This window comes from Megascapheus bottae, chromosome 1, assembly GCF_031878675.1.
Source record: "Megascapheus bottae isolate mThoBot1 chromosome 1, mThoBot2.hap1, whole genome shotgun sequence".
Taxonomy (NCBI): Eukaryota; Metazoa; Chordata; class Mammalia; order Rodentia; family Geomyidae; genus Megascapheus; species Megascapheus bottae.
Window position 1 is genome coordinate 14,937,792 of NC_143509.1, and position 121,046 is coordinate 15,058,837.

At 47.0% G+C, this 121,046-nt stretch overlaps 2 protein-coding genes across 5 annotated transcripts; one reads left to right on the forward strand and one right to left on the reverse strand.

Moving 5' to 3' along the window:
* The first annotated feature begins 12,333 nt into the window (after window positions 1-12,333).
* Window positions 12,334-76,946, forward strand: Arhgef26 (Rho guanine nucleotide exchange factor 26). 2 transcript variants are annotated; one of them, XR_016536452.1, is made up of 16 exons: window positions 12,334-12,414; window positions 12,776-13,759; window positions 14,817-14,856; window positions 17,747-17,892; window positions 34,689-34,745; window positions 36,559-36,719; window positions 48,869-49,021; window positions 52,093-52,222; window positions 52,529-52,603; window positions 56,214-56,303; window positions 62,177-62,331; window positions 69,676-69,882; window positions 74,466-74,533; window positions 75,363-75,467; window positions 75,873-76,087; window positions 76,466-76,946. XR_016536452.1 is itself a non-coding variant. In XM_090337881.1 (15 exons), exons 2-15 carry the CDS (start codon window positions 12,812-12,814, stop codon window positions 76,013-76,015), a joined length of 2,478 nt encoding a protein of 825 aa, XP_090194007.1. In that variant the 5' UTR covers window positions 12,334-12,414; window positions 12,776-12,811; the 3' UTR covers window positions 76,016-76,946. The 2 variants fall into 2 exon arrangements, 1 of the variants encoding a protein (XP_090194007.1); XM_090337881.1 differs by having other exon boundaries at window positions 75,873-76,946.
* Window positions 76,947-81,577: 4,631 nt separating this feature from the next.
* On the reverse strand, window positions 81,578-114,071 carry Dhx36 (DEAH-box helicase 36). 3 transcript variants are annotated; one of them, XM_090337895.1, is made up of 25 exons: window positions 113,755-114,071; window positions 108,273-108,397; window positions 107,346-107,580; window positions 106,373-106,411; window positions 104,685-104,855; window positions 102,158-102,237; window positions 100,958-101,032; window positions 100,705-100,871; window positions 99,584-99,665; window positions 97,787-97,927; window positions 97,465-97,567; window positions 96,975-97,062; window positions 96,380-96,435; window positions 95,185-95,249; window positions 94,479-94,622; window positions 93,333-93,450; window positions 92,388-92,486; window positions 89,205-89,378; window positions 88,981-89,067; window positions 85,983-86,066; window positions 85,266-85,365; window positions 85,087-85,177; window positions 82,927-83,047; window positions 82,287-82,439; window positions 81,578-82,070 (listed from the first exon to the last, which is right to left on the reverse strand). In XM_090337895.1, the coding sequence occupies exons 1-25, from the start codon at window positions 113,983-113,985 to the stop codon at window positions 81,885-81,887; spliced, it is 3,015 nt and encodes a 1,004-aa protein (XP_090194021.1). In that variant the 5' UTR covers window positions 113,986-114,071; the 3' UTR covers window positions 81,578-81,884. The 3 variants fall into 3 exon arrangements, with proteins under 3 accessions (XP_090194021.1, XP_090194031.1, XP_090194040.1); XM_090337905.1 differs by lacking the exon at window positions 113,755-114,071 and adding an exon at window positions 113,457-113,483; XM_090337914.1 differs by lacking the exon at window positions 113,755-114,071 and adding an exon at window positions 113,285-113,386.
* Between the last annotated feature and the right edge of the window lie 6,975 nt (window positions 114,072-121,046).

The following is a 121,046-nucleotide window of genomic DNA, read 5'->3' on the forward strand; positions in this document are numbered from 1 at the left end:
CTTAGAAAAAGCCAGAAGTGGCGCTGAGGCTCAAGCGGTAGAGCTTTAGCCTTGAGAAAGTCCAAGGACAGTGCTCAGGCCCTGAGCTTAAGCCCAGGACCGGCAAAAAAAAAAAATTGCTTCTAAATCTCAGCCTCCAATTTGCTTAGCATCCTAAGCTATAGATGTGTGCCACGATGGCCAGCTGTCAGCTAAGAAGAGGTCTCACATATGTTCCTGGGCTGTCATCCAACTTCAGGTCTAGTCTCAGCCTCCAGAGAAGCCAGGATTGTGGGAAGCAACCATTCTGTACTTAAATGAGATAATATTCCTTCCTGCTCAAGGTCTCTTCTTTCTCCTCTTCTCAGGAGATGCTGACCAGATCTTTCTTCATACACCAGAACAATGAAGAACTTTAGCCAATAGTATATGAAACCATTGTGTTACTTTGGGGGGTACAGGCTCTCTAGGACCCCCCCACACTCACTTCCCATGAGCCTCTGCTATCTGCCAGCTGGACTTCCAGCTCTGTCTGGCTAGGAACTGACCTGCACCAGAAAGTTTTGTGTCTATTCACCCACGTCTCCCTGTTCCCCGCTCCCTCCTTGCTGGGAGCAGCCTCAGGTGCACAATTTCCTCAGGTGACCCTCCCATTGTCGATTCATCCATCTCAGGGACTCAGGACCGGCACAGAAACTCACCCCATGGCCCAAAGTTGTTGGGTCTGGAAGAGAGAGCAAGGTGAAGCAACCAGGCCCAGGATCAATACTCTGTTGGGTTTGGGCAAGACAAACATTCTCCCTCACGTAGATTCGCCAGCTGGAACAACAGCTGGAATTAACACAGCAATTAATGACCCAGCTACTGTGCCAGGCTTTAATCATCATTTTAAAATTGTAAAAGAGAACAGGAGAGAATGAAATGTAATAAAAGAAGAAAATAATGTATCCAAGAGTAAGGCTATATATCAATGTGCTCATGCAACAGATTTCACATTGTAAAGCAATTTTCCCACATTCATCCGTTTACAAGGGGATTCCTCATTGGCCTATCAATATACACATACCACGTACCTTGATCCGATACCCACCTTCACCCCTCACCAACAAGCTTCACCGTTCTCTTTTCACACAGTCATAAAGTCCTGGGACCACAGCTCACCCTCTCTGTTCACCTGGGGCAGAGCTGCTTTAAATTCCTGCCATCCATTTTCTTAGCGGTGCTAATTGCTCAAAGGCATTTCACGGTGGCATTCCACCCATGCATGGACAGAACTGCAAGCAGAACCACGCCTCCTTTACCCCATGGTTGGACAGATGGGAGGATATGGCTCATGAGGCCTGTGGTGGAAAAAGTGACTTCCTCCAGGGGAGGACGGGGCCAGCTCCGAAATCTGACCATAGCTGCCATTGGTAGATGACAAAAGGAAGCTCAGAGAAGTTAAGTAAGCTGGGAGAAATGTCATGACAAGGTCCATCATGTACAATGGTCGTGACTGAACCAGGAGATGTACTGTCTGCCACACAGAAGAGCAGCATGAAGGTGGAAATCATTTGATCACATAACAACATATAGGAACAGCATTCCATCCTTTTGAAACTGTTTTACAGCAGCATGTTAAGGGATTCTGAGGTTTCCCTTTGTGTCTGAAGCTCCTCCTTTGCCTATGAAATCTTTCCGTGCAGCATGTAGGTCACTTGCATCTTTTGACTGTTTAGGACAGCAATTAACATGGCTATTTCTGCAGGAAAGGCTAGCTGTGTGAGGGCAGAGCTAAGTCACACATTGTAAACTTGGGAAAGTTTAAACCAATTCACACAATCCTCCAGCAACTGCTCTTAGAATGGTATCCCTAACAACTAGATGTAATCTATCAGGAGTTTTCTAATAATTTAGAAGTTTATTTGTAGGGAATGTTGTTGTGGGAAAAATGTGTGACATGCTACAGTGAACAATTAGCATCACTGGAGAATGGATAACAGGAATTGAATGATACATAACAAAGCAGGCTTTGTGCAAACTCCCAGCTCTCCTCCCCAGCTCTCTTTCCCTGAGATCTTGCCCTTGACCCGGCTTGAAGCCTCAGTTTGGAACATTCCTGGTTTTCTCTTGTAGGACACCATCCCTGCTACCACGGGCCACTCTGACCTGGAAATGGACATGGTCTATCTTCCAGAGACCCCAGAGTTGACCCACTCTAGCTCCCCAGCAAAACCAGTGCAGGCTGTAGCACAGCTGGCTGCTTAAACAGAATCATAGATATTGCTTTAATTGCACAACGTTCTTTTCTTCTCCCATTCTTTAGAAGCATCTGTCTGCTTTCTCCTGTCTTTCAGGGAACTCATCTTTGTGATCGCAAGGGGGGCCTCTTTGGATTCACTCCTCCTCACCAACGGGGAAGAAAACAAATGAATATTCCGCAACTGATGCGGGACCCAAGAAAGGTCAGTCTCTCTGAGAATAATATGAGTTTTAAGAGAAGGTGCTTTCCTTCATTCAGTTATTAAGTGATGGTGATAACACTGGGCGTCAAGGCAGCCTTCATCCTGGGAGAAGGAAGGAAGTGTGTGTGTGTGTGTGTGTGTGTGTGTACACACACGCGTGCACGCACGCACGCTAGTGCGCTCCAGGAGAGGAGCCCAAGCAGTGAGACAGTTATCATGGAAAGAGCAAGCCAGCCAGTGCTGGAAGCCAGAGCCACAGCGTGCTTCTGAGAAAAAGCAATTGGTTCTTAGCTAGAGGTCATTGATTGATTTCCTGCTCCCAGTAATTACCTTTGTTGTAAAGTATCAACACTAGATCTTGAAGTGGGGTACATAGTAATGAAATATATGGTAGAAGGAGAACAATCAGGTTGTCATTAAAGTACTTAAATAAGAGTGGTTGCAAGAGAAGTTAATGCAGATAGCCCTTGGTTTTTCAAGGGAGTATAATTAATTAAAATATAATGCCCAGAAACGGGCCAGGAGTTTGGCCTAGTGGTTAAAGTGTTTGCCTAGCATGCATGAAGACCCGGGTTCGATTCCTCGGTACCACATACATAGAAAAAAGCCGGAAGTGGTGCTGAGGCTCAAGTGGTTGAGCTCTAGCCTTGAGAAAGTCCAAGGACAGTGCTTGGGCCCTGAGCTCAAGCCCAGGACTGGCAAAAAAAAAAAAAAAATGCCCAGAAACTTGAAGCCCCCCGGAAGGATCACCAGAGACCGAAGATCAATGCAAATTGCAATGAGTCGTTTATTGATGAACTCGAGCACGGGTCTCTGTGCACTGGTAGTAGAGTGCAGACCAGAGGCCACATGCACAAAATTACAGCACCTTTAATACATTCTTTGGTAGGGGGCAGGTCCCAGTAATCATTCCATTAAATGATTGGCGCAATACAAAACGGGAGGAGGGTCGTGACTAGTCATTGGTCGGTTTAGTGAGCTGTTGCGCTTTGAACTGATTGGCTGATGGATGAAGGGACAGACCCACTATGTGATCAGTGGAGAAAACCCGACAAGGGGCCTGACTAACGGGTGAAGGGACAGACCCAATATGTGATCAGTGGAGAAAACCTGCGGACAGGCTAACAGGCTTCTGCCTAGTTCGCTGGCTCTCACAAGTCCGACCTTGTACAAGTATAAAGATACAAATGAATACAAGTATAAAAATACAAATGTCTAATCATAGGTTTATAGAAAATATATAGATATTTTCTACACTCCTCAAAAACAAACTCTATATAGAGAGGAGAGCTGGATGGTGCCTCAGTTCTCCCTCTAGACAGCCACAGGACCTTGGCTAAATTATTTCTTGGGGACCTTTTGGAAAAGAAGTGTCCCAGGTGGTTTAAGTCTGGGTGTCCCTTACCTCTCTGCAATCCTAGCTGGTTGAGTCCCTGCTTGGCCCCTGCAGGGAATGCTGTCCGTTCTCTGGTTGCTAGGCCTGGGTGGGGCTGCGGTGTTCAAGTGGGCCTAGGGAGGTGAGGTGAGGCTCCCAGGGGACTGTCTGTCCCAGGACAGTGCTTCGCACTGCAGGGGAGGACAGGATTCCCATGGGTGTACTGCGGCTGCAGGAGATACCTGCGCTGAGCAGCTGGGCATCTGTGACCACTGAGCAAACCTCCCCTGCCGCCTCAGGAAAAGTCCTCCTGGACAGGAGCAAGTTGCGAGGACCCAGATGGGTTTTGTTAGGAACAAGCAGTGCTGAGCCACAAAATGCTTATTTTTATTTCTTTGCCAATGTTGAGAAAATTGGGAGATTTTTGCATTAAAACAATCTGGATTTCTGGCAGCTTTTGAATAGAAGTTCCGTGGGGCAGGGCTGGGTGCACATCCCCTTGGGGTAACCCAGCTGGAGTCCCACAGCAGCTGCAGAACTCCCATGCTTACAGCTGTAGGCGCCTCCCCGCACAGCGAGCCCTGGCTCTGAGTCCCGGGCCTGGCCTGGATGCCTCCCGGCACAGTGCACCCCAGGCCCTGGATGCCTCCCCGAGCACCATGCCACCTTGCAAATCTTATGGACTTGTTCATCACTAGTTCTTGTGAATCTGCCCACCTATTGTGTGCTCACACTTGCTATGGCAACAGTTGCTTACCAGGACTGACCCCGGGCACCATATGGAATAAATAAATAAATAAATAAATAAAGCTATAGATTATGGGTAAGCAGAGCAACTGCTTAGTCAGAGCATCTGAGCAGCTCCATCTGCAGCATCAACTCAACAATCAATCACAGAGGACTACAGAAAATGCTCTTCTGCAGAACCTTTCTATAAAGCAAGTTTCAAGGGCCAAGTTCTGATCCTGAATCACTGTGATGTAAGAAAATACTCAACAGTCAAATCAAGAGAAGGAAAGTCCAAAGGAAAGATATTATTGTGAAGAATCATAAAAAATACTCCTGGAAGAGTTTATTCCAAGAAATCAGAAGAGTTCTGGGCTTCGCGTTGGAGCAGGGCCTTAGCAGGGCTTCTGGGACCCCACTTTGGCCGCCTTGCAGGCCATGGGCTGAGAGTAGACTGGCCATGTGTGCAGGAGGTCTGGCCCTCCAGCAGGAAGGCCAGGGGCAAGGCCCACCTCAGGGACATTTAGAGGGGGCATTCCATGCACCTCCTTCCGGCCAGGTCTGGATGGTCACATCGGTACTCCCCTGCCCACAGAAGAGTTGGGGAGGATCTAAGCTGTAGACCAGCCCAGGCAAAAATGTTAAGGAGACCGCCTTCTTAACCAGCAAACCAGGTATGGCAGCACATGCCTGATGGGAGGACCCTAAAAGTAAAGAAGGCTGGCGGTATGGCTCCAGCAGCAGAGCTTGAACTCAGGTCTTAAATAACAAAAAAAATAAAATACATGGTCATGTCATGCCACTGCTATTTTGGCTCAGGTTGCTGAGCCGTTCTCACTCTGCACCACAGACCATCTTGCTCTAAGAGGTACCATTAACCTGCCCCTCACCACTGCTTCCCATTCCTCCCCTCCCTTTCTTTCCTTCCTTTCCCTCCCTCCTTTTCCTGGGTCATATTTTTGCTTCCTGTGGTAGCTGGCAGGTACCTGCTCACATGCCTAGCACTTCCCACTGTGATGTCTCATGAACTTTTTTGCCTGACCCGACCTGACCTAGAACTCATAAGCTTTTTTGCCTGAGCTGTCCTAGAACCATAATCTTCCTGATTTTAGCCTCCTACATAGCTAGGATGATAGATATGTGTTGGGGGGCCGAGTAATGCCATGTCTAATAACTTTCTGCTGAGACAAGGCAAGGTGCAAGAGGCAGGGCGCAAGACTTGATTACCATTGGTTACAGATGTGTCATTGTTTATCACTCTCTGCTGGGACCTAGAGTGAGGGTATATTAGCTGGAGGGACTTCCTCAGGGGGTGGGGTTTATTGGAGAGAGAGATTTTCCTGCCTTGATGAAGCTGCGTGGTGTCTCTGTTCGTGCTCTGGGGAAGGAAGGCTGAGTGCGGGAGGACAGTGGGTCCTCTCTTCTAGTGGCTTGGCCTGGTTAGGGTGTGTTTTTCCCCCATCCCTCCTACCAGTCAAGAGGGACCGGGGACGAAGGACCTCGACATACTGGCGCCCAATGTGGGGCACGAAAGGGGGCACGATGGCAAGTTGAGCCAAGTGAGAGATACATGGAGGAAAGACTGAAAAACCAGAGAAACCTAAAAGGCACAAAGAAAAAGAAAAAGGAGGGACTGAAAGGCCAGGGAAAATATAGGCTGAAGTTGCTCACAGGGAAAAAGAAAAAGACAGGGAGGAAGACAAGGAGAAAGAGAGGGACAAAGAGAAAAAGAAAAAGAAAAAGGATGGTAAACAAGAGAAAGGGAAGCAATTACCTGCAAAAGTCAAAGAAGAAAAACTCAAAGACTGAAAAACCAGAGAAACCTGAAAGGCACAAAGAAAAAGAAAAAGGAGGGACTTCCTCAGGAGGTGTGGGTTTATTGGAGAGAAACATTCCTGACTTGATGAAGCTGCGTGGTGTCTCTGTTCGTGCTCCAGGGAAGGAAGGCTGAATGCGGGAGGACAGTGGAGTGGGCCCGCTCCTCTCGTGGCTCGTCCTGGTCGAGGCGTGTTGTTCCCCATCCCTTCTACTAGTTGAGAGGGACGGGGGACAAAGGACCCTGACAGATATGAACCACTGTCCTCAGCTCATCTTTGAGATGAGGATCTTGTGAATCTTTTTCCTGGGCTTGCCTCAAGTGAGGGCTTCCCTAATCTCTGTGGCCCTAGAAGACAAGATTACAATCATGAGCCCACAGTGTCTGGCCTGAACTTCATTCTGTCCTCCATTCGGCTTTCCCAGGAACCAACCTGGACCTCGTTCTGTGCTCCTCTGTTTAGCTTTCCCAGGAACCAGACGAGGAATGGGGCTTTCCTGTGCCCTGTGTCTCTGTGCTGCACACACCTGTGGCTGCACACTCAATTTCCAATGGGTTCTAAGAAACATGTCCTGTGTGTTTTAAGGCTAGTGGCCCTGAGGTGATCAAATTAATATATGCGATGCATATTTTACAAACCCTCATCTGCTCTGCCATAAAAAAGTTACTCCAAAATACAGTTGCCATGTGTAGTGAGCAGAAACCCAGCAATCTCCCCCCCTCAATGCTGAACTGGAGGGCAATATTTCCAGTGTGGCATATCTGGTGTACTGTACTCATGTACTGTATTTCATCTGCCAAGCCTACTCTGTAAACCACTGAGTGGTTGAATTCCACAGACCTCCTGTTCGACATGGCTTTGTCCTGAAACAAAATTCTAATTCCCCTTCCACAACCAGGCTTTGTGAGTACTGGGCAGTGTGAGATGCATTTCAAAGTGGTTGCTAGGTGGTAGATCTGCAGACAGGAAAACATTCTTCCAGCTCTGTTGGCAGTGCTGGACCTGAGCAGCTCGGTAGAGACCCCAGTACACAGGGTTTAGAAACACTGACTGCTGACATGTTTTCATTCTTCCAGTTTAAAATCTATGGCAAACCATAGTTCAAAGAACAAGTCTGAAAAGCTTTGTCTTCAGAGCCAAATGACAGCATACCTAGGTAAACATACAACCAAATAATCCTGGGACTTAATTTATTTCAGCATTTTTTTTTTCCTGCTAGAGTTCTGAGTTAGGTAAGACTGGATTTCTTCCAAAGAAATCTGGGCAGGAGAAGACTTGAAAAGACCGGCCTGATCTTAAGTATCCCCATGTGATTCCTGATACAATTTTACCTGGGAAATGGAATGCACACACCAGAATTTGCTTTATCTTGAGTTCGTTTGCAAATTCCAAAACCTTCACCCAAAAGGGACAGCAAGAAAACAATCTCTCTTTGTGGCCTCTTTGTTCACATTACTTACCTGGTTTCATAAAACAGGAATTGTGATTCTGCACACAAAATAACCAAAGCTGGCTGTTTTGTTCAGCCAGAAAAAGTAGACAGAAAGCAGGAACTCTGAGAAATGACCACTCACAGCAAGACTGAGCCTCTGATCTAACTTCCCCAGGATGGAGTGGGACCAGATCTAGAAGCTCCTGCAGCAATTTACCATTGGCCGGCTATAGTTAACATGGATGTAACAGAACTAGGCTGCCCTTTTGTTTTCTACTGGTCCTAGGGCTTGAACTCAGGGCCTGGGAGCTGAACTTTTGTGCTCAAGGCTAGTGCTCTACCACTTGAGCCACATCTCCACTTTCTGCATTTTTGGTAGTTGATTAGAGATGAGAATCTTTCAGCCCAGCCCAGGCTGGCTTGAACTGCAATCCTTACATCCCAGCCTTTTGAGTAGGTAGGAATATAGGTGTGACCACTGGTGCCCTCATTTGACTGAAGAAAAATGGCAGTTTCACAGGTTCTTAGTACAGGTTTACTGTATGTTTACCTATGCTTGTCTGCATCCACCATAAATCTGTAAATTTATGTAACACAATAAACTTAAGGGCTGGATCTTCCACAGGAACAAGGAAGGAAATAGAGACTGGGTGTGAGAGAGAATCATAACTTTTGTTTTGCCTCTTTTTACCAAATCATTCATTAAAATTTGTACAGCAAACACAACACAAACCAAAACCACAAGGAAATAACTACTGAAAGAACTGAGGCTTCTATTCCAACCGCATATACCATGAGCTCAGACTAGAGACAAATGAAAAAAGTCACTGCTCAAAGCTAGGTAATCCAAAGAACTCCAGAACAGCTCTGAAGAGTTTTCTCTACACTAGCATTGTGGTTTATTACCACTCTAAATAGTCTTCACCACCTCAAAGCTGAGCCATTCTCCTTGATCCTAGGCTGGCTGACAGGCTTGCTTCTCTGTGCACAGATGAGGAGGTGGAAAGCAACTATTCCTCATATCAGGTCTTAGGACCTCCCTTAGGCTCACCGCAAAGAGTCCTCTGGGCCATTGTCCAGGAGTGCTGACCCTTTTCTCCTTATAAGCTTTTTTTTTCTTTACCCTGGAGTTAGAAATGACAGAATTTTATTCTATTTGCTATTCCAAGCAAGGGGAATATTCACTCAAATTTGGCAGTTACCTGGCCAAGTTTTTTCCAGACCCTGCTTCATTCCTTAGTTCTGTGTTTTGTTTTTCTGGGCCATGAGACCAACCACATCTAAATTAGTCTAATCTGTACCAGTACTCCCCCACCGTGCTGGCAAGGAGGGACCATATTGGTGGTTGAGGAATCTGGGGGTCTTCCGGGTCACATGACTTGTCCTCATCACCACAGCTGGAAAGCCAACACAAACGGCAACCCACTTCCAGACTTCCTGACAAATGTCTTCAGTGCTGAATTAAAGCTGCTTCTTTCTTTCCACCATTCCGGCTTCTGCCCCATCTTCTCCTCTTTCACTGCCATTGAGAGGCTGTTCTGCTTTCTGAGTGTTTCTCTCCAGGCTCCTGCCTGGTGGAGTCCCTGTCCACCACAGGTGAAGGTGGTCACTGCTGGCCAGCGCCACTCAGCACTGGGCTCGCTTTCCACCAGGATGCTGACCCACTGGGAGGCGTCCCTGACCACAGCTGCCGCCCAAGGCTGTTCTTTCCTCAGTTCCACCGAGAGCCTCTGCATTCTTCACCAGGGGCGGGAAGCCGCCCAGGGCTGGACACCCATGCGGAGTGGAGGAAGTGTGGATCCTAACAGGATTCCTGACGGTGACTTGTTCCATCCTTGGGCTCTTGGGCCCCTCTTCCTTCCTGGACGTCCCCCCTCCCTTCCCGATGGTAAGTCTGACTGCTACCATCTGGTGAAAAATCTGAGAAATGGAGAGAGGAGCCTCCACCTGCTGATATGACATTTTCAAGTATCATAAGTACAGTTGAAAAGTGGGCCCAGCGTGGTATGGCAGCCGTAGTGTTGAGGCAGCCCGAGGCCACAGCTTCCTGGCCTCACCTGTACAATAAAGACAGGAGTTCTCACCACATAAGGTGGTGGATGATTTAATATATCTGAGCAGGGCTTAAATCCTCAAAAATGTTTCTAAAAAAATACTGTATCATGTATATTACTATTATAAGTGTTACTGGAAATTTCCTCTTATACACTCGTGTGTGTGTGTGTGTGTGTGCAATGAGAGCTAGTCAATTCCAAAACTTCTTCCTCAACTACCTTTCTAGATTCTTCTTTGTCATTTTGATGTACCACTTCACTGTCTCAGGAATCAAGGGATACAATCTCATCCAGCATATTGAAGATCTAAAGACCAGAGAACTGTGAGCCCAATCTGGGGCCTCTGGCTGCCTCTGACCAGGCAAAGCCTCAGCTCCCTACAGACCAGGCAGGGCCTCTCACCAGGCAAGGCTGATGCTCACTGAGGCTGCCTCAGAGGACCCAGAAACTCCCACTGAGAAAATGCTAAACCAGCCTACAGAACCGAAGTTACAAAGTTAATTTAAAACCAAAAGTAATAAGTGTCACTGGCTTGTTTCACAATAAAACAAAACTAACTAAAAGATCATTTTTACTCTGATGTCCACAGGTAGAAATGCTAGCATGCTGATAAAAATTGATGATCTAAGCATTTAGTACATACACGGAAGTGTTTTCATGATTGCAAATAACTAGAAAATTCAAAGAACATGAGTATAATGTGTTTCAAGGCAGGTCTTTCACTGGTTGACTATTTTTGAAATTATACACAATGAATTATGTATTAGTGTCACTGATTTTTTTTGGAAGGGGGGCTTGAACTCAGGGCTTGGCCATTGTCCCTGAGCTTCTTTTGTCAAGTCTAGTGCTCTATCACTTGGGTCTACTTTCTGCTTATTTGGTAGTTCAGTGTAGAAAATAGTCCCACAGACTGCCTTGGCTGGCATCCCCTGGCTTAGATATCACTATTTTCGATGTTTATATTCCTTATCTTGGCTCATTAACTAGTCCCCTACCATAAGTTTTTAAGTTTTTAAAATGAGGAAGGTGCTCTGCCACTTGATCCATATTCCCTGCCCTTTTTGTTTGTTTTGACTGCTCACATTGAGAATGTTTTTAGTATCACTGTATCTCTGTGAGGGAGACTGGTGTCTTCTCTTAAATATTTTTCTCAGGCTGTTAATAGTTCATCTGTTATCTTTTCCTTATTAATTTTTGAATAAAATAATTAACATTTGTTACTGTAATATAAATTTTAACATGTTTTCATTTAAGCCAGGCACAGTAATCCTAACTACACAGGAAGCTGAGATCTGAGGATCATGGTTCAAAGCCAGCCAGGATACTAAAGAACGTGAGACTCTTACTAACAATCAACCACTAGAAAAGGGGAAGTGGGGCTGTGGCTTCAGGGGTAGGCAAATAGCCTTGAACTGAAGAGCTCAGGGACAAAGCCCAGGCCCAGAGTTCAAGCCCCACAACTGACACACACATAAAAGTTCCATTTAAGAAATATTCTTAAAGTTTTATGGATTCATGTGTTTTTCGCCAATGCAGAAAAATGATGCTTTTCAAACGATCAATTCATGTCCATGTTTTTCCTTTTTTCTGAGGAGCAAGGCTGACTGTTGGTTGGGTGTAGCAGCCCAGGGCGTTGTTACACACTCATCCTAGGAAGTCCCTACGGGCCCTGGGTGCCCTGGGAAAGCCACTTCCCGAAGTTCCAGTGCTGAATTGTCGCACAGACTCTCCTGCCCAGGCTGGCTTTGAACCGCCATTCTTGGAGCCCCCTGAGGAGCCAGGGCGGCGGGGGCGAGCTGAGAAGGGGGAGAGCTCGGGGTGGAGCCAGGCAGGCAGGAAGGTCCGTGAGACTCGGGGCGGCGCCCCGCCGGAGGTCAGGGCCCAGGGCGCACGCCCGCGCGATCCGAGCGGAGGAGCCCGTCACGGGCGCCACGACGAAAGGAAAGGGCGGTGGAAGCCCACCCGGCCTGTCAGCCCGACGGGGCCTTCATCCCTGCGGAACGGCTGTGCCCGGTGCGGGCGCGGGACCACCCGCTCCTCCCTCCGCGCCGCCTCCCAGGGCCCCCGCCTCTGTAGGCACCGCGGGGGCCGCCCGGTCGCAGGTTCGGCGTTGGGGTCTCCTCGCTTCGGGGCACGTGCGGTCACCAGCCCCACGCTCCTTCCCGTGCGGGGCGTGGTCACAACTCTGCCTCGGCCAGTCGCAGCTGCTGCCACCAGCTCGAGGTCATCTGCTGACCCCGGGTCTGCCAGGTTCCCGTGCACGCGAGGGGGGGGTCTGGACCGAGGCGAGGGGGCGGGGCCTGGGCAAGGGGCGGGAACCGAGCGGGTCCAGGGGACGGGGGGTGGGGGGGAGGAGGAGGGCAGGAACCGCACGGCTCCTCCCAGGGGCGGGGCCTGGTCTAGGGGCGGGAACCGCGCGGCCCTTGCCAGGGGCGGGGCCTGACATGGGGGCGGGGCCTGGTCTAGGGGCGGGACCAGCGCCGCGGGCGGCGGCAGAGCGCTCCGGAGTTGCGCGGCTGGCGGTTCCCGACCACAGCCACCCACGGGCGGTGGACCATCCTCCGCCGGGGTCTACTCGTCCTGAGGGGTAACTCGGCCTGGGGCGCGGGCAGCTGGGGCGCCGCCGGCGGGATGGCGGAGGGGAGCGTCCCGCGGCCGTCGTGTTGAGGAGGCAGGGCTCGTCCAGGGTTTCCGGGCGGGACGGTGGAGGGCCGTGCGGCACGGGTGGTCCCCGGGCGCGGGGGTTCGCGGCGGGGTCGGATCGCCCGCCTGGGCAGTGCCTGCGTTTCTCCCGGCCCTCGCGGTGTGAGACGCGCAGTTAGCAGCTGAGTCGCGTCGTGGCGAGCCACCGGGTTCTGAGCGGGGCCCGCGGGACGCGCTGGGGTCTGGGGTTCGGAGCCGGGGTCCGGGGCTCGGGGTTCTAGGACGTCTCTCTCCGCGCGGCGCAGGCGGCTTTGGTGCCGGGCTTACTCCGAGACCGCACCATGGACGCCGAGGGCGGCGTGGAGGCCCGGAGTCCCGGCTCGGCGCCGCTGTGGCGAAGACGGGCGACCCCCGGGCCGCAGCTGCTGAGCTGGAGCCGGCCGCGGCCGCGGTCCTACCAGAGCGCCGGCGGGCTGCTGGTCACCGACTTCCCGCTGGAGGACCTGGGGGCGCCGGGCTCGGCGCAGGCTCCCGGAGCGGAGGGGACGGAGGACGGGCCGGGCCGCGGGGCGGTACACCGGAGCCCCCAGCTGTTGAGCGCCCCGCGCGGCGCGCCGCGCCCGACGAGCTCCCCGGAGCACAGAGCCGCCTCTCCCCGGCCCCGCCGGCCCCAAGCCTCCCCAGCTTCCCACGCGAGCCTCCCCGCGAGCGGCGCGGTGACCCCGCGGACGCCGGGGCAAGGCCGCACCGGGGTGACGGCTGACAGCCGCGCTTCGCCACACCACGGCCGTGGCTCGGGCGCGCAGGACCCGGGCCGGGGGTCCCGCAGCCCCGGCCCCGCGCCCCCGCGGCGGTCTGGGGAAGCTGACTCGCTGCCCCCCGCCCCGGGCCCGCCCCGGGAGAAGCCGTCGGTGGTGCTGAGCACGAACAGCCCGGTCGCCCTCAAGGTGGGGAAGCAGCAGATCATCCCCAAGAACCTGGCCTCGGAGACCAGGGTCAGCAAGCCCAGCGGCCCGGGTGTGGAGCCTCACAAGAGGGTCCTCAAGGTGCGCAGCCTGGTGGAGGGGCTCGGGGCACCCGCCGGGGACGAGGGCGAGGCGGACCAGGACGCGGACGGCCCAGGCTCTCTGCGCAGGGGCCTGCGCTCCACCTCCTACCGCAGGGCCGTGGTCAGCGGCTTTGACTTCGACAGCCCCACCAGCTCCAAGAAGAAGAATAGGATGTCCCAGCCTCTGCTGAAGGCCGTGGTGGAGGACCGCGAGAGGTTCTCTAGCCTGGGGAGGATAAAGGTGAGAGCCGGCAGGCCGGTAGGGTCTCTCTGGCTATCTGGTGCAGGTGAAGGGACAGGAGGAGGAGGCGGCAGCGGTGGTAGTCGTTGTGATGGTGCTAGCAGCAGCAGGTGGCCTCAAGCAGCTTTCCTGGGGCGCTGTTTGTCCTGTCTACATGTCTAGTCTGGGCCTCTAGTAGAGGCCAGCACAGCTCAGTGCAATGCAACTTTATGGAAAGAAGCAAAGTTTCTGCCATTTCACTTTTAAAGTATAATTTGGGGGACCAAAGCCTCCCTGCTGCAGGTTTAAGAATTGGCTGCAGACTCGTTTTTGATTCTGAGAGCAGAAGGGTGGGGTCCAGCCTGCATCCCTCTGTGGTCATGCTGCCCTGTGGTGTCTCACCGTCCAGTGGGGGCCAGCTGGGTTTCTTTGCGGCTCGTGGCTTTCTGAATGGTGCCATGCCTGCTGTGGCCCAGCACTTGTGCTCACTTCAATGCTGAAGAGTAGGAAAATCGGGTGGTGAGTGAGGGGCATGGGCTCTGCTGCCTTCCTCTGGGGACCACAGATTTGGCCCCTGCACACCAGGCCACCACACACCCTGGCCACCACACACAGATCTGGACACATCAGATCTGCCAACAGTGTGTCAGCAGACACACTTTTTCTTAGTTAATCCGAGACCTGGAAGCAGTCGATATAGATGTCACATGGACAGCACACAAGTAAGTCTGTTTAATTTTAGAGCCCAGGGTCTGAAAAGATATCATATAACCTTTGTGTTTTCCCCAAGTTTTCCAGTACAGCAAAGCTCAACTTCACAGCAGGGCCAGGCCTCCAGTGGGGAGACGGCTAGGTCCTGCCATTTGCGAGTTGTTGGTTGATTTTGACAGTGTGGGGACACTAGGTGTCCTGAGAACAGGCAACACCAGGCATCCTTGCAGTGCGCTTTTGAAAATCAGTTGAATGCTACAGCACAAAAGTTAACTTGCAAAAATTCTATTTTATGTTGGCTCATCATATATTGTTTTTCTTTTGTTCTTTTATTTTTTATTTATTTTTTGCTTTTCTTGTCTCGTAGAAAAAAATGCTGAAAGGACAAGGAACATTTGATGGGGAAGGTAAGCATTTAATTTTCCAGACTTTTACTGTGGCTTTACTGTGGAATGTCAATTAGTAGTAGAAATCCTGCTGCAGGAAAAAACATACAAGATGAATGATATGCTCAAGTTCTCAGCTTCTGTACTGCAAAGCTGTGTAATGAAGCTAATTCTTTTCCTAGTAATAATCAGCAATGTATATGATTAATGGCATTTTTCTATATGTTAGTAACGCTTTCAGAAAATGTCCATCCACATTTCCTTCAAAAAATCAGAAAAAGAGCAAGTGGCACTTTTTTAAAGTTAAAAATTCTGAAGTTGGTATTTAGATCTCAAGGTCTGCTTTCTTAGGGCTCATCTCCTTTGATTTGATATTCCCTTCCCCATATTTCCAGGTTTTATTTTCATTGATCACTTCCTGTTTCCTTACTGAGTTTCAGCTTTGGGGAAATAGGGTTCTCCTGGCTGATGAAAACATCTTAGGAAGCATTTGTTACCTCTATAGTATTCTTTATGAAGGCTTTGGAGAACAAAGGCAGCTTCCACCAGGTGTTAGAAACCTAATCAGATTAGTGGGCTTTCTGTAAATAGATGGGTGAAGTATCACCTGGAGGCCTGTAGGAGCAGAGCCCCCTGTGACCCTCCTGGGGCTAAAGGGCCTGGGGTTAAACAGGGAATTTACTTTCCATTGTGCTTTGAAATGCTGGTGTTTTAAAAGCTTGGAAGAAAGAGGAAAGCTGTGCCCTTGGAGCAGGAAAGCTAATGTGAGACCATAGAGTTACAAACTGTATAATCTGTATAATGATGGCAAACAACTCCTGGCTTTGTCAATGTAGCATTTAAAGATGACTAATTCAGGGAGTTTGACCTAGTGGTAGAGTTTGGCCTAGCCTTGAAAAAACCCAAGGACAGTGCTCAGACCCTGAGTTCAAGCCCTGGGACTGGCAAAAATCGAAAACAAAACAAAGATGACTGAAATTCATTCCTTGTACCACTCTCAGCACTGACAGTTGCTATATGAAATCTAGACCAGTATTTTAGCTAGCTGAGGTAAACTCATGGCCCAGATCTTATCGCCAAGGGAACTGGAACACGGGTAATCAAAGAATGGGAAATACCCAGACAGTCCTTTTTCACAGATGGGTCCATGGAGAAAGCAGAATTCTTAGAAGTTCATGGCTGACAAGGGCAAGCCAGGAAGCAGCATGGACAGCAGGAAGGACCTGTTCCAATCCCTGTCCTAAGGATGGGTCACCCATCTGCTTCTGCTCATCAGAAGACTGGCACTGAGCAAAGACCTTCAAAGGCTGAAGGGAAACTCCAGCCTACCAGCCTGGTTTTCACATGCAGGGCAGTTGGAGAACAGTGAAGCCTTGCATGGACTCTAGCATTGCTTTGGACAACTGAAGACAGTTGGTGACAGAGGAGCAAATGGGAAAGCATTGCAAGCTCCCCAAATTCCAAACCAAATTAATTCCCTTCCCCAGTCAACCTGACTTTCCCCAGTCTCCTACTTTCTAATTGTGGGACCTGAAGGGCCGTGCTTGCTGCCTCCCTCTTCTCACTACCCCTATGCCTCTAGGTCCAGTTTCCATCAGTTGTCTGTCATTGGCATCCAGCAGCATCCTGATTACTCTCATAGGTACTCAGTGCTTTGCTCTCCGGTCTATGCAGATCTTTTCTTCCAGTGTACTCAGCTGTCAGGGTAAGGTAACAAGCATGACCCTGTGAAAGAAGCTCAGTCCTTTTGTCCTTGGGGTGAAATCCAGTTCTTCCACATGGGAAGAACAATCCTGGTTCGTCTCAAAACCCTCCTTACACTGTGGAGCCTCCATATACCTCAGAGCTGCAGCACCCCAACCTCCCTTCCTGAGAGCTTCCCTCTGGCTTCCCGGTTTGTGCACTCCCTTTCCCTTTCTCTATCTCTGCTGCTGGTTGACTTTCTTCTGAGATTTTCCTCATAGACCCTCTCTGACCCCAGGCGAGGTAACCTAGTCTCCCCCCCCCCCCCCCCCCCCGCCCCAGCCTGTTCTGGGGCATAGGTTTATAAACCCTCCCGTACCTGGTGGTGTGTTTATGTGAGGTTGCCATGCCTCCAATGGCTAGAGCAAAGATCAAGGCCCTTTCCATGGTGTGGAGGCAAGCTCCAATGTGGCCTGCCCTCCCTCACAGTCCCCTGTGTCCCTCATGGCACGCTGTCCACGCTGGCTGCCCTGATGATCTGTACGCACAACCTACCAAGCAAACTCTGCCATAGGGCCTTTGTGCCTGTTGCTGGCTCTGGGGAGGTGCTCGTTCCTTGCTTTGCTTGACTTCCACTCGTTCTGTGTCATGTCTTAAATGGCATTGTGTGAGGCCATCCAAACCACCCTTCTGAGCATCTGCATGTTCCAGCCCTTTCCACCCCCGCCAGGACAGATAGCCACACCTAAAACACCACAAAAGTTATTGTTTGCCGCATGAAGATCAAGATTTTTTTTCCCTCAAGATTTTTGTTGTTCCTTGTATTTCCAGCATGTAGTAGTGGCTGGCACATAGAGGCATTCTGTGAATGTGTCCTTTTCACTGCAACCTTGGCTCTAGAGAGCCTGGGAGGTATCTTCCTCCCTTCTGTCAGCCCGGGACGTGGTGTCTCTACTGCTGAACAGATCTAAGAGTGGAGGGGCCTGGAGGAGGAACGGCAGCAGTAGACCTGAACAAAGTAACTATGGAGGCCAGAGGCCCTGCAGGAGCAATGGGCACAGAGATAGGGCCTTCTCAACTGGGATATCTTATATCATTCTTCAGTGATATCTCTGACTCTTCTTCTATTGCTCATTAAAGCAGAGGCCAACATGTGGACATGAGGGTTTAGAACAAGTTGTCTAATGACTGGAGTAATTGATGACACGAATGGCTTGTTTTCTTGCAGAAAATGCAGTCCTGTATCAAAACTACAAGGAAAAGGCTCTTGACATTGACTCTGATGAAGAGTCAGAGCCGAGGGAACAGAAATCAGAAGGGAAAATCGTGATCCACCACAGACCTCTGAGATCTACCTGGAGTCAGCTCTCTGCAGTGAGTGAATACTTACTTAGCTGTGGATAGTTTCTGGGTGTTCATTTATAAGTATTCCTTCTCTGTATCTGATTCCCTCCCCTCCCCTCCCCTCCTCTTTTGCTCAAGGCTAGCGCTCCACCACTTGATCCACAGCTCTACTTCCAGGTTTTTGGTAGTTAATTAGAGTCTCATGGACTTTCTTTCCTGCCTGGATTGGCTTTGAACTGCCGTCCTCAGATCTCAAGAGCTACCATGCCTAGCTTATCTGATTTTCTATTTTCATCTGTGGGAGCAAAAGACCACGTTGTGGGAATTAGGCCTGATTGTGGCCTATCAATCCTGAAACCCTAAGGAGAAAGCCTCTTTATGTTGAAATGTTTCTCAAATCTCTGCAGACACCAATATGACCACAAGGTGATACTACTGACAACGAAGAGTGGAAGGTCTGACAAATGACTTCTTAGGCTGTGGGCCAGGAAAGTCTCCTCACTTATTTAGCCGCTTTCTCGAGTTCAGTGTGTAAGGTCAAGGTACCATGTTCTGAATCTTATCACAGTTGTGGCCGTCTTCATGCATCTGTGCATTTGTAGTGTAGATATGTGTCTATGCCTACAGGGAGTGTGTTGCACCCCTTCCTAGGACTCCCTGCATGTGGATAAAGTTAATTTATGGATATCATGTCTCTGGGCATCTGTGGGTATCTTACCTTTTTGTTTTGATGAATATTTTCTCCTTTCTTTCATCAAACATGTTCCATTTTAAAGCCATACAGAATGTCACTGCGTGGTGCTGAGTTTACTTCATAGTTTGGGCCTGGCCTTTGTGGCTATCTCATGCATTAGCAAGTTGGAAGGAATTTTCATGGCTGGCTTGGGTGGGGGTAACATTGCATCAAAAACAATCCAGAACATCTTCAGTGGTCCTGAGACTCAGTCAGAGTGGAGAGGCCCTCTTAAGCCACAGAGTGGTGTGTGGAGTTGGGTGTGTGTACTCAGCATAGGGAGAGAGCTGTGTGGGTTGGAGCTCTGCAGCCGGCAGCCTGGTATGGTCGTGGGCATGCTGGCTGTAGGGATTGAGTCTGGAAACCAGCTCCTTCCTCTTTGCCTCCTTCCCACCTTCCAGTTTTGTTCTGTGGGGAATCTGTTTGGTACCAGTATCTTCAAAATGTTACCTCCTGTCTACAGTGCTGAGGGAAGGGACATGAATTAGGGATCAGTGTGTGAGCAGGCCAGTGAGCAGCCTCCTACCACTTAGCTCAAGCTAAGCCACTGCTGTGGCTCAATGTGGCCAGGTATCATGAGGCATGGGGCTTTGATGAGTTTTACTAATAAACATATGAATCCCTCAGTCTTTATCTGTGGACTGGGCATCTGTGGTTTGCCACGTCTGTGAGACTTTGTGTTTTGTTTTTTTGTTGTTGTTTTTTGGTTTTTTTTTTCCCCTGTGGTGAGGTGGTAGCATATCTCCTTAGACTTGGTGCATTGTGTACCCTAGCTTGGTGTGCTCACAGAATGCAGATTCCCCAGAAGGTACTTGGAAGGACTGCTGGCAGGGCCACAGAGGTCTTCCTGAGGCTCCCTACGGGTTTGTGAGGATGGTTTGGTTGGGGATCTGGAAGACGGATGCTGTCATCTGGGGCATGCTCTCTCTCTGCTAGCAGCTGTTGACTTTGCATGTAAGCAGAAATGCAGACCTGGGTGTCACTGGCACGTGGGTCTAGTGGATCCTCTGTTCTGGGAACCAGGCTGCCCTGTGTAGACTGCCTGGACTCTGGCTTTTGGTTCAAATGAACCAAACAAACCAACGAGCATAATTAAATGATAGTCATCCCTAGTTCTATTTCAAATAGGAGCTTGCATTTTCATCTGGCAAGGGAAAAACTTGTGTCACCAAGGCTGTACCAGCCATGAGGAAAGCGGTGAAGTGGGCTCAGCCTTGAGTGTCAGCTACCTTGGAGTTGCCATCCCAGAGCCTGGGGAGTTTTTATTGGGTTGCTTGGTAATCATATTTAATCAAAGCAGCACAGGTGGACTTTGCCTTTTAGCGTTGCTTAGGTAGAAGCACAAGTTTTCCTTCTGTCTTTTGTTTCTACAGTTCACTTAAACTTTCCTTTCACTATGAGATACTTCAAAGATGATCAAAGTAAATAGAAGACTAAAGGTAAAAGACTTTTGTGTGCCCATTACTCAGAGAGGACAAATGATAATGTTTTAATACTAGTGACTGCTTCAGCCTCTGTTTCTTGGCAGACCTAGCTCTGCATCCTCTGCTCTCCCATTCTCTCCTCTTCCCCCCTTCTGGGGATAATCACTATATGACACATTCTCTTCTGTCTCTGTCCCTGCCCTCCTGTGGGCTCTCCTATCCACTGCCCATCAGAAGGATGCATCCACCTCTGGATTTTAAGAAAGCAGATATTTTAATACCAAGGCATAGCTATTGCTTCTGTAGACACTTGCCAGCAAGGATGTATGGAGTGCAGTTAGAGAGGGGCTTTGTGAGGGAATGGCAGTGCTGGGTGCGTCCAGTGTGCCATCAGCACCGCCCTTTCCTGTCTAGCCTCCTGTCTTCTCTCTCTTTGCAGATGAGCTGTAGCTCTCAGAACTTACACTCTTGATACGTGGTTTACATCATTTCTTCACATTTAGCTTTTAATACATCAACATGGTAGTGTGGCCCCACTGAATCGTGTGTGTGTCCCATTAACAGAAACCTCTGTTGTGAGTAAGGCTTTTAACCAGCCTTCAGAGTATGGACGAGGGGGTTTTCTGGCAGTTTGATCTCACCTTGGTAAGCTTCTATCTCCTTGGAGGGGACAATGTGAATGAGCTCCTTTGTTAGCCATGGTTGATTGTTTGCATTCCCAAAGTCTCTTATCACTGTTACAAACACCTGCTGCTCCTAAGGCAGTGAAATGCCCTCACCAGTTGACTATCAGAAGCATACCAATGCTAGTCTCTTGTCGTGCAGCAGTTTTACTGTAATTATGTTTGTTATATAAGGCCTTTAAACTTTCATTGTAGAGTGTAACCTCTCACAGGGTGTTTATTTATGTCTCCTTTGGTTTCTTAGGACAGTGTCAGATAGAACAATGTCAGCCACATGAGATGACAGATTGAATGTTAGAATTGTGGGCATCTGGGAATAAAGGAGGGCCAGCACTGTGTCAGGGGCACTAAATGGTGCCTCATGGCATGCAGGTGGCTTTAGACTCAGAGTCTGCCCACCGTGAATTAGTGGTGTATGTATTTAGCAGTGATGGCTCTACCTCAGGCTGTCCATGCAGCAGTGGGGTGGCCTCGAATAGCAGGAATGCATCCTGGGCTTTTTAATCTCCTGGGATGGGGACAGGCTTCGCCTTGATTGTCAGAGTTTACTGATGGGACATACAGGATTTGTTGACACTGGTGGTGTGTGGAACTACAGGAATTGCTGACTGGGTGGTATAACTGGGTACCGTATTCGAGTCTTCGGGAGCACAAATGTACCTGAAAAGACTGAAGTGACCATGGCTTCCAGGTTTGGTTGGTTCTACATGGAAGAGCCCTGGAGCCTTGGACTTGAGAAGTCATTCTCACTTGCAGGGAGAATTATCTGGAGCAGTGCCAAGTTACACAGGTGAATCTCCCAGTGCCTCACCCACTTGGCAGCCTGCGGAGTGAGCCAACTGTTCTTGGGTCTCTGGGAAAAGCCTGTGGGTTTGTGGAAAGATATTGATTGTGTCAGGACAGAACACTGGGTCCTTGTTAGAGGAATGCCAAGGTGCTCAGCCAGCTGTGTCCTGAGTAAAAAGAGAGTGTCAGGGCTTCCCTGAAGATTTACTTTCAGCAGGATCCTAGAAGTAGGGCTGCCCCCTTGTAGGAACTCAAGTTCCTTTTTGCTTTGTCCTCTCCCAGCCTTCCCTGCTCCTGCTGCTCTGCCCTGCTAAGAAATGACTCTTGTGAAACCTGTGTTTGTTTTGTTAAGTTCAGTGACAGGACCAAAGCCATTCTCACCAGCCCCTCCCGGATCCCATTTGTTTGCCATGGGGTGTGTTTGTATAATTTCTACCACCTTAAAATACCTCGTGCCTTTGAAAAGGGTGTTCTGGCTCTAGAGGCAGAGGCTGCAGCCGCTGGCATACTTTCCACACCTAATATAGCCATCTTGAAGCTTGCTCTGTCTTTATGCTGGCCAACTTGTGGCCTAGTGACCTCACATTGTTCCCGATGCTTCTTCCAATGCTTACGTGCAGATTTTAAACATCAACTGGGGCTGTGTTTTCATTTCTTTAGCACAAAACTAATGGAGATAAGAAAACGTCACACATAGTGAGGTACTGGGGATATGCATAGCATTAAGACTAGAGTCTCTTTTATTCCGACCTCATCTTTCAAAACATACGCATTTTTCTTTAGGAGACCTTCTGCAAGTTGCAGAATAGGAAAAGATTTGAAAAATGAGAATTTTATGAATACAACTTTGTTTGCTTTAAAAAAACACCAGACCTCTTGGAAGTCTTTGCAATTGAGTACTACGGGATTTTTTTCTTTTAGGATTTAAACTGTATTTGTTGTAACCATCACCATTTTCTGCTAATGCTCTACTCTCCCAACAAACAGAAACTGAAATAGCTTCCTTTTTGTAGGAATGCGTAATGCATTGTGTATGTCATTCTTTACATTTTCACATTCATTTGATTTAATCAGTGGTTCAGTGACTAATTGCTTAGAATAGTACATTTCTACAGTCACACAATTTTTTGTTTGTGATTGTCTAATGCCACGAGCTCAGAGTTGTTTTTGCCTTAGTTGTTGATTTATATTTTTCACTATTTCTATCTTTGTGCTGGAGGTCAGAGTCTCCCTGGTTTTTTTGCCCAGGTGAGCCCTCAGCCTCCTTCGTAGCTAGAAGGATAGGTATGAGCCACCAGGGCCTAGCTATGGATCTTTGGTGCTAGAAACAGAACATGTCCTCATTGCCCACATCTGGATAACTTTTAGCCTTGGAGGTGGATATGGTTAGACCTGAGGCACATGCGCTCCACACTGTACTTGGGCAGTGACATCTGGAATGTTCCTGTCTTTATTATGAGCCTCCACACGAGATGCTGGTCAGCATCCTGTTGTAGCTCCAGGTGAGGTGGAGGCCAGCTGGCGAGGGCTGAGAACTGAATGCTTTGCTTACCATGACGCACACAGATGGAAGCACTCTCTTCCCATGTTTGAAGATTCACTCTTACGGAAGCAGAATGGAACTGTGCTTCATGCAGAAGAGAAAACACATAGTTCAGCTAGGATGGAAGTCTTCTCTGATGGTGTCTGCAATCCCTGCCTCTCTCCCCTGCTCTGTAGATAAGGCTGTTCTTAATTTGGCAACACTCTTCACACACACACACACACACACACACACACTTAAGAAAAATATAGATTTTATGCTTTTATGTAAAGAATATAGCTTGTAACACATGTGCCCTTGCTATTTCTTAATGATGTGCCTTACACATCATTTCATGTCTACACATGAGCTACAGCATCTCGAGTATCGTTTGTATGCTGTGGACAGCATTTTTAGAAGCTGTCCTTGGGGTCTGTGGGGTAGCTCCAGGGTAGAGCACCAACTGAGTGTGCATACAGCCCTTGGTACAACCCTCAGCCCAAGACAGAGGAAAAGGTTTGATCTGAATTGCAGCAGTGCTGAGCTTTGTGTAGCCCCCTTTCTGAAAAATACAGGAAAATGGAAGCAAAACTCTGATGGCTGGAGCTGAGTGACTCAGAGCAGCTGACTGAAGGTGTGCCAGTGTTTGTGCTACTGATTGTTCTAAGATCATAGAACCATCCATGTTGTGTTGGTGTCACGGTCCCCCGGTGAAGCAGAGAGCAGAAGAGACAGGTGCTCCAAGAAAGTAGGAAGAAACAAGCACAGGATTATGTAGTTTTGTTGGGCATAACTACAAAAGGAGAGGTTTCGGCCAGAAACGTAGACCTGGGACCACAAAGGGTATCTTGTTACTGCGCTATGTGGAAGAGTGATGAGAGAAACAGATAAGTGACTGCTTCAGTTCTCAAGTCTTCATTGAGGGCCCATGCTGAGCACAGGAGCTAGAGCAAGAATAGCCTTCACCTTACGTTCCTATTTTTTTTTATTTTGAGCGCGCAGTCCCCCACTACCACAAATTATGCAGTCGAGTTTCCCACATTTGGGGAAATCGCAGGGGTCAGCACATCTGGAGTGCAATGGATAAACCTACGTTCCTATTTTTGAAAATATGTGAATGGCAACATGGACTTCCGATATCAGATCTTCTCAGAGTAACAGAACCACAGCGCTGTCCAGAGCAGCACATTGGCTCTGTTGTCAGGTCCTGCCTGGGACCGGTCCTGTCTTGGAGGGGAAGTGATGACATCTGACATTTGAGAAGTATCCAAATAGGTGCCTGGGCAGGGCTGACGGGGTATGATGGAGGAAGCTGAGGCTGACTGCGTGTCTGCTGCATAAATGAGGTAACAATGGGTCAGAGATGGTGAGATGACACAGGTGAGATGACAATGGGCTAATTAGCCCACTGGGGCTAATTTTATTTTCTTTTTTGGCCAGCCATAGGGCTTGAAATCAGGACCTAGGAGCTGTCCCTAAGATTTTATCTTCTCAATGCTAGTCCTCAGCACTTTGAGCCACAGCTCTCCTTTTGTTTTTTTTTTTTGTGTGTGTGTGGTTTTTTTTTGTTTTGTTTTGTTTTGTTTTGTTTTTGCCAGTGCTGGGCTTGAGCTCAGGGCCTGAGCACTGTCCTTGGACTTTCTCTCTACTACTTGAGCCTCAGCACCACTTCTGGCTTTTTTCTATGTATGTGGTACCGAGGAATCGAACCTGGGTCTTCGTGCATGCTAGGCAAGCACTTTAACCACTAGGCCAAACTCCCGGCCCCACAGCTCTCCTTTTGGTTTTCTAGGGGTTAACTGGAGATAAGAGACTCCCAGACTGAGTTTGAGCTGTGATCCTCAGATCTCAGTCTCCTGAATAGCAAGATTTCTGGGCAGTGCTTGGCTTCAGCTGGGCTTCTTGATCCCACTTGTGAGCTACTCCTCATCCCTCTGATTTGGAATGGCAGAGGGACCCTGGGCACAGAGGTCCTGGACACAGAGGTCTCCTGGATGATAATAGCATCAGGCTGGTGACCTTAAATCTATCATATAAGCTGGTGACTTCTAGCTGTTATGTACTAGGAAATCCATTTGAATTACAGGTTCATTATGAACTAGATAAATCTTCTGAGGAGGCAGGCAGGATATACTCAAGAATGATAGTCTTAAAAGAGTGTAGTGGAGGGGCCGGGAGTGTGGCCTAGTGGTAGAGTGCTTTGCCTAGCATGCATGAAGACCCGGGTTTGATTCCTCAGCACCACATACATGGAAAAAAGCCAGAAGTGGTGCTGAGGCTCAGGAGGTAGAGCTCTAGCCTTGAGAAAATCCAAGGACAGTGCTCAGCCCAGGACTGGCCAAAAAAAAAAAAAAAAAAAGTGTAGTGGAGACAGATACAAGGAGGGGAAGGCTTAATTCTTTTGAGGAGTCCTGAAGAGCTTTGGACTGCAGCTCTCATTGCTCAGTGTTCCATGGCCACCTTGAGGCATCCTTGTGTGGGTCTCTCCCTCCAGCCCAGGAGTGGGTCACCAGCTAGTACCCTGGTGACACACAGGTCCAGTCCCCAGCAAAATCCCTATTGTGTCTTCACATGTAGACCTGAGGCTCACAAACTCATTAATGAATTTTTGTGGATGGTGTAGAAGACTGTTGGTTTTCTAGAGTGTTCATTTTGTTTTTAAGATGCTTAGAGCATTGATCAGTTGCAGCTCTGTTATTTGAGGAGATAAGTAGTGCAAGTCAGTGCTCGGTATCAGCAGAAGTATTATTGCAAGCAGAAAAAGACTGCAGATAAAGATTTCCTCTTTGATGGAGGAGCTAAGCTCTGCCACCCAGCCAGCAATAGCAGGGGAAATGGGGCAGTTCCCCTTTGGATGGCAGGGTTCTTGCTCTGGTTGTGGCACGTCAGGGTTTATGGTTGTTATGTGCCTTGTAGAACAACAGGAGAACACTCTGCTGACACAGGTCCCGAGTCTGAGATGGTCAGGACAGGCAGCGAAATGGCTGAGTGATGGGATAGCTGGAGTTGTTGGCCTGCCGTGGATCAGTGTCAGACTGATTGTTGTTAAATGATTGGCTAGATATTTGCTGAGGACTTTGGGGCTTGTGGAGATGGCTTCACGTACAGTTTATGGAGTCCATGGGACAATACCACAAGAGCAGGAACTGATTCTTTCTCTCTGTATATCAAAGGAGCAGAGGCTCTGCTACCTGTGGTCCTCTAGTTAGGTTTTGCAGTGTTCTGAAGCAGAGCTTCTGAACTTTGCCCAGATCGTGGGCATATGTGCCCAGGGCTCTAGAAGATCAAGCTCTGTGTTTCCCTTGGATCTCTGCCATGGAAGTGACTCAAAGACCTGCCTATTGGCTCTCTTCTCTCCTCATGAGCGGCTCATTTCCTTTGTCCTTGTGCTTGCCCTTCTGTGCACTCAGAGTTTGTGAGATCCTGTGGCAGGGCTTAGGCTGGACACTGCCAGCCATGCCCTTACCCTTCTTAGCTTCCCTGTAGAACTTCCCAGATCAGAGTCTAGGGAGAGTGGATCATTACTGGATTAGCTCTTCTTCATCTCTTGATGAGTTTCTTAAACATGGGATGGTGTCTGACCAGCTCTACTCTACTCTGCTTTGCCTTTATGTTGTTTTATGTTCCGAAATGTGGCTACACTAGGCAATTTCTTTTGCAGAAGCTGTAGGTAGCGTCAATTCCTATAGGAGTCTCTAAGAGTGGGCTAAGTGACATGACTGACAAAATATGTCTGATGCAAATTTGCATGAAGAATGGACTTTGCAATGCTAGTCTGTTTTAGTAACTGAGAAATGTATTTCATCTTGCATTACAGCCCCAGCCCACGTACGTGTGTGTGTGTGTGTGTGTGTGTGTGTGTGTGTGTGTGTGTGTGTGTGTGTGTGTAAAGTAGGACAAAGTAGTTGTTCTCCGTACTTGGAATTTATTATGGTATTCTCTATTTTGCCCTTTTTGTTTTGTTACATTTTAATAGGCAATGATTAAAGATTCATGACTTTATCTTCTTATTCATTAAAAGGTTATAACTTGTAGTTTAAAAGATGCCAGTGTCTGACACTGTTTTCTGCATGGTATTCCTTGTAGGAAAAGCCAGAGGCCTAAACCAGACTGTGCTCTAGAATGCAGCGTAGGACACAAAAGAAAGGAGGTGTGTGTAATGACTTGGTTTACAGTGCCAACCGAGTGACATAATGATCAGGAGAGGCCTATGTAGAGGTTATGACCAGTCCCGTTGGCAGATGAGAGAGTAGGAATAGAACCAGCACAGTTTAAACGCTGCTGATAAAGCCTGAAATGTAGGTAGGTAGGTAGGAGATGACAGATAACTCTGTGTCAGATCTCCAGGTTTCGGACATCATTCCAGCTGGAAGGAATCATTGTACATTTTTACATCTAATGCACGCCATAGTTTTTTTTTTTTAAAGTCACCCATTTTTCTGAAACAGGTTTTAGTAGGGTTGATGTTTTGTTGCAGCTTGTGCTGTTCTAAATGACCATTTCTTGGGGGGTGGGGGTGGTGTTCTGCTATTCCTGTCTTCCACACTGACGTGCAGTACTGGCTGCAAGGAGGAGCCTCGGGTCTCTTGGCCTCTCTGAGTCCTTCCTGACTCATGCGTGGGCCATGTGTCATGGCATCTTTCCCAGGGCTGCCAGCCTTCCTTCCCCTGTCTCGTATGCTCACGGCTCTCTGTCATCTCTCGTTTTCAGCACACCTCATGAGCATTTGCTGGGCTAGGACTGCAGCAGAATCTCTTTTATTTCTTCTATGACCTCGGTGTCTCCCTTTTTCTACCTCCTGGCAGCTACCTTTTCTCTCTGGCTTCCTTTTGAGCCGCACAAAACAATCTAAGAATTACAGCTTATGTTTAGACAGTTCCACTGATTGAGGTATATCTTATTTTATGTTATTGAAAGTGTTTCTTTTAAAGCCAGGACATGTTTATAAGAGTGGGGCTGGGAGTTTGGCCTAGTGGTAGAGTGTTTGTCTAGTATGCACAAAGACCCGGGTTTGATTCCTCGGTACCACATACATAGAAAAAAGCTGCAAGTAGTGCTGAGGCACAAGTGGTAGAGCTCTAGCCTTGAGAAAGTCCAAGGACAGTGCTCAGGCCCTGAGCTCAAGCCCAGGACTGGCAAAAAAAAAAAAAAAAGTAAAGTCTGGAAATATCAACAGATAAAAAGAATATCTAATTGAACCACTCCCCCATCCAATCACTATTGATGATTTGATTGATAACATTCCAGATCTCTTTTTAAAAAATGTGGATGTAGAGATGATTTTTTAAGTCAAAATTTAACAACAGGGTGATGGTTTTGGTGTTACCTTTATCATGTGGTAATTTTCTCTGCACATTATTAAAGCTGCACTGTGTGACTGGGTTCTTCTCAATGTCACCAATGCCATTCCATGACATTAAACTCCCCTTCTACACCTTGGTAAAGCTCCTACACAGTTTCAGCAACTAACTAGAAGTTTGGTTCTTTTAACTAAATCCCTGTTTGTTAGTCATTATCTTGTTTCCATTTTTCCATTTAAAAGTCAAAAGCTAAAACTGATGAAGTTCCTTATGTTTACCTGTTGAACTACGGAAGGAATCCAGGTATGTTCTCATTGGTTGGTTACAGTCACACCGTCCCAGCTGATTATACTTGCTCAGACCCTCTGTCTGGTTAGCTAAATACTACATGCTTCACACGGGTTTCTCTTTCCTTAGATAACCAGGCGGCATGGCCTCCTCCCTGCATTTCCTCCCTCCGTGCTTTGGTACCCTCAGCTTTGCTGGATTTCTTCAACACATGCCCCTTGTAAGGGTGAATAGAGGTGAATAGATAGAGAAAGCCCTGGCTCAGAGGTGTGGCCATACAGCAGTGGGCACACAAGGGCCCAACACTAATCTTTGATAAATCTCCAAGGAGCTGTTCACCTGTAGTTCTCACTCCAGCTCTCACATAACCAATGGATATTTGGCTTGGGGTCCCGGGGGATACCTTAATAGTAGTTACAGATCGCAACTCAGCGGGTTTGCAGAAGGCTCAGAAGTCAGCGTGCTTTGGGCCTGGCTTTCAGTGACAGACTTTTCTGTAAACTGGGGATGGGGATAGGTTTGTTTTTGTGTGTGTGTGTGTGTGTGTGTGTGTGTGTGTGTGTGTGTGTGTGTGTGTGTTTTACAGGATTCTGAGGTGTAGTCACTAGAAAGAAAAGTGTCTTCACATGGTTAGCATTGACACAGTGAAGCTTGGGAGATAAATAGTCAGCCAGCATTATTATGCATTGGGAATTTCCCGTCCTAGGTCGTTAACTCTGGAGGAGTAAGCCTGCCTACTGGCTTAGCTCCCAGGCCTCACTAAGCCCAGTGTGTTATCCTGTGCTACCTCTCTGCCCTACCTCTGGCCTGTACTAGCATTGTTTCAGCTCCTTTGGAAGCCCTGGCTCTGTTGGTGGAAACCAGTCAGTCAAGTGACAGGGAGGAAGCCCACCCAGCTGTGTTGTCAGGTTACTGTCCTTCTCATGCTTCCTGCTGGAGGCGCGTGCTTGCTGCTTCTGAGACCCAAGACTTTGGTGAGAATTATATAATAAAGCCTAATATGGAGCAGTCAGGCCAGTGTCAGGGCAGATGAGTGAGGAAGTCGCTGACATGTTACTTGACATACTTTAATTAGAAACGTTGAGATTTTATTCTTCCCTCCCTCCCTCTTTTCCTTCCTTTACTCATTTATTTCCATTTCCTACTCCATCCTCCTTTCCATCCCTCCCTTCCCTGCTCCACTCCTCACACTGGCCAAGAAAGTGTCCCCATCTGGCCTGCTCTTGGGCTCATCAAGCAGTCTTGGAAATTTTGAAAGAGATGTCTAGGGAGGCTCAGAGCTAAGCTGAGCAGTCTTCAGATCTTGCTCTGTGGATGGAGTGGGCTAGAGAGCTCCTGGCATCCTGCTCGAGAAGACAGTCTTTTCACATTCAGAAATTCAGATCCGGCTATCTGTACTCCCTGTTGTGTGACCTGCAGTGGAAGAATTCTAGTCTTGGTATTCCTGGGGTGTGGCTGCAGGCTCTGGGCCCTGAGGTTAGGGCCCTGAGTGTGGCTTTACTTTGCCAACTCTCCCTCTGTGGACTCCAGCTGAGAATCGCTAGGAGGCAGGCATGATCAGCTTAGTTTCAGCAAATGAATGTACTGTGGCAAACTTCAAGGGCTTAGCTCTGCTGGGTATCCAGGGTAGTTAGTGCTTTGTCAGTGTGATCTCTCACTGTAAACACCAGTCCAACAGTCCTAACTTGCTGCGTGCCAGTCTTTTTGATTAGGCAGCTATTGTGCATCCTCCCATTCTGTTTCTGCTGCTCAGAAGACAGTTAAAGGGATACACATCCCTCTAGAAACACTGTCAGGTTGCAGGGTGAGAGAATGTACAGAGGAACCTGTGTGTTTCACGGGGACTGGTGAACTGCTGGAGTAAGGGATGGGGCTCTTCTCTCCAGCAGGACAGCCTCAGCACGGGCAGTGTCCCATTCCTGAGAATGGCCACTGCAGGAATCCACATGGTGCTTCTGTGACCTGGCTCCTGACCTGGGTTGTCAAAGCCAAAGAATACTGAGCAGGGTCTGTGGATTTCCTGGTCAAAGACCAGGGGTGAAGACCCTGGGCAAATCGATGATGCCCCACTGCACTGCCTGTTCCTTCCTAGGGCTATCTCTCAGGACACTGCTGGGTGGGGGGGGGGTGGGGGGGAGGCAGCGAGCACCTGGACAAACAGCTTATGGACAGTTCTAGAGTTCAGATCACTGCAGATCTGGGATTGAGTGTTTGGTACTGCTTTCTGGCTCACAGATGGATGCTCTCCGCTGCTTACGAGGTCTACTGGGTGGTCTCTTTTTATAACCACTTTGATCCCAGTGAGGAAGAATCCATCTTCATGGAGGAGTTATGGGGGTTAGGGGTTCAACATCCAGATTTGGGGTGACACAGACATTCAGACCATAGTACAAGGTGTGGAGAAGGAAGCTGACATGGATTCTAGATTAATATCTAATAACTAACTTTTAGATCCATGCAGTAAGACATTTAAGTTCTTACAAGTTTTGTAAATTATAGTCTTTGGAAATAACTAGACATTATCTGATATAGATGTACCTCAATAGCATTCTTCATTAAGTTTAGTCAGATGTTAATTTTCATCTCTTTTAGTGCAAATATATAAATCACTGTAATTCTGTAGTGGTGACTGTACAGTTTATGGTTGTGAACTTAGAACTACTATAATAGCTTCATGTGCTCTCTAACAGGCTGTAGAAATATTTTCATAATTTAAATAGGTCAGAACTGCAATCCTACCCATTCTGTTCTTTTATTCAGAGTAATTTCTATTGCCCGAAGTGTTTAATACTAATGTGGATTCAAGTAAGTCTAGAGTCTGCTCTTTCATGAATTAGTCAGATTGTATGAAATCAAGAATCCCAAACTGGATCTGCGCCTCAGTGCTTTGTTGTACTAAAATTTCATTCTGCTTTTAATTTGGGGGGTTCTGGGGTTTGAACCCAAGGCTTCTTGCTTCCTGGGCATGTCCACTAATGAGTCTCAGCTCCTCTCATACTACATTATTTCTTTTCGCTAGGGTCTCACACATTTCCCCCTGACTTACTGCCAACCATGGTCCTTCTAATCTTCCCTCTAGAGTGCCTGGGGTTATAGATGTGGGCCATGGCATCCAGTTTACTGACTGAGGTGATGGGATATCTCATTAACTTTCTCCCTGGACTCTCCCAGTTTCTTTCTCTTGAGTAACTGAGATTACGGGCTGAGCCACCATGCCCAGGTGCAATTCTACTTGTTGATGACATTTGACATTAAATTTAATCCAGCAAGGAAAAAGATTCAAGTTGGGTTGTGTGACTGTCTCTCCGAGTTCCCATTTGAACCTGCTGGATTTACACAACTGAAATGCATGTGTAAGAAATGAGGCACAAGGCTCCCCGCAGAGAGCCTTCAGGTCCTCCACATGAGACTCTGCCCCTTGTTTCTCTCTCTGACAATTGGAGAGCATGTGACAACTGGACAGGACTTCAGAGTGTCTGAGCAAATGTTTCAAGATGCTGAAAGCACATACATTTTGAAACTGTACAGATAAAAACACTTTGGAGACTTTTGGGCAATGACACATATACGTTGGGCCTTCAGGTGACTTGATGTTAAGTTCACTGATAATTTCCAGACACCCGTGGAAGGCGGTGATTGGACTGCCTCTCTCATAGGAGCAACCCACACCACAGTGTCTGTCTACTTGTAGAGCAGCAGTCAGGATAGGCTGCTGGGGATACCAGGCAGCTGTCCCTAGGCCAGCCTTGTCTTAACTAGCTGCCACATTAACAAGCTGTAGAAATACTTTCATATGTTAAATAGGTCAGAACTATGCATTTTGGTACTTTACCTTTTTTGAAGCTACCTTCTCTTCCCTTCAAAGCAGCAGCCTCCTTAGCTGAGGTCTGACTCACGGTGACAGGATGGGGCTCCTGACCCAGGGAGACCTGCTGTGACCTGAGCAGGTCTCTCACGGCAGGTATCCCATCTTCTCCCCAAGAGCTTTCCAGATCTGCACTCCATTGGGTGGGAAGCCAGTGGTGTGGGAAGTTTCGCTAATGATCTCACCTGTGGAGACTCTGGGGTTGGCACAGGCTCAGCCCTCAGCCAGCACTGTGGGCAGGAAGGACATCCTGTGACATTCCTGCTGAGGGTCAACAGATGGAGAGCTGAAGGCTTTGGTTATCTGGCCAGTCTCCGCCCTGACTGAAGCATAGATAGAAGGAGTGCTTTCTGCCCTGAATGAGTGCTGACAGGTTGACCCAGGGTCAGGATCATGGCTAAGAACACTCCATGATATAAATGGACCCACCTCCACCACCCCCAAAACATTATTGGCCCCGACCCAGCAGGAGCAAGGGCCTAGTGATGAAAGCCCAACCCTAGAAACAGGCACTTCTCATACGCAGCAGGGGTTCCTGAAAAGCTCAGGGACAATGCCCATGCCCTGAGCTCAAGCCCCAGGACAGCCCCCCTCAACATAAAAGAAAAATAAAAACAAAGCCTGGCCTAAGCCTAGAATGATGTCATCCCAGCTACTTGGAAGTCTGAGGGGAGGATCTCACAGACCATGTGGGAAATACAGTGGAGCCCTGTCCTAAAAGTGACCAGGGAAAACCAGGCTGGAGCTGTGGCTCCTCAGTGTCTCCCAGCCTAGCCAACTAGTGCCTGAGTTCAAAACCCAGTACTGCCAAAAGAAAACGAAAGAGAGTGGAGGGAAGGAAAGAGGGAGGAAGGGAGGGAAGAGAAAAGGGAAAGGAGGGAAGGAAGGCAGGCAGGCTGGCTACATTTGGATGCAGTGGAAAGGAGCATGAAAAGGAACCTTTAACACATTTTCTGGTGTTTAGCAAGTGCTCAATACATGATATTGATCTTGCTTTAGGACTCTTACTACCAGTTATTTGCTAACTTTTATTCAAAACACAAGCTAAAGACAATTGTCTGATTTTGTTCAATTTCCACAACAACACAGACACCTGGAAAGTGCACACTGGTCCTCAGTTGGACGTGCGGGGGAGGGGTAGGGAAGGGCACTGGGGCTGTGTGTAGGCTGTGCAGGGCTGGGAGTGATCTCAGGACTCCACTCTCCTCAGCTTCTGATTTGGAGTTGCACAGGTGGTCTCCACGGCCCCTGGCATGGAGGGGAGTGTCCCTAACCATCTCATCCATGTCTCTGTATGGTGTGCACAGCCACCGGGCTCCCCACAGCCCAGGGCAGAGGGCTCCTGAATCTCAGCAATGGCTCCATTCTTGAGAAATTTTGCTTTGAATGACTTATGAATTCAAATGATAAGTAGTTGTGTTATTCCAGACATAGATTATTGATGGTATTTATAACGATTACCAGTCTAAGAGAATGTCTTTATATTCAGAGCACAAGGATCACAGGAGACTTTACCAAATTAAATTTTGAAATTAGCATTTTTGTCACACCATGTTCAGGTTCCTAGTACTGGCTGGCATGTCAGCCTTGCAGGCTCTGTGGCTGGGCCAGACAATATTAGATTGATCTCACTACCTGTCAAGTTTAAACACACTAAAAAGAATTTAAATGTGTTAGAAGGCTGCCTGTGTTAGAATGGGATGAGTTTTTTTCTTGTTGGATGAGGTTTCTCTAAAGAGCATGGGCATTCCATTAGTGTCGGTGTGAAACAGGGTTTAGTGATGTGTGTGTAATCCTGGCCTGTGAACCCTCAGGTCATTCCTTTCTCTCTCTTCCCTTGGTCTCAAGTTCCTTGGGAGATTAGCTTGATGTGTATTTTGTAGGTAGCTGGAGACTGGGACCATAAAACCAGGCTGATAGGATTGTGTTCTGGACACTGTCTTTTCTTTGTTGACTATGCTAATTTATTAAAAGGATTAAATGTTTATTGAGGGCTATAAGAACAAAATCTCAAAATCTTGAATGAGTTCTTTTCTTTTTATTGTTTGGCACTTTGGGAATTTGAATTCAGGGTTTGCAGGTAGGCAGGTGTTCTACCTTTGAGCCATGCCTCCGAGAGTCCTTCATTTCTTCTTGGTAGGCAAGGAGAGTTAGGCCTTGGCCTTCTGTAAATAGCGAAGCTGTCAAAGTCAGTGTGTTCAACTCAATTTTGCTTTTTCTTCCAGGTGAAAAGAAATGGCTTGTCACAGACAGTGAGCCAAGAGGAAAGAAAAAGACAGGAGGTACGGACCCATCCCGGGCTCTAGTGCGATCGCATACTTCTCCACTTTATATATCCAGCATTGCTCTTGAGATGTGTCCATGTCAGTGTGTGTCCATCTAACCATTCATTCCAACCACTGTGCAGCTTTCCATGCTGTAAAATCACCTCTTCAAGTCTGCGTTTATTTTGCTAGTGGTAGATGGCAGGTACCATCTACCTGACATTGTGCCATACACATTTCTCTCTTTGTGGACAGGCTTCTCTGAGGTTCTAATTCTGTTCAAACATTCCTGTTCTTTTAAATCATGTCTGTTTGGACTGATCTATTTCTGTTATATTCTAAACATATTTATTCATATTTACCATATAAGGCAATATTGATACCCTCCCACCTGACTTCATTAATCCTGTCTATTCCCGCCAAACTCTTTGAAGAGTTCCCATCTGATTTGCTATTAATGTCTCTGTTACAGGGTATTTTAGTCATTAGCACACCTGCTTTATTGGTGTGACCATTTGTTCACTTTTGTGTGTGGACGATTCTGTGTAATTCATCAGATCTTTTTAGAGGGGAGGGGGTGTCAGTCTTTGTGTCTTGGCTTTGATTATAAAAGCTTTTGTTGCTGGAAATATTTGAAGTCCTTTCAAGGTTTTATATCCATCAGCTGCCCGACATCCATTATTCTTGGTCAGGCAGGGGGAATTTTCTCTAGTCACCTAGTTTTTCCTAGGGGTGAGTAGTGCTGACAGAAGGAGCCTCTTCATGGTCTCACTGTTTACTCTCCAGATGTAGAGCACCTGCAGCAAAGCTCCACCAGCATAGGCAGGGCCAGGGTTTCTAAAAGCCTACCAGCAAACAATGGGAAAGGAGTGCTGCAGCTAGCACTCCTATCCTGAGGCCCAAAGATGGCCCACTCATCAAGAGATGGACACCCACCCTTCCGGTGCCTCCAGGCTCCATCCTGCCTCCACTGAGGCAGGAGCCCTTGAGGTCAGTGGGGAGATGGCATGACTTCTGGGGGCCCCAGTCCCAGGCCTGCAGGGGTGTTCACCACTGGCCAGGAGAGTTTTCCCTGCAGTGCTGTTCTTGGGGAATCCAAATCAGTGCTGTTAAGGAGCTAGGTGCATTCTTCATGCATTTCACAGGTCACCTTATTAGTGAAACCATCATGCACCTGACACCAATGACACTCGTAGAGGAGCCTTAGTCCTTCTTGGAGATATGGAGGGCAGGGAGTGTGACTGGCTGGACAGAGTACTTTCAATGGCATGAGCCTAGAGAAAAGAATCCCAGAGGCTGGGGGAGCCTTTTGAGAGCAGGTCCAGTTATACTCATGCACTGGTGTTGTCGTGGACTGCATGCCAGTTAAAAGACAGGAAAAAGAGCCAACACTCACAAGGCAGACACACAGAGATAGATGTGTCACGGAGGCAGATGTGTCATGGAAGCAGATGTATGAGGCTACGGAGTCCTTACAGTGCCTGAGGCAGCATGCTTTATAGCAGGGCTGAGTGGGTGACCTGCAGGTTAATTAATGCCACACTGAGATTTTATGACAAGCCTAACTTCCTGCCTGACCTCAGAAGACAAAGCTTGGTCTCACTCACTGCTGTTCTCTCCTTTTAGAAAACAGTCTACACAAGAGACCGACAATTTCTCAAGGTTTGGGTATAATATATCTTTTATATAAAGACAAAAGTTTGGTGACGTATTTTTCTGAATGCCTTTTTGTACTTCTTAAAATACTATACTATTCTTGTAGCCTAGAAAGCATGCTATTTAGTTCTTCGATTAAATAATTAATAAGACATTCATTTTTCCCTCTTGCCAGGCAATCTTTGAAGTCATATCCTCTGAACATTCTTACCTACTCAGCCTGGAAATCTTGATACAAATGTTTAAGAATTCTAAAGAGCTGAGTGACACCATGACCAAAACTGAGAGGCACCATCTCTTCTCCAATATTTCAGACGTCTGCGAAGCAAGCAGGAAGTAAGTGTACCTCGCTTTGCTGCTTCCTGACAGACACCAGGCTGTCTCTTAGGAGATGGGCTTGTAAAGTTCCCGTCATCCTGTCATGGTCAGCTGGGGTGGGTGCTGGCAGGCAGAGGGCTTAGTGGTGTCTCAGCACACAACTCTCTGAGGTCTCCCCCTTTTCTTCCTTCTGACAATGTCCTAAACACCCTTGGTTGATTTCGCTCCAGGGTTCGGTCCATGTTAGTGAACAGCCAGCAGCAGCCAGTGAGTGTCTAACACATTAATTGTAGATAATTGCCAGAATGTGAGAGTGTTTTTAGTCTCTTGCATCTATTCTGTGCTTTATGTTTTCTCATAAAAAGTAGATAAAATGGTACTTGCATGAACAACTACTTTGCTTAAGTATTTCTCCCTGTATAGGTACAATATTTTTCTCATAAATAATTATTCTCCCTGTTAATGTTATGTTTTTGATTTGTGTGTGGATACTAATAGTGCCACTTGTTTTTAAACTTAAAGATCCAGAGATTCTATTGTAAAGAAAAAAGAAAGAAAGAAAGAAAGAAAGAAAGAAAGAAAGAAAGAAAGAAAGAAAGAAAGAGCTGTGTTGGTCACGGAAGAAAACCAAGCAAGGATTTTCTTTCTTGGGTATCTCTCTAGAAATAGTTTATGATTATGTAAGAAAATGCACTTTTTTAGAAGGTAAACAGTGGCATACTGTAAGCCCCGTCCTCCTTTTCCTTTTCTAGCTCAGTCATAGGTCATTGCATGTCTGTGCATCCATAGTTTCTCTTTTCATTTTCAGATTTTTTACTTCAAATGTATTGAGGACTCTGGGCCATGTGTGTTGTAGCTGCACCCGGGAGGCACAGAGCGTGCTGTTGGTGGTCGATACCAGATCTGTTAGTCTTCAGTTTATCCCTTTGTTCACTCATCAGCTGGACAATGTACATCTGTCTATAGTAGAACTGGTGGCAAGGTTCAAGTCAGCTTATGTGTGAATGCTTGAGTTTCCATCTCAACCATCTCTGGCTTTTTTCTTGCTCTGTGTACTTTGCGGTGTGAAGGGGTTTTTGTTTGTTTGTTTGTTTGTTTTAATAGCTGCTGCCACAGGCTTGGAAATGCACCATTTACTTCTCTGTTGCCTTTTGATCTACAGGAGTGTTTTTTTTTTTTTTTTTTTTTGCCAGTCCTGGGCTTGAGCTCAGGGCCTGAGCACTGTCCTTGGACTTTCTCAAGGCTAGAGCTCTACCACTTGAGCCTCAGCACCACTTCTGGCTTTTTTCTATGTAAGTGGTACCGAGGAATTGAACCCGGGTCTTCATGCATGCTAGGCAAGCACTTTAACCACTAGGCCAAACTCCCGGCCCTACAGGAGTGTTTTAAGACTTAGTTTCACTAGAAAACCAGACAAGTAAAACAAATTCAAATCTACAAAACAAGACATATTCAAAGAAGTTATTAGGTATTCCGAAGTTATAAAAGCATAAAGGGCAAATGTGCGCCAACTTTATATATCAATTAAAGCTCCATAAAACTTAATAATCCTTACAGAAGTATAGTCTAGCGCTTGCAGCTGCTCCATCAACCTGTTCCCTCTTCTCATAATTAATCTCAACAAGGTTTGTCTCTGTCTTCAGTGTGAGGACACAGAAGTAGAGTTGTGTGTCTGTTCCCTTTCTTGGTTAAGTAGAAATAGAAGTCAAGCCAACAAGTTTGCTCTACCTTTTTTTTGAAGTTCATATAACTTACTGGTTTAAACTCAGGGCTTTGCCTTTGCTCAGCTTGCAAAGGCACTTGAGCCATACCCCCAACTCAGCTTTTTGCTGGCTAACTAGAGATGGAGTTTCTTGGACTTTTCTATATGGGTTGGCTTCAAGCTATAGTGATATAGCTCTCATCCTTCTGAGTAGCTAGTCTTCTATAAAAAATGCCACTCCTATTTCAGCAGCAAGATTCTCCAGCTATTTGGACATTATTATATGTTTCTATGAAATCACTTGCCAGTCAAAACTCAAACTTCTCAGTTCCCATTAAAGGATACAGCAAGAAACATCTGTCTCCTTAGACTGTTGATTTGCTTTCACTTGAAGTACTTTCTTGTGGATAGCTGCCTGTAGTGTGCAGCCTGCTATTTTCCAGCCAAGGGCATCTGGCTTCCCTAGACAATCTTGTGTCTTATACGGCTTCTGTTATTTCACACATAGCCTTTGTAAAATTCAGAGTCATCAGAATACTTGCCAACTCATTTTGTGACAGAACGTAGATATGCCTACTTGTTGAACCAAGGGTGACTCTTTTCCCTTTGCTGAGACAAGATTTCTCTGTGTGGTCCAGGCTGCACTTGAATCTGTATGGTCTTCGTGCCTTGGCCTCCTGGGTGCTGGAATTAGAGGTATATGCAACCCCGCATAGCAGGAGAGTGGCTCTTAAGTGGAAACTACTTGGAATGAAAGCATTTTCCAACACAGCCAGGCTGTGGTCTATCAATGCAGGTTTTGTGTACATTCTGCACACCCAGGCTTAAAATGGCTATCCAGTTCTAAGGGCCCAGGTTCTTCATTTGCCAATAAATAATACCAAAAGGTCCTTACCAGAGACAAAGATCTCTCTGACTCGGGGCGTGTGTTTATCAGTGGAATGTGTCTACCAAATTCTTTTCTTCTTTGTAAAGCATTCTTTCTGTCAACACTTGTGGAGCCTCCTTTTCCAGAACATTCCAGTTGGCAGTCCTGTGACTGGTGGTCCTCTGGGGCCAGGAGTGGCTGCAGGTTCACACCCAGGTTGTATGTAAGGCATTCCAGGCCAGGGCACTTCCTCCAACAGGGCAAGCTGGGGTGCTGCTGATGAGGAAGAGCACCAGGGCCCTTGATCAGAGCCGAAGACAAGGAAACAGAGGGCGAAGTCCTCTTTATCCCAAAGAACTACACCACTGCTAATATGGAGACATTTGTTCAGTATCCAGGCTGGTGTGTGGGCATACAGAGGCCAGACAGGAAGGGGGGTGGTGTGCAGGTAGGGAGGACAGGGCAGGAAGAGGTAGTGTGCAGGCACAGAGAGGATAGTGTGCTGGTATGCAGAGGCCAGGCCAGGGCCTCAGTTGGAAGGTAGTGCTGGAGATTTGAGGCCATGAGAGCCATAGCCAGTCCTGCTGGGGCCTCAAAGGAGGAAGGATCTTAGGAATCTGAAAAGTGGAAGGGTTCAGTGAAAGGAAGATTAGAACTCCAGAAGACTGGTGAGCGTGTGTAGTGCCGGCAGTGTTGTGCCTACTGTGGGTCTGGGTGATGCGGCAGGCTTCCTGTGAGCATGGTTTGATTGTGATGGCAGCAGTGGCATTTCTACCGGGGCTTCCCCCCCACCCCATGACTTTCCTGGCATAGGCTCATAGCCCAATCCACCTGCTGCCCCTCAGCAGTCCGGGGCTGCTCTGCAGTTGACATGTTCCCGTTCTGTCTCTGGGCATCCTGGGCTACTCAAGTGGGTCAGCATAGTGGGAAGGCAGCTGGAATCCTGCCAACCCTGTCTGCCCACTGGGAGGCACTCTGCAGGCCTACGGGTGATAAGGTCAGAACCCCCACGTTCCTGTGAGGCCCAAATAACTTGACTCAGTGCCTGGATGGTCTTTGATCTCAGCCCTGGGTCCACTTTCCGTCACCTCACCTGTTCCCGACTTCCTCCCTCTGTTTCAAATTAGGAATGCCATGCTTTATGATCTCCAGGTCCTTTAACTACTGGGCATTCCTGGTCATACAAACCAGGAGTATTTGGTACCTTCGGACTTGACAGTGACTAGGCCCATCACAGCCCATTATGTCTGCATATAGAGTGTCACGGGATACTCCCCGCCACTTGCTGGATGATAGGGGAGGGTTAGAGAGAGCAATAGAGGGGTTAACAATGGTTGGAGTTTGGTTGAAGTGTTCCTTCTGCCTTACATTTCAGCTGTGGGCTTTGAACCACTGTGTGGCAGTTTGACTGAAGGGAGAAGGGCGGTACAGGGTTTCTGGCAGGGGAAAAGCCATCATGTACACATGGGACCTGGCCCTTGATTCAGCACAAAGAGGATGAGTGATGACTTCAAGAGCAAGTTCTGTAGGGCCCTGCATGGCCTGCTTGTCATGACATGGTACTTCTGATGGCTAGAGCTGTTAGTGGCTGGGCCCTGATTTTGTGTTCCTCTAAACATATTTATTATTCCATTGGATTGAATTCCTCACAGGATTGGTAGAGGCAGTTGTTCCCTTCTCTGGTAAGGGGATTATGGACCACATTAATTATGTGGCTTTGTTTGAAGTTTGCTTAAATGGGATTGAAACTTTTGGATTTTTGATTCTTCAGAGTGCATTCACCATGGACTGCTCGTGTATGCATGCGTGTGCAAGCACAAACACAAGGGCTTGAACTCAATCCTTAAGCTCTTGCATGACATTAAAAATTTTTTTTTGGTCAGTTGTTGGGCTTGAACTGAGGGCCTGGGCGCTGTTCTTGAGCCTCTTTGTGCTCAAGACTACTTGAGTCACAGTGCCACTTGAGTCACAGTGCCACTTCTTGCATGGCTTTTGACTGGCACTCTACCAGTTGAGGCACAGCTCCACTTCCAGTTTTTCTGCTGGTTGATTGGAGAGGAGGTTCTCGCAGATTTGTCTTCTGGGGCTGGCTCTGAACCACAGATCTCAGATCTCAGCCTCCTGAGTAGCTCATGTGCAGTATTTTAAGTGCAGGTAAGAGTTTAGTCTAAAGAGCTCAGTGTCACTTTAGGGTTCAGCTAGGGATTTCATCTCTGGAAAACTGATAGAATTTGTTCTTACCAGAGTCAGAGTCAGACCCATGTCTTCAATTGGAATGTCTGTGACCCCAAATGGGATGGCAAAAGCACCTTGTTTTCTGTGAGCCTCTCAGAGTATGTTTCCTTGTTGCCCCTGGACACACAGACTTCTTCACAAGCAGTCTGGAATGTGTCTGCATTATTGAAGACTTGCCTGTGACCCACAGTTTATAACCCATCTGATTAACAAGATATTGAAATGATTTGTGTCTGGGGAGCTGAAGATGAGCTGTGTACATCAAGAAGGCATTGACTTCATTCAATTGATAGTTTTTTCACTTCTTGGTCTGAAAAAAAATTGATGTCTCCAAATAAACTTTGGAAGAAAGATTTGCAACTCTTCGTAGGACTTTAAATGAAAGAATCCCTTGTGCCTTAGGTGATAATATAAATACCAAGCAGTGTCTTATCAAAATTAAAATTTTCAGAATGTCGGCTTTGTGTAGAGGATGTGAAAACATCATGTTCTTTAAAATTTCTGTATTCTGAGAAGGCAAATGAAATACTGTGTTGCATTTTCAGCACTCATTATGATAATTTTCTGTGTTTTCCACCATCCTGCCCCTTCTTGGTAGCTTTTTAAATAAAGTACAGTTACAGTAAAATATCTTGAACATGCAGATGGTGCATGGCATTTGTTAAAGAGCTTAACAGATACTTTATCTGTACGATGTTTTCCTTGGATTTCAAAAGGCTTCAGGAAATGATTTCGACTTGGAAAAAAATTTGATGGAAAGAGTCCACAGAAATGTCAAGATTGGCTAAGACTGACCTGGTCACTTGTGGGGGACTCAGACAAAGGTGTCTTTGTAGCAGAAAAGCTGTCTCTGTATTGGGAAAGCACTGGAATTTCTTTTCCAGCCGAGAAGTGATGGGAACAAGCACTGCACGTGGCACAATGGGAGCCCTGTGTTGACCTGCTCCTTGCTATCCCCGTCTGCTGTGCGTTTGGAGAAGGCCTCTTGACTGTCTGTGTACGCATGTGTGTCCCTACAAAGTATGTCCCAGGGGGCCCTCTGTGGCTGGTCTGCCTTGAAGGAAGAGGACTAACCCAGTCTGCCTGCTGAAGAGATGGTGCAGGGAGAAAGTACTCATGGATTTTGCTAAGTGGTGTTCTTTGGGATTCTTGGAGAGGCTGGTGTTTAAGTCTGTGCCACAGATTTAGCCATGCTGGGTTACAGTTTTGGAACATCTGGCAGAAGAATATGAGACTGTCTTCTTCTGGGATTTAAGAAATGGACAGTATCCGAACTTGACATCTCAGTTCTGTCCCCTAGCTAACAAGACTAGCTTATGTTGAAAACTTCTGTTTTGAACTTGTACTTTTCCCCTCTCTGTCTTCTCCACCAGTATGTAACTTATTTCCACAAAACTCTTGTGATCAGGATATGGAGTCTTACTCATTTAGAACATCCTACTTATTTAATAATAAATCAAGCAATCAAAATACTGATGTAACCAGGTGCCTGTGGCTCATCCTATAATCCTAGCTGCTAAAGAGGCTGAGATCTGAAGATCATGGTTCAAAGTCAGCCCGGGCAGAAAAATCTATGAGACTCCTATGTCCAGTTAACCACCAGAAAACTGGAAGTGGAGCTGTGGCTCAAAGTGGTAGAGTGCTAGCTTGGGGACAGAACCTAGGCCCAGAGTTTAAGTCCCACAACCAACAAAAAAAAAAATGTGGAGACTGGTGTACCATATTTCTGAGAGTTACATACTAGAGATAATTTGTTGCTCCTAAAATACCCTTTCCAATAGAGATAAGGGAAAAGAGATAATTATTTAGATTCAGGCTTACTCCCCGTCCATGCCATTGGAGAGAACATCTTTTTCCAGGCTTGTCAGAGGCATTGTACGTGGAGACTCAGATGTTGATGCTGGAGAATCTTGGCTTGCTTTACCTGTTTGGTTCCCATGGTCCCAACATGAATGAATTCTTCACCATGAAGACTGGATCCCCTAGGTCCTGAGACTGGAACAGGGAAGAAATCTTGTCCTTGTCCCTGTGACCAGCTGCTGTTGTTGGTTTGGAACTAACATTTATCAGAATGATGAACAGCTCCCACACCAGGCCCCCTCCTGGCAGAGGGTGTGTCATCTGTTCCCAGCTCCTATTGGTGCCCTGGCGAGGCAGGAGAGCCTCCAGGCAGGCTGCCCTTCAGCAAAGGTAGTTTCTCAGAGTGGCTTTGATACCATATCTCAGGCCCAGAAGTCTGACTAATAGCAGGGTCTGGATGTGAAAGGATCCACACCATGTGTGCTGATGTCAAACTAGTTTTGGGTGAGGGAAAGAGTGTCTGGAGAAAGTGAAGTTGGCAGAAGCTGCTGATAAGAAAAGGCAGGAAAGTGATTTGTGGGGAAGAGGAGTATTCAAAATCTAAAAGGCAGATGCAGCAAAAGACTAATAAAGCAAAGCTACTTTCTTTCTCCTATATATTTTACTGGATGTTTGTATAAGGTCAGTGAATATGTTTATCCAACAAAGTTACATTTTGAGTTGTAGGCAAAGTTTGATGTGATAAAAGTTCGAATTGTCCAGAATAGACAAAGGAAGTGCTCACCTTTTGTTAATGGAGGTCTCATGGATACCTGAGTGGTATTCTTCACCATTTGTTGTGATTGTTGGCATCTTTGTGTTTGGCAGTGTTTGCTCCTGTCTAGCTGTGGTCAGTCGGTAGGCTATTTGACCATCTGGTATTGTTGGTCAGCAGTCTGTATAACTGTGTCATTATAACTACAGCAGTGGCGCTGTCTGCATGAGTTTATTGCTAAAATATCAGTATAAATGTTTATGTATATCCATGTCAGATGCGTGTATGTGTCCATGTAACCATGTGTATCCGTGTAACAGATATGTGCATACATGTCTATGTGACTACACATGCACATGACAGGTATGTGCCTGCACACATGTCTAAAGGATCACAGGCTTTTGGGAACCCACACCTTCATTTCCTTCAGGAGCTAGCTAGTCCAGTATCCACTCACTCACTCACCCTTCCCTGACAACAAGGAATGCTCTATTTTAAGAAAAGATGGCTGGGCACACCTATAATCCTAGCAACTCAGGAGTCTGAGATCTGAGGATCAAAGCCAGCCCCGGCACCAAAGTCCATGAGACTCTTATCTCCAATGAACCACCAGAAAACCAGAAGTGGTGCTGTGGCTCAAGTAATAGAGCTCTAGCCTTGAGCTGAACAGTTCAGAAACAGAGCCCGGGCCCAGAGTTCAGGTCCCATAACCCACAAAAGAAAAAAAGAAAAGGAAAGAAAAGATGGCTCGACCACCATGGGTCATAGAGCAGGGGTAAAGGCTGGGTTTTCACTTTTTCCTGTGTTCAGATCATCTGTAAACTGCACCGATTAGATGGGAGACCTCTGTCCTGCTGAGGCTGCAGTTAGGGAGGGAGAGGTGGGGCAGGACTGGCTACAAGAGGCTTGACTGCTTCCTAAGGCCTCAGGAGACTCCGCCCCTAGCAGCAGACCAGGATCACCTCTTCAAGCCCCCAAGGAAGCGATGGTATGCCCCTCCTGGTAGCTTTTCAGTTCAAAAGGTAGGCTAATATACAAAAACCAAAGCCAGGCACCCATAACTCGTGTATATATAATCATAGCTATTCAGGAGGCTGAGATCTGAGGATCATGATTCAAAGCCAGCCTAGGCTGAAAAGTCTGTGAGACTCTCATCTCCAATAAAACACTCAGAAAAACACTCCAAAGTGGTGCTGTGGCTCCACTAGCCTTGAGCACAGAGGCTCAAGAAAAGTGCCCAGGCCCTGAGTTCATGCCCCAGGATTGGCCAAAAAAGAAGGAGGAGGAGGAAGAGGAGATGGGGAGAAAGAGAGAGAGAGAGAGGGAGGGAAGGAGGGAGGGAGGGAAATCTAGTAGATGCTAAACCTTTTATAAATTAACGTTTTCCAAAATCTTGAGTTCACTTACTAAAGATCCCTTTTTTATTTTGGCACTGTTGGGGCAAGGCCTTGCACTTGCCAGGCAGTCTCACCTCCAGCTGTTTCTGCTTCAGTGGTTTTTCAGGTAGGGTCTCAAGTGTTTGCCTGGTTCTATCCTGGCCTGCTATTCTGCTGTGCAGCTGCCAAGAGGTAGGTACTGCCTTTTCCAGCTTCTGAGTTGCCATAAGGTTTTACTGCCTTTTTGCTGGGTTGGCCCAGGCCCCCACCCTCTGCTGATCAGGCTTGTGAGAGCACAGGACAGGATGGGCTCTGTGCTCCACAGAGGCCCCTCAAAAGCTAGGCTTTATGATGGGCTTAAATTTGGTAGGAAAGAAAAAAGGAGAGGAAGAAATGTTGTGTGGTGCGGCTTTGGTTATGAAACATAGCCATGTTGGTAATGTTACAAAGAGAGAAAAATGAAGGTATTGTTCCAAAAAAAAAAATATCACAGTGCTAATCTACGTATTTCCATTAAAAAGTTGTCTAAGGAAGCTACTCTCTACATGTCATTCAGCAGCCGGAGCTCCTGGCTTTGCTTCAGATTTTATTTGAACCAGTAGCCATCTCAGTTCTTGATATTATACCTAATTCTTTTCTGTAACTCAGTGCAGAGAGCCACACATGCAAATTTGCCAAATAATGAATCTCCATCATTTCACTTAGAAAGCCTCAAGTTATGTCTCATAGTTACACTAATGCCAAAATAAAAGATGGTGTCTCTGTTTGGAGCCTGTGGAAGTGAAATGAGTAAAACATACGGATGCCTGGTGGGCACCTTGCTTCCAGCCTTGTCTTCTGGTGCCTTTCACAGTCACAAGTGACTGCTTCTTCTCTCTGGGAAGGCCAAGTGATTATATTGCTGCTGTGAGATTATGTTGCTGCGTTATTTCAGACTGAACAGCTCAAGGCAAAGAAATGGCAAAATGAACTCACCTGGGAGGTATCTGGTAGCTAGAATTATTGCATAATGTTCTTACAAATGGTTTCTTCTCTTTTCTGTTTTTATTGAACTTTTCCCCTAAGATTTGCGTCAGAAAACCTAGTAGAATTGACAGATTACATAGTAGCCTTGTTCTTTTCTGAAAAGTAGCTCGTAGTTCTGCCTGTACAGTGGCTCTGATTCTCATGCTTCCTTTAAGACACATCCCAGGCTGAGCCCCTCCACGTCTTTCCTGCTTCTCCTGTCTCCTCCAGTCCCCATGAATAGTTTAAGGACCCACCTGTTGCCCCTGTTGGGGGGACAGACACCCCCAGTGTCTTTCCTGACTTCCCTGCTACCTTTACTGGGGTAAAGGTGGTCCCTATTAGACACCCTCTCCTGGACTCCCCTCTGCTGGGTCTTTCTGGAATCTAGCTGGCCAGCCATCAACTTGCCTACCTGGAACTGGGCAAGATTGGTCCTCCCCATCCTGGATGTGTTGGTTCTGTGTGCCTCCACTGGCTCCTGGTTATACCCAGGGGAAGCCGGCAGTCTCCCTCACCACTGCCCATGCCTCTCATGCTCTAACCCCCACCCTTTCTGCCAGGAGGAGCAACTCAGGCCTCAGGGCTCCTTGGCTCTACCAGGCCATCCTGGTCTCCTGATGGCCTGTTACCTAGCCCACTGCTCTCCTGGCTTTACCCTGCCATTCCCGGCCTGCCTTGTGCCACATGATTTACCCTGCCATTCCCTGATTGGCCCAGTGCCATCACCATTGTCACCACACCTGACACCAAGTGGTTTTCCTCTCACTGATCAGCAGGTGCCGCTGGATGTGCCCTGTCCTCACATGAACTGACAGAGCCAGTCCATCTCCCTAGGGCTTACAAGCTCAGTCCCACAAGTTGGCCCTCATTTCCACAGCCAGTAGCAGGCCTGGGGCCTCCAAATGGCCTCCCCTTCTGTCCTGCCCACCCTGTCTACCCTCTTGTAAAGCCTAATGATTTTCTAGAGCAGTTCCCAGAGCACAGGAGGAGTTTTACTGTTACTGGCCTACAGGAAAGCATACAGCTCGGGGAGGCTTGGGAAGGAGGAACTTGGGCCATGTGTGGGAGCAGGCACCTGGAGCTCTCCCTGGAGCCTGGCAGCCTCCCAGCCATCCTGCTCAAGAGGCTCCAGGAGGGTGCTAGTTCCCAGACACAGCTAATCCTAGGCCCTTGGTGAAGAGACTCAGACCCAGCCGTCTTCCAGAGTTGGGAGGGAGTAGAAAGGAACTGATCTATAATCTCCCATCTCTCTGGCTCCTTGCTCCCAATCTGCAGCTCCCAGAGAGCCCCCACCACGCATCTCCTTGGCATCAAAGGGGCCTAGAGGGCTGTCCCAAGAGCCAGCATTCACCTTGAGTTCTGCCATGCCTGATAAAGGCCCATTAGTAAGATGTCCGGCTGTGAGTGTCCAGAGGGCAGGAGCGACTCTCTGCTCAGCTCCCACCCAGCATGCCAACTTCACCTTGGGTTGTAACCACACTGTCTGCTTTCATGCCGCCATGTCTGTCTCTGGGTCCCCTGGCATCGTAGCAGTGTGGTTCTGGCCAGAAGGTAGAAACCACCGAGGTCTCCACAAATGGATACTCACTGTCTGTGGGTCTATATGTCTGTCTATCTACCTACCTACCTATCTATGGTATACACACACATTAATGTGCACATACAGTGTGTGTGTGTGTGTGTGTGTGTGTGTGAGCATACATATAGCAAATCTGTCAACCCTAAATTGCTGTTCATCTATGTATCTGTACTAAATTTCAATCTAAATAAACTATGAACACAGTTAAATACCATGTATATTAATAGGCTTAGGATATTATGTTTTATTTTTCAAGGAAAGAACATGCAGAGTTAGATTGATTTCCAAGTTGTTTTTTAAACATGTTTTGCTTATGCAGTTTTCAACATAGTAAAATATACAACCTGTACTACTCCCTTCTCTGAAATGGAAGAATTCTTGAAAATAGTGACATATACTGTTTATTCTTGTTGTTGGGGGATGATACAGACCTGGAATCAGAATCTGAACTTGGGGCCTCACATTCTCACTCGGCTTTCTTGTTTACGGCTGGTGCTCTACTTCTTGAGCCATGCTTCCTCTCCATCATTTTGTTGGTTTAGAAATGGAGTCTGGAGGGCTGGGAGTTTGGCCTAGTGGTAGAGTGCTTGCCTAGCATGCACGAAGACCTGGGGTTGATTCCTTGGAACCGCATACATAGAAAAAAGCCAGAAATGAGGCGGTGGACTCAAGTGGTAGAGCTCTGGCCTTGAGAAAGCCCAAGGACTGTGCTCAGGCCCTGAGTTTAAGCCCAGGACTGGCAGAAAATTTTTTAAAAAAAAAAGAAAATTAAAAAAAAAAAAAGAAGTGGAGTCTGGAGTTTTCTGCTGATGCTGGCTTTGACTCAAAATTTTTGTATTCTCCAGATTCTTTACAGAGTTGGAAGCAAGGCTTCAGAGCAGCATCGTCATCGATGACATTAGCGACATTGTGGAGAAGCATACAGCGTCCACCTTTGACCCCTATGTGAAGTACTGCACCAATGAGGTGTACCAGCAGCGGACCCTGCAGAGGCTGCTGTGAGTAGCCCCGTCCACCTCCTCACTCCCGTTAGTGCTCCAGGTGGAAATGAATTCGGACTCCTAGGTTCTCCAATGGAGCCTCCTCCTCCCCTGGGGGAGAAAGGTTCCAGAGGTTGACTTTGAGGGTGGAGATATTTGAGGAAGAAAGTGGGGTGGCAGCTTCTCTTTGTCCTTGGTGAGACTTATTTTGTCCCTCTGCCTCAGCTGTCACTGGACAGTTTTCTGTCACCAGCCCACAGTTCTCTGAGGCAGAAACTGATAATGAAGTGATTTGTCCAAGGCCAGTTCCTAAGTAGATGGAGCTAGAAGCCCCGATTAGGGTTTTCTTCCTCTTCTAACCTCAATACTATGTCATCTATGAGAACTTGACATCCCATCCACTCCTGTCTTGCTAGCTAGGGCCAGGGAACAAAGAAAAGAAAAATGCCTTCTTGAAGATTTTAATTATGCCACCAAAGGGGGGGGGGTCAAGCATTGCATTTCTTGGAACACCTGTTCTTATGTCCCAGAGTTTTGATAAGATTGAGACCATCACCACTGTGGCAGACCCAGTGATGGCTGAGCAGTATCTGTCCTGCTTTCTTTTGTCACGAGTAGTAGTTGTCCTTTGCTGGAAGCCCAGCTTGAGGGACTGCCAGGCTACTGTCTCCCATGCTCAGGGCCCCACAGGGAAAGCCTGTCAGCTCTGAGAGGGGGAGCTGGTTTGCTTCTTGGCTCTGGAGAAGTCCCCTGGCTGGGGGCAGGCTGACTGTTCAGTTCCCTCAGCACCTTCTGGAAATGCACTGATGGGCCAGGGTAGAAACCCCACAACCACTCCAAGCCAGGTTTAGCGGGAAGATTTGTCTGTACCAAAGAAATAACCTTTGTTACCACTGGCCTGCTCATCCACCATTCCTTATCCTGGTGTGCAGAGGGGTGCAGCACCCAGTCCCACGCCTTTGTCCCCTCCCTCCTCCCCTCTGTCCCCTCCCTCTTGTCCTCTAGCCCCTCCCTCCTGCCCTCTAGACCCTCCCTCCTGCCCTCTAGACCCTCCCTCTCCCCACCCTTGTCTCTCTCTGCCCAAGACAGACTTCAGAGCTTGGTGAGGTGGCCATGAAAGCAATGCTAAGAGACTTGGTTACCACATCTGCATCACGTGGTAAGCTGGACCATGTGATATAGCTTCTGTTCTCTGGCTGGAATCCCCTCCCGGCCCCCTTTAAGGTCATTTGTGGGAGTCCCACTGGAGATAATGCATGTGGGTGTTGCTCAGTTCTGTAAAAGTGAGGTTCTTACATCACAAAAGGAGGAGGAGGTTTCTGGCCTGGCATGGTTACACATGCCTGCAAAACCAGCACTTGGGAGTTGGAGCATGCCGAGCATAGGATGTGCCTGGCTAAATGCCCTGTTAAGAGAAAGACAGAGACAGAGGTTTTCTATATTAGGAAGATGACCTTTATGAAAAGAAGCTGGGTACATTGGCTCCCACCTGGAATCCTAGCTAGCTACTTAGGAGGCAGAGACCAGAAGGATTGTATAAGAGCCTAGGCAAAAAAAAGGAAAAAAAAAGAAGAAGAAAAAGAACAGCCAGTCTCCAGCTCAGCCAATAAAAAGCTGGGCATGGTGGATTATGACTATCATCCCTAGAAAGTACAAATAGTCCAACTGGTGCTAGCCCAGGCTTCAGTGAGAGACCCTACTCAAAAAGGTCAAATGGAGCTGGGTATAATGGCTCTTGTAGTCATATCTGCTTGTCGGGCAGAAAAGAAGAGGTCATAGTTGTAGACTCACCCAAGAGTAGGGCATTTGAGAGGGTCCATCTCAAACCAGGAGTAAGACTGTTGGAAAGGGTCCATTCTCAACCCAGGAAGGAGTAAGAGCATTGGAGAGGGTCCATCTCAACCACAGGTGAGCATGTCAGAGCCCACCTTCACCCTGACTCCCAGAAGCACACTCGGGCACAATGTTCAGGGAGGCAAAAGTAGGAGAATTGAAGCCCTGGGAGGCCTGCGCAAAACATGAGACCCATCTCTAGACGGCCCAGTGCAACATGAAGAAATCCCTATGATCCCCAACACAGAAAAGGCTGGCGCCACGGCTCGTATGGTTGAGCTGCTGCCTGGCAAGTGTAGGACTCCTTAAACAAAAGGTGAAGAGAGTCTAAGTAATTCCAGGCCTCCTGAATTTTCCCCAGATTATCACCTCAGGCCAGCCACATGGCTGACTCGTTTCCTCTTTGGTGTACTATGTTTATAGATGACCAATCAGGAGGCTTGGTCTTCCGGTTCTTCCACATCCTATAGGCTCTTGTTCTTCTCATTTGTTTATGTGCCACTTAACACATTTCTATCTCATGCACTCTCCCTTACCGTTAACATTATTGAGTGACATTGCACCTGAAGTACACAGATGTAGACAGACCCTCTGTGTGTCCATGTACGTCTGTGTTTCTCTTGTGTTTGTATGTTTATTTCCATGTTTTATTGGCACCAACTCCTCTTACAAAGGGTTTCATTCTAGCATGTCCACATACGCCTGCAACGGACCTTCAGCAGACTCCTCCCCGCCGCTTCCCACGCCAACTTGAGCACAGGTCTCTGCTCTGTGCTCACGCATGTGGATGAAGTGTCTAGCGCTTACTCATCTCCTTCCCTGGTCACCTCCTGTTCACCAGGAACTGTATTGCATTCCTGTAGTTTTAGTCTACACTCATGGTTCCAAGTGGTTTCACCATGGTATTTCACATATGCAGATCCAGCATTTTATCAGATTGGACTCTGATTTGGCTTTCACTCTCCCACTTCCTCCCCCGCAGGCTATAGCAGCTTTCAGTGAGCTTCATGTTGCCATCCTCACTTACAGGAGCACTGTGTCTTTTCCATCTTGCTCACCCTCTCACATTCTCTATTTCTCCCTTCTCTTAATCCCCTCAGTCCCATGGTTGCCGTCATGCTCTCTACGTTTTCATACACTGAAGAATCATTGACAAGGGGTCGCTTTTCGCAGCATTTTATGATTCAGTGTGACATGGTGCCTGAGCTAGAGGGGGAGCCATTCTGAAGTTCATTTCTGCTCTGCCTCCTTCCCAGAGCCACCAACCCCTCCTTCAAGGAAGCACTATCACGGATCGAGTCCCACGAGCACTGCAGGAACCTGCCCATGATCTCCTTCCTCATCTTGCCCATGCAGAGGGTCACTCGCTTGCCGCTTCTCATGGATGTAAGAGCCCACTGCCCCTCCTCCCCCAAGGGCTGACAAAGCAGAGCCTAGTGACTGCCCCACGGGGACAAGTCATTCTGCCAGGTCCTGAATTAAGTGGCAGGTCTGACCTCTTAATTCCCTGGCCTTGCCTGGGGCCTGTGTGTTCTTCAGATGTTAAACATTAATATTTAATATTATCCTGATCATCTACCGTATTGTGTCCAGCATTAAGTTTTCATGGAAAGGAGGAAGTGGTTGACTGTTGGCTTGTTTTACTTCAATTCAATGAACAAATTGATCGTATTTGATTTTACTTCATTGCAGACCATCTGCCAGAAGACACCCAAGGACTCGCCTAAGTACGAAGTCTGCAAGAGGGCCTTGAAGGAAGTGAGCAAGGTGAGCATGACTGCCTGTGTATTTGCACAGTCCACAGACCATGGCAGCCATTTTCACATAGTTCTGAAGAGCATTTTCTGTGCTCAGATACAGTTGCTTTATGGACTGTGTCAGACAGTTTGGGAAAAGGAGCTGTAGCTACTTCATTTTCTTCTTGTGTGTGATTCCTTCTCTCCTTCCACAAATATTTATTGACTCTCAGTTGTGTTGCCACACACAATGACAGTCCCTGAAAGCTGGGCGACGGATAGGTAGAAGTAGTTGCCTCTCTTGTGGTATGGGAAGCAGACATGAAAGAAGGACAGTGACACAGGACGGCACACAGAGGGGTAGCCCTGGGGGCCAGCTGTGTGGGGCCCTGTTACCCACGTTGGGGCCTTGAAGCCTCATCCTGAGATGATAAGAAGCTGTATATTTACATACTGTGAAGAACATAGTAGAGATGGGGCCCATTATGAATGTGTCTATGGGTCCTGTTATAGTTGATTTGGGAGGTGATGAGCAGCCTGACAGGAAGAAGAAAATGAACCAGTGCATGGGGTGAGGGGCTGGATGATAGTTCCACTGAGCACAGCTGGGGACAGATGCGAGGGAATGGGTGGGCCCTCTTATCTATCCCTGACCCAGGAACAGAGGCAGATGCTGGTGAGTCCGTTGAAATCTGCTGTACCTGATGTCTTATAAAACGTGCAAGCTGACTGCATAAAGAAGGGAGGAGCTCAGGGAAGAGATCTAAATTGGAGATGTGGATTTGAGAGTCACCTTCTTTGAAGTTGGGGATTTGGAATGGCAAGAGCATTGGAGCTGAGGTCCATATAGAACCAGTATTTATAGGAGCCAGCAGAGAAGTTTTATAAATACAATAAAGCAAGCCAAGTGGCTCATGCCTATAGTCCTAGGTAATCATGAGACTTCATGACAATAGAAGTTCAAAGACAGGTTGGGCAGGAAAGATCATGAGACTTCATGCTTCAACCAGCCAGAAGTCAAAATGTGGTTCAATTGTTAGAGCACCAGCTATGAGCCGGAAAAGCTGAGTGTGAGGTCCTGAGTTAAAACCTCAGTACTGTAACAATTCAATCACTTATACCAGAGAAAAAGAAAAAAACTAGAATGGTCTGGCAAATGGTAGAGGACTGGGTGATTGCTAATGGTGATTATAGAATCATGGATATTTTGATCTGGTTGTTTATTTTTTCTAACATGTATTTCTATATTAAAAATAAAGGAAATCCAGGTGCCAGTGGCTCATATCTATAATCCAAGTTCCACAGGAGGCTGAGATCTGAGGATCAAGGTTCAAAACCCATACAGAAGTCTGTGAGATGCTTATCTCCAATGATTACTAAGAGGCTGTAAGTGGAGCTATGCCTTAAGTGACAGAGCACTAGCCTTAAGCAAAGAAGCTCAGGGACATCTCCCAGGCCCTGAGTTTAAGCCTCAGAATGTTCTCTCCCTCCCCCTCTCCCTCTCCCTCTCCCTCTCCCCCTCCCTCCCTCCCTCCCTCCCTCCCTCCCTCCCTCCCTCCCTCCCTCCTCTCTCTCTCTCTCTCTCTCTCTCTCTCTCTCTCTCTCTCTCTCTCTCTCTCTCTCTCTCTCTCTCTCTCTCTCTCTCTCTCACACACACACACACACACACACACACACACGGGAATCTGTCGACTACATGAATTCATTTCTTGTCTCTATGCTCAGCAGTACCCTCTTGGGCACAGGTAGAAATCAGCCTGACAAGTGTGTGTCTCACCCCGTGATCCTGCCAGCTGTGGAGCTTCAGAACCTATGTCCTGAGAAGGGGGACAGGAGAATACTTCTATTTTATCCACAGAGAAGTTCTAGCCTCAGTCTTATAAGAGACATTGACAGATTTGCATGGTTGATACTTAAAGAAATTAAAAAGAAGATTCCACCAGAGACAGGAGGGCTACAGGACTGGGTGTTGAACTGAAGGACAGCGTATGTTTCTCCAGGGGCTTCCCATCCATTCTGGTTCCTCAGGTGACAGGGCTTCTGCTTAATCTGAGCCTGGTTCCTGGGGCTGCCAGTACTGTCCCTTAGCCTGCAGAGCAGCCTTTCTTTCTGTCCCAAAGAGGATGCTGAGCAGCAGAATTGTCCCATAGTTTCCTCGCCTTAAAAGAAAAGTGAAGTTACCAACATGACCAGGTTGGGAACTGTCTTATCTGTGCAGGATGCTGTTAAATTTTATAGCTCCTGGATAATTATTTCCAGCAGGAGGAACATCTGTGGTTCACATTTAAAATGTAGAATTCCCTTCTCAATCAAGTTGGGAGTTTTCAGTAAGGTGGTGGCCCTGTGGTACCTCAGGTTCCAGCAGGGAATACTGTCTTCCTGTGAGGGAGGCAAGAGGGCGCAGATCAGCCATCTGGGCCAGGCGCTGCACGCCGCAGAGCCAGGGGTGACCCAGGTCCATTTTTGTTTTCCTTTACGTGAGTGGCACTGAACTCACCATCCTTCACATATGCTGGGTCTGAAATGAAACATGTAATAAAACCATGGCATATGCTGAAGAAATAAGACCTGCCTGCAATGTCTGGAGGCAGAGTTGAATTAAACCAAAGTAATTCCTGCTCCTTCCGCAGGCACTGGTGGATTCCACTGAGCTCGCCATGGCATGAGCTGTCTGGCACTGCTCTGGTTAAGAGCACAGCTGCGGAGGCACTTCTGGTTTCTTAGGGTTTGCCTAGTGACAGCCTGACTTCATCTTGCTGTGTTAAATAGGCTGTTTGGAAGTTTAAGAAGATGGTAATCTGAATGAGTACTGCCATTTTCTTTCCTTTAAAACAAGTGATGGCTCTAAGGGAACTGTTGCTTATTTTTAACTGGGTTTGGTTGCACAGGGCCATCATGCCCCATCCTGTGTTTGTACATGCTGCCCTCCTGGTTTCTTGCAGAGGCGCTGGCCAGGCTGAATTCTGAAAGCCAGTGAGTGGTTGGGCAGCTGGGATGGAAGTGGGGGTCAGACAAGGAAACACACACAATGAGTGTGAAGTCAGAACGAGGCTGCACAGAAGAGAGGCCTGAAGCCTGTGGTGGAGCCATGTGAGGTTAGGCACCAGTTACCTGGGACTCTCCTAAATCTTCTTGTCTGGTTTTGCTTTTTGTTCTTACTGGGGATGAACTCAAGTTCCAGGGCCTCTGGCTTGCTAAGCAAGGCTTACCACTTGAGCAAGTTTGTTTTCTTCACACATGGCTGGCCTGGACTGCCATCCCTCTTCTGAGGCTTCCCACATGGCTAGGATGGCAGACAACATGTTGCCCCATCAGCTGCAGATTGAAATGTGGGTCTCACATCCATGCCAGGCTGCTGTGTGTGTGCCCCAGATGTGCATTATAGAAAATGTCAGAAGTGTAGTAGGAGGCAGAGAGGGCAGTGCACCACTCACGATTGTGTCCCTCAAAATATACACACAGAGAAGCCCAGATTCTAGAACCTTCATTCTCCAGATCTCCACCTCCTGAAGAGCTAGGGTACAGGCCTGAGTCCTGTCCCCCAGGACAGGACTGGTCTTCCCAGGTCTTCATGATTCCTGAGAGAAATGGTGGTGGGCGTTCCCTCCAGCCACTCTCACCCTCCTCCTCTGTGTTCCTAGCTGGTTCGGCTCTGCAATGAGGGCGCCCGGAAGATGGAGAGGACAGAGATGATGTACACCATCAACTCCCAGCTGGAGTTCAAGATCAAGGTAGCCCTTCATGGCCTTGCTTGTTTTCACATGAAGCTCATCTGCATAGGAGGAGGCTGTTGAAAGGGTTTGCTAGGGGTGGTGAGAGGCCTGCCCAACAGATGCTCAGTGATTGAGCTCTAGTACTACAAGAGGCAGGACCACTCTCTGCCTTAGAGTCAGGCCTCCTGGGAGTCACCAAGCCTGGGGGAGCCACACAAGACAGTGTCATGAGCTGGGCCAGGGTATGTCCCAAATCAAATCAGAGCTCTTTAGTGCAATCCCATCCTGAACCAAATCAGAGCTCTTTAGTGCAATCCTATCCCAAACCAGATCAGAGATCACTAATGCAATCCCATCCCAAACCAGATCAAAGTTCACTAATGCAATCCCATCCCAAACCAGGTCAAAGTTCACTAATGCAATCCCATCCTGAACCAGATCAGAGCTCACTAGTGCAATCCTATTTTTTTCCAAAGCACATTGAATGGAGTGGTTTACACTGACCATTGATTTCCTGGTAGCACTGCTCCTGACTTAGGTAGCACAGGTATAATGGATCTGCTTTTCATGTGCTTTGCAGAAGGCGGGCTCTCAGAGTGAGGACCATGACAGGGTGTGGGAACATCCCTATGTTATAAAAGAGAAAAATATGGCTCGGGACCTGGTAAAATCAGAGTTGAGCTGGGGGCACTGATGTGCCCAGGGGTGTGAGCAGGGATGGACACTCCTGTGGTGATGGGGATGTGTATACAGCAGTCACAGAACACGGCTGGGGCATTCACCACTTAGAGATGCTAATGACACCAGCCAGCCGTGCAGGGTCCTTGCCTGCCTCTGGATGACCATGGTCAGTCATTTCTGTTCCATTCATGTGGAGGTAAGGAAGTAGAGCCTGGAGGTGAAGTGATCCATCCAAGCTCAGGCATTATTAAAACACATTGAACAAGAACCTTGGTTTTAGAATTCATCTAGAAAACAAAACCCCAATGTCTGTGCTCTGGGAGCAGGGAGCTAAGTCTGCTATAAACCCCGGCAGCTCACTTCACTTCTATAATCTTTCTCAGGTCTTTCTATTTCCTTATGAATGATACACCATCATTCTTTTTGATGGGTGAGTAGAATTTTCTTATGTATATGTACCACATTTTATTGATTCGTTTGTCCACTGATATCATAAACAATACTGCAATGGACATGGTTTGCTGGTAGCTTTGGTATGGCCTTGGAAAAAAAATACATTAAGCAAAGTAAGGTTGCATGGTTTCCCTCATTTGTGGTAGCTAGTATGTGCCTATAAATCTACAAGTAAACACCCTGAGTATTTAAAAATAATAAAAAATATACTGGGGCATGATAAATTATACAGGATCCCAGGCATTCACACACAGTGAGACCAAAGGAGTAGACTCAGGAGAGGACCACAAAGGCTCAATAGATATGTACATCTGATTATATAAAATAATATTTATTGAAATGAACTCCAGGAAATAGAAGCAGAGGTTTTATCTTTGCTGGCGTTTTTGTTTTCTTTTTGCCTTGTTTGTTCATTTAGCTGTCTTTAGAAGGGTAAGGAGGGGAACAGAAATGGAGGGACAAGAAGTGAACAAATGCAGCTGTGGTACTCACTGGACTCTATTGACAGTGAACTACACAACTTGTGGGTGGGGTTGGGAGGGGAATGAGGGAAGGAGAGACATTGTCCAGAAGGAAATGTACCCTTTATCTCACTTAGGCAACAGTAACCCCTCTGTACATTACCTTTGTAATAACAATTTTAAAGTATTTTTTCAAACCCTGGGAGTCAGCCCAGCCCACAGCTGTTAGGGTGGGTTAGATAGGAAATGAAAGCCCATGAGAGGAGGTGGCAGCACTTGAGAGTTGAGAACTAGGAGAACTCAGGCAAAGCTCTGTGGGAGATGTAGGCTTGACCTTGAAAGATGAGGAAGGAAGGGTCCTCCGGGAAGAAAGAGAAGAGAGTCAACAGGGGAGGGCTCCTGAGCCCAGGCATTGGAGACACTTAGTGTAGTGCAAGTGTAGGGTGCCAGAGGAGCAGCAAGCACAGCGTCTGCAGATGTGCAGGGCCTGGAGTGAGGCCTGGAGTGAGAACCCTGCTAAACTATTCATATACCCGAAGACTGAACAATGGGTTGTTAGATGAACAGTGGGTCATCAAGGAAGTAGAAGAGGAAATAAATTTCCTAGAATTGAATCAAGACACAACTCACAGGACCTCTGAGATCATGCAAAAGCTCAGCTGAGATGAAAGTTTGTAACTATGAGCACCTGCATCAAAACAGAGAGGTCGCACATAAATCTCCTGTAATGGAAATCCTTCAGAAGTAAAAATAAATTAGAAAGCAGAAAAATAGAATAATAGCTGGTACTAGAACATACATGCACACACAGACTAGAATAATAAACATAAGTAATTTGAATTAATCAAATGGAGATCTCAAAAACACTACAAAGAATTAGTGAAATAAAAAATTTGATTCTTTGAGAAGCTTGACAGACCCTTAACTAATCCAAAAAAAAAAAAAAGATGGAGACCCAAACTAATAAAATTAGACATTAGGAGGACTGCATCACAACAAATAACAATGAGATTCAGGGGTTCAGGGGATCATGGAGAAATGCTTTAAAATCCTGTACTTTAATAAACTCGAAACACTAGAAGAAATGGATACCATTCTAGAAAAAATGAATACATTTCTGCCAAAATTGAACATAGACAAACTAAATCTCTAACAGTTAGGGAGACTGGCCAGCAGTGGGGAGTGGAGAACTAACAGACAGCCGTGCTCCAAAGGCTCCATGGAACAGGCAGGGAGGAGACTAGCTCATTCCCGGAAACCTGGTGCCCAGGCCCACAGAAGATCGCAGGTCATTCGCTTCCATGGAAATACGTGCAGATTTTCTCAGTAAAATGCTTCCTGAGTTTTGTGCAGGCACTGGGCCTTGAACCCAGGGCCATTCTCTCTTGACCTTGGAGGATCTCGCTGCATTTACAACAGAGGAGTGTAGCTCATGCCTGTAACCCAGGGTATTCAAGAGACTGAGATCTAGGGCTGCTTCTCTCCAGTTAACCAACAAAAAGCTGAAAGTGGAGCTGTGACTCAAGTGGTAGAGCCCTAGTACCAGTGTGTGCACACACACACACACAGTAGAGGGAAGTATAATGAGTGGTTGCTCATGCCATAATATATGCACATATTGAGGCTCAGCTACCACTTACAAATAAAGTTATATGAGAAAAAAACAAGCAAACAACAACAAAGGACAAATACACCCTCTTCCTCCATCTCCTAAACTAAGAAGGCTAACATGGCCGTTCATAGACTGGAGAGTGAAGCCACTGTCGACCTTGGCCCGTCTCCATGAAGTTTACACAAAGCCTCTGTGCAGGACACATGGCTAACACATGAGCAACTTATGCATCACTGAGTGGGCTTCAGGCCTTCCCTAGCAAGCTGGCTGGCTCTACAGCTGTGTCTCTCTGTTTCTGTGTGTGTCTGTCCTCCACATCTCTCTGTTGCCCCTTTAGATCTTGGCTGTTTCTGTTAGCTAATAGTCTGGTCCAAGTTACTGGGGACTGGAAATTCTTCCAAGTTCCCTGAACAATGAATGGCTTTTGGAAAGTTTGGGGTTAGCCATAATTTTATATTTATTTATTTACTTATAAATAAATGGTCTTGGGGCTTGAACTCTGGGTCTTTGAGCTGTCCCTGAGCTCTTCAGCTCAGGCTACTAGCACTCTACCACTTGAGCCTCAGCATCACTTCTGGTTTTCTGGTGATTAATTGGATATAAGAGTCTTGTGGGCTTTTGTGACCAGGCTGGATTTGAACTGCGATCCTCAGATCTCAGCCTCCTGAGTAGCTAGGATTACAGGCATGAGCCACTGGCATCTGGCTAGCCATAATTTTTAACACTCCTTTATGGACTTACATATCACTGATAAAGTTCAACCTTCATATAAATGCCCTCTAGAAGGTCTGAAACAAATTTAGAATCTTTTCTTAGCCTCTCCCTTCTTCTTTGACATCTTCAACTTCCTTTCGCTAACAGATAAGGACCACAATCTGTCTTACTGCTCTCGCAATTTCTGTATCCAAGAACTTTGACTTACTTGATGGATAGATTAGATTAGATAACTTGATGGATACATGAGATTTCTGGGTTAGATGACTTGATAGATTAGATTAGAGTACTTGATGGATAGATTCAGTGTTTGGCACTGTGCATTTCTGGTAACTAAAAAAGAGAGAAAGAGAAAGTCCTCCAGAGCTAGGATGAGTTTTTGGTCTGTTTTCCAGTTGGCTTATATAACACAGAGTGAAGACGAGAGCAGTATGTCCTCAGATACCGCCTTTTCTATGAGATTTTCATAGCTTATTTTGGAAGATAACATGATGCTTTCAAGAATGAACTTGACAGGAGAAAATCACTATAAAGAAAGGGTGCCATGGGGCCAGGAGTTTGGCCTAGTGGTAGAGTGCTTGCCTAGCATGCACGAAGACCAGGGTTCAATTTCTCAGTACCACATACATAGAAAAAAAGCTGGAAATGGTGCTGAGGCTAAGTGGTAGAGTTCTAACCTTGAGAAAATCCAAGGATAATGCTCAGGCCCTGAGCTCAAGCCCAGGACTGGCAAAAAAAAACAAGAAAAAAAAAGAAAGGGTGCCAGGTGTGGTCTTGATACCTGTAACCCATGCACTTGGAGGTGACACCCTGAGGACTGGGGTATAAGAACAGTCATTGTGCAAAGGGGTTACAGTTCTGAGTCAGGTTATGCATCCAGCGCTTCTTGGTCAGTGGTATCCCCATTTTGTTTATCTCCTTCCTACCCTCAAGTTACACAGCCACTTTTTACCTAACACAGGCCAGACGTCCTTGTGAACATTTCCACAAACAAGCTGGGTGTGGGCAGCAAGCTTGCGATCCCAACCACGCAGGGGCGACAGCATGAGACCCCAGCTGAAAACAGCCTAACTCAAAAAGGGCTAGCTGCGTGGCTCAAGTGGTAGAGCACCTACCTAGCAAGTGTAAACTCTAGGTTGTACTTTGATGCCCATCAATAGCCCTCAATTCCCCCAAAAGGAACAGGTACATAAATTTGTGGGGGGTTTTCCTCTTAAATAACTTTTCTTTTTCATTGATAAAGTGAGTGCAAACAATTGGTCTGTAGGTAATTATAGTTGTCTGGATGGTTTTGAGTTATTTAAAGTAATTGCAGTTAGTATGTTAGACTCCAGTACTCATTATTTTACACTTTAAATGGCTCCTTGCTTTAGTTTTCTCTTTTCACTTTTAGGAGGGAACACAGAGGCTGGACCTCAGTGGCTCACACCTGTCATCTTAGAGACTCAGGAGGCTGAGATCTGAGGATCTGGGTTCAAAGCCAGCCCGGGCAGGAAAGTCCGTGAGACTTTTATCTCCAATTAACCACAGGAAAAGGGAAGCAGAGCTGTGGCTCAAGTGATAGAATGCTAGCTTTGATCAAAGTAACTCAGAGAACGTTCCTACTCCCTGAGTTCAAGCCCCAGTACTAGCACAAGAAAAAAAGAAGTTAAAAGGATGGTTAGGATTTATAATTCAATAGCATTTCCTCATCATAATTTCATAATGTCATTAGTAGTTTAATATATGGAAAAATCAGCTGTTTTTCATTGTCTGGAAGAACAATGAACGTCTCTGATTAATGAACATCTCTGATTGCATTTTGCAATCTTATGCCAAATAGTGGCATCCCATAATACACGTTGTTTGTGTAATGTCTGCACCTTGTAATAATCTTCCTTGGTGGTCCTGGGGTTTGCACTGAGTCAGGCCCCCAGCTGTCTTCCGATGGCTCATCAGAGGGTGCTGACTCTCTGGTGGCCTCTCTGCAGCCGTTCCCACTGGTCTCCTCCTCCCGCTGGCTGGTGAAGAGAGGCGAGCTGACAGCCTTCGTGGAGGACATGGGGCTTTTCTCCCGGCGGACGTCCAGGCAGCAGGTCTACTTCTTCCTCTTCAATGACGTGCTCATCATCACCAAGAAGAGGAGGTGAGCGGGGTGTGGTGGGGGCACACCCTTCATGCCAGTCACCCAGGGGCTGATTCTACAGATGCTGAGGTGTCAGGTGAGCGGGGTCGCCCACCTCCCCCTGGGTCTCGCCAGCCTCCACAGGGTGGCTGTGCAGAGCCAGATGCCGCTCCATGCTTAGACTGCTGACCTTTCTTTCCTGGGCGGCTTGCCCTGACTCCTGGGAAGGGCCTTTCACCTTTCCTTCATGGAGCTCTGGTGTAGAACAGCAATAGAGGATGGGCTGGGAGCAGTGTCCTCTCAGTGGTCACTGCAAAGCTATGAGGGGAGCGGAGGCCGTCAGTTGGCAGTCCTGGTTCTCACCAAGGTGGCTGCTTGTATAATCAAGTCCCGTTCCAACCAGACACCCAGAGAGCTGTACAAGCTTTCCTTTACAAACTGTCCCCACCTTCAAGACACACACATGCACACACACCTGTCCTCTGGGAATCGTTTCCTGGCCCTGTCTCCAAGAAGGTGGACATGGGTAAAGCCATGCATCGGGGGTGTTGTCCCCATATGTAGAGGGACTGAACACAGTGGGAGCTGGCGACATGTGATAGGTAGTGGTGGACATGGTTAAAGCCATGCATCGGGGGTGTCGTCCCCATGTGTAGAGGGACTGAACACAGTGGGAGCTGGCGACATGTGATAGGTAGTGGTGGCCATGCTGTCGGTAGACATAGACCCTGTGGAAAGACCAGGAGGATACTCAGGTTAGCACAGATTTGTTCTACTTCTCGTTATGAGTTGCTGACCTTGTAGCTTGATTTCTAGCTGAAAGGAAATCCAGTCAGACTTTGCTTTCTGGTCTGACTATGCTATGAATTACTCAGCTGCTTAGCCTCTGGGAAATGGAAAGCTGGTATGATCTGCCCTGAGAGCTCCACTGTCCTGGATGTATACATGGGGTAGCCAGTTATTCTTGTTCGTAATTAGCAAAAATGTGTCTCTGCATCTTCAAGGCAAAGTGGTTTCCTTAGTTTTCCTGAAAAGGTTTTGTTTGGGCCCCAATGCCCAAACCCTACACTTCTAGTATTTTTCTTTCTCAGTGGGTCAAAGTGATCTTTTGATGCAGACAATGAAATACATATTCACAGTATCAAGCCAATTTAAAATAATTTCTTAATGCTGTTTTGATGGTGACAGTTTTGGTAACTTGGTGCTGACATAAGGATATTTCAGTCAGAATGATACAGCTGTTAACCTTGAGCTTGCACAGCAGTGGCTGGTAAACACAGAGTGGCTGTGTGCAAAGAAACTGGTGTGTATGTGTGGTCCTCTGTTCATATTTACTCTGCACAGAAGAGCACCTACCTAACCTTTGCCACACGGAGCCTTTCCAGCCTCACTATTGGCCGGGCATATTTCGAAGGTGCTCTTGAACTAGGGAGCAGCTCCAGGCATTTGTTTATGCCTGGCCTGCGCATGTGGTGGAGGCCACCAGGAGCCCTGGATAAGCGAGCTGGATACTGGCACACAGTGTGAGCAGCCTGGAGAGGTGATAACCTTGGATGCTTTGCATACCAGAGGCCAGGGCAGAGGTGATGGAAGCTTCCAGGGAGGATGTAATGCCGACTCTGCTACCGTGTGGAGATAAGAGATCCTGATTGCTAGCCCTCCAGGATTGAGCCAGCCACCTACTGCCTGGCTGTAATTCTAGGGCCCCAGAAGGGGCTCAGCTGCTGGGGCTCCGAGCATCACAGCAGATTCCTAACTATGGGAACAAGTCCTAACCCCCTCCTCCTGCAACCAGTCCTTCCCCACAGATCTGCAGGTGGGCTGTCCTCACAGGCCTGCCCAGGTGGGCCTGCGGGACCAGGCCCCCTGTCACTGGTGCTGTTCACAGAGCAGGCCATGGCTAGTGTCTGCAGGGTCTACTGGGGGAAAAAGTTTTACTTCTTAATAGTAAAAGAAACTGGAAAGTCTTCATTAGCTTGTTTGGGCTGTGTTTGAGTTACTCTACCAAATGTCTAAGGCCATGCATGTGGCTGGACTCACTCAGTGAGGAAGCGCTTTCTTTGTGCTGGCCCCACCACTGGAGCAGTCAGGTGGCATCTGTGGTGGTATCCACTCGTGTCACATCCTCCAGCTGTGACCCAGAGCCAGATCACCAGGTGACACTTGGAGTCCTCCTCTTCGTGTTAGCTCATCATGCAAATACTTCCAAATCCAGCACCTCCCATCCAGAGGCTTTGGGCCGGGTCCACTCAGCCGGACATGGGATTCTAGTCTACTTCTAACTTGCTGCTTGTCTGTTTCAGAAAATCCTTCCTACAAAGGCTTAAAGTCAAAAAGGTCCCGAAGCTCAGTTTCTTTGTGTTCATTAATTTTTATTTTATCTTGAAAATATCTTTCCCCATTTTCTGTTGTCATTTGGAAGGAAAAATATTGCCTAGAAATTCATAACTTTTTGGTTGTTTAAGAAGCACCATTTCCAGTGTAGAATTTTGTGATGGGGGCTGCTTGATGAAGAGGAGCCCTGGAGCACGTACTCAAATACAGGGCCAAAATTTGGGGAAGAGCCACAGCATCCTGCTTCCCTATCTGCACGTGGACTCCAGTGGACAGAGCCTGGACTTTGTGGAATCTTCCCTACCTGCCTGTGGACTCCAGTGGACAGGGCCTGGACTCTTTGGAATCTGCCCCACCTGCCTGTGGACTCCAGTGGACAGAGCCTGGCTGGACTCTGTGGAATCTTTTCCATCTGCCTGTGGACTCCAGTGGACAGAGCCTGGACTCTGTGGAATCTTCTCCATCTGTCTGTAGACTCCAGTGGACAGAGCTTGGGCTCCGTGGCACCTTGCCAGTCTTTTATAAGCATACCAGGCCATCATTGTAAGGTGAAAGCCCCAAGTGGAACTGGCATTCTCTGCTGTGGTTTGAATGCCCTGTGGCCTGCAGCTGTGCCAGCTTCCTGGGTCCTGGCCAGGTTTCCTTCCATTTTGATTTGTTTCTACAGGAAGGCTCTTTCCCAGTTAGAAAACTGAAATCCCCAGACTCGGTCTTCCCATGCAGAGTCACCGCCTGCCTTGGAAGATTAGCTGGGTAGAGGATCCTGGAGACAGAGTCACGCTCTATTATTTCTGAGACGTTGAGCCATTTGGATGGTGGACTGGCAGGCTGAGACATGGAGGTGTGGCTCTCAGTCCCTCTTCCTCGACGTCTCCTGGCCCACACTCTTTCAATTTCTCTGATGTCACGTGTCGTGTCTTGCTGTTTCACGGAGAACTGACTTAGCTGTTCCACTCCTGAGGAACATAGTACTGAGGCCCTGGTCTGAAGCAGGAGGCTCCAGTATGGAGGCCCCGGTCTGGAGGAGGAGGAAGAGGAGGAGGAGGAGGCAGCAGTGGCGACGACGGCAGTGGTGACAGCTTGCAGTACCGAGGCCCTTGGCTCTGGTCAGTCCATAGACTTGGGCCAGCTGTTTTAGACCTCTTGCCCAATGGCTGATATTCTTGCGTGTATCACAGTGGCCACGCAGTCATCTTCATCAGGAAGGATGCACACCGAGCTCCCTGGACCACACAGCAGGACACTGAGTTAAGAAAAAAAAAGTGGCTGAGCATTCCCAGGGCTCTGTGTTTAAGCCCCAGTATCACGTGCACATGCACACACACACACACACACACACACACACACACACACACACACACACACACACACACACACGCTCACAAGGGCAGCCAGTCTCAATTGGGTGAGTGCTTTGCCCTTTAACTTGGAGAACACTTCAGGGCGGTCCAGTGTCCTTTCTTGGCACTGTTTGCCTAGAGAGTTGTGGTTCCCGGTAAGCCATGGGGCTTTAGAGGGAAAGAAGGTTTTGGAAGCACTGACTGGGAGGTACCCCCTGGACCCTCATGAACCCCTGAACCCCATCAGGAGGAGCAGGGAGCCCCAGCGGAGGGTCCCGGGGGATGGGGAGCAGTCTGGAAACGCCAGCATGAGGGATCTCACAGCCCACACTGTGGGTGTCATGGCACTGTGAGCGGGGTAGAAGACTCAGTGAAGTCCCACGTCTGGGGTGGGGGTAGGGCCAGTGCTGGGATGCCCTGACCTTGAGGACATTTTACTGGCCCTGAGACAGCATAGCTACTAATTTAAACACCCATCTTGCACTGGCTGCCAGCTATGTGAGTGTTTTAATCAAAGCCAACAGAAAGGGGACTGTTGAATAGCATAAAACACACACCAGAGGTGCTGCCCGCAGACCTGGTGAAAGCCACTGTGTTCGGGTGTGCTCAAGTCCCGATGATATTTCTTCTTTCAAGCTTACCTCTTTTACAAAAGGAGGAATTACTAGAGTTATGTACATCTTTCATATGGGCTTTTAAAAGAGAATTCAGACCTGTGCAGTCTAGCTGTGAGATCCATTCATACTAAGGAGCTCTGACCACAGACACAGCCTAACACACCTCTCGCCCACCTCTACACAGCAGAGCTGAGCTTGGGCATCTCTCCTAGGAGGAGGGAAGAGGGAGGTTGGGATCTAAATTTTCATAAAGTTGAACGTTTCCATGAATATCCCCAGATGACTTCATAAACACACACGGGAGCCCCTCTGCCACACGAGTTCTCAGGTATGTGAGTCAGTCCGTGAGCCCTCCTTCCCTCTTACCCACACATAGCCTGTGTCCTGGTTCCAGTCATGGAATTTTTAACACATCACAGGACCAGCTCATTCATCCCAATTTTTGCCATGATTTTCTAGGTATTTCCTTGTGTTTATTTTCCTCCTCCCACCACCTCCCAAAATATATTTTGGTTTTGGATTGTGTTAAAATTACAGGTTAATTTAAGAAAAATAGGGAACCTTGATAATGCCAGGCTTTCCTAACTACTAATTTACATCTATTTCTGGTGCATTTTAAGGCTGTTTCAAAACAGAAAAAGCTTGTTAAGTTTGGTCCTAATTATCTTACAGGTTTTGAGTATTATCAACAAGAATTTCCTAACTATGTAGAATATATATATGTGTATGTATGTATGTTTGTGTGTAAAAGAGGTTTATTTTTACCCAAGCACATGACTGAATTCACTGTCAGTCTATGGTAGGTTTCAGTCATGGCTGTCGTTTGTAGATTGCGATTTGGTGAAGAACCTTCCACTGCGTAGGGCTTACCCAAACTGACAGCAGCCCCCACATCAGGCCCTTGGTGACTTTTAAATTTTCTTTTTATAAATTACCAACCAACCAAACAGCAGACTATCAAACAACAACCTGCTTATTGTCTAGATTTACCATAGTAATGTTAGGTGTCGCATTTATAAATAACAACAAAATACATACGATGATATAGGTTACTGTAGATCACCTCCTTGTGACAAAGGGACTATGTGAGCCTATTTCTGTGATTACTGCTGCTGGTGTGGGCACGTGTGTATGTGTGTGAGCACGCATGTGTTCCAGCAGTGTGGGTTGGTAGTTTAAAGCTGTATTTGTTCTGTGCAGCCTTTCCATGTTTTCCTGACTTATAAATACAGATAAACATGTGCCTAGAAAGAGCAACTCAAGTGAGAGAGAGCAAGTTAAACGTACTCTGTAGCAGTCTATTTATAAAGTGAGGACCAAAGGTGCTTGCCACCCTACTGTGGTGCTTGAGGTTGGATTGGGAAGGAGGGGGGTGGATGGGCAGAGTCCAGCCACAGCACGTGATACACATAGGTGGATTGTCAAAAATGAAACCCACTTGTACGACTAGTTGGTGCTGGTAACAACATGGACAAAGAAGAGCAAGAACGAGGGGGTTGCTCCATGCTAGAGCATTTCCCTGGTTGTGCGAGGCCTGGGGTTGATCAGTAACGGCACAGAAGAAGAAAGCAGACAGCTGTTCAAAATGAGGCTCTTTAGGACCAAACACCAAGCTGCCTGACCAAGAGTCCTTCTGAGGGAAATGCCTGAGGCCAGCTTGAAAGAGACAGAGATTGAGAGAGAGGGAGGAAGAAATCCCCAACAGTGCGAGGCCGTCTGCAGCCACCCACGCAGAGCCCTGTGGGGACCTGGAACCCGTGACACAATGACAGGAAGTCTCCATGTAAACCCTCCACTGAAGGAAAGGTGGTTTTGCCATTTGCTGCCTGCTGAGCGGTTTAACTTCCTCACTGCATGATCCAAGTTGTGTTGGAGACGCCGTGGCTGTATGTTTGTGGAGACAAACACGAGGAAGTGGTGATTAGCATCAGTTTCCCCCAGGAAAGGGGCTTCTTTCCAAACACCATGGTCTGCTGGATGTGGGTGGGAGAGCAGAGGAGACATCCAGGGCTGTAAACAGAGGCATCCGGTCATCAGCCCCTCCTCTGCGCTTCCTCCCCTGTCCCCGTCCTGTGATTCATGGAGGTGACAGAGAGACATGGTGGGGGGAGATGGCAGACCACCTGGTGGAGCCTGGTAGGTCTGCACTGGCTTTAGAGAGAGGTGTATTTGCTGGGGATAACTGTGGCAGGCCCACAGATGGGTGGCCACCGAAGACTGAGCAGGATCACTGGAGATCACTGGACATTACTCCAGCAATCTGGAGATCACAAAGTCATACCCTGGGAGGCCAGGGCAACAGGAAGATCCAGAAAGTGGAAATTCCAGAAAGTAGCACTGGAGAAAGGCAGTGAGCTGGCACCACACGGCTCTTGGGGGGGGGGGGAAGCCATGTTGAGGCAGTGGTGGCAGGCTGAAGTTGGCCTGAGGCTGAGGCTTCAGGGAGAGGTTGGGCACTGTCCGGATGGAGGCCAGTGGCCACCGGACTCCCTGTCCCCTGGGCAGGAGACTCGCCTGCAGGAGGGCAGAGGGAAGGTGCCAAGTGGGGCTGACATTCAGGGGTCTGTGGACTTGGTCAGGTGCGGGGGTGGGGGAGACAGGTTCAGAGCCATCAAGGCTGAGGACAGGAGCTGTGCCCAGAGTGACGTGGGGAGAGAATTGTGGGGAACGCAGGAAACAGGCCTGGAGTGGTTGGGGAGCTTCTGTAGTGGGTACATAGACGGGGCGGGTGGGTGGGGGAAGAGGCATGGCTGGACCTTGTGCTTAGAGAGAGGAACCCCAAGCACAGATAGTCTCCTTATCCTTCCACGGGGGGCACTGTACATGGATGGCACCTGTGGCAGTGACTGTGGCTGAGGCTGAGAACTGGCAAGTGCCTGCTTGTGACATGGACCCAGGACCAAGTGGAGCTGGTGCTGAGACGCAGTCCATAGCAGTGATTGACAGGTTTCGAGGGAGGGCGTTGGGATTGTTGTGCACACTATGTAGGCCACCCCTTTCTGGCCCCCTCTCAAGTGTGGCTTGAGAGCCGCGCTGGCAGTCTACTGAATAACTGACGTGTCCTTTCCTTTTAGTGAGGAGAGTTACAATGTCACCGACTACTCCTTGCGAGAGCAGCTGTGGGTGGAATCCTGCGACGGTGAGGAGCTGGGCTCTCCTGGGAAGAGCAGCCCCACGGCGCTGTCCTCCAGACAGAGCTCGGCCAGTCACCTCTTCACGCTGACCATCCTCAGTAACCATGCCAACGAGAAAGTGGAGATGCTGCTGGGGGTAGAGACACAGTAAGTGATCTCCAGCATTTAGGCCGCCTGCCCGCCTGCCTGCTGCTGGGCACCAGACCCTCAGGGTCCTCTGTAAGATGCCCTGCAGCCCACCCGGGCACCCGGCATCTTCAGAGACGTGCATCGTTGTTGTTTTACTCCTTGTGAGCCCTGATGTGAGATGATGTGTTTTATTTTCCTGGAGTGGTTTCAAACTCATCTTAAGTTGGGTTCGGTGGCTCACATCTACAGGCTGCAGGCCTCCCTTATTAGGAAAGTGTATGAGGCCCTTTCTTAGTAATGGCTGGCCTTGGTGGTACAGTCTGGTCACCCTAGCTTCACAGGAGGCTGAAATTGGGAGACTGCAGGTCCAGGCCCGCCCTGTGCAGAATGGCCTGTGCAGAATGGCCGACAAGAGAAAGAAACTGGGGCTACAGCTGCAAACAGAAGCCTAAAATAGGCAGATCAGTGCACACCTGGGCAAAGACCCTGTCCCCAAATTACCCAGCCAAAGCAAAGGGCTCTGGAGACATGGCTCAGTCACGTGGCTGGCAAGATCCAAGTCTGACTTCAAACCTCTGTAACACTAGAAAATATCTTCTCTCTCTCTCTCTTTTTTTTAATTGCCAAGTCTGTGCTGCTCAGCCCTTGGTAAAATGACTCAATGTCGGTGTGAGTCTGCTCTCCAATGGAGTGAGGTCTCCTAGACAGTGGAAGTGTAGTGATTTTTCCAGTCACCAGTGCATCCTCAGGCCGGAAGCCCTGCTATTGATTCAGGAGAGGTCCTCAGCTCAGGAAGGGTGTGGGGAGTCACCTTTCCAGTCCAGGCTGTGCCCAGGTGTCTGCAGTGGTCAGGACAAAGGAGGGGAAACGGCTGTGCTGTAGGTCCACCTGGAGGCCTGATCCTTTCTAGAGACAGGTGCTGAGAGATGGCCAGATCCCATGGATAGGTGCTCTGGTGGAGGGGGGGCAGCATGGCCTCCGGTGTCCACTGATCTGGGGGGGGGGTAGCGTGGCTGGTGTTCACTGCTAGGGGGGCAACGTGGCCTCCAGCATCCACAGCTCTGGGCTGGGGGGCAGTGTGGGCCCCAGCATCCACTGCTCTGGGGAGGCAGTGTTTTCCCCAGCATCCATTGCTCTGGGGGGGCAGTGTTTTCCCAGGTGTCCAATATTCTGGGGGGGCAGTGTTTTCCCCTGTGTCCATTGCTCTGGGGAGGCAGTGTTTTCCCCGGCGTCTACTGTTCTGGGGAGACAGTGTTTTCCCCGGTGTCCACTGCTCTGGGGAACAGTGCTTTCCCTGGCGTCCACTGCTCTGGGGGGCAGTATGGTCCCCAGCGTCCACTGCTCTGGGGGGCGGAGAGGCTAAGGCCAGAACAGGTGCAGGCAGTGCCCTTCTACCAGGCTGTGAAGTCACGCAGGGTGTAGACCCAGGCCAGGCCCAAGGGCAGGAGGTTCTTTCCCTCTTACAACAATTCCATTTTATCCCCTCTGAGTAGAGTGAGACGGGAACTTCTTTTCCCTGTTTTCCTGTGATGGGAATTTCTTTTCCGGGAGGTGTGACTACTGTGCGGGAAGTCACATAGGACGTGAGTTGGGAGACAGCCCTGATCTTCCTTATTTGAAGAAAACTGCATTTTACTGTTTAATAAGAAGTAAGAATGAGGACGATGTTACAGACTCACAGAAGACCCCTGCCCACAGCATGGCTGTGCTCCTCGGCGTCTCTCCTGTTTCCAGAAACAGCAACCATTCCATTTCTCTTCAGAGGTGCAGGTGCTGGGCCAGTTACCCCTGCCATTGCCCAGGACACTGTCCCCTGGCTGAGGGTGCTTGACCCCTGAGACTGGGAGCTGGTGGCATTCTGCAGGCTGTGTGTCTGAGCAGCACTTCCTCTCTAAGTGGTGCACTTCCTGCCCCTACCCCGGAGCCTTCACCTCTCGAACCACCCGGGAGCTTTGTGACAGTCTCTGGCCACCTGCATTGTTTCATTACAATGCCAAGCTTGCCTTCTCATGGTTTTTCTTTCTTTATACATGGTAGGGTCACAATGTTTTGGGGATTCACCCTGAATTTGTGTCACTACCTTTTCCTGGACAGCAGTGTAGACGAAAGACCCTTGCAGGAAGCTGCTTTCCCTTCAGCTTCTGCCGGCTGCCTGCTTCTGGGCCTACTCTGCCAGTCCACTCACTTTCCAGTTGGCTGCAGAGGAGGCACTGAACACTGCTGAGTGTCAATTGCAGCCATGTGAATGGCTCCATGCTGGCCTGTTGCACATCTCACCTCTCTGTGCTGCTGGGGAGAAAACAAGAATCCAGAAAACAAGAAGCAAACCCTTTCTGAGTGGATGGAGGAGGAGGCTATGCCCTGTCTTGTCTTCTCCCTCTGGACTTTTCAAGAAGAATCTGGGAGCCCAGGCATCCTTCGTGTTGTGCTAGCCACAACTGCAGCTGGCCCAGCCAGCCAGCCCTGCGTCCAGAACAGTTCAGATGTCACTGGAGCTCACATGCAGCTGGTGACAGGCAGCTGTAGTATACTAGCTGCAGTGTAGAATGGTCCAGACCACAGCCAGGAAGCCTTCCTCTGGCCTGTCCCAGAAGAGCTGGTGGCCTAATGAATGAGACCCGTTATGGCCTCAGGCCTCCTGATAAAGGGGCTTTGTTCAGATGGAATCTTTGGGCTCCTCCTATTTCTGTTAATGATTCAATTAAGGATAGGAAGTTGGGGAGGGAAGAAAGTTGTAAATAGTATCCCAGACTCCATCATACTCCCACCACTTAGGAAAACCACAGTGTAGTGAAGACAGTTTGTATGAAGAGGCATTCATGTGAGGTTATGGCAGTTCTCCGTTGCATCTTGTCAAGAATAATCTATCACATTTTTGTGGAGCCTCTGAAAATACATGCTCTTTCCAGCAAAGCCAAACTGCATCCAACGCTCTTAAAGACATCTCTCTTTGTCAGCAGGCTTGGCATGGCAGGCAGGACATGGGAGACTTTTCCAGAACACGGCAGCATAAGATGCCTCTGGGTGGAATGCCAAAACCTGAAAGCCGCATATGATCTACAGAGTCCTCATTGGAGATCTAGTTTCCACTGAGGGTTCACATGCCACCCTTCCAGGCAACCAGATGAAGACCCCAGGCTTGGAAAGAAAGCCTGCCCTTTGGAGGTCTGGCAGTTCAGGAGCATGTGGAGCGCTGTGTGTGGTCAGGTTCACTCTGGAGCTGAGGTGTTAGGGTGACAGGTCAGGAAACATGACCTTCCAGAGGGCATTTGAGCCAAGAGGTGCACCAGGGGCTGCCTGTCCTCTACTCTCCCTCCTCCACAGCGGCCTTTGTGGACTCCCCTGGGGCTTAGGACAAGTGGACTTGCCAGCCTGGTGACACATCCTCCCTGTCCCATCTTCCCTTGACTTGCTCTTGGCAGCGCATGTGTGCCTTGCAGGGGTGCAGCTAGACACAGCTGTGGCTCTCTGGAACTTGTTCTTGTGGCTTCTGTGCCCTGGTGAGTGCTTGCACTGACCCAGGCCAGCGGGACAGGGGTGGCATGGCTGTCACAGGATCTAAACTAGTTGCCGGAATACTGTGTTGCATGGGCCTGGCAGGGCTGTACAGGTCCCCCACTCCCCAAGTAGAGAAGTTTCTAAAGGAAGCACAAAAGAGCTGTGCCCGTGAAGATGGAAGGAAGGGTAAAGAGGGTCTCCTCCCTGGCAGGACTCTAAGGCCTGTGCATTGGGTTTGTGGCGTGCGTTCTGCTGCTGTGTTGATGGCTGGGAGGCCGGGGTGCGTTGAGCCCCGCACAGCAGCCCATTTCTCAGTTGTTTTGGCTGTTGACTTAGTGACCTGCATGGCTCATGCTGGCCTGGACCCCGCAGTCAGCCGGGCTCAGCCCCAGGAGTCCACCGCGATGCCCAGGCAGGCAGCAAGCTGAGGGAAAGGGCCCAGACTGGGACACAGGGCACCAGACATCATCTTGCTTCATACTGTCCTTGTGCCAAAAGCGGCAGGGTGCACAGCAGACCCAGAGCGCAAGCGTCCGGCCTTGTCCTGTGTCTGCCCACTCCCGAAGGCAGGAGGGAGCCATGAGCAGGGCCCTTGGGGGCTGGGCTGGGACTGAGGAGAGGGGTGGGCACAGCAGGAGGGCCCTCGGGAGCTGGGAGGGAACGGCCCCTGGCCGCAAGCAGGAAGCAGGAGCTCCAAGGCCCTGAAGGGAGTCTCGTCCTTCCTCACTTGGGCAACGCGGAGTACACGCTGCCCGATCCCTTTCCAGAACCTTCTAGCAAGGGGCGGGGATTCGGTGGCATCTGTGAGGGTGCAAGTTTCCTTTTGGAAATGTGAACATGCTAATCGCCTGCCATGACATGACCACAGCGAGCGCGGGCCACACTTCTCCACCACGCCAGGGTGGGGAAATTCCGCTCCACCATGTGCGCAGAGCCTCTGGTCTCTGGCTCGGCTGCAAGCGCAAGGGCTCCGCCTGTGGTTGGGGATGGCCCCACTCCTCTGTGGGGTCCCCATGTGCCCGCGGTGGGGAAGGTTGCGCATTGTCTGTGAGAGCGCACGCCTCCGGAGTCCCCGCGCCCTGAATTTCATCTGCCCCGTTTAGGAGTGAACGAGCTCGCTGGGTGACGGCGCTGGGCAGTGGCGGTGGGAGGCAGCACCTGGACCGCACCGGTGAGTTCCTGGGCTCCCTGTGGCCCCCCGCTCTGCGGAGGGCTCAGCCTGCTGGCTGCGGGCAGTCCCAGTCTGCTGCTGTGAACAGGCGGATTACTGGACCAAGTCTAGTCCAGCAGTCTGAATCCAAGCTGAAAGTTTTCACCATAAAAGAGCCGAGGACGGGCCGGGAGTGTGGCTTAGTGGTAGAGTGCTTGCCTAGCATGCACTAAAGACCCGGGTTCCATTCCCCAGTACCACATACATAGAAAAAAGGCTGGAAGCGGTGCTGAGACTCAAGTGGTAGAGCTCTGGCCTTGAGAAAGTCCAAGGACAGTGCTCAGGCCCTGAGCTCAAGCCCAGGACTGGGGAGGGGAGGGGAAGAGTTGAGGACAGGTTCTTTCACCAAGCCGTGAAGGCGCGAAAGTGCTTTGATCCTCCACGGCCTCGTTTGAATTCTCATCAGTCAGCTGCCAGAGCCCTGGGTAGTGACTGAACTAAAGTCACATCTTGTATTAAAGCATAAATTGAATTCTCTCCAGGTGGCTCCAAGTCGCCAAGGCCTGGGGTAAACTGAGTGCTCCTTGAGTTCAGGGTTCAGGTAGCTTTGTTGCACGCCAGGAACACCCCCCCCCCCTCCCGCCCCAGAGCTCAGGCTAAGCCCTGGCAGCTTGTCACAGAGACTCAGTCAGGTCCTAGAGGGAGCCTGTGATTGAGGAGACTCCCTGGGGAGCACATCCCTACACCCCCGTCCCCAACTCCCCACAGCCATCCCCCAGCCCTGTGCATGCAGACTGGCCCCGGGGCACGCCCGCCTGCGAAGCCCCATGCATGTCCTCTTTCCTCCCAGCGCTCACGCAGGTGGAAGTCACCCGCTCTTTCACTGCCAAGCAGCCTGATGAGCTCTCCCTGCAGGTGGCCGATGTGGTCCTCATCTACCAACGCATCGGCGACGGTGAGTGAGGCGCCGGCTTCCCGCGACCCTCGCCCCATGTACCCCCCCCCCCCCCCGCCCCCGGCCCGGCGCACCAGATGGGGCTCAGTGCCTTCTCCAAGTGCGTTCTGCTCCCTTCCATCCTTGGAGCCCACGGGAAGGGCGCTCAGCGCGCCAGAGGTGCAGCTGGAACCGTCCATGCCCCTTGGTTTGCTACGCTGGCCTGCTTTCCAGTCCAGGCCTCCTCGCAGGGCTGTCAGAGGACGCCAGTGCATCCTCGCTCCTGCCGTCCCTGTCTCTGGCTTGGCGCTGCCCCACGCAGCCGCCGCCTCCTCTCTGCCCTGGCTCGGCTCCTGACCTGCCGGGGAGGGGACTCGGAACGGAGCCCCGCTGCCTCGGGCCCACCGAGAACCGCTTTCCCTGCAGGCTGGTATGAGGGGGAGCGGCTTCGGGACGGCGAGAGGGGCTGGTTCCCCGTGGAGTGTGCTAAGGAGATCACCAGCCAGGCGACCATCGACAAGAACGTGGAGCGCATGGGGCGTCTGCTGGGCCTGGAGACCAACGTGTAGCCGCCCGGCTCAGGCTTGGGCCGGCGCCACTGCTGTGTGATGGCGGTCCCCTGAAGGATGAAAGCACTGCCTGTAAGCTTGCCAGCCACGGGGGCAGGGGCGCCACAGCTGGGAGCTCAGAATGGCCCTGGCCACCTGGGCCCGCCCTGCAGATGGCGTCCGGGCTGGGGGGGGGCAGTCCCTAGACCCCGGCCCTTCCATCGGCCCTCGGACCCTTGTCCGTAGCTACCTCCCCGGGTCCCTCTGTCCGCCCTCGGACCCTTCCCCTAGCTCTCCCGGCCCCCAGCCCCTCCGTCCGCCCTCGGACCCCTTCTCGTAGCTACCTCCCCTGGCCCCACTCCCCGTCCTGAGGGGTTCTAGCACAGCAGCCGAGCTGCCGGGCTTCTTTAAAACCTCTTCCCAGAGAGGGAAATGGAGACTTGGTTTCTCTACCATCTTCCTCCTGAGCAGGGAAGAGGGGGCTGCGCGTTGAGGGTCCTCCGCAGCCCGCCTGGCGCCCGGCCCTCGCCGGAGAGGCCCCCCGTGCGCCAAGACGCAGAGCCAGAGCATGCCAGCAGAGCATGCCGGGAGCTTGCGGGAGGCGTCCCCGACAGAGCAGGGCATGCCGGGACAGCTCATGGAAAGATTCCCCCGGAGAGCATGCCGGGAGCTCACACGCACAGCCCCTGGACAGGAGGGGACAGAAGACTTGAAGGGCAGCCTGCACGCCCGCTTCCCGGGACTCCGCGGCCTGGGCGGCCAAGCAGTGGCTCCGTCCACTGGAGGTGGCAGGGCAAGGAAACAACCCGCATGGCAGCGGCGGCCTCTCTTCCTTGGCACTGCACTGTGCACAGGCAGGACGTGGTCCAAGGCAGCCAGTTGTAGCGCCGCGGTTCTGGCCCAGCGCCGGTGGGGTTAGCGGGCGGGCAGGGCCAGGGCAGGCTGGGCAGGGCCAGGGCAGGCTGGGCAGGGCCAGGCCCGCACCACCCGCCCCCATGGGCGTGGCCTGCGCGTCCCCTCAGATGGCCCCCATGAGTCGCCCCAGGGATCAGGAGAGGCCCGCGCACTGGGCCAGCCTTGCTCGAAAGGGATCACCATGTACTGTGTTGGCTACTACTCAGTGGAAGCTATGAACCCAGTGAACTAATTTATAAATAAAAGTGACAAAGTTTATGTAAATCAAAGCCTTACTTGCAGATTGATACCTTTCTTAGGTAATTGTGTAGCAGGTATTTAACACATTCACAGTGGTTCCTCCCAGCTGTAAATTGTGCTTGAGAACTGTGTTTTTTATACTAGTTGTTGAAATACCTTCTCAGAATTGTAAAGTTTCATTCATGAAAAACAAAAATGTCATTTTTGTTACGATAAATTGAGACTACTTCCAACAAAGTTTGGGAATTTATAAAGATTTTACACGTGTCTTTTCATGCTGGTGTCATTGTTTTCTACTTAAGAAGTAATTTCGTTACAGTTTTCTGCAGCTGTATTTTAAAGATGTCTGCAGCTTACAGTCCCTGGAGCTTCAAGTGTGAGCCCCAGAAACCCAACGCTTTGCCTTCTGGGAGTCTTAACTCATTCAAGTTCTGGTATAGAGGAACAAAACCTTTCTAGAGCCCTGCAAGGTGGCGCCTGCCTGTAATCCTAGCTACTCAGGAGGCTGAGGTCTGAGGATCACAGGTCAAAGCCAGCCTGGGCACAAAAGAACCAGACTCTTATCTCCAGTTAACCTCTAGTAAACAGGAAGTGGTGCTGTAGCTCAAGGGTAGGGTGGTAGCCTTGAGCTGAAGAGCTCAGGGACAACGCCTAGGCCCGGAGAGTTCAAGCCCCACAACTCCCCCTTCCCCCCTAAAAAAAACCCACCAAAAAACAACCCTCTCTAGAGAAGACTAGCATTGCAGTGTGTCAGGGGAAGGACAACACAGAGAATCCAGAGACCGGAGTCATTCAAAACAGTGACACCAGCAGGTAACACCACATTTTAAAGAACAACACACATCTAGCAACTACAAAGACTAACAGGAGCAACCGTAGAAACACTGGTAGAAGGAAGGCATGCAACTGAGAGTTCCTGGGATAATAATTCCAGCTATTGAAGAGGCAGAGATTGGAGAATCAGTGCTCCGAGCCAGCCCCAACAAAAAAGAAAAAGGCCAGAATGGGAGACGAGTGATAAGCATGCCAGTGGTGAACAAAAAAGCTGGGCACAGTCTAAGTCTCAAATCCAGTCCTGGTTCAGCCCCATATCACCACTCCCCCGCAAGAACATGCTCTTTCCAAGCATATAAGGTGTTTGTGTTTGACTATCTCCTGAATGCACCATGAGCAAGTTTTAACATTTTTTTTTTTGTTGCTGTTATTGATTGTGGGGCTTGAACTCTGGGGCTGGGCGCTGTCCCTGAGCTCTTCAGCTGAAGGTAAAGCTCAACTACCACTTGAGCCACAGCACCACTTGCGTTTTTCTGGTTAATTGGAGATAAAAGTCTCACGGGCTTTAGTGCCTGAGCTGGCTTTGGACCATGATCCTCAGATCTCAGCCTTCTGAGTAGCTAGGATAACAGGTGTGAGCCACCGTGCCCAGCAATGATTCTTAACTGAAGTTCACAGTAAGTTCTTTGAAGGTAGCACAATTGGGTTGCCATGAGTGACAGTAAATTTACTAGGCTGAGTGTGGTGGAGAATGTGGCACTCCCAGATACTGGGAAAGTTACCATGAGACCTCTCTGAAAAACAACCATAAAAGGGAACCCCGAGATGGGGTGAACCACAGTCCACTCCACCCAACACGGGGCCAGCCTTCAAGAGATCATATTCTGATCCTAAATGAACAAATGCAAAGGAACAGGCATGCACAAAAATGGTCTCTGGACCCAATGGAACCAAAGTAGAGGCAACAGAGTGAACTTCCCAGGGAGTTCCATCTCTCTAGGCACCCTCAACTGGAGACCCCGAACAACACAGGGGTGGGTGTGAGCAGTTCAGGACCCACTGGACTTGGTGGATGGGAGAAGTGAGGACCTGCCCAGCCCCTCACCCCAGGGTGGACAGTGTCACAGATTTGCAATGAACTTGAAGGAACAGCCCAAGTAACACCTCTGAAAAGATAACAGGAGTACTTCTCCTTCTCTAACACCCATACCGAAGTACATGAAAAGATGGCCCACCCTAAGTTACTACCAGCTGACAGAATGAAACCCACAATATAAAGCACTGGCAAGGCACCAACCACTCAGGCACCACATCTAGCCACTTCGGAGGAGTCTGGAAATAGATCATATGACCTCAGAGACTGCCCAAGAGAAGTGAAAACATAAGGCCACACACAGACTTAACAGAGGCTGGGCGTAGTGGCTCATGCATGTCACCCTAGCTACTCAGGAGACTGAGAGCTGAGGATCACAGTTGAGCCAGCACAAAGACCATGAGACTCTTGTCTCCAATTAACAACTAAGAAAGTGGAAGTGGTGCTGTTGCTCCAGGGGTAGGGCGGTAGCTTTGAGCTGAGGAGCTCAGGACAGCGCCCAGTACCAGAATTCAAGCTGCGCAGCCAACAGCAACAACAAAACAACAACAAAAGATTTCAACAAACACATTCACATCCATTTTATTCGTCCTCAGAAAAAAAGCCCTTGAGTAAGTCAACTGAGAGAAACTGCACCACACAATGCTGAACAACACAGAACACAGGTCATGTCTAGAGTGTGACGTGAAAGTAATGGGACACAGTGACAGCCAACAATTTCATTTATTGTATATTTTGGAAAGGCAAAACTACTGGCCAAGAAATGCACAGCACAGCAGCGGGAGGGGGTGTAGAGGAGCAGGGGGTCTCGGGAGAGGTTCTATGTACAAAATCTACCCATTGTGACAAACGTCACTGGACCACACACATAAAATCTTATCTTTTCACACATTAATGAAAGGTTTCCGAAAAACGGGGCAATATATCCATCGTAACATCTTTGTAGGCTGAACTGCCAAATATTTTTCTATATGCTGTAAGTCCAGAATAAAAAAGTTGTGACATCATAAATCCACAAATATACAACATAACTATGCAAAAATAAATACAAACTCAGAGCTAAGCATACAAGGAAATTCATCATTTATTCTGATTTGGGAAACAAAACAAATTCCCTCTAAGATTTCCGCAAGTAGTAACTTTTCACATACTTTAAGAAATGTAGCAAAACTAGAATGCCATGATGAAGCCAGATACATTGAGCTTCAGCTTTCTACCAGATTGCTTCCTCCACATTGATGGGGTCTTGAGCATGTGCTATCCTTCCAGAGGCACCAGCAACCACCGGGCTCCAGATCTCACCTACCCACGGCTGGGGAGAGGCTGGGTGCTTTCCGGTCTTTAGATTCTTTTTTTCCAAAACCATTTGGCAGGTGCCCAGGAATTTAAACTGAATAATGAGCCCAAGAATACAGAAGGAAGCCATGGGTGCTTCTAACACACAGGACACGCAGATCCCCAGGACCAGGCCAGTGACAGGATAGCGGTCTTAACGGTGAGACTTCCCCAGAAACTGAAGCCACTGCAACACACCCACACCAGTGTACCCTTCCTGTTGCAGCGTGCTGACCCACCCTGTGGGTTCTCCAGTGCTAATTGGGGTCCCTTGCATTTATTGGAAGGCACAATAAATTTGCATTTTTAGAGTACAGATGGGTGTTTCTTTTTGTAGTGTTCCAGTCCTACCACTCTGACCCCTCAGAAGTAAGGGGCCAACGTTTTTATCACAAAGGAATCATCAGAAAGGCCTCAGAGCCTTACCCCATGGTGGAGGGTTACATTTCAATAATACGCTTTTTGCCCAAGTAAAAGTGGCCTGTTTTAGATAGTGTAGACAAGAGGTCAACTTGGACGGCATGTCTGGACGTGGGTGCTCCTGCACACATCCCCAGCCTGCACTTAGCCTGTGCTAAGGAGCACTGGCGCACCTCTGGCCCTGGTGACGGGTGTCCCAGGGGTACCCTGCCTTTGCAGTTTTTAGGAGAACCTCTCCCCACCCCTGCCACCACGGGTACACGCCCCTGCCTGTGAACATGGATTTGCCCTTAGAATGCAGGGTCCAGCAGCAGGGTTATGATGCTAGAGCAAGAAGGAAACAGTAACAAAGAGGTGCTGCCAAGCAACCAACTGCACCTCACATGGGCACGACTGGCGAGGTGAGCAGAGGAGTTGGCAGCGCAGGGCGCTGAAGTCATGTGTCCCAGAAGACATGTGTCAAAATCCCGTCGGGGACCACTGGAAGGAGTTGGTGGGAACAGGACACGGCCAGAGAAGCTCGCCTGCGCACTCTGCATTTACTAACGCTTCATCCCCAGACGCCTGACCTTTGGGAAAGTGGACAGACAAGCAACACTCCCAAGACAACAGGGCAGAGTCAGACTGAGACGGAACCTCGGGTCATCAGGCATTAACTCATCCTGGCTGCTCAGGCTGCTGCAGAACAACGGAAGCCTCATGTTTAGAGAAGAGGCAACACATGGAACCAGTGCGAGGTGGACATGTGGTCACTAACTCAGCTGAGATTCACGTTTTATTAAATAGTGGGCTTTAATTACAAGAAATTCACTTCTAGAAGAAGTTTATTTTTAAAAATGTGGTTGTGTTCACATTCTTGATGCTGCTTGGTGCTAACTGTGTAGCTTTCCCTAGCTCTAAACTTAATCATTACAGGTAGGAAGCTAACTTCTTCTAAGAGAACAGAGGCCCCCAGGCACAGCACTCACAGAGACGGCCCCGGCAAGGAGTGAGACGCTGCGCCCCGTCTTCACGGCCTACCGGAGGGTCTGACCTGCCCTTGCCAGGCGCAGGTCCTGGGGCTTTGGGCCGAGGGGAAGTGTGAGGAGGCGGAGGCCGAGCGGGCAGGCACCATCAGCTGCTCCATCCATCCTGGGGGTGGGGAGGCAAGCTCCGGGGAACCGCCTTCTCCTGGGTTTTGATCAGATCCAAAATGGCTGACAGCACTGCACAGTCTCTGGATGCTGTGTCCTTCCAGTCCACAGGGTGAGGGTTCTCGATCTTCTCCTGCAGCAGCACGTCCAGCTCCTTCCTTAGCTCCTAGGGTTGGGAAATGACATGCTCAGTACAGGCGAGCCTATGACTGACTGCTGTGAGAATCTCGCACGCTATTCCAAGAACACCAGTGTGTGGTGGGCAACAGCTTCCAGTGAATGGAGCCAATTAAAAGTGCATTACCACAAAACAAACTGGAAAGCGGGGTTAACTCCCAGTGTAACCCGCTGTCAAACAGCAACAGAGTCTCAGGGCTGTCACCTTCACGAGGTGGGCAATCCTGGCTGGGGACTGGAACACGATCCACTCGTCCACGGCAATGGTCTCCTGGTCCTTGTCCTTCTGGATGGAGATGTCACCGCCAAAGAACAGCAGGCAGTATGGGGACACCTCTGTGCAGTCGTACAGGTAGATCTGTGGGAGGAGGCAGTCATCTCTCAGACACGTGTGTGAGCACAGATTTGGGAGAAACATTCTACGTGAACAAAAGGGTCCATACTTTTGTTTCAACTTAAAATGCAGCACTTTTCTTTGAACAAGACACTTCCTGAGTGTAGCAGGAATGAGGTTACAAACACAGCCTTTCTGCTCAAAAAGCTGCAATTTCTACAAGAAAAAGCTTGCCTATTGTTTTGCAAAGTGTCTAAAGTCCAAAGCCTCAGACAGATGAAGGGGCCTGGGCCTCGGCCTGGGGCACAGGGCCTCAGGTCTAGGGGCAGTGAGTGGGCCATGGGGAGAGGGGTGTGGGGAGGGTAGGGGGCTATGGGGAGCAGGATGTGGTGTGGGGAATGGGCTGTGGGGAGGGGAGGGTTCCATGAGGAGCAGGGCATGGCATGGGGAGGAGGCTGAGGGGAGGGGGTTGTGCAGGCCATGGGGCTGGCAGAGCTGGACATGCACTCACGCTGCTCGTCCTCATCTTCAGGTGGTAGATGAGCCAGTTGTAGCGGAAGTCTGTCTGCTCCACATTCACAGACTTGGGGTGAATGGCAACCAGACCATCAGACTTGGTGTGAACTTTCACCCTTTCAAACAAGGTACAGCAAAAGTTTAAAAAGAGAAGTCTCCTAGCGGGTTTTTTTTTTTTTTTTTTTTTTTGGTCTACTTCAGTGATTAAGAAGGTTCAATAAAAATCGAATGCCCCCCCCACCAGTTGGTGTTTTGTGTGTGTGTGTGTGCATGTGCGGTCAGTACAGCCTGAACAGCCCCAGGCTTTAGACTCTGGACCCTATGATCTGAAACACGATCCGACAGAGGCAGACTTGTGAACCCGTGATACAAATCTACGAAAACCAGCTTTGGCCGCCAAGACAAGCCTGGTGACTGGAGCTTAGCACTCCAGGAAGCACGGTTTCTCACAAGCCCTTCCACAAGGACAGGAAGACAGCAATGCATTCAAACAAGCATTTGTGTGAAGTTAGGTGTAAAGCCACAATGTGGCAACTACTGACCACGACAAAGCACATGGACCACGTAGGACATGTGAGTCCAGCCTTAGGGGTAAATTCACTGAGCAGCCAGGACTGCTCACGCCAGAACAGGGACCCAGCCTCACTCCTAACGAGCAGTCCTGCACTAAGCAGGACACTCAGAGGGACCACGTGTCCAAGGACACATCTGTGGTATCCACCTCTGTAGGCCCCTGGGCTGAACCCCGGTGTCTGGGACAGATGTCTGCTGTAAATCTGTGTTCTTCCTGCTTTTAGTCCAGGCTACCCACCAACTACATTTCTGTCACTACACAGAGAGTCCTCATTGCTGTTGTGCTTCTGTGCTGTCTCAGTCACTGCCTTAGGACTCATGTCAAAAGGTAGACACTGGTGGCTCACACCTGTCATCCTAGCTACTTGGACACGGAAATCGGAGGGCCACCGTTTGAAGCCAGCCTGGTCAGTAAAGCCTACGAAACTGTTATGTCCCAATCACCAACATGCCAGAACTGGAGCTGTGGCTCAAGCACTACAACACTAGCCTTGATCATAAAAGCTCAGGAATAGCACCCCAGCGCCCACCTCAGGCCCTAGGTCTAACATGCAAATGCATGCATGCACACATACACAGAATGCATACTAATCAGTAGAGCCAGGGACCACCTTGGCAACTTTCCCTACCACGTGAAGAACATGTGACTTTTGGAGTTGTCACTTGTGACAACTTCTCTGTCAGAACAGGCTTTACCAGTGGGGCTTGTTTCCAAGGCAGAAAAATACCTCACAACTCTCCAATGATCACAGAGGCTATTTGTACACATGCTTACTAGCTTGCTTGCTTTATTTATTTATTCATTCATTCATTCATTCATTCATTGCCAGCCCTCCAGGCTTGAACTCAAGGCCTGAGTACTGTCCTTGAGCTTTCTTTTTGTTTCTTTTCTTTCTCCAGTTCTGGGTTTGGGCTCAGGGCCTGGACACTGTCCTTGGACTTTCTCAAGGCTAGAGCTCTACCATTTGAACCTCAGCACCACTTCCAGCTTTTTTCTATGTATCTGGTACCGAGGAATTGAACCTAGGTCTTCGTGCATGCTAGGCAAGCACTCTACCACTAGGGTATGCTCCAGGCCTATATTTTACTTTTCAATGAAACTATCATAATTTTCTTCAAGGAGCCATTACCAAAAGAACAACTTAGGAAGGAAGGAAGGAAGGAAGGAAGGAAGGAAGGAAGGAAGGAAGGAAGGAAGGAAGGAAGGAAGGGAAAGGAAAGGAAGGACAGAAAGAGGAGGAGGGAGGGAGGGAGAGAGGGAGAGAAGGAGGGAGGGAGGGAGGGAGGGAGAGAGGGAGGGAAGGAGAGAAGGAGGGAAGGAAGGATGGAAGGACGGAAGGACAGAAGGACGGACTAAAATCTACTATGAGGCCATTTCTACTGATGTCGCCTGGCTGGTGGAACACTGGTGGCACATGTTCATACAGCATTCTTTGGGACAACACAGGGGAGTAGCACAGCTGTGCAGAAGAAAAAGCAGCCTTACAGGAAATGGAAAATACAAATTTACACTAAAAATCCTGTTACACTAGAGGATTTCCAGAGTTAAACACAAATATTCACAATAATCTTCAATGCTTACATTTTTCTTTTTTTACCCAAATTTAGTCGAATTTTAGCAACTTTGGGATATAAGCCAGCACAGATGACAGCTTTAATTATCTTCTCATTATCTATTGGAAATGGGAAGGCAGAGAAAACAAAGTAAAAACCTGAGGCCATAGGCAATGGGGGCCAGCTACGAATCACTCGGGACTTTACCTGAGTTTATGTTGGATTTGGGATCTTTAGGGCTTCTACTGCTTACAAACCCGGCTCCAAGCAGGTGCTCAGCAAACTGCCCTTTCATGTCATGCAGCATCTGCAGAACAAGCAGAAGCAAGGGAAACTTCGCACAAGAACGGGCCTCGGCCCGGGGCAAGGCCTCAGGGGAGCTGCTGGAAAGAAGAGTACAGCAAACTGCGTTATGCCAGAGATCAAGGGTCTTTCAGAGAAAAGGTCTCCCCTGCTCAGAAGCAATAACATGTAAGCACTATACCAGACTGACAAACAGAATTTTCAAAATAGTTCAACACGCCCTGGAAGGAACTCTGTTTCGAGATCACTCTTCAAACACACAGGGAGGCCCCACCAAGGCCATGATGGATCAGCCCAAATTTCTGTGCTTTTCCCCTCCATCCTCTCTTCCACTTGCTGTTCTCTCAGCTCCTAGCGATTTGTACTCTCACTGAGCAGGGTAGCTATGCAATGTGTCCCCTCCGCCTCCTTTAACTACAGCATCTTTCACAGCTGAAGCACCACTTTTCAGTCTGCTAATGGTCAGGTACTATTGTTGAGATCTGCTAATCAGATGTGTTTTTCATATAATAGCGACTTTGCATATTTTTCACTTTCCACAACCTATTTCACTGTAGAAAATAGGCTCATGTATGCACTAACCTAGCAATTCACAGAAGTAGCTCCAAGTACTCACAGTACCTGCAGTGTGTTTGAAGACAGAAAGTATTCCCAGCAGTAGTCCTTTTCATATCGGAATCCGCGACGCCTGGCTTCTTCCCAGCCCTGTGGGTAAGAGGACAATGTGTGTGTGCATCCCAGGAACTCAGGCCTCGCCCCTTCCCATCTGCGAGGCGGCTGCCAAGGTGTGAACCTAGGACCAGCCACTGAAGAGCAGCGTAGAGGACCAGAGTCCAAGGCTGGCCTGATGAAAGGGTACAAGGCCCTATAGAAAACCACACCATGGCACGAGGATGGAGGAGTTCGGGCAAGATTTCTACAGAGGACAGAACAAATCATATGCCGACAGCATTGGTACGGTAACATCCCACCCCACAGGTGTTGATCAAGAGCAAACCGCTCAATTTCAACGTTGTTATTTTCAGCTACATAACTACTTTTCTTAGAAAGGTCAAAAAAGGGAAAATAGACGAACTGAATGAACTCCAAGGAAAGCAATCTTTTTGGCAACATGCAGTAAAAAATAAAAATAGAGGTGCATTTAAAGATACCGCCTCTCTAAACCAAATCACAACTCAGTTTTAAGGGAATAATAACTATTTACTTCAGAATAAGACTAGATTTTCAAAGCAGAAAATATCTTCCTAATCAGAATTATGTATATGTTATGTGTGTTTTATTATGTGTGTGTGTGTGTCTGTGGTGTACAAGCGCACATCAATACTGAGGTTTGCATTCAGGATCTAGGCACTGTCACTAAGTTTTTTCACTCAAGGCTAGTGCTCTACCACAGTGCCTCTCTAGTTTTTTGATAGTTAACTGGAGATAAGAGTCTCATGGACGGGCCGGGAGTTTGGCCTGGTGGTTAAAGTGCTTGCCTAGCATGCATGAAGACCCCGGTTCGATTCCTTGGTACCACATACATAGAAAAAAGCCGGAAGTGGTACTGAGGCTCAAGTGGTAGAGCTCGAGCCTTGAGAAAGTCCAAGGACAGTGCTCAGGCCCTGAACTCAAGCCCAGGACTGGCAAAAAAAAAAAAAAAAGAGTCTCATAGACTTTACTGACTGTCATGTCTTTGAACTGCAATCCTTAGATCTCAGCCTACTTAGAAGCTAAGATTACAGGAATAAGCCAATGGCAGCCAGCGCCTCACTGCAAGCAAATCATTTTTAATACTGTTAAAAAATGTTATCACGCCTGTAATCCTGAGGCACATTCTACGGGTCCCACATCTTGCAAGGTGACAGGGAGCTACCATCCTGAGAAAGAACTTATTGTTTCATATAAAGGTCTCTCAGGTCCTGAAAACAAGGAACATGAAATCATCCTGCTACTCAAGCCAGACAAGTACTCACACAAAAATAAAAATTAGACTAAACTGAATTTAAAACCTATTTAAAGATCATATATCATGATACTCTTGATCTCACTTCAGAGTGCCAGGAAGATTCAACATCACAAATCAATAAATACAGCACATAAGTAGAATCAAGGACAAAAACCACATAATCGTGCCAAATGATGCAGGAAAAGGCTTGGACAAAATTCAGTATCATTTCGCAATAAAAGCTCTGAAGAAATCAGAACAGAGGGATAGCCTGAAATACAGTAAGGGTAATACATGGGCAAACCTACAGCCAAACATTACACTAAACAAAGAATAGAAATGCACTAAAAGCAGCACTGAGACAAGAATTTCCACTCTTTTTCAATAAAGCACTGGAATCCCTAGCAAGATCAATAAGGCAAAAAAAAGAATGAAGGAAGAATTATCTCTATTTATAAATGATATAATTCTATACTTAAACAATCCTAGAGATTAAGCCAAAGAAAGTAACCAAATCCTAGACCTGATCAATAGGTTACAAAATTAGCACATAAAAAAAACTCAATAGCTTTTCTGTACATACACAATGAGCAGGCTGAGGAAAGTCAGGACAACCACCAGATTTGGGAGGAGGGAGTTTGAAGAACCCACACACACTCTCAGTAAGAAATATAGATTACTTATGGAAGCCAGTGTGGAGAGCCCACAAAAGATTAAAAACAGAGCTTCTCTGTAAGAAGGCTGAAGAAGAGCAAAGCAACATATCAGAAGGACACCTTCAGAGTACGTCTTTCACAGCATGGTTCACAAAAGCCCAACGCTGGAATTAGCTGGAATGACAGTAACCAACAAGTGAACAAAGAAGGCATGATAGATACACAGCACAATGGAATATTAGTTAGAAGAATGAAGCCATGTTGTGCAGACAGTGGATGGAGCACCAGTCCCAAATCAAATACTAAGGAGATGAGCCACACTCAAAGGGCAGAACATACATGCTTCCACCAGCACACATGAAGCCTGTGCCTAGAACATACATGCTTCCAACTGCACACATGGAGACTGTGCCTAGAATATACATGCTTCCAACTGCACACATGGAGGCTGTGACTAAAACATACATGCTTCTACCTACACACATGGAGACTGTGCCTAGAACATACATGCTTCCAACTGCACACATGAAGGCTGTGACTAGAACATACATGCTTCCAACTGCACACATGGAGCCTGTGCCTAGAACATACATGCTTCCAACTGCACACATGGAGGCTGTGCGTAGAGACAATACACAGGCCACTGTATGCAGAGGACTGGTGGCAGGGGGCACATTGTACATGTGTATGTACATGTACACATACATAAAGATAGCATGATGAAACCCACCACACACTGCTTAGAGATGGAGGAGGAGGGACGAGGTTAAAGAGACTATAGTAGAAAGGTAAACTTATTCCAAGCAACTTATTCTAAGTAACGTGACTCTCTTGTGAGAGCTATGTATAGAAATGTAAAGCAAACGAAAATTGACAATTTTTTTTCACAAATTTACCTATTTTAGCCATTGCAATCAATTTATTCCTTATATATACTTCAGAAGATTAACTATAATCCTTTTTCTATAATCAGTTTTCCAACTGAATAATGTGCCATAATCTGGGACAAGCCTTTTCTTTTTCCCTCCTTCTTTACCTCAAATGCATTTACAACTGTAAGATGATCACTTCTCGTTTCCTTTGCCAGCTCTTTCCTTCTGGCATCTGCAATCTTTTCTTTTCCCTATAAAAAAAGAAAGTGACTTGAACTTCAGTTGACACTATGGGAAAAAACGCCATTTTAACAAACACCTCAAAAAATCGGCCGAATCAACAATTTTCAGTGTGCAGAATGAAAGGACAGAAGAGCATCTTTCTTACCAGTGGGATCACGAAGGGGTCTTTGAAGCTGAGGCTGGCTGCGATCGTGAGCACTGGGTCCAGGCAACAGAACAGAGCCCCAAAGAGAATCATCTTCCCAATGTGGGGCTCAACTGGCAACCGGGCCAAGTGGACACCAAGAGGGGTCAATTCCTCCTGCTTGTCCAAAGCATTCTGTAAAGAGAGTTTGCTTTAAAACAAGCATACAAAGGCATGGCATGTAAATCGATTTTACTTTGTTTTTTATATATATATATATAAAGCCCAAACACCCCAATTTGCAATAGTGCAAAACCTTCAGTTTTCTTCATAAAAACACTAATTCTAATATCACCAAAGGTTAAAAATTTATTTAAGAACCCTGAACAGTGAGAATGACTTCTGCTCTGATGACCCAGGAACTGTGCTCCAACAACAATACAAAGAAGAGCTAAAACAGCAGTTCAGGGACACTGGAATCTGGTCAAGGACAGCCATTAAGGGTGGACGGCCACTAAGAGGCGAGGGCTCTTTTCCTGCAGACTGCAGGTACAACTGCTATCTGCAAGGGCACCAACTAAGGTATTGGGAGTCTGTCAACAAGTCATTTTATATACAGAAATTTTAGTACTCAAGTAAAACTACTAGGTTAGCTATGCAGGGTTCAAACAAGAAATAGTAGTAACAATGGTAATAATAACAACACCAAAAGGAACTATGAGCATATGATCAGACATAGGTTTCAAACCATTTATGCAGGAAATACCCTCAGTCCAGTGCAAACTTTCCAGAGAAAAGAATGTAAGAACAATACTGCCAACTTCCTAATTTTATTATTTAACTTTGAGAAGAGCGTTAAAGAAAACTGATTACATTATTTTATACATGTAAAACAAGAATTACAACATCTCTGCCACTGGGTCTATTTCAAAAGTTAAAATATCTTAACATACTGCAATGTAATATACTTATAATGAAAATGAGAAAAACTGGGCCGGGAGTTTGGCCTAGTGGTTAAAGTGCTTGCCCAGCATGCATGAAGACCCGGGTTCGATTCCTTGGTACCACATACATAGAAAAAAGCCGGAAGTGGTGCTGAGGCTCAAGTGGTAGAGCTCTAGCCTTGAGAAAGTCCAAGGATAGTGCTCAGGCCCTGAGCTCAAGCCCAGGACTGGCAAAAAAAAAAAAAAAAAGAAAAGAAAATGAGAAAAACTGTACATATATTTACTTTAATAAGTATATGAAGATAACTGATACCATTTCTATGTATTAGACTTATGAGATAATTCCTAACAAAGGCTGATAGGCTGTGCTAGCATCTCCCCAAGGAGACACATACCCAAATGAGGAAAGCAAATCACCCATCCAAGTCTACACACACTGATCTGTGACAGGGCTAAAGAATAAAACAAAGTGATGGTTTTCCAGAAGGTGACTCCATGAAGAGATCTACTTTGTAAAACTTAAGACTCTCAACACACAGACACACAAAACAAATGCAGATTGATTATACCTATGTTTGAAAAATAAAGCAAGTTTAAAAAAACCTGTCTGATTCCAGCATAGATTTATGAGGGGGCAAAAGTGGTAACTTTTAACATGGACATATTTAAGACTGAAATTAGAAATTCCTATTCAGACATTTAGAAGAGTACAGGAGCAAGGATGTAGCTCAATGGCAAAGTACCTGCCTTTGTAAGTGTAATGTCCTAGGTTTGATCAGTACCAAAAAAGACAATAAATGAATAAATAAATATAAAAGGAACCTGGTGCTGGTGACTCATGCCTGTAATCCTACTCAGGAAGTTGAGATCCAAGGTTCCAGGTTGAAGCCAGGCCAGGCAAAAAACCTCTGTGAGATGCTCAATCTCTAATTAAGCATCTGGCTTAAGTGGCAAGGCACTAGCTTTGAGCGCAAAAGGTCAAGGGACAGTGCCAGGCCTGAATTCAAGCTCCAGGACTGGCACAAAAACAAACAAAAAGAGTAAAGGAGAAAAATAAACACATGTAATCTACAAATGATATAGGACTTAGATGAAGAGTGCACAAAAAATGAAAATCTACAAGCTAACAGAAACAAGCAGGAAAGAAAGGCCACTCACAAACTCAATGATAGTCATGGAAAGCAGATTAAAAGCAAAATTAAAGCAATGTTAGCACAAGCCCAATAAAGCAGAGTCCACGAGGCATAGGACAGGAAAGCCCTTACACACTAGGTCCTGCAGCTTCAGAAAGCTATCAGGGGCCACATACTCCTCTCTACCACCCAGCTCACAATCAAGCACATACCAAGACACCTGAATGTACGTCCAGGACAACCTCACCAGTAAAAGACATCTACACCAAGTTTATAGTCAACAGCTCCAAACAGGAACAAAAATGCTTTCAAAAAGTGTATAATAAAACACAACAAAGAAATGAAGCTAAAAGCAACAATGTAGAGCCTATCTCATGAAGTGAAAGAAACGAGAGCCCGCTCTACAGGCCACGGACCACCCTGCTCTGCAGCCTGCAAGGGTCTCTATGCAAAGCTCATGCTATTCATGTTTGCAAGCAGGAGATTACTGTGGACGCAGTGACAGAGGCCACATTTATGCCTCAGCTGCAAAACTTGGAAAGGAGCAGACAGCAAAGAGGGCTGACACCAATGGCTGTCCCTAGTGCTGGCTTCCCACCACGTTGGCACACTGTACACTGTCCCTCTCCTCACTCTTCCTGGCCGCACATGCCCAATTTCCAAGAAAAATGTTTTTAAGAACCGACACGCGTCTCAGTCCTTCCTGTGGGCTGAGATATGAACATTAACAGAGACCACAGGAACTATGCGCGTCTCTCATAGACGACTGCCACGACATGGCCACTTCTAACATCCTGAAGGACATAGTGACAGGCGGTGGCACTCCAGAGGACACCTATCAGCACTCACTTGAAAACTACAATGTAAATGCTACCTTAGTGCCCTTACCATCACTAGATTTCTTGCTTTTGACAAATACTTTCATAAGCAAAAAGTATGGACTAAATCAACTCTGTTCAAGATTTCCTATTGATGTAAACAGTCTGCCCATGAGAGAATAACCCTCACTGTTCACGTATTATCCCTGCACTACATATGCTGGAAACCCACACAGCACGCTCCTGGCCTCCACACCCAACCCCACATTGTGCAGTCAGGACAGAAGGAGGATGTGAGGAGTCAGTTACCAGCTCCATGAGGTGCTTGACGGAGAGCAGCACTGCCTCTTTTGATGGAGGGTCCATTAACCGACTCAGAAAATGGGCAATTCCACCAAGCCTCAAGATCTGCAGGAAGACATGCGTCAGTCACACACCAGACCATATTAAACAGAAGCAGTTTATAGAGACAAAAGAGCATGCTGCTGTCTGTGCCAATCACACAGACATGGCATCAGACTTTCAGTCTCTTACCAAAAGGATTACATAAAAACATGTTTAAAAGGCTATATTATGCTTCCCTCTCTTCCCTTCCCCCTTCTTTTTGTCTCTCCCCCTTTTCTTTTTTCGGCTGGCCCTGGGGCTTGAACTCTGGGCCTGGGTGCTAGTCCTGAGCTCCTTTTGCTCCAGGCTAACACTCTACCACTTGAGTCACAGAGCCACTTTTTGGCTTTTCATGTGATTAACTGGGGAGTCATGAACCGGAGAGCCTCATAAACTTTCTCGCTTTGAATGGCAATACTCAGATCTCAGCCTCCCGAGTAACAAGGATTGTAGGTGTGAGCCAATGGCACCCAACTCCCATATACTTCTTTATCTATCTATCTATTTATTTATTTATTTATTTATTTTTGCCAGTCCTGGGCTTGAGCTCAGGGACTGAACACTGTCCTTGACTTTTTCAAGGCTAGAGCTCTACCACTTGAGCCTTAGCAGGCCTTTTCTTATGTATGTGGTGCCAAGGAAATCGAACCTGGGTCTTTTTGCATACAAGCACTCTACCACTAGGCTAAAGAAGTCTACTGCAAAGAAAAGTAGCTAAATAAAAGCTCAGCAAAGCTGATGACTGATTGTCTTCAAAAAAACGTAATTATACCAAGATACATGCAGATGTTTAAATCAAAAGATAGTGGGTAACAGGGCTAAAGGCTGGAAGTTACAGCTTCAAGCTGTAACCCTCCCCACCTCATTTACCTTTATTTGCAAACAAAGTTCTTCCAGAGGCGTTCTTAAAATCTCTGGTAGCTGATAGTCATCTAGAAGACTGGCTCGCAGGCCATTATACAGATGATAGCAGTGTCCAGGCTGAACTCTTCACCATGAAACACAACCACCAACAAGCACTATCACCCATGGCGCAGAAACCCAGACTAAACAACATCTAATGTCACAAACCATGTGATTATCTATGATGTGAAGGAAGTCATCTGTTCTTCCTTTCTGACTTCTTTTCCTCTTTGAAAAGGAACAGTCTATAATGTTTTCACAATTGTTTTGCTTTTTGTGACCCAGTTTTTTTATGTAATTTTACTTCGTTTTTTTTTTTTTCCTGTTCAATTAATATATACTAATGCACACCTGACAGGGCATGGTGTATTATAATACATGCATAATACCCTGTGTACTGATAACAAGCATTTCCTCTTAGCCTTTCATAAAAATGTGATATTATCACCATTTCTTTATGTCATAATTTCCTAACTCTTAAACGTAAGATAATGAAATCCCTCACACCAAGTGCTAAAGCTTAAACAAAGATAATGCATAATGTCAGGAGACAAGCCAATGCTCTAATATTGTTTGGCAACATATACTTCAAAGGAACAGTAATGTGAGACAGTTGACACGAATGGGACAGGTGAAGGAAGCAAGCACTGGTGAAAAAGCACAGTAGACTCATAAATGTCATCTAACAGTCCAGTCAGTACTTGTGAGGCTGGGGACCATGAGGGCAAGAGTTGAAGGAAGCTGGGATTACACAGTGAGACTCTGTCCCAGAACAAAACAAGACCAGCGCAGTAGCTCACACCTGTGATCCCAGCCCCTCGGGAAGCCCCCCATTCAAGGACAGCCCAGGAAGACAGCGAGTGGGCTCCCAGCCCAATCAGTAAGTCGGTATGGGGCCTGAGTCCTTTATCCCAGTTACAGAGGAAGCATAAGTAGGATTATGGTCCAAGCTCAAAGGGAGGAAGATTTGCCTAGCAAGCTAAGCCCTACAGAGTTCAAACACCAGTACCGTGGAGGTAAGTTCACAATGCTGTGAGAGGTAATGCTCCCAAAGAGAAATGCTGCCAGCCACCCCCAGGGCAGCTCTGTGGCCCACGAACGGTGCCACCCTACCTGCCGGCACGGCCTTTCCTCTGCTTAGCGTTGGCTTTGCTGACCCACTCGGCGGACATGGTGCTGATGTTGTTCTGGGTGTCAAAGTGCGTCTCTTTAATCTTCCCCCCGTCTATCACATACACCACGTCGTCAATGGTGATGCTGTTTGGAAAACAGGCAATGCAAATGCTGAAAACACACAAGATGCACGGAGGCCCACCCAGGGGTCTAACACACAGCCACTGATGACAGGATCTGCCTAGCTCAGGGGGTTCCTACACCCCGGAAACAGGAAGCTCGTGCTCACTGAAATCTCCTACGAGAGGATTACTTCTCACAGACAAACGGCTTAGCTTTTCTGGTATCGCTTCTATATCTACCCTGGGATCTCAAGGAAAATGGCTTACTATCAGCTTCCAGAAAATCTTTCGGGGACTACACTGTGCATTGGCACTCCCAAAGTGCAAGCAGTTAACTCCACCCTGCTGGAGAATGAGACGAGTCACCTCCAGCTACCATGTAAGCTAGGAAAGCATTTAACAGTCTATACTGATAACATAGGCCCAAACAGCACAGTTTTAAAAAAAGGAAGAAACGTTCACTATCACAGCTAGTTAGAAAAAAGAAAATGTTTCTAAGAAATTGTAAAGCATTTCAGAAAAATGATTTCATCCTATTAGTGAATGGGAATCATTAATAGTTGATATTTATAACCGGTTGTTACCTAGTCTCTGCAATATTGGTAGCAATTACTATTTTCCGAACACCAGGAGGAGTTCTTTTAAACACCTGTAGTAAGAATAAATACATCAAAGTCCCCAAAGTGCACCAATTATTTCTACAATTAGTTATTACTCCAGATGTTTACTTTTAGCATTCTGTTTAGTTATTGATATATATGTGTGTGTGTATGTATATATACATATATATGTATTATATCTGTTACTTACAAGTTCATCTATAAACTATATATCAATTTAAATACTGTGAAATTTTGTTTGGATACAGCACCTCCAAAGGATGACACAATTTTAACATAAATGAGATTCACACAAAATGATTATATGGCATATCTCAACTCTTCTCTCCACTTAACCACCATACAGAAGTGGAGCTGTGGCTGAAGTGGTAGAGCACTAGTCTTGTGTGAAAATCTCAGGGACATTGCCCAGGCCTTGAGTTCAAATCTTAAGACTGACACACACACACACACACACACACACACACACACACACACACACACACACACACACACACACACACACACACTGTATGGGTTTAGGTCAAAGATTCACTGTATCTTTTTCAATCAGTTGGGTCTTTGTTAAGAAAAATAATTATTATTAGAAAATAATTATTACAGTGTCTTACCATTTTCCTATAAGAATCAAAAGTGAAGAAACTAAGAAGCACAGATCTTTCTAATCCATTTCATCCTACCTGAAAGTACTGCCATTCCTAAAATCATCTTTCCTTCAAGGACAAAGTGCTCATGCTAATTAGAAAATATCTTACTGACAGAGCCAACTATTCACAATGCACCAATGATGAAACAGAAAACATTACCTGCTAATATGCTAATCATGGTTAATCACAGGCTCTAATGTCAAATTCTAATATCTCACAGATAATTTCTGGGTTATTTTTAGTGATATTCACATGAATTTTTCTTGAAGAAATCAAAGCAAGCAATTTTCATGTTTTTTTTTTTTTTTTAAAAAAACTAATATGATTTGTGGAGTGCTTGTTACTTAAGTTTTTATATGATTATCCCATAGCTTCTTCAGTCACAAAAATTTTCTAGGAAACACATTTTATGTGCATTATTAGTTGAAAATATTCTTTAAGAAAAAAAAAAAGAAAAACACAACAAGCAATCCTTAAATCTAGGCTCAGAGGAAAGATAAAACAACACATACCTGTGTCTGGTTTACTGTAGGCATCAGTGAATGTAGAGGAATAATAACAAACTTATCTGAAAATTAAAAACAAAGATTAAGATACAGATGAGAAAAGCTCACTGAATGTGTATGAAACAATAAAACCACTCCCTCAACTCCCTTTGTACTTCTACATGTAATCAGAACAACTTAAATTTCCGACTGGGTTTTCTAAGTGTTTGTTCCACAATGACTTATTTGTTTCATACTGAATTCCTTCCATTCTTAAGGAGTACTCATATAATTTCAAATGCCAGCATTTTAAGGCTTACTTTCACTAGGTAGGCTGTTGAAGCTAAGAAGTACCCGGAAAAGCAAAACAGGCAACATGGTATCGTCACATTGCTAAGTAAAACCCTCCAGAACCTACTTCTCATGTTCATTTATGACTCATAGAAAAGACCCACCACGTCCTTCAGAAAAGCCACAGGTAGGCTTAGACCACTGACTGATAGCCGCAGAAGGAACACTTGGTGTCACATTTGATGAGGGGAAAGAGGAAGAGCAGGTGCTCCTGCAACGGCAGATTCAGTTTTTGCTCACAGGAGTCCCAGGATAGGACCTTCACACGCACCTGACTTAAACATCACTTGGGACATCAGGAGATCGTGTAGACTGCTGATGTTGTCCCAGCCAGGCAGGAAGACCAGGATCGCTCCATCCTGTGTGGGGAAATCACCATCACCAACTGTCACCAAGGACCATGCCAGCAAGGGAGGGCCACACACACCAAGAGCCACTCTAGTTCTAATTTGAGTTCCACCTAAATGACTCAGGGAACTTTTTAAATAAAGTTTTAACAGAGAAATTTCATTTGATTAGTCTTTTCTTTAAATATATAAAATGCTTAAAGAGCATTTATGTCCTGAGGTTATTTCTAGTGTTAAGAACAAAAACCATTCTCTCACAATCTATTCTTTTTTTTTCAGTGGCCAAGCCACAGAGTGAACAGGTAGACTTTTCAAGGAGATGGCAGACTCAGACTCAGGCCCACCGTTTTTGTTTTTTAAAGAAAGGTTTAAGTTAACATTGCATTATCTGAAGAAAGTGAGGGAGCAACTCACCTCTTCTTCTAAAACAATGTGTCGAATCAGTGCAACAATTAAATTCAAATCAACTTTATCGTCATCCATCATTGCCACAGCATTGACAGTACTTGGAGAATACCTGCCAAGTAAATCAGAAAAATCAGCAAATACTCCATGAAGCTTACTGCCACTTAATTTTCTGTAAAAGTTTAAATCAAGAAACAGACCCTCGAAAGGGAGAACTACGGCTAACGCCGCATGTCAGGTTAAACAGAGGCATAGCACTGTGGGAACGTGCAGATGGAAAGGCAGCCTTGCCCGTCAGCAGGGCCTTCCCCCTCTGGGAATCTGCCCTCACCTTCTTCTCAGTTCCTTTACGTAGTCTGGCCAGCGCTCCTTATAAATCGCTTCCTTTTCTTCTTTTTCTTGTCTATTTACATGGCCTTGCATGAAACCCCTCTTAAACTGGGATCTGTATTCTTTCTGTTCTGGAACATATCTAAATTAAAGTAAAAGGAAAAAAAAAGGAAGAAACCATTTTGCTCAATGGTCCTGACTCAGCCTCTTGAGTGCAGTGATTAGTCGTGGCATGTGTCCAGCATGATTCTGAAGTGTTTTCAGATTAAGACTCTTGAAAAACAGATTCTAGAGAATATTTTCACTATACTTTCCAGAGGATGAAGGTTAAGATAGCAACTATTTCTAAGTTTCCATTAACGTAAAACTTGACCTTTCAGATACTTTCTCTTCTCTACCTAAGTAAACAATACATTTTTAGACCATCTTTGGCAGCCAAAATTTAAAAATCATAGTGATGTCCACCTTTAACTGGAGTGTTAGTCCAAGGTGATAGCTGGTGCCCACATACTAGAAAGGCTCAGGCTTTGAAAAGCAGAGTTTTTTAAGAATCTCTGAGGCAGCGTTCCCTACTTGTATTGCTCTAGGTCCAAGTAACTCCAGGAGACCTGGGACTGTAGGTGGACTCATGGCACATAGACTGTCCCAGGTGGTCCAGAATCAGCACTCACAACTCAGGTGTAGCAGGCCCAGTGCATATGCACTCACTCCACCAGCCTGCGTGACTGCTTTAAGAGCCCTTCCCTTCTACAGTGAGGTCTGAGATGCTGGGGCACATCAGGGGAGAGAGGAGAGGCAAAGGAAAGTGAGATGCTTGAGCTGGGAAGCATCTCAACGCCTGGAGAGTGGGGAGAGGGGTAGAGCCTGAGGTTTGACATCCTAGCTGTACCACCTGCCAGCGGTGCAACCTGACACAAGGATCCAACTTCTAGCCTTTGGTGATAGGTGAGTGACTAATGCTCTTACTGTAGAAACAAGTAGTAGCAACAGTGCCTGATATACAAGAGGCACCACACAGTGTCAGTCCCTCCTATTCATTCCCCCATACTGAGGCACCAGTGAATAGAGAGCAGGACCCCAGTACCCCTAAACACAAGTAACTCTCCATTACCCAGCCCTAGGCACCCCTGCCAGACCATACTGCCCGGGCCAGCAATTGTGTTTCTTTCACCCCAACTCTCCAAGGAACGGCTCTACTCTCTGACTGGCACTGTGCTTCCCTCTGATCATAACACAGGGGAGGACTTGGTGTACACCATACACCTTCAGAATGTATAACCAGGCAGGTGGAGCATGAGGAGTGAGGTGATGGGGAAGGTGGAGCATGAGGAGCAAGGTAATGGGGAGGAGGGTGGAGCGTGAGGAGTGAGGTGGTGCAGCAGAAACTCTGGGAGAGGTAGGGGATGTTGGTGAAGCCAGTTCAGACAAAAGCACAGACACTAAAACAACCAAATGCAAAAAGACTAGAATTGTGTTTAATCAATCGGCAGAGCCCCAATCTCCAACATTAAACCAAAACAAATCAGCACACAAAAACCAACAAAAACCCGACTTATAATTACTATCACCAACTTTGTAATGCAGTTAAAATAAGAGTATACATGAAGAAACGGGATTTTGAAACTAGAGGCAGTTTTAACATAAAGCCAATGCCAATAGAAAAATAAGCCGTAATCCATAGAAAGGTAATGATGGAAGAGATCAACACCAGGAACACCCAGATGGAGACGTTCTGACAAGAGAATGGTGACATGCTACGACCTTCTGGTTTCCTTAGCTTCCCTATCTTGTGTTTTACCTTATTTTCTCGATGATATCCTCCAGAAGGTACTCCACAACCGGGAAAGTGAAGCCGGGGATGTGGATCATCGGGCAGTTTCCTATGGAGGAGAAAGAAGAAGCCATGATGACGACCTCGGTGACCCGGGAGAAGCAGCATAGTGACTGTGAGTGCAGCCAGATCTCTACTGTTCTTCTGAAATAACAAGCAGCAGCCGAGCCGTAACTCAGGATTTTACTTCTGAACCATACACACATCTCACATACAACACAGAACATCAAATACAGTAACTTTAGTAAGTCAGACTCAAAAATCCACCAGAAGTCTTATTTTTCTTCCGATTCTCATAGCAGTGCATACCAGAATGGAGATATAACACTCCTGCAAAACCCACAAGGGGAAAAAAAATGGGTTAAAACAAGATCTAAGCAAATCTTAAATTATTAATATTTAAAAATAAGTATGGCTACCTCACAGTACCTGTTAGTTGAACATTTTTAAATTTATTTTAAACTTTCATTTCACAACAAGCAAATCAAGCAGCACACTCCACAAACCCATCAAGACAGCGTCAGGTCAGACTGCTTTGCCTCTAATTTATAAATCTCCATGCTAGTTCTGGAGGGTGCAGTAGAAAGGACTGGATACCTGCCCTAATGTGTCTCATAATCTCTATTATTATTAACATACATGTATTATATTTAGTTCTTCCCTTCCTCTTTTCCCCCTCTTATCACTAAGGAACAAGGATAGAAATCATCTCTCATTCTGGGTGAGTAACAAGGCTACTTTTCATGGTGACAATGCAAGTAAGGAAAGAGACCTCCCTGGCTCAGCATTCCAAGAACGAGTACAGACAGTGCCAAACACCCTGCCAGGCATGCCGGACAGCCATTCCCTGCCTGGTCACAACAGTCTTGGCAACGGACTGCCAGCCTATCTCCACCATAGGGCAGAGGTGCAGATATTAAAAAAACCTAGTTCTCTGGTCCAGAAAATGAGTGGGCAAGGTAGTGCTGAAATAAAGTCAACTACTAATCACTTCTTTTAACTCCTCTATGCTGAGTACCTCATCAGTTTTTCAAGTTAGGTGCAATGGTTTCCTTTTACCTTTGCTAACTCAGTGCAATTTTACTCACCAAAGTATTCTGAAAACTTCTCGGCATTCAAGGTTGCACTCATCAAAATGACTTTTAGGTCAGATCGGTAATTAAGAAGGTCTTTGACAACAGTCATTAAAACGTCTGACTGCAGGTTTCTTTCATGGATTTCATCAAGTACAATATGACTGACACTAGACAAAAGTCTGGAAGACAAGTGTGACATATGTAAACCAGAATGAAAACTCAAGACTGGCAAGATTCTGTTGGGTAATGGTTGAAACACACTCACGCATCTGACTGGAGCCACTGAAGAATGATGCCTGTAGTGCAGTACAAGATAGAGCCTTGCTTCCTCGGTAAGCGACTGCATGGGAAAGACAGGTTTTGAGTTTCTGCTCCTAATCATTTACTAGAGAACCTGCACACTTATTTTTCAGTTGTAACACCATCCACCTACAGAATGGAGCAATGGGGCATTTCTTTATAGTCATTCATTGTCATCACAAGGGCAGTGATTTCTTCTGGAAGGGGCAACCGTGAACATGCAGAGTATACCAAACCACTTCTAAGCCCTAACCTTCTGGGTTGGTGACTGGGAAGTCTGCTGGTATAAGTAAGTACAAGGGATCTGGAGCTCCAGGAAAGAACTGAAGAATTACAGAGGAGACCTCACAAGTAGCAAGAATCTTTTGTTCTCAGACACTGAACTGGGTCTGTATTATGACCATACTCTCCTGGAGTCTTCCCTGCTACATGATGTAGCAACCCAGTGTGGCTAGCTCTTGTACACTGTGTTGAGGGGGAAAGTTACAAAAGAACTTAAGACAGTGGAAGTAGTACTGTGGCTCAAGTGGTAGAGAGATAGCTTTGAACTGAAGAGCTCAGGGACAGTGCCCAGACCCAGAGTTCAAGCCCCACAAGCAACAACAACAACAACAAAAATTAGTGTCATTGAAAAACACAAAACAACAATATTGCTGGGCACAAATGGCTCAGGCCTATAATCCTGGCTACTCAGCAGGCTGAGATCCGAAGAAGGCAGTTCAAAGCCAGACTGGGCAGGAGAGCCTATGAGACTCTTATCTCTAAGTAACTACCAAAATACCAAAAAATCCAGAAGTGGGCTGTGGCTCAAATGGTAGAATGCTAACCTGAGTGTAAAAAGCCTAAGGACAACATCCTTGAAACCAAGCCCCAACACCAGCACACGTAGGAAAAAAAAAACAAAAAACAAAAAACAACCCATAATATATCATTTACCGTAGAATTACAAATATGTTTGGGAACGCTATTTCTGGATGGAGAAAGATAATAAATCAGGGTGGTAACCAGAAATCTCCAACACCAACGTCTGCAAGAACTGTTTCATCAGAAGGGCAAACTGGGTTAGACATTTGAGGAACCAAGTTCTCTCCTTAGCAGCAGCTCTAATGGTTAGCAACAATCAGAGTGTTCTAGCACAGTCTGGAGAGGAGCTGATGTTCTTTACCTCTGGAGACGAATCTGGTATCCAGTGCTGTTCCCATTGCCACAAGACTCTGCCCTCTCTGCAGCCACTCGCTCTGCAACCTGAAATTCAAGTAAAACATGAATATAAACTTGTTTAGGTCAAGTATTCTGAACATATGTAAAAATCCCAAATTGCTAAAATGGGAGTTCTTTCACATAAGTTAAAAAAAATAAGAGTAAGAGCTACTTATGGAAATTTAAGGTATCTCCAACTGTGTATATCTCTTTCTTCTTTCATTTTACTTTTTCTGTAGTAACACTATCAATTGAACCCAGAGCCTCACATTAGTTAGGCAAACACTCAACCACTTGAACCAGTCCCAGCCCCTTTACTTTGTACTCTGCTCTAGAGACAGGCTCCGGTTAATTCTGCCTGCGCTGACAGAGCCTCTTGAAACCTGGGAGACAGATATGTGTGGCAACATTTCACTTCATCTTAGAAAGGACTAGGAGCACGGCCCAGTGATAGAGTGTTTGCCTAACATGCACAAAGCCCTGGGCTCAATACCTAGGTACCACATACATGGGAAAAAGCTGGAAGCAGTGCTGTGGCTCAAGTGGTTGAGTGCTAGCCTTGAGAAAACCCAAGGACAGTGCCCAGGCCTTGAGTTCAATCCTTAGGACTGGTATACATACACGCACAGTGAAGAAAAATTTAAACAATCTACATAGCATTTCTTCCACTGTCAATACATGACTGACACACATATACACCACTAAAAGTATTATGTAGCTATATAATTGCTTTATGACAATTTTTACCTTTCTGTGGTCTCGTGTACTTTATAGGTACCTGGCTCCCCAAAACAATGGGAAGACTCTTAAGTTTACTTGAAATGCATACTGTCTACTGCCATGATCAGTAATGGAGTTTTCTAGCCACAAATTCTATATTAAATTACTTGGAATAAGTTAACCAGCTGGATGCCAATGGCTCACATCTATAATCCTAGCTACTCAGGGTGCGGAGATCTGAAGATCATAGTTCAAAGCCAACCTGGGGCAGAAAGGTCTGTGAGACTCTCATCTACAATAAACTACTCAGAAAAAGCTGGAAGTGGGGCTGTGGCTCAAGTAGTAGAGCATGAGCCTTGAGTACAAAGAAACTCAGAGACAATGCATAGGCCTTGAGTTCAAGTCCCAGGAACAGCAAAAAAATAAAATAAAAACAACCAGAAATCTTTATAGCTTAAGTATACACGTGGAATTATGATAGACATATAAATTCACTAAACTGAATACTCTTAAAAAAACCTCTAACATCTTTACAGTATATAGCTTTCATTTATAGACAAACTTAAAAAAACAAAAAGGCCACCAAAAGGTTATTTGAACAAAATGTACTTTCTTTTAAAATTTGGGATTAACACTGACCAAAAAAATGCTAGATCACTTAAAATAGATTAAACAATTTATTTTTCATTATGATAAACTTCTAAAATCAGGAGCTGGTGGCTCAGGCCTGTATTCCCAGCAATTAAGGAGGCTGAGATCTGAAAGACTGAAGTTCTGAGCTAGCACAGGGTAAGTCCTTCAGACTCCATTTCCAATAAACCAGCAGAAGGCATGCATGCCTTAGGAGGCTGATAGGCTGTGAGCGTCAAGAGCTGAGTTCAAGTCCTGGTGTTAGAGCAAAAAACAAAAAGCAATCTTATTGCATAGCTGGATTTTTAAAGAAGTTACTGATGGGGACAAAAATATACCTTTTATAAATAGCTCCACCCAGTGTACTGTATACTGTGTACTGTGTGTTGAAAAACATAGACACAGAAATAATAAGCCAATTGCAAAACTTTCTTTTTCCTGTTTGGTGGTACTGGGGTTAGGGACCAGGAAGCCTTGCTTTTGAAACACTCTCTCTCTACTCCTCGTTCTCTGTGTTTTACTACTTTTCCCTGGTCCAGCCCTGGCCAGCATCCTCCTACCTATTCCACAATCCTCCCAATTTCTGCAGAGTTGGAATTTCAAGCACACACTACCACATTCATTCTAAATCAGAATTTAAACCATCTACTGATTAAGATTATTTAGAGCTTGTCATTAACAAAATGAGTATTTTTTTTGTTTTTTGGCCAGTCCTGGGGCTTGAACTCAGGGCCTGAGCACTGTCCTTGGGCTTTTTCAAGGCTAGCACTCTACCACTTGAACCACAGCACCACTTCTGGCTGTTTTTGTGTATGTGGTACTGAGGAATCGAACCGAGGACTTTGTGCATGTGAGGCAAGCACTCTACCACTAGGCCATGCTCCCGGCCCCAATATGAGCATTTTTAGTATTAATTTTTCATCCTTTATGGATTTATGTTGAATGTTTCAAGTTAATATGTGAGAGAAATGATACCCAAGCTCTTGAACTTTACTCCCAAATTATTTGCTCACACAGTAACAAATCCTAAGCCTTAATTTATTAGGATTTGTTCCAACCATTAAAAATGAGTATGCTCTAGTGAAATTACTTCAGGGGAGGGGCAGCATCTCAGGGATGCTAGGCAGTGCATGTTCACTCACAGAGATGGCGCTGATCCTCCGTGGCTGAGTACAGACGATCCTGCACGCGGAGCCCGTGCCCCGCTCAATGAAGCTATCCAGGATGAACTGAGTGACCTGGGTGGTTTTGCCACATCCAGTTTCACCACTTATCACTGTTACCTGATGGTTATCAATCAAAGTCACCAACTCCTACAAGAAGCAGAAGATACCACTCTGTTGACTTAAGTCATAAAAGGCACAGTACTAATCAGAATCCTATCCTATGGCTGGCAGGTGGATATCTAGCGCTACCACTTTAGAGAGCAAGTACTTACTTGACGTAAGTAGCATCAAGTTAAGAAACCAAACTAAGGCACTACTGAAGAAAAATGCCTAGGAAGAGGCATGACTGACTGTGTTGTCAGTCATATTAACTCAAAACCACAGAGCCTGCTAAGACCTCTGTCATGTCAGTCCTATTAACACAAAACTAGAAGTGTTGAGATCTGAGGCACAGGAAGGGAAGACAAATCCTCAGCTGAGCAGCTACTGAGGGCAGCACTGGTTGTTACACACATCAACATACAGCTTTGCCTGCTGGACAACTTTTGCACTGTCTCAACAATGAGAAATTCAGTCAAGTGTTATTTGCTCTTAAGATTATTTCAAATAATTTAAGATAAGTTTCAAAGTTCCTACTAAACACATGAGCTATAGATATCTAGAAAATTTTACATTTGGGGAAAGTCTTTCTTAAAACTGTTGAATTTATAATAAATACGTGGAATATCAATACTCAGAATCACCCTTCTATTAAAAGGTATGGTTATACAGCCATCTAAAATAACTTGAAAAACCATGACTTAAAATTCCCATCCATTTAACAAAGTACACGCCAGAAAGTTTCCGTGGGAACCTGACACTACAGCCAGTAAGGGCAGTCAGCCCTCCATACCAAGTCTAAAGAAGTGAACACATACTTGTAGGGGCACAAACCCTTTTTGTTAAACCCTTTTTGTTATTATTTCCTAAACATGGCATTGACACTGCTTAGACAGCAGAAGTAAAACAAGAGATGACCTGAAGGCTGTAAGAAGATGATTTGGGCAACACACAAACATTACTCATCTCACTTAAGGGATTTTGGAGCCAGCCTGCAAGGATACCAGGTCATGGCTGTGCAGCAAAGCAGAATGCACTCACTCACAAACATGTACTGATGTCTATGTTAACACCAGCGACTGCTGATTCAAGAGACAGAGAAAGAACAAACACCCTGTCCGCAGAACTTACACTGGACTAGGAGGGGAAGACACAGGTGTCAGGTGGCAATAAGTGCTATGAAAAGCAAAGAAAAATAAAATAAATAAGGCTGGGAGAACCAAGCAGCATGGAGGACATTATTCTATGTAAGGTAACTATGATGAAGGGTCACTAATAAATTCAAGAGCTACAGCATAGTAGTGTTGCAATTTTCATTAAAGTGTTTGGTCAAGAATTAAAAGCAAAGTAGTCATGCTATCATACAAGAACAATATTTCTAAATTCAAGATTTAAATTATAAAAACTTCCAGGTAACTGTTTTGATAGCGTTTTCCCCAATTTTACCCCCAGTAACTAAAAAGAATTAGACTGATTTCCATTTAAGAGAAGGTATATGTGTGCTTTTTCCTGGTACAGAGCTCTCCTAAAAAGTACATCAAACTAAGTAGTACAAAGCAACTTACCTTCTGCATTCCATAGGAAGGCAGCTTTTCCCTGAAACGCTGAAATTTAAAAGCAAGTTTTCAATTTTCACAAAATAAACGGAATCAGATTACAATAATAAGAATCAAGGATATATCATTAGACGCACTAGAATCCAAAAGTATTTTCATTACCTCAAACAAGTAAAATATCAACTTTAGAAAAAAAACTTAAAGAATCACATTTATTTTTGAAACATTTATACAGTTCCATAGTAACTAATTAGAATAGAAACTCTTCTTCAAAGTTAGAAGTGAAATCAGAACTATCACCTAACAGTATTTTAACATTATTCACTATTGTCACTGTTTTTCTTTTTTTTTTTTTTGCCAATCCTTTGACTTCAACTCAGGGCCTGAGCACTGTCCTTGGGCTTTCTCAAGGTTAGTGCTCTACCACTGAGCCACTGAGCACCACTTCTGGCTTTTTCTGTGTATATGGTACTGAAGAATTGAACCTGGGGCTTCACACAAGCTAGGCAAGCACTCTACCACTAGGCCACGCTCCTGGCCTTTACTTTATCACTCTTGGATGTGTTCTGCATGTCCCCTAGACTTCACATGTTCCTCTCCCCACTTATCAGTATACCATGTACTGGTGCTGCAGGCACAGGAGCAGGATCAAAGACAATTTTAGGGTGCTTGCCTGGGAGAGTAAGGGAAAACTCAGTAACCAGACTCACTTCACAACAGCAATGTCAAGGAAGCCAGACTCAGGCATAACTGCTTCAAAGGGTTTTTCATCTCTCAGGTTCCCATAAAGTCTCATGTTTCAACCTTCATTAAGGAGCACATTAACCTTTTTTTGACAAAACTGGATACTCAGTAATTTATGTAACTCCTCTGTTTCTATAACAGCTTCCTGCTAATTTTGAAGACTAATGGAACCCTATACTCATAAATATACCTGCTTAACCCTCACATATGAGTAGAGAATTATCTTGCTTTCTGTTACCTGCATCTCAATATACCGAGGGTCACTTTTCTTCTTTTGTAAATCTTCCAGTAACTTTTGATCTAAGGTTACATCTGGTTCATTTTCTTGCAAAAGATACTCAGAATCTCGGTCAAAGGTAGATTTATCTCTGATTCTAAGTATCTTTTTTTCTTGGCTCATCAATTTCTTTTCCTGGTTGTCAACTTTCTTCTCTGAGTTTGTTTTTTTCTCAGCAGATACTTCAGCACCATATCTATTTTGACAAAATATAAAGTGAAAAAAGGTGAGAACCACTCAAGCCCCAAACAAACCACTCTCCTGTCTAAATATTTCAAAATTATCCTGAGGAAAGCTTATATTTTTCTCTGCCCCTCCAAGCAGCTACCAAGCACATGTACATTCTTAGAACAGAATTTTCTCCCTCCTCACAGAGAAACACTGCTGGATATCCTTGGGTGGGTTTGAAAATAAAACCCTGCTCAGCAGTCGCTCCTCCCCAGTCACCCCTGTGGCAGCTGCTCAGTGTCTTCTCTTCTCATCTTCTGGGGTTTATTTCACATCTTTACTTTATTCCAAATATTCTTTCTCAGCTATAAAGAAGACACCACTTAATAGCATCTAAAATACTGCTGATTTTCCCTATATAAGATACAGTTCCAGCAACCTTACATCAGCAATTTAACTTTATGAAGCCCTCCCAATCGGAATTTCAGAAATCACAAAAATGATGAGTAGGAAATACAAGTAACATGCATCTCCTACCTACACAAATTCCAGGGGGATGGAGGGGTCTAAGCTCTGCCTTCCTCTCTCCTTCAAGACTGACTTTCATCGACTAGAGAACCTAATCCTGTTATTTGTTCTTATCACTTTTTCTCGCCAATTCAGTAAGAGGTATCATTCTTTGCCTACTCTTTAAAAGAACAGTTTCTGTTGCTGTTTTACCCATGATCCTCAGGAGCAAACCAGGATATCTGGGCTTCAGAGTCTTTATCACTCTTAGTTTGGACAGAGTTCAGCAGCTGCACAATTTGCTCTTCTCGTCTTTCGTCCATATGCACTACAGCTCTCTATTACACAAAACAAAAAGGTATAAGCATGCATAAAATTATTTGATAACTACAAGAAAAAAAACAAAGACAAAGTTATGTACTGACTGCACACATAGAAAAGATAAATTTTCCCTCTAACCCAGTCCCACATCTAAACCTAATTAATGTTATCATTTTTGTATATATCCTTCTAGATTTTTCCATCAGGGATCTATAAAAATAGCACTAGATGTGACTGCAAGTAAAGGGTACTTGTCTCTTCTTATAACTTTTGTTCCCTTATCACCTACTCTGATGTACTACTACATCCGTTCTCCTGTAAGAGTTGGGTTTTTTTTTGTTGTTGGTGGCAGTTGTGGCGCCTGGACGCTGCTCTGGAAGGGGCTTTCACTCAAGGCTAGCGCTCAACCACTTGAGCCACAGCTCCACTTCTGGTTTTCTGGTGGTTAATATGAGATAAGAGTCTCACAGCTTTTGCTGCCTGTGCTGGCTCTGAACTACAATCCTAAGATCTCAGCCTCCTGAGTAGCTAGGATTACAGGCATCAGCCACCAGTACACAGGCTTGAGTTCTGATTTTTCCAAAAAATGGAATAAGGAAACACTAAGTGGCCATGATCACTTGAATAATGTCTTACACTGAAAGTAGTAACTGGGAGGAAAACCGATCTTGAGTACATAACGCAGGCCAATGCTCGCAGACAGCAGTGTGGCAGCCACTTCACAATCCTTAGGGAGCCAGAAAAACTTTTTTTTTTTTTGCCAGTCCTGGGCTTGAGTTCAGGGCCTGAGCACCGTCCTTGGACCTTCTCAAGGCTAGAGCTCTACCACTCAGCACCACTTTCAGCTTTTATCTATGTATGTGGTACCGAGGAATCGAACCCGGGTCTTCGTGCATGCTAGGTGAACACTCTACCACTAGGCCAAACACCCGGCCCCCAGAAAAACTTCTAAGAACTCTAAACCATATGCGTCTATGAAATAAATTACAGGCCAAAGTAAAATAAATAAATAAATAAATAAATATATATCCAAGCCAATTCTTGGAGACTTTTGTTTCTTAGACATAGCAAGTTTAAAACCATAGTTACACGGAGGTTCTTTGAATCCACAGGCCATGGGAGACACATGAGGAGTGGTGACAATTAGTTGACTACATTAAGAACTGCAGAGGAAGAAAGGTGATAGTAACAAAAAAGACCAAAGCAGGATGAAGAAAACAATCACTACTTAGGGGGAGGTGGGAGCCAGAGAAATGAGAAGACTCAAGAGGCAGCTATCCTGAGCCCAGGCTGGTCCAAGAGAGGAGCAGCAAGGCCACCAGGAGGTGGCTGTGTGTGTACCCGAGTGGGAAGTGAGGGTGCTGGGTCCTGCGCTGGGCATCCAGTGCTTCACTGTACCAAGGGCATACACCAGTTAGAACTCTACAGAAGAGGAGAACCAGAGCCCCCGCACTGCCAAATGCTCAGCTCCTGGCTACCTTTCTCTGGATATCACATCCTTCCTGAAATCTTCATGCGCATGCCCCATAACAGAACTTCCCCAGACAAACCTAATCTTGGTCACCCTCAGAGCCCCAGACAAAACTCATCCTAGAATGACTATGTGTCTACTTTAATCTGTCTTCTTTCCACAACCTGGACTGACCGCATCTCAACACAAGCTGCTGCTCCTCTTCATTACTTGTGGGGCTCTTCTGGCCTCTCTGAACCAGGACTGCCTCTCTTCAACATGCTTTCTTCACTGCTACCTGAATAAATCTTAGTTAAAAACCAGTCCTTTCACTCTCATGCTTCAATGACTTGCTAAGTTTCTTCAGGGAAAGCTGTAAATTTCAAGGCTCTAGTTATTTTTCTACTCCAGAGCAATTGTAATTGTGAAAATAAAGGGTCCTATTCTACATTAACATAAGAAAAAAAGGAAAATAACTACAGAATGAATAAACCACCTCACAATAATGTATAAGTAGTTAGGTATTGTTTGATAAATGGGATTCCCTTATGTGCAAAGTGGCAGAGGCGCTTGAAATCACTGCTGTACGGCTCTGGTCTCACCGTGCTCCACACCCACTCTCACCTTCCACATCTGTGGTGTCAAACTCCAGAACTCCAACACACACACACACACACACACACACACACACACACATAGACGAAAACACTATTTTGCTATTCTTCAAGTTTCAGCCTCAAGAAGAATGCCACTCCAAAATCCTTTTAAAAAAAATTTTTTTTGGCCAATCTTGGGTTTGAGCTCAGGGCCTGAGCACTGTCCTTGGACTTTCTCAAGGCTAGAACTCTACCACTTGAGCCTCAGCACCATTTCCTACTCTTTTCTATGTATGTGGTACCAAGGAATCAAACCCGGGTCTTTGTGCATGCTAGGCAAGCACTCTATCACTAGGCCAAACTCCCAGCCCTCAAAATCCTTAAAAAAAAAAAAAAAAAAAATCTCTTCATCTGCTGGGCACTGGTGGCTCAGGCCTATAATCCTAGCTACTCAGGAAGCAGAGATGTGAAGATCTCAGTTCAAGGCCAGCCTGGGCAGACAAGTCCATTAGACTCTTGTCTCTAGATAGCCACCTGAAAACTGGAAGTAGAGCTTAGCTCAAAGTGACAGAGCACTAATCTCGAGCAAAAAAGCACAGGGAGGGACCGGGAGTTTGGCCTAGTGGTAGAGTGCTTGCCTAGCATGCATGAAGACCTGGGTTCGATTCCTAGGTACCACATATCTAGAAAAAAAGCCAGAAGTGGTGCTGAGGCTCAAGTGGTAGAGCTCTAGCCTTGAGAAAGCCCAAGGACAGTGCTCAGACCCTGAGCTCAAACCCAGGACTGGGGGGGAAAAAAAAAAAAAAAAAAGAGCACAGGGACAGCACCTAGGTCCTGAGTTCAAAGCCCACAACAACAACAAAAAAATTTCTTTCAGCTAATTATAAACAGTCCATATTCCCTTATCCTACTTTTAACACTGCATTCTAGATATAGTCCCCAACATCCAATTTCTCTGGAAAGTAGGTACCCACCTATCTTACTAATGCTATGTATAATATCCTATTTTCCATAAAAATTTGTTGAAAGAACATTATTCATTTTGCAAACACAAAGATTATTTTTAAATAAAATCTATGGCAATTGACCGAGACATAAACCTACCAAGCTAAAAGCGGTCAAGGGAACAATTAGAATAAGACAAAGAAAATTTCCCATATTTAATGATAGATTCATGTCAGACAGCAGAATGATGTGACTCAATCAAAAGCAAAAATAAAGTATCTTTACAAACTAATCAGGTGTGGGAAAAATAAGTTAATATAGGAAAACCTGCTGTGCTGAGTCCAGATTACCCAGACTCCCCTAACAAGGTAAGATGACACCGTAAGACATGAGTCAGGAATGGGGAGCTCATAGCTGTCATCTAGCTACTCCAGGCCAAGACTCTGAGCAGATCAGAGTTAGAAGCCAGCCAAGACATGCACATGAGACCCCTCTCAACCAACAGCTGAGCATGGTAGCACATGCCAACCAGCCAAGGCACAATGAGAGGCTGAGATCAGGAGAACTGCAGTTCCAGGGCAACCCAGGCAAAAAAAAATTCAAGACTCCATTTCAAAAGAACAAGGTGGCCTGGAGGGGCCCCCTTCATCCCAGCTATGATAGGAAGTCTAAAGGAGGTGGACTGTGCACACCCACATAGGATGCTATAACCTATCTCAAAAGTAAGTAATATAAAAAAGATCAGAGGCACAGAGGCATTAGCCTTGAGCTGAAGAACTAAAAGAGAAACAGAGAGAAAGAGAGGGGGGGAGGGAGGAAGAGGGAGAGGGAGAGGGAGAGGGAGGGAGAGAGAGAGGGAAAGGGAGAGGGAGAGGGAGAGGGAGAGGGAGAGGGAGAAACAATGGCCAGGAGTTTGGACCAGTGGTAAAGTGCTTGCCTGACATACACAGAGACCGAGGTTTGATTCCTCAGTACCACAAACAGAAAAAGCTGGAAGTGGTGCTGAGGCTCAAGTGGCAGAGCTTTTGGGCTGAGAAAGCCCAAGGAGAGTGCTCAGACCCTGAGTTTAAGCACCAGGACTGGCAAAAAAAAAAAAAAAAAAAAGATAACCATGTGTAGCTCTATACAAACAACAGAGGAAATGAGATGTAAGAGTGGAAGCTAACAAACTAGAGAGGCTGTGAACACAGAACAATGCACTGTCTTGGCCTGTGGAAATTTCTGTACATATAATTCAGATATTGGGCATATTGAAAGGAGCAGATTCACGAAAACGAAAAAGTAGAGTCAAGATTATATCCCAATTGGCCCAGTAAATAGTGGCAACATTTACTAATATGGAGGTTTGAGGATCTAATATGGAGGTCTGAGATCTTGCTGTGTCCATAAAATCTACTGCTTACAATAGGAAAGCTATGAGCATCTTCTGACTTAACACTCCTTCTGTCTTTTCCTAGCTGGACTGTACGCTCTCTGAATATCCTACTTCAGATCCCCACAGCAACATGCATACAGCACTGTTAAAACAGAGGGAGGATAAACGTGGATAAAATTACTGTGTACATCCTTTCAGTTAAGACACAAACACTCCTCCAATTTCAGTAATACACAGGTGTGCTTATCCAGATTTTTCAAGCAATGTGTTTACAGGGCAAGTTAGTTTGGGGCTGTCAAAAATATATTCGCACGCACATACTGGAGAAGAACCTCACAGTGGTGCAGGGCAAACACTCCACATAAGCTTCATCTCCAAGGCCCTCTCCTTGCTTAAAAAAAAAAATGTGCTACACTGAAAATTAATTTACAAAGACCTCAAATGCTTCAATGAAAATGCAAATGGCGGAGTAAAAATTAAGTGGAATGACCAAATTACACTTCGTATTTAATATACGGGGTGCTTTTCATGAAGTTACTTCACAAGCTGGGGGCTTTTGTCAACCCGACAATCCCCTGCTGGGCCTCCCAGTCAGTCCGTCTCCCACGGCTGCTTCCTCTCTCAGGCCGCCGGGTCCTTCTGCACCAGGAGCTGCTCACTAAGGGGAAAGTGCCCATCGCACTCGTCTTACACTACAGAGCACAGTGGACCTTTCTCCGCATTTCCCATGGGGGTCAGCCTGCTGCGTGAACCTCAGTTAACGTCGGAGGCCCCCGCGGTCCCCTTCACCGCCCCCGGAGGGAGGCCGGACCCTCGCGGTGGGAACGCGAGTTCTGCGCTCGCCCTGGGCTCGCAGGTGCCCATAGCGGGGCGCGCACTTCCGGCCCCGCGCACATCCGGGCCCTCGCGCAGCGCCGGCTCGCGCCTCACAAAGCACGGGCATGGCCAGGGCGGCGGGCGGGGTCCGAGGCCGCGGCCCGCGGGTTCCACCCGCGCCGCCCCCGTTACCTCCTGCCGCTCGGCTTCTCGGTTCCTCTGCGTCTGCTTCTTCGCGTACCACAGGCCGATCTCGCGGCCCTTCAGGTGCCCGGGGTGCGGGCCGCGGCCGCCTCGCCCGCCGCCGCCGCCCCGCCCGCCGCCTCCCGGGCCCCGCCCGCCCCCGCGGCCGCCCCCGTGGCCGCCGCCCGAGCCGCGGGGGCCCCCGTCGCGGCCCCAGCTTTGGTGGTAGTCGTAGCTCATGGTTCCCGCGCGCCGCAAGCTGCGAGAAGCCGCCGCCGCCGCTGGAAATGGCGTCCGGGCCCGGAAGCGGGTGCGCGGCCACTTCCGCCTCGCTTCCGGCGCCCAGCGCAGGGGGCGGGGCCTTGCGGCAGCACCCGCATGCGCTTCCGGTGGCGTCACACGCCGGGGACGGAAGCGGTGCTGAGCGCCCAGCACCTCCGGAATTCTGCCCCTGGCATGGGGGCGCAGCGGGCCGTGGGCTGTCGGGCGCCTGGAGCGCGAGGCCTGCGGGGCCGGAGCGGGGCCGGGGCGGCGCGGGCACCGCGCAGGCTGGGGAGTTAGCACCGACTTCCCCCAAACTGTGCATCCTCTCCTACCTCTTGGAGCATATAACCAAGTGCATTGCACATGTATGTAAACTCGGTTGTGTGTATATACTTAGGTGTTGTGTATATCACACATGATACATCATTAAATAGGTTTATATATATAAGCACACGTTTGCATGAGTGGCTGAGATTTGGGCACGAGCCGCCCGCCCCTGGCCAGGCGTGGTTTCCATACTCTTCATCACACAAGGGAAACATAAGTCATAAATTTGAGGGTTAATATTTTTGAAGAACTGGAAGCGAGGAGTATCCTTAATGCTCCCTTTGGACACTGGAACTTCGGTGAGTGGACCTCTCCTGGGAGGGGGGAAGGCCTTGGAGGGCCATTCCCACCCGTCTGGAGTGTCCGAGTCTGGCTCTTGGTGGGACAGAAGTAGAAAAGGAGCAGGAATGGTGAAATGTGTGTAAGGAATATTGTGGAAAAGCTTATTCAATTAGCCAGTGTCTTGTCACATGAAATTTTGAAACACACCGGGAAATTTTAGTTACTCTGAGTCCGAATTTCAGTTACAAAGGACATCACTCTGTAATTGTTTTAAATAAGTCTCAATTTGTTTACAAAGAAAATACATGGTTTCCAAATTCTTAGTATTATCAGTGATCCGTCTTCTATGCCCTCTTCTTGCTAGACAAGGGAATAGTAGGAATTTCTTAAAATTGCTGGCTATTTTTCCTTGATCTCTTTAAGGCAATCTCGTTTCAGTTAATTATGAAGTTCTCTCTTTGGCCATTTTGGATGTCTTTTCCTGTTTCCCTAAGGTGAAGTTGGATGTAGGAGATTGGGGGAGTGATTTCTACTCTAGTAGTAGGACTAGTCTGTGTTGCTCCACTTAGGACCGTCATAGCCAGTTCAACTCAGCTCAGCAGTTGGTGTTTGGGATCATGTTTTAGTTAGCTGTTACCCCCAGTTGATGTATTGGCACCTGAAGCTGTCAATGCTGGCTCACGTGGCTTCATCCCAATGATTACTGTGGCAAGAACATCTAGCTAGAGTAGGGTCATCACTTACCTCCTCCTCTCCTGTGCCATACATGGATGTTTCTGCATCCCAGCTACATAATCGCTGAGAGTTCTGGAGTGCTGTTGCAATTACTGCTTTATAGCAAGCTACTTGAAAATTGAGCTGAATCAAACCCTGGTTTGTATGGTTTTGTATCCATCCCCTATGTGAGGAATTTGCACAGGGCACTGTGGAAATTGCCTTTTCTGTGAGATGTACCAGTGGAGTCTGGAGTCATGTGGAGACTAATCACTGGACACTTGGTAGTGGGGGCGGGGGAAGGTTCTGGACTGTCCCTGAGCTAAACTGCTACATATGCCTCTCTGAACGGTTCCCTGTGCAGCCTTGAGACTCATCATGACAACTGCTGCATTCCAAGAGCAGCTATGGAATCTACATGCCAGACCAGCTTGGAAATGTGTTTCTTATTAGCTGGCCTTAGAAGCTATGTGATGCCATTGCACAGTACTCACTGGCTGAATAGTTACAGGTGACAACCTAGGAATAAAACTCTAAGTTCATCTGTTCTGCCACCCATCCATGCTCTGACCCTCCCTGGCCTTGTGTTTGCATCTCCAACCACTTCTTCCCTCCTGTACCTTCCTACCAGCTTCCTTGATGATTTCCCAGCATTCAGGAGGCCATTTCTATTTCAGGAGACACGCTTCCCTTTGCTGGACCGTGACTTCCCCAGATGATGTCTCCCAACCAACTCGTGACCTGGAGTCTCAGATAAAATGGTACCTTGAGACTTTCCTGACTCAGTTATTAAAAAAAGCCCTCTCTTTTTTTCCCTTACTCTAATTTTTCTCCTTAGGATTTATTATCTCTTGTGAATATGTTCAACATTTATACATGTACCATAAATGTACGCACAGATGCACAGGTATATGCACACATGCTGTGCTTACAATGGATTACATATCTGCATATGATCACATGTATGCACATAACCCATACAAACACAAACACATGCACAGAGTCCTCTCTTTATGGTGGGGCTATATACGTGCACATACCCTCTGCTGATAATGGGGTTACAAAAGCATACATAGCCTTTACTGAGATGGCATTGCACATATATACATGTATCTTTTACTTATAATTGTGATACTGTAGGACAGAGCTATACACACACACACACAAACACACGCCCACAGCCTCAGTGATGGGAATCACACCTCCTCCATTTAGGATATGTGTATTAGAAGTAGAAAATAACATAAGCTGGAAAGGCATACAGTGTGTATAACCTACCAAATGTCTTATGTGAATGTTGGAGCACAGGAGAGGAGAACCTGTTGACTCAGTTGTGATCCTGTGTTTGGCCGAGCCTGTGGCTTGCTGTGCTGCCCGGAAGAGTGACCTACAATGTATCACCACCCCGGGAGATGGGGCATTTACTGGGCGTGCATTTGCTTTACAGTTTTCACACTCAAAAACTTTTAAATTGACCATTGGCAATCAGAGAGCCTCTATATGTAACTGTGAGGGAAAGACCTTGTCTTTATCTAAGACCATCTCTAGAGAGATCATTTCTCAGCCTGTAAACTGTCACACCCAGTGAAAACCACTTGTAGGAAGCCTTAGACTAGCCAGATACAGCTCTGTATCAGAGCTGGAGACTGCTCTCCAACATCTGCTGACAGCCACACTTGCTTACCTGTGCTCCCGTGCTAGGAAGCCCAGGAAAGACTCCAGTGAGCTCTCCCAGCTGGCACACACTGTGCCAAGGAAGCAAAGCTGCCTGCACCCATGAGGAAAGCCAACACAGGCTCTATATTCAGAGCTCTCTTCTCTATAGACTCTTTCTCTTGACTGATTTTTTTCTTTTTTTTATTGTAATTAGTGAAAGGATTACATGATATTTGCCAGATAGAAGGTGCATTAATTCACATACATTGATACCCTTTCACATGTTTTGTTACCCATTACCCTCCCCCCACACCCCCCACCCGTCTTGGTTTTCCCCCCTTCCCTATTAAATTTCAAATAACCAAATACAAATAAATTCAATATATCTTGACTGATTTTTATACTGTACATTTCCCCCGGAGTAAAGCGTAACCACGTGTTTACAGATTTCTATGAGTTACCTGAACCCATCTAGTGGATTGCAGTTGACGGCAGGAGTGAGGCAATCTTGTATGGACTATGTTCCCCGACTTTGTAGTTTGCTCAAACTCATAGCACGTATTTTTTAGAGGTGTGTTTTCTTTTGTTCTCAGATCTACTTTGGAATGATGGAAACAATTGTTATAATCAAGAAATATGGACCAGGAGCGTGGCCTAATGGTCAAGTGCTTGCCTAGCATGCACAAAGCCCTGGGTTCAACTCCTTGGTACTACATACTCAGAAAAAATGGTGCTATGACTTAAGTGGTAGAGTGCTAGCACTGAGTAAAAAGTGCCCAGGCCCTGAGTTCAAGACCCAAGACTGGCAAAAAAAAGAAAAGAAATGAATGAGAGTGACAGAAGGCTAGATGCAGATAGCCCATGCTTATAATCCTATCTACTCAGGAGGCTGAGACTAGGAGAATTATGGTTTGAAGCCAACCTGGCAGAAAAGTGTGAAACTACATCTCCAGAACAGTAAAACACAAGCTGGATTCCCTGGTTCAAGTGATGGTGTGCCAAATAAGCAAGACATGTGAGTGTAAGGTCCTGGGTTCAAGCCCTGGTACTATCAAGAGAAATAAAATCATTGAAAGTGTAAGAAGTTAAGATAAATTGAGTTCATGAGATTATTACAGAACTGTGTTGAGAGAGGCCTCCAAATACTGCATAACTGAGTTTTCTTTTTACCGCATTCTGAATAACACTTTTTTTTTTTTTTTTTTTTTTTTTTACTGCTCAATGACAGCTCAGGGAAGCTGTAGGGATTCTTTTGAGTCGTCTGTGTTTGCACTGTGTGGGAGCCACCACCAGATGGTGACATTGTTTAATTTAACAAGCTGTTATCTTCAGACATCAGTCTATACAGAGAAAAGCTGGGCAACATTCTTATTAATAAAAGCCATGTAGCTATATCCTTTAGATGTATGGATATAACACAAATTGTATACGGTGATGTCTGTTTTGTCACTGGGAGCATGTGATGTAGCAAACCTAAGTGAACTTGGGCAATTAACTTTCTATCCCTTTACAAGGCAGGAACTGAAGCAGCCATTCATGCCCACACATGAAGCCCATACCCGTCGTTCTTACACAGTCAGGTTCAGGCTTGGAGTTCGAAGTGTTACAAGTTAGTGAGGTGGTACTGATTAATCTCTCAATCCAGTCTCTAGGCTAAGCGCTCCTGCAACTGCTTCAGTGCAGCAGAATTTTAGAGTAGATCCATTGAATAGTTGAGCAAGGCAGGCTTGAAGCAGGCATAGCCAAGGGTCGCTTTACAGTGCCCGGAGCCAGCCCGTATCTACTGAGAAGAAATGAAAGTCAGCAGGCAAACAGATGCTATAAAGCAGTACAATATAGTTCATATGCACCTTCCACTGTAGTCTCTATCATCCTGTTCCCATCCTGAGGAGAGGACTATGTGGTTAAACGTCTTACGTTCAGTTCTTTCCTATTTTATTCTGTTTTGTTATGATCCTGTTTCCGCTGTTACCAGAAAAGCTTTAGCATCACCCTTTCAGAATATCACAGATGAAGATTTATCAAAATATTTTCCAAGGATTATTAGAATATTTGCTTTCATTTACACATGCAGTACATAATGATTCATACCAGTCAGATTGGCTTATTTGTCATCATTTTAAAATCCCTTCATTTTGGTGACATATCTTTTAGAATGAACTGTATTTATAAAGATAATACATGAGTTTGAGTTTACATATTATGCATTTTATTTGGGGCTTGTTTTCACAAACATCATTAATATCATTACATGTGTCTCCTAAGTTGAGATGAGATATGTGGGGAGTTAGGGCAGATGAAGAAAGATTATTGAGATAATTATTTTAAAACAATTTTTCTTGGTAGCAAAAACACCCTCTAAAGATGAAACAATCTGAAAGGAACTTAGAGTTTTGACTCAGTATAATGAACTAGAAGTGAAAATGAACTATCTAAAAATTCACTCAATGTATAACTAGCTAAATCAGTCTCAGACCACGTAAAACAGCAATAACTTTGGAAAATGAACATTGAACATTTAAGTAATACATTTAATATATCTATACAGAAATATTGGTTTGAGGAAAACAAAAGATTTTTCAAGTATACATTACTAATATTCTTACAAGATAATTCCTGCATTTTCCAATGTAATGCATCCTGAAATTAGTCTTGAAATGGGTCCCTTATAACCATGTCTGTGGGGAAAGTAGCAAAGCACCCTGACTCTTGAACTCTTTTGGGAAATAAAATTTTCTGTGTCTCAAGAATGGATAAGAACATCAGCCTATGTAGCCTTAGGAAAGACACTTGTTTTGAAAAGGTGAAAGATGTGATCTGAGAAGAAACCAGAGTTTCTTTTGTTTTCGACTCGGGTTTTTGCTCTGCTTTGCCCAAAGCTTATCTTCTGATTGAATGTCCCTCTCAGGGATTTCTCTGATGGTCTTTTCCCACAAGACATTTATGCAAAGAAAGCAATTCTAGGGGGGGGGGGTGGAGGGGAGGGTAATGGGGACCAAGACATGTGAAAGGGTATCAATATATGTGAATTAATGCACCTTCTATCTGGCAAATATCATGTAACCCTTTTATTAATTACAATAAAAAATAAATTAAAAAAAGAAAGCAATTCTAGTGCAGTGTTCCATATGACTTGTAATAGTTTGGATCTCCAAGGCTGCTGGAAGTTCTTCAGGTCATTAAGGGCCGTGCCCCTGAAAGGAGGGGGTGGGGTGGGGAGGGGCTTTCACCGTTTCTCACCCTCAACCGACCTGCCCCTCTCCTGCTTCCCTGCTCACCATAGGGAGAGCCAAGCTGGACATCTTGGATGCGGGTCATCATGAAGGAAAGCTAACAACAACTCCTCCTCATTTGTAACAGACAGCATGTTTACCAGCCATCATGTCAGCATGCCAGGATAACTTGGTTGACACTTGTAAACTGCTGCGTTTTAGAAATGAAGGGTCTATTCTACATTAGGCATGGATTTGCCTTTTCTTGGCTGACCTGGGACAGAAAGCAGCAATGTGGGGAGCTGGTTACTAGCCACATGTAGGCAAGCCTTTTTTCTTTTCTTTCTTTCTTTCTTTTTTTTTTTTTCCGTCAGTCCTGGGACTTGAACTCTGTCTGGGCGCTGTCCCTGGCTCTTCAACTCAAGACTACCACCCTACCACCCTGCCTCATTTCAAGCCCACCACCCTTCCCCTGGGTCGCAGCCCACTTCTGGTTGTCTGGTGGTCAATTGGACTTGGAGTCTCCGGACTTTGTGACCGGGCTGGCTCTGGACAGTAGTCCTCAGCTCCCATCTCCCAGGTAGCCAGGGTGACAGCCAGAGCCCCAGCCCCGTCCCCGTCCAGTCCCCGTCCCCGTCCAGTCACCATCCAGTCCCTGGCCCCATCCAGTCCCCGTCCCCGTCCAGTCCAGTCCCCATCCCGTCCCTGGCCCCGTCCAGTCCCCCCTCCCGTCCAGTCCCCATTCCCATCCAGTCCCTGTCCCGTCCAGTCCCGGATCCCGTGTAGAGGGCGCATGGCCGACCCAGGCTGGCCTGACAGAGGCAGGCAGAGCCATTGGCAGGCATG

What these genes read in the sequence shown, in the direction of transcription:
- Dhx36 (XM_090337895.1), bottom strand. Translation starts at nt 113,985, where the DNA reads ATGAGCTACGACTACCACCAAAGCTGGGGCCGCGACGGGGGCCCCCGC. An exon ending in TTGGGTAAAAAAAGAAAAAT is followed by an intron (nt 83,048 to 85,086) that starts GTAAGCATTGAA and finishes CTTGTTTGAAAG; the next exon opens with GGTGAAAGTTCACACCAAGT. An exon ending in TGAAGATGAGGACGAGCAGC is followed by an intron (nt 82,440 to 82,926) that starts GTGAGTGCATGT and finishes CTCCTCCCACAG; the next exon opens with ATCTACCTGTACGACTGCAC.
- Arhgef26 (XM_090337881.1), top strand. Translation starts at nt 12,812, where the DNA reads ATGGACGCCGAGGGCGGCGTGGAGGCCCGGAGTCCCGGCTCGGCGCCG. An exon ending in AGGAACATTTGATGGGGAAG is followed by an intron (nt 14,857 to 17,746) that starts GTAAGCATTTAA and finishes GTTTTCTTGCAG; the next exon opens with AAAATGCAGTCCTGTATCAA. An exon ending in GCAGCACCTGGACCGCACCG is followed by an intron (nt 74,534 to 75,362) that starts GTGAGTTCCTGG and finishes CTTTCCTCCCAG; the next exon opens with CGCTCACGCAGGTGGAAGTC.